Below are 144179 nucleotides of genomic sequence, written 5' to 3'. Positions count from 1 at the left end.
TTGCAAAATACATTTTAATTGAAGACATGTTTACAGCACATGTACTATTTAATTGGTGTACTAACTCTGTATTACACTATGAAAGTTTTGTTAATATGACTTAATTGATACATGATAAGTTTATGTCCTGAGAATGTCCTGATGGTGGACATACACTCATGTCAGCTTTCTCCAGTATGTCATATGCTACAGTGCTGGTATTGTACAGAGATAAAGCATAGATTTCACAAATAGCCCGGAGCAGCTGGAAACAACTCCATGATGCAGCTGCGCTGCCTCTTTATGACCATAGAACAGATGCATAAAAGCTCTTGTCTACTTCCATTTGGGGAGTTCAGGTTAGCCAAAAACTCTTCTTCCAACCACTTTAAGCTTGGTTTCCTCTCTTTGTTTACATCACATCTGTAACGTCTTTGTATTGACCTATCCTATTTTTTTAAGATGTAATAAAACAAAAAAAATTCCAGTTTCAAACTAACTTTCCAATGAAAAGTAGAATAAAAAAGCCTAAATCTACTGTCTATTACTGTTTAACTAACTTTGATTGCATTAGCTGACCTCAATGGAAGTTTCAAAACTTCAGCTTAAGGGGCTTCACAGTAAAGACCTACCACTGCCTTCACATGTAAAAGCACTAATTGTGGAGCACATGGAGGAAGTGTTAAGTTAGTAACAAATGGAGTGGAAGGAAAAGAAGAAGCAGAACAGAGATCAGTGTTCTGACAGCTGCATTGTCCCAGCGACTGTCATTCAGCAAAGTTATAACTATCAAATTATGATAAATAAGGCATTATGTCTTTCACACAACTCAAGTAAAAGACTACACTCACAATTGTACATTTTCTTACAGCTAGAAATGGAGGATGAAGATACGATTGACGTCTTCCAACAGCAAACCGGTGGCTCTTCTCTTTAAAGACTGTTTCCTACGAACATCCCTACCTCCCCTTTTGACCCCTGAACATGCCCAGTCTTCAAAAGCTCATGACCAGTGTTGATACCATCCAGTGGAATACTTGCCTGTGAAAATGCTCAAAGGCAGCAACACAGTTGGTGTAGATAGATTTAATCACATTGTCCATTTGTATGTTAACATGTCTGATCTGCACAGTGTAGACAACTTTTAAGCTGCAGTCTAATGGGCTGAAGAAATCAAAATCTTGTCATGATAACTTTTTTTTTCCTGGAAGTTTTGGATTAAACCGCCTTGGTCCTTTTTTTTGTTTTTATACTTATGTCATTGAGGTTTTGATTCAGATGGAATTTTGTTATTGTTGTCAAGTAAGCCTGCATTTTAAATTCACATCTGTTGTTATGGAAATGTATTATTGGAATAAATTGAGTCTTTTTTTTAACATATATCTCCGTTTGTTTTATGGATACTTTAGGAGTCTAAACCAGCAGATATCGTCAGAACTAGTAAGTGAAATGTTAATTAAAACTGTATTAGTTTTCTTAGCCTGCAACAGTAAACTGCATAACCAGAGATGTGTAACAAATGAAAACAGTCCTTTTCGGGGTCATAAGATGGTTTTCATTTAGTTATGTCTAATGCCCTGCTTTAAAAATGTTTGCTAAGGTTAGAGAACCTTGAGCTTGAATGACATGGAACACAAATTATATTTGTGCAGGTATAAGTTAGTATTGTTTTGCTTTTTTACCCTGATTGAGTATACAAGTCAGCACTTGTTGTTCATCCTTGGGTTGCAGAAAGGCCTTTCACAGCCTTAGTGCCTGTTCAGTATCACTGTCCTGCTACGGAAAAGAAGGTGCATCATGGTAGCTCTCTGATAATATATGTACAAGTCACCATCTTGGGATGAAAATAGGCATAATGTATATCCACATTTGAATATTTTCACAATCATGTTTGGAAGAGTTTTCTCACACAGTTGTCTCCTGACATGAGACAGCTTTGTCTAGTCTGTAGTAAAATACTTGCTTCAAGTCTACAACAGTGACAATGACACTTAATCAAAATGATGTCTACTCTTCTGCTGGGCTGCAAGAAGGCTACGTTTTCTTCTTTTATGCAGGTACTATTCTGTGTCAAATGTGGCGGCTTTTTATTGGTCTTCTAACAGCATGATGAAATTATCTCTGTCCTCATGGATGAGAACTCCTGTCGGATCTTCCATTTAAACCGGAGTTTGGCCTCTGACAACGCCAGCGCGCACTAAATGACTGGCCTCAAACTGCTTTGCTGAAGGGTTTTATTTTCACTTCCAGATAATTCTTGGAATTTGAAAGCCACTCTGACAGGAAGCACAACCATATTTTGACATAGTACTTCATCATCTCAATTTAACGAAAGCGAAAAATAATTCTTGTATCCACCCCGCACCAAAATGTATGGGTTTTTCATTGGCCCATGCTACACCCTTCCGCCAAGTTTCATGAATCATGCCAATAGTTTTTCAGTAATCCAGCCAACAGACAAACAAACGGCACCGCAAATATAATATATACATAATAATATATAACGTTAATTAGCTATAAAAGATAAATGCTCCTCATTTTTATACATGCCGAAAACTGCCGGTGGACTTGGTCAACTGTGCAATCACAGGCTTGATTACTGTTTTAGGATCCAATCATAGAAGTACCTGTTCATTTGTGGCCGTTACTTACGCTATTGATACACCCTCTCCACAATTGACTGTTGCACCATCACCTCTGTGTCAAATCCATGGATATATTTAAGGGGAATCACAGAGGTATAAGCAGAGAAAGACAGGAAATACGGAGCTTTTGCCTCCAAATTAAGCTCCGGAAGTGTTACTCTTGTTGTAGTACAGATTCATAAACAACAAATCCTTAACCTTAGATAACGTAGTTCTTACATAAGTAATTTAGATATAATTTTTTAGAACTTTGATATTTTCTGAAAACTGCCCCAGCCTAAAGTTGTCAAGTTGATATATTTATTTTGAAATGTTAGCCGGAAGCTGGGCATATCCTGGTGAGTTTAACACTGATCCGCTCAGACTGGAGGCAGGTTGATTATTGGGAACCACCGGCTAGGATAGACAATGATGAGGCGGTGAAGTACTGCTAATGAGAGTGTATTTCGCGTGTATCCTGTCAGATTTATATAAACACTTTACGACGACTTGTGCAAAAAAAAATGACGACGACCACGACATATCAAGGGATGGAGCCCGGTTCTAAAAGCAGTTCCAGGTAAAAGGCGTCGTTCAGACTGTTCCGTAACCCGTTAACGTTAGCCACCATGAAGCCAACAAGCCCAGCATCTTCTGACGTAACGTTAAACCTCAAATTTAGGACATTTTCTGTGCAGACCACTGCCCGTAATTGTTACTTAATTGCTTCAAAATGGTTGCAGCAAAGCACGGGACGACGATGCTAGGATGAAGCTCGGTACCACACCTTCCCGTTTTGTCTGTTGGGATGGACCGTTCCCATTTTTAACGTTAGCTAGCAAGATAGCACACATGCAACCTCCCTTTTGTAGAGAAGCTGCTTAGCTAGCAAGTAACGTGCAGACTAGGCGGCTCGGCACCAAACGAATGTGTTAAATGTAGGCCTTTTACCGTGGCGTGTACTTATATTTCTGCATTACTTGTATCGTTTATTATCTGACAAGGGAAGATTTTTAAGATCTGGCATTGCAGTTGGGTGGGGCCTCCTTGGATTTCGGATCAGTGAATTACAATAAGACATCCTCTGGTCTGCCCTGCATATGGCCTCACTGAAGCGATGGCCATGTTACAGCTGGCTACACCTGACAATAACCCGATATACGTGTTTTTTTTTAACCATGGGGGGTGTAGTGAAAGGAATCCAAACCCGCTGATATTCCAGCGATATCAAAACTGCAAAAAAAATATTCACAGTGATTAAATGAAGGATTGGGTTTTCATTAAGTGACGTAACTGTGATAAATTGCATCACAGCGTGACAACAACAATGACAGTAATGCCAATTACAAAAATACATTAGACCAAATGTATTAAGGACAGTGCGAAATCACTATGTAGTGTTACCTTTCAATTTTAAAGGAAAATGACATAATCAATATGGATGTATACCTGTGTAAACGCTACAATAAGAACTCCAAAGCCAGTTTATTAAGCAGACCTAGTTAAAAATAGTGCAGTTTAATACAACAGCACTGCTATAAATCCTATCCTCATAAAGGTCATTTTGGAGGCTGTAGTTAGCTGCTGTTGAAGTGTACTGCATTATACTGAAAGGTGTTCTTAATATTTAGCCTGCCCTTATTGATATAAATAAGTTTAATAAAAAAAAACCCTGTAATAATAACATTATCATTTTTACAGGTAATACCAATTATACCTTCAATTTACCAACACAGCTGGAACAACACTAGCCTAAAGATAAAGTCCACATAGTCACGTTACAGGCAATTTAAAGGCCACATTAAAGACAATGATGATTGTTGACCTTCATTTGCATTAGTGTGAATGAACAATAGTTTCTCATTGACTTATTCTGGACATTCCTAGGTTGAACCATAGCATTTCTGTAGTTTCTTTTAATACATAATTTTAGAATCAAGTGAAGACTCCAGAAAAATCAGCCAGTACGATAGAGCTTTCAGAAACAGTGTTGACCATCTCTCTCTTTCCAGGGTTTTGCGCCCTCCTGGTGGTGGCTCCAACATTTCACTTGGTGCAGATGAGGAGAAGCCTCCTGTCCGGAAAAACAAGATGGCCTCCAGCGTTTTCGCTGAGCCAGAGGACCCCTATGCTAATCGAAGGAACAACCCGCCAGGTACAATCTACCTCATTGTAACATATGTGTTGCTTTAGTGTGAAAGCTTATAAGTGAATTTATCATATCCATCTTATTTTGACAGCTTACCACAGCATTTACTGGATGTTGTAACTTAAAAACACAACCTGAGCACAAAACCAGTCACAATGAGAAATAAGTTTGAGAATATATTTTCTTATGTTGTGGAGATGCAAGGTTTTCACTGCAGAGTTTTCTCTTGCTGGTTAAGCTGAGCCTCCCGAGGCTACTGAAGACTTGACACAGCAGAATACATAAGAATAATATTTGCTTTCTCCAGTGGAGCTGCTTGACACAACAAATTGGGTTTAGGTGCCTAAAACAATGAATTGATTTCACTTTCAGGCTGTCATTAGATATTCAATCACTGATGTTTCTCTATTCATCAGGATCTCTTAAACCTCCAGAGATCTGATATATTCAAATTGACTTGAGCTGCCTGAAGTCAGATCAAAGGGTTTATTATAGAATTTATAATGAAATATTATATCTTTAAGAGCAATAATAAGAGAACCGAATATTGTTTTATAGCCTAGTACTGTTTTTGGCTCAGTGTTTATTTTTCCAGTTCCTGTCTAAATGTAGAATGATACACAGCAAAAATTTTAGCTAATAAGGAAATGAAATATCATGGGAAGTAAAAGTTATGCTCGGTGTGTTTGTTTGATCTAGTGCAGTGGTTGTCAATGTTCATGTACAAAAAAAACTTGTGAAGTGCATTAAAAAATCAAAATGTGGCCACATTTCATGGTAACCTTGGCCAGTCATTACAAATACCTTTTCCAGTAAATACCTTTAGTTAATGTTACTTGTATGGGGTAATGTGTTATCATGTGTAATATTATTTTTTTAAGTTCCAGACCATCTGTGTTTGACACGGTCAGTGACATTTATTGATGAGAGAACAGGAGAATTTAACCAAGCTATTGCAAACCAGTTTTCCAACACATAGATATTACCTGTGTGGGCCGCCCAGGTATATGAACTATTTTAGTATTTTGCAGTGAAACGCAGAGAGAGATGTTATCTGGTATTACGTTACAAGACTCGAACACGGTGGATATTTTACAAGCACAGACAGGTAAATCAACAGTGAACAGTGAAGAGCACCAGTGCAGATATCATTTGGTACCACGTTGGTTTTGATGGGCTGCGTCATTAACAAGCCTCCTCCACATGCGGTGGACCTGCTGCTGTGAAAATAGACTTGCTGGTGGAAAAATCCAAAAGATGGAGTTCTGTGTGGTAAATAAAAAAAAAAAGACTATCCTTTGATGGATTTGAGTTTCATAGGAAAGCATCATCATGACAGATGCACTATCCATCCCCAAGACCCGGTAAACAGGAAGTTGAATTATAGTTGTAACAGAGACGGGCCATGTGCTCCTGGTTTTAGGTTTGCAAATGACCCAATCGTGACCCACTGTGTTATCCTAAAGAAAAAATTATTCACAGCCTCCAGTGATGGCCCTAGAAGGTGTCCAGGCTATAACATGATTTTTACTAATATGTAGTTAGTTAGTTAGCTAACATTACTAACTGATCATTTGCCACAAAAGTAGCGGGTAGCTTTTAAACGCTTGCTACTGTGAACCTGCAGGGTTCAGGGTCTGTTATGAACACTTTTTGACTTGTCTCATTATGTGGATATGTTGACTATTAATAAAAGCGGTGTGGATCAAGGCCAACAAGCTAAAACCAGCTAAACCACCATTAACATCACCACAGCACACGCTGAAATGCTTTATAGATATTTATCCAGTGTAATGAACATTTGTACTAATGTGAAGAAGGACAAAATGAATATTCTAAAGAAAGGGAAAAAACATTAATGTTAACAGCTCTTAAACATTTAGCCAAAAGTCCACAGATTTGGTGTAAATGTGAGAACTCCTTAGCAGGTATCAAGTGGGAAGTGTTTTGGCAACTTTAAATACATATGGCTTTGGCAGAATCTCATCAACGGAAGGGAAGACTGGGAAGCCCCTTTTATACTGGACAAAAAACCACTAACAATCGCTAACATCTAACTTTTCGACATTCACTCCCGGGGAAAATAACTCTGCAGTAGTCACTTGTATTTATCAGTTCCAGCTCCAGTTGGCAGTGATGTAAACGGGACACCCTGGTGGACACGCTAATCGCTAATCCCCCTTCCCCTTGCGCAGTGCGACTCTGTTTCTATCTGTGGATGTCTGTAAATGTCTCCATTGATATGTATATGTAGCAGCATGCTAGGCAATGACTTTATATCCATGCTGTGACGTCTTTCAGAGCACACAAACACTGTAAACACACCTGCCACCCAGACATGGGGACTCCAGTTTGAGACTCAGACTTGAGTCGCACACACAGTGACTTGAGACTCGTCCTCAAAAGACTTGACTCAGACTTGAGTTTATTTTTAGGAAACCTCTTATGAGCTGGCAGTTGTTCCCCTGCCTCCGTTACCTATAACCTGCCTACGTAACACATAACCTACTACGTATCTGCTGTGCACGGCCACACATGAGAGAGGACAGCAAATACCAGCAGATGCTGTACCATTCATTATGAATTTTGGCTTTAAAACTTCATACAACACCACCCAAACAAAGAAGTGCGGAATGCAAAATAGGTTAGCAAATTGAGATTAGTAAACATGTTTATCTCAGCATTGGCCATCTAATCTAACATCTAATGTTAGCTTGCTTCTTGTTTTAGCTACAACCTACGGGAGGGAGTCTGTTTGTTTGCTTGTGGTAGTCGATTAACCTAATCACTGTTGGAATTTCCAACATTAACTAATTTCTCTGCATCATAAAAGTAGGGTAAATCCACTTGGAGAAATCCAACACCATGACAAATGCTATGATATAGAGTGAACAATGGCAAGTAATTTACCAGTTCTGAGTAAACTTCACTCTCCTCTACGTTTGTTTGTCCTGAATGTCCACAACACTGGCATGTAGAAGAACGACAGCATTGAAGTTTCAATTTGAACGTTTGTTTGATGTAAATGCTCCGTATTTGTATAGCGCCTTCACCAGTCATACACTGAGCCTAAGTGCTCAAACGGAAACTAATATTCACGCACATTCAGGGGCATATCGGGGTTCAGTATCTTGGCCAAGGACACTTCGACACGCAGGGATTGAACCGCCGACCTTCCGATTAACGGCCAAACCTCTCTACCTCCTGAGCCACAGCCTAATTGATATTAGGCAGAGATAAAAATCCAACGTAAAACTAAATTTACCGGGGTTCAAATGGTGCAAAGCACCGCCCCCTTGCAAAAATATTACTGTAAAGTGTGGCACAACAAAAGAAACGAGCATAATTGTAAACAATACACATTTTTCATACCGCACAGCCCTACGTGTAAGCAATCAGGTAGTGCTGTGGGTGAGACATTGAGCGAGGTTACAGAGTGGCGACTACAGAGAGAAAGAAAGAAGCAGCAAAATCAGAGACAAAGTTACGCATTGAAAAATTAATTTAAGCCTAACTTTATGTCTTTGCTGATCCAAACCTTGACTCTGAACCGTGAGATTTGTGATCTGTTGCACCCTAGGATTTTGTATTGTGCACTGATTATATAATGCCCTGTGGTGAACTTCAAGTTCTTGTGTGCTTTGTGTTTCTTGTCATCCGTCTGTGGCTGACTTTGACATACCTGGTTGTCGGGTAAGGTGGAGTGCTTGTCATGTACTGAAAGACATGGGTCCTTTGTGCATGCAAATATGCAGGTAATGTTTTTGTGGAAATCTGCGATTCGAATATAATGGAACAACTGCAACTATGAGTCTACTTGCTTATCAAGGAAAATGCACAAAAAGTAAATACTGACATTTTATAATGTGTATAATTTTCATATTTAATTTGAAATTAGTACAATATAACATTAAATAAAGAGTATAATGTTCAGTTAATATAGTATACTATTGGTATAATGTTAATATATTAATTTCTGTATTCATTATAACGTCATAATAGTACACTATTTTATCACTAGTTTAATATTAAATCCAGTTATAATTTGTTAATACTAAGTACTAACTTGTCAATAATCATATTGTTCAATATTTGCATCTGGTGGGAAATGTGAGGTACTCGGAGTAACTGATCAGTGGGCCAGTAGTCAACCATTGCTGGGAGCTTATGAAAGCACACGAGGATGTTTATCCCAATGAAAGCTTTCATTTCCTCTTGGCATGTCTCAAAGCACAAGGTAGAGGAATTTGCAGCTTCTGAATTTTCTAATTCCCAACTTTGATTAATTTCAGTCTCCTCAGTTTCTTCTCCTGCGTCACTGCTTTCCCTCATTGAGCTCTGCTTGTACTGAATTCTCATCCTGAACTGACGCCTGACTTCCTACCTCACTTCCCTCACTCCACCATATCACTATTAACCTGCACTTTCTTGTAACCCCATACGCCCTCATGATGTGATAAGGCACCTATCAGTTTCTATGTAGCATGACACATTACTTACTATATACAGTGGGGAAAACAAGTATTTGATACACTGCTGATTTTGCAGGTTTTCCTAATTACAAAGCCATGTAGGTCTGTAATTTCTATCATAGGTACACTTCAACTGTGAGAGACGGAATCTAAAACAAAAATCCATTTATTGCATGACGTAAGTATTTGATAAATCAGAAAAGCAGAACTTAATATTTGGTACAGAAACCTTTGTTTGCAATAACAGAGATCATATGTTTCCTGTAGTTCTTGACCAGGTTTGCACACACTGCAGCAGGGATTTTGGCCCACTCCTCCATACAGAACTACTCCAGATCCTTCAGATTTCTGGGCTGTCGATGGGCAATATGGACTTTCAGCTCCCTCCAAAGATTTTCTATGGGGTTCAGGTCTGGAGACTGGTAAGGCCACTCCAGGACCTTGAGAGGCTTCTTACGGAGCCACTCCTTAGTTGTCCTGGCTGTGTGTTTCCGGTCGTTGTCATGCTGGAAGACCCAGCCATGACCCATCTTCAGTGCTCTTACTGAGGGAAGGAGGTTGTTGACCAAGATCTCACGATACATGGCCCCATCCATCCTCCCATCAATACGGTGCTGTCGTCCTGTCCCCTTTGCAGAAAAGCATCCCCAAAGAATGATGTTTCCACCTCCATGCTTCACAGTTGGGATGGTGCTCTTGGGGTTGTACTCATCCTTCTTCTTCCTCCAAACACGGCGAGTGGAGTTCAGACCATAAAGCTCTATTTTTGTCTCATCAGACCACATGACCTTGTCCATTCCTCCTCTGGATCATCCAGATGATCATTGGCAAACTTCAGACGGGCGTGGACATGCGCTGGCTTGAGCAGGGGGACCTTGCGTGCGCTGCAGGATTTTAATCCATGACGGCGTAGTGTGTTACTAATGGTTTTCTTTGAGACTGTGGTCCTAGCTCTCTTCAGGTCATTGACCAGTTCCTGCCATGTAGTTCTGGGCTGATCCCTCACCTTCCTCATGATCATTGATGCCCCACGCGGTGAGATCTTGCATGGAGCCCCAGACCGAGGGAGGTTGACCGTCATCTTGAACTTCTTCCATTTTCTAATAATTGCGGCAGCAGTTGTTGCCTTCTCACCAAGCTGCTTGCTTATTGTCCTGTAGTCCATCCCAGCTTTGTGCAGGTCTACAATTTTATCCCTGATGTCCTTACACAGCTCTGGTCTTGGCCATTGTGGAGAGGTTGGAGTCTGTTTGAGTGTGTGGACAGGTGTCTTTTATACAGGTAACGAGTTCAAACAGGTACAGTTAAATACAGGTAATGAGTGGAGAACAGGAGGGCTTCTTAAAGAAGAACTAACAGGTCTGTGAGAGCCGGAATTCTTACTGGTTGGTAGGTGATTAAATACTTATGTCGTGCAATAAAAAGCAAATGAATTATTTAAAAATCATACAATGTGATTTCTGGATTTTTTTTTTTCTTTACATTCCGTCTCTCACAGTTGAAGTGTACCTATGATTAAAAACATACCCCTACAGACCTCTACATACTTTGTAAGTAGGAAAACCTGCAAAATCAGCAGTGTATGAAATACTTGTCCTCCCCACTGTAACTTAACAATGTATCCTATTGATGGGTTTCTGTGCAATGTCATCACAGTGATGCAGTATTGGGCAAATTACTCAGAAATTGTAATGAGTTACTTTTTAGTTATTACTCCTTAAAAATGTAGTAATATTACTTATTACTGGGTATTTAAATTTTATTAAATCAATAAATGGCAACATTACTCATTACGTTACTATTACTTTCAACTCCCTATCCCATCCTTAAAAGTGACGGGAAACCTGTTCAGCAGTGCATTTTAGAAATTATCCACTTTTCTGCAACAAAAATTAACCTGAGGAGTCAACAACCAGCCAAACTACACTGCAATACTGCAGCCTCTTAGACCAGAGGATGCTGTTTCATATAGGCTATTTAAAAAATGCCACTGCCTGAAATAGAAAAAACAAAGCAAGTCTCTCTCGACTTTTTAAACTAATAGCATATTCATTAAAACAGCAATGAGTATGACTTTTACAAAACATATAACATTTCTTAATGCCAATGGCTGAGCTAAAAAAAAAAAACATTAAGCAAGTGTCTCGACTTAGAACTAACGTTACTGTTTTGCATATGCATTTGAGAAATATTCAGTGCTTTTAAAAAACAAAAAATGTAGCTTAACACCACTCTCTCAGGCCGAGAGGATTCATCCCTGGTAGTTGCGGCCAGAGTTTCTTTCTACAGGCTAAGTTTGACGTAGCTGTGCTGCTTTAGCAGATGCTTCAATACAAACGTTTGCTGTTGAAATCTTTCTGCTGGTTGCACAAAGTTTACAGTGGAAGACTATGTTCTTTGCATCTCTGTGTGAGACACAGCCAGGCTTAATGGCAGTACTTACAGCTGTGGAAAGAACGTCCAACTCCCTTGTTCTCCATTCTTCCTTTAGCTTGTTGGCTAGCAGCTGACTTGAACAACATAATGTCTGGTGTCGCTGACCTGCCACACGGTCGCACATGTTGTATGAATATGCAAATGAAACACAAACAAACAAATCCAACTCTTAAATGGCAGTTTATTATTGAGTCAACAAGAATTTACAAACTGCGGAGTCTACGTTTATTGCAGTGATTGACTACAGTCTTATGACTGGCTACCAAAGCGCTTTTGCCCCCTGACGGCGCACATTCAGTAGTGTTTGTATACAAGAAACTGGTCTATGCTTTACACACACAAGCAGTGCAAGGGCAAAGTGACGACAAACTATACACACAGTTACAAAGAATAAAATCTCAAAGTGAGCCAATAATAGCTATATAAAAATTGTAATATATTAGATGATAAAGTCCAAATCAGTTTTACAAATGTGGTCCATGACATTTCTCTCCATCTTCTACTGTCAACAATTCATAGCCTGAAATCACACAATGTTTTTACTTGGGTGTACATGAAATTAATATGCAATCAAAACATTCAGTGAGAAATGCATCTGTCTAACTAAAAAAAAAAAAGTACTTAAGTTCAATTTTATAATGAATATGCAATCTAACAAACATATGGAGTCTAACAAACAAACAGATCCTTCACTGGATAATGCTATGCTTTCAGAATAAATGAACAATGTCCCAAACTTCAACCCACACAGCAGTGTTATGTGTGGTGGAAGTTGTATATTTCCTTGTGGGGAAATGAGAAAATAAAGAAGTTACAACAAACCGTTCCCTTTGTGACATTTATTAAAGTAAGAAGAACAGAGAAGTACTCCAACCGGCCCAGAGAGTTCCGATACCAAAGGGGGATTTAGATCGTCTGATCAAGAGAAGCAGAAGACTAAAACATTTACCAGCGGATGATAATTGTGTAGTCTACAAGAAAAGCCTTGAGCCACAGTGGAAGGAGTCTGCCTAAGACAAAATACTAAATTTACGTATGTTGAATACTAGCACACAAACTATAGTATTTATAGTGTATACATTATATTGACGGGCACTCCCGGCCATTATAGTAATGCTATGTGGTCAAGAGGGTTAATTTCCTAACAAATAATATTTTATTATGAATGTTTTTATTCTGAATAACAGCCTAAATAAATTTGGCTAAAACAAGAAGCAAATTTTTATTTTGTTTGTTTTTTATAAAAATGTTTGGTCTTCTCAGTGACTGACACATTAACACCTACAGAGGCGTTATTTACTTTTAAAGAATTTCTATGTGGTCACAGGCTAAATGCATATTGAAGCTTTCACACATTGTCCCTCTGACATTTCCTTCTTCCCCTTTTCACTTCTCAGATTCAGTCATAGAAATGAGCCTTTAGTCCTAACAGTATTTTTAAAGTTGATTTAGTCAGAAATTCTGTCTTTTATGAAGAACTTTTTAATTTTTGACCAGCAGTTTCATCATAGTCACACTATGCTTTTCTCAGTGTTTGACCTCACTGCAACTGCCACATCTCAGCTGTCACAGAGAGACAAAGGTTGTCTCAATTCAGGGGCTGCATTCTTCAAAGGATGCTAGCAGTTGTTAAGTGAGAGGGCCTGGTCTTCGGAGGATTGTATATTTGTGTCATATTATAGATAGTCATACCCTCACTGTTGTCATGAAGGGGGAAATTAGCTATACAGACAAAACATACTTTGTACCAACCTGTAAGAATGTTTAATTCTTCTGTAAAGTTGGGCATTTCAACATGGGGGTCTGGGGAAATTGCTATTAAATTTTTTTTTTTTGGTCACACTAGTGCACCTAACATTTCACAGGACAATTTTTGTCAGCCTAATCTCTGTATTTCTTGTTAGGCCATTAGTAAAACTAGCTACAAAGCTCGCACGATCTGCATGCCAGGCTGCCCGCTCTGTATCACGCGTGTGTCGTAATTTTAAAATAAAAGTCCCTTAGAAGAAAATGGGAATAATGACAGGATAGATTTCACAGATAGAAAGTTGGTTACCTGTGGTAGAAACATAACAGATGCACTAAATATGAAAACAAATGAACATATGAATTTGTTTTAATTTAAAATAAATGAATATATTACTACAAACTTAAATATGTACAATCTCATGACATAATTTCCTGTACGACATTATAATAGACTGATGCATTCAAGGTACAAGGTTGATTTATTTGTCACAAACAGGTTGTAGAGTGAAGTTGAATTTGTAACTCCCTTCTGCTAAGTAGCAGATAATATACATATGAAAGCAATTATAATAAACGGAAATAAACTGTATTTAATGGAGCAGTGCTGAGGATGAATTTGAATTTAAAAGTCTGTTTGAAGACAGCTTTGGGGAAAAAGCTGCTCTATGCCTGGTGGTGCGGCTATATCTTTATATCTCTTCCCAGAAGGCAGCAGGGTGAACAGGCTATGGTTGGGTGGGTACTATCCTTTAGTATCCTTTGGGCTCTGTGAAGGTACCTCACCTCACAGATATTGCTGATGCTCTGGAGATGGGTACCAATGATCTTCTGAGCTGTCTTAATCACCCACTGCAGAGCCCTCCGGTCCTAGGCCAGTTAGTGACGTTTCCAGTCAGGATGCTTTCTATTGCTCCTCTGTTAAAAGCTGACAAGAACTCGGCACGGGAATTTAGCCTTCTTAAGCTTCCTCAAGAAATACAGGCATTTTTGAGCTTTCTTCCCCATCGTGGAGATGATGTCAGGTTCTCCACGATGCGGATTCCCAGGAACTTGAAACTGTTCACTTGCTTGACTTCAGCTCCACCGATGTAGACATGAGTGTGTGTCTTTAACATTTTTTTCCTGAAATCAACGATCAGCTCCTCCTCCTAGTAAAGTGATGTGACTGTTGCGTCTGTGGTGACTGAGTGTTGAGTTCATATGCACAATTAACTGCAGGGCATGATTTCTATTTGCTTTAGAAAGTAAGTTAACACTAGCAACTCGAATGCTACACTTAGAATCTTCATAGATTGAACATCATCATTTATTGTACCGTGTTGTATAGATTTGTAAAAATGAACAAAACACTTCTACATGTTTTCTATACCGTAAAATGTACACATGGTACAGATTGGGCATGTGCAGAATGGCTGGCAGCACAGATCGTGCACCTACAGCTACCAAGCCAATCAATCCCAGTTCTTGCAGTCTGTGTTGCCGCAGTGTGTGGATACATTTTTCAGAACTTGAGCCAGCTAGAGGGGATTTTCTGTAAATATCTGGGAGCATCACACACTTTAGAGACATTTGAGTTTTTTGAATTTTCCGTTTGTCAAGCACTTACACCATCAGTACCTTTTTTTTGTTGTTTGTTTGTTTTTTTTATTCCAATGAAGACAAACATTTACTTGTAGATATTCGTGTTTACAATAATTTACTATCAATATGTATGGGAAAAGACAGAAGGTTAGAATATACCGTTATGGTGCTAAAGGTGCTGTGAAATATTTGGATGCACCTACATTTCAGCTACAGGTGCTGGTGCTCATTCAAAAAGAGCACTTCAGAGTTCTACACACCGGCAGAATCGAACGTGCTGGACTCCAGGCACTGTGAAGGAGATATAGCCGAGAAACAGCCAAAGAGGAATAGGTATGAAGAGCATAAACGGTGAAGGCGTTTCAACACTGGAGAAACCTCAAAGTTTTGAAAGTTGGGGAGCAGAGCTTCTGAGGGAGCGCTGAGTGAGAGTGTATTTGTTTGGCAGTTGAGTTCAAATATCAATAGTCCTGCAGAATCACTTCCTCTCCCTTTAAAGTACTAAAAGGTAAAGTGCAGAATAGCCCATTTCAGAAAAATGTATATTATATTACTGGATTCATTCATTCATTCATGTGTTCATCACTTAAATGTTGCTTCTGGTAAAAGTGGAGCTCATGTTAATTTATATCCTACCGCTGAATCTTAAAAGAGGTGGTATTATGCTTGGCTTTTTCCCTCTCCTTTATTGAGCACTCTTTTTTTTGTGCATGTAACAGGTTTGCAAAGTGAAAAAGCCCAAAGTCCAGCCCAAAGGGAGTCCCCATCTCCCACAGAAAGCTCTGCTCTGAACCGCTTGAAAACAGCTTGTTTGTAGTCCAGCCCTTCACTTCCTTTACTTGTGACATCACAATGAAAACGCGCCATAAATCTAGCGGGGTCAGGCACGCCCTCAAACTAAGCTAGTCTGAGCAGAGGCCCTTTGGCTCGACTCGCCTTTGTTTGGTTTTCCATTGTAGAAATGTTGCATCTGTACCTGCTTCCAGGTGCTTTTTTTTTTTTGTATCACCTCACCTCCGTGGAGGTTCAAAGCAAGCTGAGGGATACTAAAATGTAACGTGAAAACACAACAGACTGCTGATTGGTCAGAGTGAATCGTCACTATTGACTGCATCATCATTGCGTGCACCAGACAGAGGCCAGCAACAGAGAGTTTTATATTTTACAGTTTTCGTTCACTAAATCCACTTCTGAGAAGTTTTGAGGTGAGAAATCAGCTGTGTAGATTTCGAATATTGACAGTTTTAGGAGAAGTGATGGCGGAACAAAAATGTGCTTGAATATTTTCGGAGTTGTGGAGCTCCGCAAGTGGCTGCGGGGGATGGCCGGCCAGCCGCCTGCTCACAGAGCCCTCTGCTCCCGCCGTCACACAGACCGCTGCAGCAACAACAGCAGAGGAAAACACAGCTGGGAGGTTTTCATACCGCTAATCTGTCTTTACATTCTGAGTAATGTTGAAACTTTTTAACTTAAAAAAGAGAAAGCTGTGTGGATCCCTGGTGTGTGTGTTGCATTGAACATTACGTCACGGCAGTTGTGTGTGGCGTCACTATGACGACAAGCTACGTACTATCTCTGGGTACTATCTGCAATGGAAAACGGAGCAGGGCCAAGTAGAGTTGAGTCTATCGATTTGCGCTGTGGTGGCATTTTTCGGCAAGGCAGCATAGATCATCAGAACACCGGCAACAGTTTAACATTTAGTTCTAAAAGATGATGCAACTCAGACTCTGTTTGGGCCTGGAAATTCACAATCACAACCTGTAAGTATGCTTTATGGTTGTGAATTATATTTAAAATAAACACGGCAGTGTAACTTCACAGACTGTTCAAGTAAGGAGTTGTTGTAAACGTTGGCTAACACAGCTAAAATTATAATTATATTGCTAACCCGATGTGAAAGCTACTAAGCAAACGTTCAAATTGTTTGGCCAATTTTTATGTAAAATTGAGTTGAAATATGGTGATTTTTTTGTAGTGGTTTATGGTAAGATGTGGAACAATGATGTTGTGTGGTTGTGGACTTGTGAGTAACTTTTGCTAGATTATGGTCGCAGTCTGAAGTGGCTTTGATTTGGATCACACTACCTTGTTTCTTGCGACCCGCCCTTCTTTGCTTCTGATTGACTAGTAGTCCTTACCTGGGATCTGCGCATGTGCAACTCCCAACAAAGGTTTTGTACACGTAAGATGCATCACTCTGTAGCTCAAGAGTGGAGCGTACAACACACAGGGTGAAAAGAGTAGCAATGTGCAGTATGAGAAAAATATGGTGTTTTTTGAAAATTAAACCATGTAAACCTGTTCTGGTACAACCCCTAATTAAGATTTTGAACCTGAAAATTAGCATAATTCCACTTCTTTAAAAATACATCATAATTTATTAGTTGATTCATATTTTGTGCTAATAATCTGAATCTGCAAAGTAAACCGTAACTAAAGTTATCTAATAAATGTAATGGAGTAAAAAGTACTATATTTACCTCTAAAGTATATTATAAAGTAGAAGACAATGAAAATACTAATATAAAGTACCCCAAAATTGTTCTTGAGTATAATACTTGAATAAATGTGCTCCACAATAGTTTAGTAAATTAATTTATTCAATATATATATTTATTTTTATTTCTCAACAAATATCTCAAGTCGAGAGAGTCTCCTTCTCTGTCTGCTCTCCTGTTCTCTCCTCTGACCCTCTGTGCAACCTCTTCCTATCTTCCTTTATGAGCTGAAGAAGCTCATCCTCTCTCTGGCTGTGTTCGCAATCACATACTGTACTACATACTGCCTACTAAATGAACGATTGTGTATGCCATTCCCAGTACGTTGTTTACACTGAAGTATTCTCCCCATGGCAATCCATTTCTGTACTTGGCCCCAGGGGTATCCTCAGGATGAAGGCAATTAGGACAGGGTGGGGGGCAATTAGGACAGGGTGGAGGGCGCCTCATCCATGAGGACAAACCAGGTGCCAAAATGCACTGGTGGGTTTCCCAATCACACTCAATCCTAAGGCAGAGGCAATCAATCGTGGCAGTTAACAACAGCAGCAGCTAAACAAATTTCAGAAAAGGTGTTTTAACTTGCATGATTAAAGTAATGTAATTTCAAAATCACATGTACATACTTTTTTTTTTATTTTACTTTTTTTCTTGGCTTGCAAGGGAACCATCTTCTCAAGCCGACCCATTTCTCCAGTATTGTCTTAATCACAGCCAAAAAACAAGACAAAAGGGCGACACTTATCGACCATTGACACTTTGGAATATTAAAAAAGGTGACAGCACTACCTAAAAACACAACAAAGAAAGGGTATTGCCCCATCTACTAGTCTTATTATTATGGGCTTTGTATAGTATGAGGGCTAATTTAACTATAACCTTCGGTACAAGATGGTCTAACTGTGAAAATAAATGCTCCTTGCTCCCCAAAACAAAACAGAATGTTAAGACTAGGTTTTTCTTCACACCACCAAACGGAAGCAGCTTAAGTAGAAAAATAGCCCCGCTCAGGTTAGCTGTGTAATCAGTCCCAATGTTTGTATTGGACTTCGTCTGAAAACGAAGAAGGTTTCATGGCCTCTCTAAATTAAGTCACCTGCTCCATTTATCTACATAGCATGATTATCTATAAAATCTCGGTAAGCCTATTAGTCAACTTATGAACCTCTTAAGTTTGGAAGTGGAGGGTTTAAAGGCTTCAAGGGCCATAACAGGTTGGAGGCAATAGGTGGTGTAGGGCTGGGTGATATGGCCAAAAATGTTATCACGATAAAACATTTCATATCATTCGATATCAATAATTATCACAAAATATGTCAAATCATTATTTCATTCAACTTTAAAGGCAGATTTTTTTTCTCCTGAGTGAAAATTGAATACATGGTGGTTAATTATGTGGTTAAACTTATCTTGATGCCAAACAGTGGATCACTTCACAAGTCTTGAGTTAGAACATTCAAAACTATTTCAACAAATATGATTAGTTAATCTTTTTTCAGGCCTCTTTTTCAACAAAATATTTTTATAGAAATATTAGGTGCTAATTTGTTTGTGATTCAAATGAATTAAAGCAAATATTTATTGACAACATATTGAACATTTATTATATTGTTATTGAGGAAAATTATATTGCGATAATTATCATTATTGTTTATTGCCCAGCCCTAAGGTGACATCACATAAGTTAGTCTATATATACAAAAAGGTGAGGTTTTATCATTAGATATTGGCTGGAGGATGCTTCAGATTCAGGAAAAGAAGGCTGCATTTGACCGAGCTTTCGAAATGGGACGGCTTATTCTAGCCGCTATGATGCATTCGGTCTTCAAATGCATCCTTCGAAGGATGGGCCCTTGAATTAAGACACACCTACAGTGATTGGCTGCGTTGTGCTCTTTCGTGCATATCCAGACAATTGGACTGGCATGGCAGCCCTGGCGAGGTTTGGTCCAACTTAAAAATGACAGCATGATTAGGAATTAATTTATCCGGATATTTCATATGCAGAATCTTACACTAAACATCATGTTCAGTGAATAACCCTCTTATCTGTAAAGATTCTTAGTCGTCTCTGTCAAAGTTATCCAAGGAGGGTTAAAATCAACCCCACAAAAAAACGACCCCACTGAGGTTAAATGTCCATGTCAGTCAGTCAGAACTAAAGACACCTCTTGGACAAGAGGCGAAACCATCCATCCATCCATCTTCATCCGCTTATCTGGGGTCAGGTCACGGGGGCAGCAGCTCCAGCAGGGGACCCCAAACTTCTCTTTCCTGAGCCACATTAACCAGCTCTGACTGGGGGATCCCGAGGCATTCCCAGGCCAGTGTGGAGATATAATCTCTCCACCTAGTCCTGGGTCTTTCCCGAGGCCTCCTCCCAGCTGGATGTGCCTGGAACACCTCCCTAGGGAGGCGTCCAGGAGGCATCGTTACCAGATGCCCTAACCACCTCAACTGGCTCCTTTCAACGCAAAGGAGCAGCGGCTCTACTCTGAGCTCCTCGAGGATGGCCGAGCTTCTCACCCTATCTCTAAGGGAGACACCAGCCACCTGTCTGAGGAAACCCATTTGGGCCGCTTGTACCCGCGATCTCGTTCTTTCGGTCATGACCCAGGCTTCATGACCATAGGTGAGGGTAGGAACTGAAATTGACCGGTAGATCGAGAGCTTTGCCTTATGGCTCAGCTGTTCGCTGTTCACAAATAAGTCAGTCCCCCCCCCCCCCCCCCCCCCCCCCCCCCCCCCCACGAAGGCATAGGGAGGCGACCCTCTTGTTCACCGGAGTAAACTTCAATGTAGCGGCGCTCAGCCGGGGACTTGTGATTATCCCCACACCCGCCTGGCGCCTCACACTTTGAACAAGTCCAGAGAAGAAGAGGGTCCATCCCGAAACTGTGCGTGGAGGTCAGCCCCACCAGATCTAACTGGTAGCGCTCCATGTCCCGCACAAGTTTCGGCTCCTTCCCCCACAGAGAAGTGACGTTCCACGTCCCCAGAGCCAGCCTCTGCTGCCTGGGTCTGGTCCGTCGAGGCCCCTGACCTTCACCGCCACCCCAATTGCAGCGCACCCGACCCCTGCGGATCTTCCGATGGATGGTGGGTCCAAAGGATGGAGAGGGGGATGCCATGTTGCTTTTTCGGGCTTCCTCCGGGTAGGGTCTCTCCCCCTCTTCCTCGCAATTTCATCAGGCGTCTTTATGAACCATTGTCAGTCTGGCCCCTCACCTGGAACCACTTTGCCTTGGGAGACCCTACCAGGAGCACTAGGCTCCAGACAACACAGCCTCCAGGCTCACTGGGGCACGCAAACCTCTCCACCACGATAAGGTGATGGTTCCTGGAGAGACAAAACATCTTAGAGTATCTTCAACCAAGTCTAGTTGCCCTTGATTTTAACCACCTTGAATAACCATGTTAGAATTCTGTCTTTCTCTGCCAAAATGTGACTATACTGCAGCATATAAACAGTCATAAAAAAAGTTCTTTTGCCAATGCCTGGGGAACCATCTGTACATGATATCAGAACACTATGCCTGGACGGTCTGAAATAAGAACATCTTGAGGGCTTCTTCTCAGCTGCCCATTTGAATGCTCACGCAGATGGTACACGCAGCTACTCTTCAAACTATACAAACTACAGCTGGAAGCTAAATATAGTGAAATAAAATGTACAGTATTTTCCTGAAAATTTACAATATGTATATAACTAAAAAATCTCAATGAAATAGTAATGTAAAACATGATTACTTAACAGTACTTGAGAAAATGAACTTATTTAGTTTTGAACTCTATACTCTATCAAGAGAGAAAACACATGCAAATAGATCTAGAACTATCAAGTTAAGAAAACATCTTCACCGATTTGACAACACATGCACAGCATTTAGGAACAATGCTGCAAAGTCAGAAAACACAACAAAATACAGAAACACTGCATATACCTCTATCAATATCCAGATATTGGCTTTGTGATGTAACTATTGGACATGGTCAGAAAATGAAACTATTTCATAAAACATTTTTCCCCAAAAAGTGCCCTGGCTCATGTAGTCCCACTCACATGCCAGTTAATAGCATTTCTGAGTAGCCTTACTTATTCTGAAAATAAGATATGCTAAGATTTGTGTGACATGCAAAGTGCCAGCCGGCCTGCAAACAAGGGGATTGAAAATGAAAGCAAAGCAAAACAGCCTGGGGTACTAAAGGAAGATGCCTACACAGCAGGATGTGACTGGATTATTTTGTTATAGATCAGAATCATTATTAATAGTGTTATTGTTAGAACGACATTTAATATGAAAGTGAAATTTCCAAAATGTAGGAGGAAATCTGTAGGAGTAGCCCGCTTACAAAAGAAAACTCCGGCATGCTGTTGATGTCAGTTGAATAGTCAGGGTTTTTCCCTCTTGCAGGACCTTCATTTCCCTTTGACTGAAACTTCCCCAGATATGTTTAATTTTTGGGAAGTCCCTGTTCTTCAAGATTGTAGCCTGTACAACAAATATATTTCCTGTTATCATGTGATGTCCAAACCACAGCACAGAAGAGTAGTCACCAACTTTGGTTTGGTTGAAATAAAGCCTTAATTCACAGAAATGTCCTGGCTCTATACCTCAGCCAGCGGACACTAAATAGGCTGCAATGGCTGCAGCGTAATCCCTGGGGAAAATTGCGCCTTTCACAGTCCACTAAAAGTGCAATATGACAATGTTATTGAAAGGATCCCCACAGAGAGAGACCTTTTTGTTGAACATTAAGAGCTTTTGTATGTAGCCAGAAGCAGCCATTATATCGATCTCACTAGCCACCAGTTTGCTTTGGAAAAAATAAACAGCAAAAATTTTGCCTTGCAGATCTTTGTTAGTCTTTCCACTGTTCCAACAACCACCAACCACAATTTGGTATTTTAGCAATTTGGCTCAACTAATGTTTAATCTCACCCCCTGCATAGCCTGAACAGTTTGCAGATGTTTACATCAGGAGAGAGAGATCAGATCCCAGTTGGACTTTTTGTCTCATATGGACTACCTTTTCTAGCATTAACATTTTTCTGCAACATCATTCCTTCATTTAAACAGCAGTCTTTGCCATCACATTTGAGGTCATACACTGCCCTTAGTTCTGAGCAATTGCACTTTTTCTAAGTTTTCATTAAAGTGAAATATAACAATATGATTTTAAATCTTAAAATTAGGATCTAAAGTAATAATAATGTTGTATGCTACAAAGGTAATTGCTGAGATGTGGGAATGCCACAGTATCACAAAAATAATAATAAAAGATGGTGCAAAACTTATTTTGGATAAGAAAATGCAATGTTGTAAATATCTGGCAGAACGTATGTCATGACATCTACATGACTATGTAAAAATATGCAAAGTTTGATTCTGTCTTTGCACCTCATCTGTTAAGGCCTGTCTGTCTGAGCCATTATGTCTCCTTGTTCTTCCAGGTGGGAAGCCCACAGGTGTGCTGTGTGGTGAGTCGTCAGCCCCTCTGAGGAGAGGGGGGAACTCGACCACCAACAACTCTGCAGACGCCCCCACCACAGTAAGATCATGCCTCCGATCATGGATTGTGGAAGGACCAAATAAAGTGAAACCTGAGAGTAGACAAAGATACAGGGAAGCAACTATAGGTCACATTAGAGTATGCTGTGTTTCCCACACCATCACAGTCTAGTTTGTCCAGCCACAGTTTCAGTTTCTGTACCTAGTTCTCTCTATCCATGGCCAGCCCCCTATAAAGCAGAGGGGCCACGATGAAAACTATGAACCAGGTGAAGGGAACGTAAAAAAGTAGAAAAGCGATATTTCCACCTGCTTTGTCTGCACAGTGCACTTGTTAAACTAATAGTAAATTGTGAATGCGCAATGCTGTAAGAGCTATAAGGAATAAGTATTTTCAGCGAGTCCATTTGCCCTTGAGTTTAACTTTTCTTGGATAACTATGACCTAGATGACTAAGAACTTTCACAGACATCAAGCAAAAAGTATATTTTGTGCAATGTAAGTTTTTTTCAAAGAAACTAGCTCGGTAAGTATGGATATCATGGCAGGGTCAGCGAGCAGACTGAAGATGATGTTGGAGGAAGAGAAAAAGAGAGAGTGCCCGAGCAAGAGAGCGAAAAAGAGTATCAGTATCAGATTGGCTTTTACTCGTTGGTGTGAGCTAAAAGAGCTGAAAGGAAGCAGGACAGATGCCGACCTGGCCTTCTTGCTGTTAGACTAGTCAGTAATGACTTATTAGTTGGCTTTCCATATCTTGTGGTGTTGCTCTTGCTTGATGTTTGGCTGTGTTAGCATAGTTGTTGACTTGAGCAAACGGAGGTTCCACAGACAGAGGTTTAGCCACTATCTAAAAACTTGAGTTGAGTTACTAGATAACACACTCGGAAATATGTAACTTTACTTGTGTCGGATGCTGGGTTAAGACATTACTTTAGCTAATGGCAGAAGCGAAGAAACCGAAGAAGACATTGACAAAAGAGAAGAGAAAAAGAAAGTGACCAAGCAAGAGGCTGCCGTACGTTGTTGAGAGTTTCGTGAATTAAAAGGCTGCGAGACAGACACAGAGCTGGCATTCGTTTTGGTACACAGTTGGACTAGTAAGCAAAATTGCCATGTCTTGTGTTGTGTCACACTTGCTTGATGTTTTTTGTAGTTTTTGTAGATGTAGTTTTTAATCATAGGTAATGTTATCATAACAAATGCACATGTACAGCTATCCTAATATATGATAGTGGTGAATTTCAATCTGAAAATGCTTTAAATGTACAAAACTTTCTTTTAGACCCACCTTGAGGGTGCGAGGTCCACCCACCACAGTCCCAAAAATCCTGTGGTATCTAAACTAGTATCTATGTTTTTTCTCTGCATCTTCTCCTTGAGCAGTAGCCTTTTAAACAGGCTATTGAAACTTAAACTTTGTTTGAAATATCGCAGACATCTGGGGCAAGTAGTGGACTGTGGGGTGGGTGGGTGTGTGTGTGTGAGAAATGTTGAATCACGTAATAAGCAGTAATTTCTCTGTCCCCCTCTCTCACACTCATTCAGTCACTCTCTCATTATTCATTTATTTATTTATCTCCACCGTAAAAATGCGATATGTATCAGATTGCATTTTAATACCAGGTGTAAATGGGGCGTGAGACCCCCACAAAGCTCAGATTATAACTCGAACCCTGTTTGTCGCAGTGATATGGATCTGTGCAAAGGAATTCGACGTCATACCCGTTGTATACAGTCACTACTATGAACCAATCAGATTGCTTGATTTGAGTTACCCATTTTATCATTAATTATTTTCCCATTAAGACTGATGACGTAGTACAAAATTTCCTGTTTGGTTTTTAAATATTTTAAGGCTAATAAAATACTTAAAACTTGTTTTCTGCTTTTCGTTTTAGGATGGAGAAAATTCTATACGCGATAATGGTAAGCCTTCTTTTTTCACCTCACCCAGATTTATACTTTGATACCCTACAAAATGGGTACAACACCTGCACTTGCAAGAAAATAAAGGAGGAAAGATAATAAAGCGATTAGATAGGGACAAGCCTTCATAAAAGGATTAGATGGGGATAGTGGCCCAATTTTACAAAGAACATATTTGTGATGTCATCATAAATATCACATATATAACATACATATACAAATGTACATGCGCACATACATTATATGTACCTCTATACATACATAAGACATAGGTATGTACATATACATACCCATATTTTTTCACTTAAAAAAATACATCCAAAAATTCTTAATACTATACCTTCTATAATGCCTACTGAATGTTGAAGGTTTAGGTTATTTTGAATGATGGTAAATATCTTAACAATATCAAGAAGAATGTGCTAGTGATCTAAATTTGTTTAACAAAAATATACCATCAAATACTAACACTCTCTTGTCTAAGAAAGTAATATTATTAAAAACTTAAATTTTTTGTCATTTTTAAAATAGGCAGACATTGATTTTCAGAGAGAGGTAGACAAAAGCAGCTTCTCATTTTCAGCCAGACTTTTGCAAACTGTTGCTGGTTGACTTTATCATCGTTAGTTAGGTAGCTTATAAAGCTATCTCCGGCAAACGTTACATGTTTGCAGCTGATAAGATTGAAAAGGATCTTCAATATGCGTTTGATGAACACATACATGGCATGGTATTGTGCAGAAAGACTGAGGGTACAACTGTGTCCTAGGCAAAAAGTCAGCATCCTCATCAACAGATGATCCACATAAACAACATGGAAATGAAGAAACGGAGTTGTTCATGTATAGTCTTAGTATTAAAATTATACGGGAAAATATAAGGTTATAACCGTGATTGGCTGCTCAGCCCTACATACTTGTTTGCATTTTACCAATATCAATGTAGCTAAAACAATGCGGAGAAACGGATAAATCTAAATCTGTGACCATTTAATAAGAACAAAGCTGGAAAAAAAGGAAAATAGGTCACATGGCTGAGGCTTCTGAAAGCCAGAATATGATGACAGACCCACATCAGATGTCTCTCTGCCTGTGTTCAGTATACAGCGCTCCTGAGCCTGAAGCAGTTCCAGGGCCGCAAGAGGAGGCCCCACCAGCTGAGGAGTCCGCTGCAGGACTACCGTCCGGCCGCAGGAATCCCCCCGGTGGCAAGTCCAGCCTCATCCTGGGTTGAATCCCAACCAACTACCCCTCCTAACATCCACTCATCTCTGAACTCATCTTATTTTATTTTTTTCTTCAAACAAGGAACCCGGCCCATATGTCTGTACCACAGGAATCCTATCTGATGTCGAACAGACACCAGACTCCTCCACAACCCCAAGTGCATTGTTTTGATACCTCTTTTTTGAAAACTGTTTTGTACTGTTTTTATTGTTTATTTGTTTGTTTTTGACAGAAGCACTTTATGTATTTCTAATTACATGGTTCAAAGTCTGCCTTTGTCCCTGTAATGCATTAGACCTGCTAGGAAGGGTACAAAGATCACATTTCTCATATCTCCCCAACTTCAATGTGACAGCACAAACTGTAGGTGATTACACATGACCAGTTTCTAAAACACAAGTAAAGAAAAATGCTGTCGCTTTTGCACTGTGTTCAGTTTTGACCCATCTTGCATGCACGTCTGGTCTGTAATGTATGAATGTGAGAAGGAACATAACTGTGAAGTTTTTTTAATTTAACTTTGTTTGTTGTTTTTTGTGGAATAATTGTTGTATTGTTGCATGAAGTTGGAATCTTTCTACTGATTATATTATTATTATAAACATAGGAGCCAAATAGGAGCCACATAAGTTACTGTCATTGTGATCTGAAGGATTACAAACATTTGTCTTCAGATGAGTACTGTAGGTCCCATGTCATGTAAACAAATTGGAATAAGGCTTTTTTATATTGTGGTCACCAACCTTAGATTATTGTAACCCCAGTGCCGGTTTTGAGTGCCCTGTGTTTTTATAGTTAAAATTTCCTCAACAATAAAGTATGCCTGTTTGTGTGTTAGGCTACAACATCAAACAAGGTTGGGTTTTCCCTATTACATCCTACCAGTAACACCAATACGTAGTTTTCCCATTGCAGGTTAATAGAATGTTGTTGATCCTGACACTTGAGTGTTTTTGGTAAACCCATCCTAGATTTGAAAAGTGACCTTATAACTGCTCAGCCTTTTTTCTCCTATGTTTTACCCTCTTTTCCACCTTTTAATGATCATGCTCGCTGGAAATGTAGAACAGTTTTTGTTTTTTTTTGTACATTTCATGTCACATTATTTAAACCAAAATACAACCTCCCTCCTGCTTCTGTCTTGTTGAGTCCCATGTGTGGCTGCTGTGTCAGCCAGCTGTCATGCACCAGAGCCTACATTTCCGGGACATGAAATGTAACTCTTGTGGTGTCTATTTTTAACATGCGTTATGATGCAAGACGATTCTGTTTGCATCCTATACCAATTCCTGTTGCTGGATGTAAGTCACTGCAGAAATTTGAAGTAAAGAAATGGCACAAGTGGAAATGAACATTAAAAATCAAGTTTGACCGTTTGTTGTGTTTACTGTGTCTGACTTGATTTGACTGACTCACAGAAATATTTGAACACATTTTTGCACACAAGGACTGTAGATTTTGGCCCCTGTTACTTACATCGAAAATGCAATGGGTTCATTGGCAATGGCCAGTATGAGCAAAAGGACTAATTACAGTAAGCAAAAACTTTTAATGTCCATATCCGTCCATATGGGCACCTGACTAAGAAGAACCTATCCAGTACCATGGACTATATGTCCAGTAGGCCCATATTACTGTGGCCAGTACGCTTGTTTAATCTCCACAGCGTCAACTTGTGTTGTCGATCAAGACAATATGCTTCACGAATGGACCAATGAGCAAACACTATGTGCAGGTCGTGTTCATGGGACTTGTAGTGTCGTAACACGCCAAAGTGGCTATTGGGAGTGACTGTTAATCCGCCATGGCTGAAATCCACCAGCATTTGGCGGGTTGGCAGGTGTTAATGTCAAGCCCTGTTAGTAATTCACGTACTGTATAGGAGGATTGTAGTGTTTATAAATTGAAAGCATAATGCAGCTCTAAGTGAGTGTGTGTGTGCTTGTTAAGGAGTTCAGGGATGGTTAGGAGTTTGGGAGCTTAACAGCCTTGGGTACAAAGGTTGCCCTGAGTTCTGCAGCCTGGACAGCGCAGCTGACATCCTGAGGGGAGCCACTCAAATGCATGTATGCAAAACAAACAAACAAATATATATATATATATATATATGAGAGAAAACAGAAAAAAAATAGAACAGGGAAAGTGGCAAGAACCTAGTTAACAGAGTTGGATAATACCTACAACGTATGTCGTGTAATGTTTGTTTTTACAGTTTGATGCAAATACTGTAGCGAACTATATTGGGCAGTGTTTTTTCCAAATACCTTTCTCATTCATTACCTTTCGAATGAGTTGCAGTAAGTTTCTTTTGTCACTTGTTTGGTTTATAGAGAGCTGTGCCTCCATGCTATTCTCTCTGGCACAGATCCATCCAACCAAACGTGTCGACATCATAATGAAAGTGAAAGAAAGAAGAAGCCGGATTAACAAGACTACAGTGTCGGCTGTTCAGTTATAGGTTCAACACGTCTTCAGTGGGAGACGTCGTGGTGTCCATGTAGAGGAGCGTGTCAGGTGAGTTTTAACATGGTATGATCGTTACAGTCTGTGTGACATGCCTTAAAGCTCGGCGTGTTGTCATACACGGTGTGTAGCTTACAGTTTAGTGGAGAGGGAACAGATGTGTAACATACATATTTTCACGTTAAGTTAACCTACATATCATTGTATACTTTAACTTTTCTGTATTATTATGTTACCTTTTTAGATCTCTGAAATGCAGTTGCCTAGCTACTTCCTGTATCATTGTATTGGTCAGGCGCTACAGTCAGCATACAGCATTAGCATATCCACTCGGCGGCTTCAGTGGAGTTTTCGCTCGCAGTTTGTGCTCAACTATAAGTGATCCATATGTATCCTGTACCACACGACTAAATAGTTTGGGCACTTGAAACCCTTAAGGAAATTTTAAAGTGGTGGCGTTATGACAGCGCTTCCCCTTTTGCATATATTCATTTAGCGGACGCTTTTATCCAAAGCGACTTACTATACATTTCAGAGGCCCTCTGAGCAACTATTGCTCAGGGACACAATGGTAGAATGGTAGTCACAGTGGGGGATTGAACCCGGGTCTCTCGCATGTGTCTTGTCCATTGCGCAATCACCACCTCAAAACATAGCGCAATAAAGACTAAACGTCGCATTGATATACATGCGATATTTCCATATACACCGCAGCAGCGTTAAACGTAATTGATAGGTGTAATCTGTCAAATTGCTGTTAGTTTTGTTGGTTGATCTGAGCATGCGCTTGTAGACATGCGCCAAACCTGTTGATTCAACCCGAGCACATACTTTCTAACACTCAACAACGAAACAGAAAAAAGAAAGAAATTTTCAATGAGTAAAGAAAAAAGAGAAAGCGTAAGGGAAGAGAAAGCATGCCATCAAGCAGCTGCGTTTATTGCTATGGCCACACGTTATGAAAAGGTCATAACAATCAAATGAAAGTGAAAGTCTGGGTGATCTGAAATAATAACCAGTACTAGTGGAATGCTGATATAATATTTTGCATAGATGTGCGTAGAGAAGGCTTGCAGACACACCATGATGCAAGCAAACTGCAACATTACTGACATGGAAGGCAGCATAATAAAAGAGCAAATAAAGTGCACAAGTACTGTAGCAAAGTGCAAATTTTGCATAAAGTGCAAAACACTCTGACTTCAGACGAAGGCAATTCAACTAGCTAGTACACATCCTGACTGAAGGAGTTTAAATGACATATGCAAGGGGTGGATAGGCTCCTGAGTGATGATGAGTGTGTTTTTATCTGTCTGTGTGGTTGAAGAGTTTTGGCAGAAGTTACACAATGATATAATGTTGAAAGCGAGGACTGATTCACTTGCTGACGTGTTTAAACAGCTGTTTAAACCTCTTTTTCTGACTTAAAATGCTCACATTTCCTTAGCAGGAAGATGGGTTGCTTTCTTGTACACACAGTGTGAATGGCTGAAAAAAGTAATGAGACTGTCTTTATTTGATGTCAAGGTTTCTGAAGGCCCTGACCCTTTCTCTCACCTCCCCTTTCACATTCTGGGGTCCAAAAAGTGACCGGTGTTAACAACTTGTGCCCGCCAACATGCCAGCCGTGGTCAATATAGCAAGTGATATTATCTCATCACAGATGAATTGGTCATGTATTTTCGCTGATAAGTAACAAGAAATTGAATGGACCAGTGGCAGAATTGATTTGACCAGGTACATATCTTGGTTACTATTCTTCTAAAATACAAATATGCAAGGGAGCTTTATTAGAAATGTTGGAGGTATCCTTGTATGTCATACTCCTGTCTCTCCATTTATAATGATCTTAAAAAATTTATTTTACTACAATCAATATATGGTTAGTGGATTTTTAAAGTGTCAAATGCCAGTAGTGCTGGAGCGATAGTATCAATTGTCAACTTTCCCCTACATCATAGGCACTAAGCAGTAAGAGCTGCAGTGGAAAAAGGGCCATTGGAATGTTCAGACAGGAAGTGGACAGTAGGGCCAGGCCACCAGGGTTCTGTTATCCGTGTTGTTTTATGGAGAACTGAAATATGAAAGAACAAATCCCGTGTGACCACTGAGTTTAAAACAATATTACTGGAGTTATAACCACTTCCAATCAGGTTCTGCGGCCTGTCCCACATGACAGCTTGTATCCATAGCTCCAGGGTTGGACTGACCTGTAGTCTCAGTTGGTGGTTAATCAGGATGTGCTGTTTATGTACTGTATAGATTTCTTTGGGTTGCATCCTGGCGTGGTAGTGTGGGAGTGCAGATGTTTTGGTCGCCTTTGCCAAGAGATTTAGACATGCCTCCGCCACTACACAGCTGCAGTGGATAAATTATCGGACTGGGACAGCACTTGTGTTCAAAATATGCTTGTATTGTTGCTTGTCTTCTTTCCCTTTGTGACCGATTGTCCAGAATGTAGGTTGTAAATGAACTTCATATGTGTGCAGTTTAGTAATTTTAAGGAAATCCAAATATCGCCCACAATCACATGGGGTGCTGTCCGTGCCCTTCTGTGTTGGCGTGGTAAATGACCTTTTCAAATCTCTAGGGAAAGCTTTGTCCTTAATGATACCAATTCATGACGTAACAGGGCACAGTTGGGACTGTGATGTATGCTTCTCATATGTTATTGACCAAACAACTAATCAGTTCATCAAGAAAATAATCAACAAATTAATCAACAATAAAAATAATCATTAGTTGCAGCCCTAGTGGGAGATAACACATCCAAATAAATAAACTAAAGTGAGAGCAACAATTTACAAGAAGGCAGTGGAGTGTGACAATAATACCAACAGTAGTACAGTGATTGCACAGATACAACAGTGTAACCAGGGATGCATGCAGACACAAATAGGTAAAACACAGACAAGCTAAGGTTTCATTGCAGGAACAGAGAGACAGAACGAGCAGTTCAGCTTTTAAACGCAAGCTGAGGTGAACCTCCTCTTGACTTACAATCAATGACTCGAAGTCTTTCTGGAAAGAAATTACAAACTACAGAGAAGCAGCTGAGAGAGCATATGGGTCATCACAGGTAATTTCAAATGGTATGAAAAGTTGACTTTAGTAGACTTTCTCTTTCAGTATGACTCCTTGTCAAATGCGTGGGATAAAGTGACATTCCAAGTATTAAGAAAACAAAAACACTTAGCCGGTCAAACAGGTTTCTGCCATTTACAAAATTGAAGAACTTACATATGTTTAGACTCATTAGAGACTGTTTACCATTCTATGTTATTCTTTTGCATTAGTTATTGTGCAGCTTCATGGTCTCAGTTAGCACCTATAATCGCCAACCTTCTTAAGGTAATATATGACCAGTGACAGTGAACAGAATCATTTCAAATCCAAGGTGAAACAGATGTGCAAAGGTGATCAGTCAAGTAGTAATGGCTAATCGTATATCTTAACTTAAGATCTGGCTTATCTTTTCTGATTTTGTATTTCTATTTTTGTATGTTGTGTTTTTTTTAAAAGAAGCCCCTCAAGGGACAATCGTTACAAATGAGCTTAGGCTGTAAAAAGCTATGTGGAACATGTTTATTATTGACTACCTAATGCTAATGCATTTATTCCTATTAAAATAAACACAAAATGAACACACACACACACACACACACACACACACACACACACACACACACACACACACACAGAACATTGAATTCTCTGGAGACCCTACTTCCTTTTAATGTCCGGCTCAGCTGCAGTCACTGGAGAAAGGATGTCTCTTGGTAAAAACTGTGTCTGAGATCATTGTTTCACACCTTTCACAATACAGCAGAATACAGATGGATAAGATAAACATATTTGTTTTTAGACTAATAGAAAGCTGTTTTAATGTGCACACACTACAGTACTTATTTTTAACGTTAGTGTCTTACTTTAGCCTGCTAGGATTTTACAGAGCATAATCTGAAACTATTGATTATTTTGAATCTGTCGATTATTATTATTTTCCTGATTAATTGATGTAAAATGTAAAAATCACCAGTCAGTGTTTCCCATAGCCCAAGATGGCATCCTCCAATGTCTTGTTTTGTCCACAACCCAAATATATTCAGTTAACTGTCATAGAGGAGTTAAGAAACCAGAAAATATTCACATTTAAGAAGCTGGAATCAGATAATTTTGAATCGATGAAACGATTGTCAAAATAGTTGATTTAATAGTTAACAACTAATCTATAATCCTTTGCAGCTCTAATAATCTTTAAGACATTTAATACAAAAATAAAATGGAACATTGAATAACAACTGTGATATCTTTGAGAACTGCAAACAAACAAACAAACAAACAAAAGCATACATGCATGAAAAGTCTACATGGTTTTCACCCATGTTAGGCAACTGAAGTCAAGTTACAAAAAGAACAGAAGTGAGAAGAGAGACCTAGTTATAGAGATCAGATTATGAGATTATTTCCAATTGCTTGAGGGAATAAGGAAACAAAAAGATATCACAAGCGTTCGGCGGTCAGCACAAGCTAAGCCACTGACGGCTGTACGTGAAAGAAAATCAGTCCATGGTGACACAACAAGAACCATTTTGTTCAAAGTAAATTCAAATTAACTTTTAAATTATTTAAGTATCAATTTGAGAATTGGGATCATCTCCATGCAAGGTCTACTTTGCAGTTACTCTAAAAGCTTTCTGTGTTTTGAAAGAAATTATTTCACCTTCAGTTTAGAACAGACCAAGTCATGTTGATGCTAGATGATGAGCTACAAATGTTCAAATTAAAATAGTTCGTTCACTAATTGGTGTCATTGGTCATGGTCCAATGAAAATGAGTGCTTTCAAACACTCAGCTAAATAACAAGTTAAACCTTTGACATGTGAAAACAACATTATTTCCTTGTAAAGCTTATACTCTCGCTCTATTTTTGTGCAGGCATACAATGCAGTGTTTGCCCCAGGAAATGGTTTAGCCAAAGTGGTCTGCAACTTGTTGAGTTGTAATCAGTGTAGTTAATGATAATAATAACCACGCTGTGTGAAATATTTCCACTACTCTTTCCCCCTGAAGGTTAATGTTTGATATCCTTGTTTTGGATGATGTCAGTGGAGGGGGTCTTTGTTCCATGTGAGGTGGCTGGCCTACACTATAACACACTGCAGGAAACAGTTTTGCGCCAGTATATGTGGCATTTTCCCCCTGTGTCAGTTTCATGTTTTGCTGACTTGCCACAGCAGGGGGCACACTTACATTTTGCTGCCAAGATTGATCACTTTTGGCTAAAGTCTGCTGCTTGCCTGCTCAAACCAGATCAACATGTGCGTGACTCACAGGACATCTGTTGCTATATTGTCATCGCTTTCATTGTTGGAGGCAAACAAACCTTCCTCAAGTCACATAAACCCCTTTTATACATATTTACTTCACTAAGTAGGCTTTTGTAATTGCATATAAAAAATCAGTTAGTTACAGGACAAAAAAAAATTAGTTCTTTACAGCATCTGTCATCCACAACAGATGAAGGCCTCTGATGATTCCACACATACAGTTATCTGAGGGCAGCAGTTAAGGGTTCCATCTACAGTCCCTGATTTGAGTGATATTGCAAAGCCACCAAGATATACATCAGATCCACTGGTAACTTAAGTAATCTTGTGCAGCCAGCACAACAGTTACAAAACATGTCCAAGTCTTCTTTGAAATGAGTCAGGCATAAGCACCACATTCTTAATGGCCATTAAGGTGGACATCTTGCTGTCTCATGACATAGAGCAGAAATATGTCTGTTATAATACAATTTTGGTGGTAAGATTTTGTGGTGGTGTGCCTAGAGAGTTTGTTATAAAACAGGTAGTTGCCAGTTTATACAATGAAAAAAACACAAGAATTATTTAGGAAATGTATGTATAAAAATATACAACCTGCAAAACACCAGATGACATATTTAATATAACTTTTATTTTGTTTATTGCAGCAAAGGTGTTAATGGTTAATAACACACTGACCTCTAATGCATGATAATAAAGCCCCAGGTGGTGCTGTACACCTCTGGCCACAAATATACCAAAAGCTCACTTGACTGAACATTGCACCCTGCGGTTTGATTCATAGAAATAGATCCCCCATGAGTTAAAATATGTGTATTTAATTCCCACATGAAGAATTTTTTCTTTTAACTATCATTTCAGGTAAATTAACATGGCCTCCATTGGTATCCTCTTCTTTATTTTGACTGTCATCATTATCAGTTCAGGAAATGCAGGTAAGTTTTACCATAATCTGAGAGGAAGCATGAGATGCTGCTTGCTCCTGGTGTATCTTCTCATCCATTAAAAAAACATATTTTCTTCTACAGGTTTCATAAATGTAAAATGCAAGCCTGAAAGCAAGGGACAGTTTGGACAGCAGTCCCTGCTGGAGTGTGTTATTCTGACCGGGAAAGAAGTAACCGAAGCAAAAGTCCGGGTGGTCATTTGGAAGAAAGGTGACAAGACAGTGCTGCTTTTACACAACGGGAAAACTACGCCAGAGCCAGGTTACTCGTTTGCTGAACCATCTTGGAACGAGAGCAACATGAACGTGTCTCTGCTCATCACCAACACTGCTGTGGACCACGAGGGAGATTATAAATGTGAGGTCATAACAGACAGTGGTGATGACTCCAGTGAAACCACACTTAGAGTCACAGGTGAGAGCCTTCAGCCATGGTCGACCACTGAAACATTTTGCCACAGACAGACGACCCTGAACACACACAAACACAATCCCTACAAACTCGTTTCATAACTACATGATGAGTAAAGTTGTGTCCGAGAACATTTATACATTCTAGTTACACAAAAAAAATGGACTTGCTGAAAGATTTAACTGTAGCATGATGGAATGAAGATTGTTTAGAGATCGGGGGACTTTCTTGGCTTCTCAGATTGGTATTTTCCCAAAGCGGTATCAGCTGTCTCTCTGTGTTTCTATACTTACTTTCTGTTTCATTCTGACATTCATTCTGTAATCACATCCACAAATACTTGTGGTGGTAGCAAGTTTCTTAATTTTTTTGTCTTGCTAGCCACATATTATCCTTCATAGTACTTGTCAAATATCATGGTCAGCAAATCATTGTGTCGTACTTTATTGCTGTCATTTGATTGATTGTCATGGGGTAGTGTTCACGTTTGTTTTCTATTTTCTCTTTGCAGCCAAATACAGCATACCTACTATACAATCCACGCCTGTGAAAATGACTTTCAATACAGACGGTGCCCTGACATGTGAGTCTGGTGGTGGCTACCCAAAAGGTCAACTTCGGTGGTTTGATGTGGACAACAAAGAGTGGACAGTGAGCTCTAAAATGGAGGCGAACCTGACAGAAAACGGTCTGTTTCACCTCTCGAGCAAGCTGAGTTTGCTGCGAGGGTCGATTTTCTCCAAGTACACCTGCGTAGTGTTCAACGCCAGTGGAGGCAAAGAGTTTGAGGCCACATATGAACTGCCACCAGGTATATGTTGTTGTACAACCTTTTGTTAGGCCTTATGGCTTAATCCTGCTTGAATGAAATGTCATACAGTCATTTCCATTAAAGTTAAGTCATCCTTTGCCTGAAATTTGAAGCAACACGGATGTTACTACAGTTACATAAGCACAGCTTTGTTAGGGAATGCTCACCAAAGAGGAACTTGAACCACATGCACTACAGCCAACTGTAGTGCATGTTTCTTGTTGGGTAGTGAGAAATTGTAAAGGGCTGGATTTTCACGACAGAAACCAAAGGGTGAAAACAAAAGTCTTAAGGAGCTTGTAGGGTATGAAAAAAAGAAAACATTGTGTTAACACTGAATCACAAAAGAACAGGAACTTGTTATGAAGACATTGCAGAAAAATTTGAGGTTTTGTACACTGCCATCAATTTGTTCCCCCACATACTGTAGCTAAAGTATGTATGTTTTATCTATGACTACCACCGTGTGTGTTGTAGTTGTTTTGTTACACAGCTAACTGAACAGCCAGGCTGCGACATATCTCTAAATCTGACCCAGTATCTCTTACCTGATAAGACCAGGTAACGCTTCTGTAGAACTACACAATTTATTCTCATTGATAGAAAAACTCATCAACTGGTTCACATGGAAACTTCGCAATCACGCCAGACTAGCTGAGCTGTTATCTATGTTTTCCACAAAAGGTAATTTATTATCAGGTGATCGGTATGTTTAGTTGAACCATCTGTGACACTGTTGAAACACCAGTGCCGCCTGCCATTTTGTTTCTTGTTTACATTCTGCTTGGTCCTCAAGGCTAGTTTATTAACTCAGGGCTGATGTCCTGACAAAGTGAAAGTAGGTTGCAAAAAATGGCAAGGGAGGATGAGTACCATTTATTCTTTACCAAAAAAACTGGTGTGTTAGAGGGGGAACTTTCACTCTTTTTGGTCACAACTTGAAGTATTAGAACATTAAATCTGTATTATTCAATTTGATTTTTTTCAGATCCGGAAAAGTCAGAAGGGTTTCCTACAGCCTCCAAAATAGTTGCTCCTCTGGTGGTCATTGGATCACTGATCACAGGATTGCTGATGGCACTGCTGTTGTACAGAAGGCGATCTCAACGTGAGTACCCACACAAGCCCTCATCTGGCTTTTGGTCAATATGAACAAATAAGCATTGAGTATTAACACAAAAAAGTTGCAAGAAAGATGAACAGGTTTTGCAAGTTTGATGTAGTACTTCCTGCTTCTTAGAAAAGAACAAGACTTCATCACCTTCACCACTTTTAAACTACACCTACGCAGCCATCACATGATAACATATCATTTGCTTAACAAACATCCAAGCTTTTGGGCAGCAGCGCTGAACTCTTTTTTTGTTTGGAAGGGATGTAGTCACAGTCTTTAATGGCACAGGTGCCCATATATGATTTTAGACAGACTTGAAACATTTTGAACCTATCCTTTAACCTGTGGTAAACAGTCGTCAGTAGTGACTTGCAGTCTTACTGATTACTATGACTTACAATAAAAGTTTATCGTGAAATGAATTTCCAAATGTGAGATTTCGAGACTGGCAGTTCTCATTTGTTGTGTGGGATTTCATCATTGGCTTTCTGTGAACAATAACGAGCTAAAAGGTAATTAACATACAATGGATGAAGGCAGATAGCAAACCTGGCAAGTGGCCATGCTATTCATGATGGGAAAGTACAAGCTTTTTTACTGTTAGGATGGACTAAGCAGTTTCCATTAGTCTAAAACAGAGGAGTGAAAGCACTTTCCATTGTTAGACAGTAGTCTACAATATGTCTGACAAAGATTGGTGAAGTAAGCAGTAGATATCTGAGTGTGGACTCAAAAAATGTTGTTTTCATTCATTTATCATTTTCTTTACAGAAGCCCGGAGGCCCTCTGCAGCACCCCTTATGAGTACGTCCAGATTTGGACATACTATTGCTGCTGTCTTTGTGCTTTTCTAATTCAGCATGATGGGCTAACATTCGGTGTCTCTTTGGTTTAAATAAAGGTTCTGTCCATTGTCTTTTCTGTCTGTCAGGAAGTTTTAGCTTCCTGCAAAACTAAATATCTGCTACAGACTTGCTTAATGAGTGGTGTTTGAATATGTATTTTAATTTAGCTGGGTAAAGTCCTTCTTTAACACTTTCGCTTTGTTTCATTTATTTTATTTTGTTTTATTTTTCCTTTTTTTTTTACCGATGAAAATAGTAGTTAACTTATCAGTCTGTGATCTCAGAGACTACATATTTTGAGACAAGATGAAACAAAAGTCACTCACCACAATTTATGGTCTCATTCCAAGCCTGTTCGAGCATGTACTCCTGCCCTGTTATGAACCTTGTTCATGAATTCAGTTGGAGCACATGTTGATCACTGACCAAAATACTTTACTGTCCCTGCACTAACTGGGTACCAAAACATTTAATCTGCTCACTGGGTTTCCTCAGACTTTAAAGATGTAGTCTTTTTCATAAAGTGAAATGTACTACACTGGACATTGATGGTTTTTTGCATGGCTTGTGGGAAAACTGGGCTCAGGTACTTATCACTAGTTTTTGACTTGTGTTTTGGACACCTCTGGGGATCTGCTTATCCTTGCGTGTCTTGAATATGGTGACTATGGTTTTACGCCCACCAATTGTAACCCACAGTAAAATCTTTTATTTGTTCCAGGTGGCCATCAAGAGGTCTGTACACACGAGTTAGATGTTGAGGAAGGTATGTCAAAATTACAGTAGTTGTACTTGTTAAGTTGTGTCAAATGCACTCTAAAAGATCTAATTAAGACTTTGATATTAAATTTTTTTTTTCCAGGAAGTGATCAGGAGACAAAGTACCAAGACAGGCTGGCCTGAGGTAATTATAATACTCCAAGCAAACAATTGAGGAGATCACTTTCACCTCCATTTCATTATGTGCATATTGGCGGTCTACATGACAATGTCAGCTATCTAAAAGCTCTCTCACTCTCTCTCTGTAGGAGATACTGTGTGTCACGTGTATGTGCCAACTTACCAGAAACTTCTGAAATCAACACTTCCTCGTTTGCTAAATTCCGCTCTTTAACTGCACTTTTCCTTCTGCATACAGCGGTGTATATAACCAGGAATAACTTGATTTACTGTGGTCTATCAGAGGAAGTGTGAACGCTTCATTCACCTAAGCTTACTAAGTAAACACCCTTAAATCAAGTGTAAATCTAAAAGATTGAAGATATTGACTGATTTTGAATCAGTGACAGCTAAAAGCCAGGGAGTCGTATTCAGGTTCCGGTGACCTTAAGGCTCTGACAACCACATTGGAAGCAGTATGTAACATTATCAAAAACCCAATTGTGTCTTTATTTAGTCCACACAGTAACTGTTAGCCTAGGCAGCTTGGCATAAGTGGCCTTCCTTATCACTTCCTTTTTTCATATTATGTCAGCATTATAAGGAAAATGTAAAATCCTATTGTTGGGATATGGACAGGGAGTTTTGTATGTACAGTGTGTTTGTCTGACTGTCTCCATGTGTGTATACCAGGGAAATGTAGCTATTTGCTCCGATGTAAGCTTTGTGAAGGTGTTAAAAAAACAGCATTTGACATTGTTTTTCTTACTGTCAACAAATCCCATGAAAAGACTAAAAGCAGCAATGCACTAGTCTATCTCAGTCCTTTTTGACAGTCCTAACCTGTCTGTGGAACTGTGTTACTGTAGTTTAATCATCATAACAATAAAAATAATAATGAAAGAGCTTCAAATATTCCCTTTTAGCAAACAATACTCAGACAGGAGTAAAAAGTTTATCTGTTTTCAGTCAGATGATTAGGCATTTGTTGTGCTAGTAAGTATTTGTAGCACCAGGTAGGATTGACTCAAAATAAACACAATAAACACATTGGTCACTAAAATGATATGAGATGAGATGCGTTAGAATCTGTCTGCAGTGGTGGAATGTAACTAAGTACATTTACTCAAGTACTGTACTTGTTAGTTGAGGTATTTTATACTTCTACTCCACTACATTTTAGAGGTAAATATTGTGCTTTTTACTTGGCTACATTTATCTGACAGCTTTAGTTACTTTTAAATTTAAATTTATTTTTGAATATTTTAGAATATTAGAACTTTTGGGCAAAACAAGCTATGTGAAAGGGCTTACTTTGGGCTCGGGGTAATTGTGATTTCTCAATATTTTTGATTTAATAGAGAAAATAATCAGCATATTAATCCATAATGAATGATCATAAATGCACGCGTAATAATAATCTAGTGATATAATATATAATAGCACATTACCACCCCCACCCCACTGTCCTGAAAACATGCCACCCCCACAAATTTCATATCCTTTTTATAACCACCAAGAAAGTTCACTAGATAGATGCTGGTTGCACTTCCATGTCACACATGATTTTCCCGTGTCACTTGCTTGCTATTGCAAAATAGTATGTGGTAAAAATCAGATACAAATGTTTGTGTTCCTCTGCGTACCGTGACAGACTGTGTTTATGTAACTGTTGGCACCAGTATGCATCTTCATTGCCAAAGCAACACTTATATCTTCACCATCTCAGACAGGTTTTTTTGTTTCATGCTCATCTGATACCAGCTTTCAGAGAAATGGATGCCCATATTTTCAGGCTTCAGGGATCTTTTTTTTTTCTTTTTTTTCTGAGAGACACTTTGTAAGTTCCTTTTTAACAAAATATCCTGTACTCCTCTGTACTTAAAAGCTTTGTCCTGATACCACCCATGCAGGTAGGAGTGTTGGAACAAAAACAACCTTATCAGCTGATAAAGTATATGATTAATCTTGGTTACTGGGTTAATCACTTACTTTTTGGATAAAGAGAAACAACCTCAATATAAAGGCTGTTAAAATTTAATTTTAAAATGTATTCTGGGAATATAATAACCACAAACTAAATAAAAGTTATGCGTGTGAACACACTTTTGTAGATGCTGTTTATAAATCTGTGAAAATTGTAATTCTGTGTGTGAATTTATGTTGTTGACTGAGTTCATATATCAGGTCTAAATTAAACCTGTCACTGGATGTCACAAAGTTGAGACATTTTAATTGCTTTGAACTTAAATACTGTGATATGTGATTTTTAAAATTCAATAAAGCAGTTTGAATTTTAAAACAGAACCATGTGAATTATAACTTGTTATTATTGTATTTGCAGCACACTTATATTTCACTCATTTGAGTTCTTGTTAAGGGATATTGATAGTGCAAATATCTAGACATGATCAAATTGACTGTTATCAATTATTCTTCTTTTCATCCACAAACCCATTAAAAAGCTTCAGGATTCTTGTTGTTCGACACAGACATATCCAGATACAGTAACAGATGCTTTGTTACTGATTAATGGTGAGCAATGGTTATCTGTGATACTTTCAAACCTTTTTTAAAAAAGCCATTGAATCTGGATGAAGTGTCGTATCACAATTTCTGCTATTCTGTATGAGGCTGAACTTGTTTGCTTTTTATATCAGTACATAAAATACATAATTATGATATCGGATCATGTTGTCCCAGATTTAAGAGGAATATTGCAAAATCCTGATCTTGCAAACATTAAATATATCCCAACCCTGCCATCTATTGGATAAATAACATTACAACATGTTGAAAACTGAAACCCCATTTCTAGTAGGGTAGCTTTTAAAAATTTGCTTAACTGTCAATTTACTGTTGACAGAACAGAAACCCCTCTAGGTAAAATACAATACAGTCCAATACAGCACCACAACCTACAGCTCTAAAATGATCATAATTGAATCAACACCTCTGTAAAACTATTTCAACAAGAACTGAACATTATATCCTTCATGAAGGCAGGATTTATTGCAGGACTGTTTAGGACATTAGTTATACGTAGCTAGTGTGTATACTCTATTGCAGACCTTATTTACATTCAAAGTTATTGAATATGAGTTCAAGTGTACACCACCAGCAATTTAAGCATCGTATCTAGTGCCACCAATAAAACACAGTAGAGATTAATCATCCGCACGAGAGTTCAAGAATCAACAGAGTATCATGTTTAAAAATCTGTTAACATAAATTTATCTTAAATCATTTGTGGGGGTGGGAGAAAAGTGTATGAGAAAAAGACATTCCAGGTTCAGTTTTTATTGTTGGGGCCTGCATCTAGAGTCAGACTGCAGAGCAAGTTTCATAAGCCCATGCTGTGAGTGGTTAAATGAAAAAAGGAGTCTGTTTGGACTGCTTTTTATAAACAAACAAGAGCCAGAGAAGCTCTCTTGCATATTGAGAGAAATGCAGCCCACTTTCTGACAGAGTGCAAGGGTGCAACCAAAAGAGTACTATGAATCCAACAGCAGTGCAGTAGGCAGCAGCTAGAGGTTCTAAGGGGTTGATCTATTTAAGTATGTAGATGGCATCTGAAAGAAAGTTAGCTTCTGTTTGTGTATGCCCACAGAATCAAGAAGCAGTTTAATTTGTTTTGACCTGGCTATTGTTAGGGTTAAATGAGGTTTGTCATCAGTCCTTATTTTCCCAGCAAACATTCATCATTGCATGGATGTTCAGGTAATATCCACTTCAGGTCAGTAGCCTACATCCAGGCTCACATTTGGACATCACATGTATGACCATGGCAGGTTCAACATCTGTACGTCCAGCCAAGAACACTTCTGACCGAACACAGTCAGAAGCTTGGGATTTTTTCAAGACCACATTAGAAAAGTCTGTTTGGCGAAGACCAGCTTACCATCTATGGGCAGAGTCAGCGGCTGTTTGCGAAAAGTTCACTATTAGATGTAGCCTATTATGTATATTTCTGAATGTACCAACGATTAAGAGACCAACCTTCTAGACAAAGTTAACTACATAATTGAAGAAAATATAAAGTGTATCCCAAACTTAGCCTACCTTATGTCTAAAGTGTGCTCTACATAATGCATCAGCGAAGAGAGTGAACGCTTCAGGTAGGCTTGAGGGCCTGGCATGATAATTGGCCAACTTCACAGCAACAACGCTGTAGGCCTACTGCACAGATGGAAGCCAAACATTAGCGTCGGTTGCAAGTTCAATCTCAAACATTTTGAACCGCATTGCTACGGTTTCCGGATTGAACTACATGTTTCCTCGAAACGGTGTGCAACGTTACGCAAGGGGCGTATGTTTTCTCCAGTTTGGTGGTTGTGTGAGGTGTGTCAGTCAGCAGTAACGTGTATAAATACTGACGTGTTAAAAAGACAGGGAAGTGCAGTGGGCTTGCGTACACAACAGGATGTCCAAGGCACCACTGTTTAAATGAATTGACCGTTTTGGTGCGTTTTGTACTGCGGTAACGCGAGCCGCCAAATGCAAAACCGTGGTCAGGTCAGCCGCCGTCTGATTTCTGTTGCGCCTGAAGCAGTGTTATTATGGTAAGGACGAGGTGCGAGTGAGCCGAAGGTCCTGAAAGATACATACGCATTTTTTGTGATGCTCTGATTATCCATCCATCCATTCATCGTCAACCGCTTATCCTGCATACAGGGTCGCGGGGGGCTGGAGCCAATCCCATCTGGTATCGGATGAAAGGCGTACACCCTGGACAGGTCGCCAGTCCATCGCAAGGCCACACATAGACATAGACCACTCACGCTCACACTCACACATATAAATATAATAATATTACTAATAACAATAATGATAATAGTAGTATAATTTATTATTATTTGTTATTGATGCAAATACAAAAGGTACCTTTTCTTTGTTATTTTGTGAACATAATTTATATGAAATTCGACCTTTCACCAGCGTAAGTCCTCAGCAGTTAGTTCAGTATTGTCATGGCTTCTCCTTACTAGTGTCCTCTACTATCACTGGTACAGATATCATAAGGTTTTACTGTAGGAGCTATGAGATATTGCACTCTAAAAATCCCTCCAACAGCGAAAATTCATACAATTATAATTTCTGTGAACTTTGACCTTTTACCAAAACAGTTCCTTAATAGGAATCCTTAATCCTTCTCATATCATCTCTGGTATGGCTGCAGCTTGGAGCCTCCCATCTCATGCCCTCTCGTCTCATGCCCTCCAGCCTGGTGCCTTCCGCTAGTTTCTACATTTTAAAATAAAAGCTCGCGTCTTGTTCCCTACCTCGTTTCTACCTCGTTCTTGGGTGTTTTTGAACTGATGAATGAAGACTGTCATGCTAATGATAATGCTATTATAATGCTATTCCAGCAATCTGGTAGAAAGATTGTTTTAAACGTAGTTTCAAGTGTGAAAATGGAAATTGCGAATGTGTGTGTTACACACTCCTGTACAGTAGATGGCGCTATGCACCTAAACGTTGTTTGCAATCCGGTCTTAATCAAGAGAAGAAGCAGTAGCAGCAGAAGGAAAAAGTGTCGGAGTCACAGGTGAGTTCATTCGTGCACTCAATTAAAAACGTATAAACTCTTAAATTACAATTTTGGCCATAGATATACTTTGCAGATTTCTGAGTGTTATTGTTTGTCCCTGACGTTAACGTATTTGATGAAACCTGCGATGACTTTAACACTTTAAACTGAGAGTGCATTTAAATTAGACATTTGTTAGAAATATTAGCTCAACACTAACTTGTTACCTATAGCAATTTATCATAACAGACTTTAGTGGTTTCTTTATTTGATTTTACCTAAGGAACACATCAGTGTGTTTTTTTTTAAATAACACATGCATAGGGCACAGCCTACTGTGCTAAGCAAGTCACTTGTTGCTAACAAAAAAGACTGAAACAAAAACAAATCTAAACACTGTATGAGAGCAGATCAAGAGTATGATTAGGGCCCGAGCACGACCGTGTGAGGTCCCTATTGAATTTGCTAAGATTATTTTTAGGGCCCGAGCACGACCGTGCGAGGTCCCTGTTGAATTTGCTAAGATTATATATATTTATTAGGGCCCAAGCACGACCGTGTAAGGTCCCTATTGAATTTGCTAAGATTATATTTAGGGCCCGAGCACGACCGTGCGAGGTCCCTATTGAATTTGCTAAGATTATATATATATATATATATATATATATATATATATATATTTTTTTTTTGTCTTCTTTTTTTCTGCAAAGTAGGCTCAAATGACATGGCCTAAACATACTCAAAAACTCACCAAAATTTGCAATTTTGGTGAATATTCTACAAGTTTCGCACATGGGCGTGGCAAAATGACTCGCTAGCACCACCTAGAAAATTGGAAAAGATTAGCCCCTCGTTCATGTTCAACCTACATGTACGAAATTTTCTGGGGACATGTATCATATCAAGACGCACAAAAAAGCCTCAAGAACCCATAGCCTAAAGTCAACAGGAAGTCGGCCATTTTGAATTTTACGGCCATTTTTGGATGATTTACACACTTTGTACTTTAACGAACTCCTCCTAGGGATTTAGTCCGACCGACCTCAAATTTCTGCTGTGTCAATGGGCGTCTCCGTGGCGTGGCGTCAAAGATCAACTCTTCGCCATGACACAGGAAGTTATTGTAACTTCAGTGTATATGCTCACATCTGGACCAAAGTGTACATGTAGGATGAGAGTCCCGCCCTGAACACATGTACATGCCGACATTCACCCACAGTCATAGCGCCACCTGCTGGCAACAGGAAGTGACTTTTAACGAAGCAGCCCCCGCCGCTAGTTTCACCTACGTTCACAAATTTTCTGTGGTACGTGTATCTTGTCCAGATGCACAAAAAGTCTCTTGGAGCCATAGCCTAAACCCAACAGAAAGTCGGCCATTTTGAATTTTACGTCAAATTTTGGATGATTTACACACTTCGTACTTTAACAAACTCCTCCTAGGGATGTAGTCCGACCGACCTCAAATTTCTGCTGTGCCTTCTAAAGGCATTGAAGATGAAAAGTTGTGCTATTTGAAAGTTTTTGTCAATGGGCGTGTCCGTGGCGTGGCGTCAAAGATCAACTCTTCGCCATGACACAGGAAGTTGTCGTAACTTCAGTGTACATGCTCACATCTGGACCAAAGTGTACATGTAGGATGAGAGTCCCGCCCTGAACACATGTACATGCCGACATTCACCCACAGTCATAGCGCCACCTGCTGGCAACAGGAAGTGACTTTTAACGAAGCAGCCCCCGCCGCTAGTTTCACCTACGTGCACAAATTTTCTGTGGTACGTGTATCTTGTCCAGATGCACAAAAAAGTCTCTTGGAGCCATAGCCTAAACCCAACAGAAAGTCGGCCATTTTGAATTTTACGTCAAATTTTGGATGATTTACACACTTCGTACTTTAACAAACTCCTCCTAGGGATGTAGTCCGACCGACCTCAAATTTCTGCTGTGCCTTCTAAAGGCATTGAAGATGAAAAGTTGTGCTATTTGAAAGTTTTTGTCAATGGGCGTGTCCGTGGCGTGGCGTCAAAGATCAAGTCTTCGCCATGACACAGGAAGTTGTCGTAACTTCAGTGTACATGCTCACATCTGCACCAAACTGTACATGTAGGATGAGAGTCCCGCCCTGAACACATGTACATGCCGACATTCACCCACAGCCATAGCGCCACCTGCTGGCAACAGGAAGTGACTTTTAACGAAGCAGCCCCCGCCGCTAGTTTCACCTACGTGCACGAATTTTCTGTGGTACGTGTATCTTGTCCAGACGCACAAAAAAGTCTCTTGGAGCCATAGCCTAAACCTAACAGGAAGTCGGCCATTTTGAATTTTACGTCAAATTTTGGATGATTTACACACTTCGTACTTTAACAACTCCTCCTAGGGATGTAGTCCGACCGACCTCAAATTTGTGCTGTGCCTTCTAAAGGCATTGAAGATGAAAAGTTGTGCTATTTGCAAGTTTTCGTCAATGGGTGTGTCCGTGGCGTGGCGTCAAAGATCAAGTCTTCGCCATGACACGGGAAGTTGTCGTAACTTCAGTGTATATGCTCACATCTGGACCAAACTGTACATGTAGGATGAGAGTCCCGCCCTGAACACATGTACATGCCGACATTCACCCACAGTCATAGCGCCACCTGCTGGCAACAGGAAGTGACTTTTAACGAAGCAGCCCCCGCCGCACGTTTCACCTACGTGCACAAATTTTGTGTGGTACGTGTATCTTGTCCAGACGCATAAAAAAGCCTCTTGGAGCGATGCCCTAAAATCAACAGGAAGTCGGCCATTTTGAATTTTACGTCAAATTTTGGATGATTTACACACTTCGTACTTTAACGAACTCCTCCTAGGGATGTAGTCCGACCGACTTCAAAATTGTGCTGTGCCTTCTAAAGGCATTGAAGATGAAAAGTTGTGCTATTTGCGAGTTTTCGTCAATGGGTGTGTCCGTGGCGTGGCGTCAAAGATCAAGTCTTCGCCATGACACAGGAAGTTGTTGTAACTTCAGTGTACATGCTCACATCTGAACCAAACTTTACGTGCTTGATAACTCTCCCACCCCGCTATGGAGGACCGATCCTGACACAGTCAGAAATAAATACAGAAATAAATAAATGCTCAATAAATAAATAAGCATCCAATTAAATACACAAAAAAATAAGTAAATAAATGTAGGTAGTAATTAAATTATAAAAGGAGACATAAATGTATATATTTTAATTGGTGCCTTTAATACGCCTTTAATAGTGCCTTTAATAGTATTATTATTATATAATATAATACCTTTACTTATTCACCTTTGTTATAATTACCTTATTTGTTTATTCAACTTTATTTATTACTAATTTTTTTAATGTATTTTTATGTGTGTGTTTTAATATTTTTGTCTGTTTTATTCTTCCTTTGTATTTTTTTTTCTGTATGCATTTCTGCCTCATTATGCAAATGAGGAGGGGCTGTGTCTCAAGGGGTCATCTTCTCTGCTATTGGTGGACCAGTCAGACAGGAGAGCTCCTACTCTACCTGCAGACATCAACGATCTTGCCCCTCACACAGTCAGATGGCTTCCTTCGGTGCGCTGAGGTGTTTAACAACTCTGAAGACAATACTACCAGCAATGTCTTCCTTCTCTTTTCACGTAGACGCTCCGACAGACAGTGCTTTCAGTTTGCTGCATGCATGGACACAGAACTGCGGTATAGGGAGAAGCACACGGTCAGCTGGCTGCAGCTAAATCTGGAGCGCACTCGTATTCAATTCTGTATGGTAAATTCAGTTTTAACAGAGCAGAGCGAGCTGACAGGCAGAGTTAGAGACTTTTTCTGTCCGTTTCTCTCTTTACAAAGACGCATGTGTGTAAATACCTTCCTACCTTTCTGATAGGAAGCCTTCTTGAGGTGGTATAAAACATTTCTTCTTATATTCTGATTTGAGTTGTGGACAACTATGACCACATGAATTAAAAAAATTAAACATTTCACTGCCCAAGTCAGCTATAACACAAGTCTTGTTCATCAGACTACATGCTGTACAGTATTTGTGGACAGATTTTGTCCCAGGATTTATTATGCTTTTCTTCTTCTTCGTTGCATGATTTAGAATAATAAGGTGAGAAATGGGTCTATTCTGAGTTCATCCTGCACTGCAGCAGCTAATAAAGTCCATTTAATCCCAAAAACGCTTTTCTTTTAGGCAGGCTGGAGCAGAAAACAACTCACCTTTCTGAAGTTGTACAGTAATGTCACATGTGTATGAAGGTGGATCAAACAAGCTAATCTTAAATGTCAAAGTGGAGAGGAGCCTAGTAGGCCTATTTATTTTCATTCATTACACATGAATAAGCTATGCAGACAGTTGTAAAGAAAGAACATATTTTTCTTCTGTTCTCTACTTGTTATAGTTACACAGTATTAGGGGTGTGGGCTGTATTAAAAGTATCCACTGTTCTCCCATGCTCTAACACACAGTAACGATGAAATGTGCGCTGTTCTCACATTCTTCCTCTGTATGTACACATAAACAACAAGGCAGGGAAATATAAAAGGAATTTATTTTATTGTTTGGGTACATTATTGTTCAGTGTACATGCTCACATCTGAAACAAACTTTACGTGCTTGATAACTGTCCCACCCCGCAGACATCTACACACCAATACCGATTTATATTCATAGCGGCAAGTGCTATGTAGCTCCACATAGGGGACACAGGAAGTGACATATAACACCTTCATGCGGCGACATAACCGCGTAACAAATTCACAGCCGCACCGGCAGAGCTCCAGAATATGCAAGGGCCCGCCCAACGCTGCCTACAGCTTTAATTCCTAGTTGTTTCATATGTGATGATGTTTTCTGGTCTAAAATCCATAATGTCATATAATTTCAGTGATGCATAAGAATACAATGTAAAATTACAGTCAAATATCTGGCTCAAATTACCACATCATGCACATTTTAACAAACATCCAGCAGTTTGAGGGTAATGTCATGCTAACAATATAGCCTCATATTGTAAATTCCTAAAGCACACATGCATAGGATTTTCTCAAACCTGTCTGTAATTGTTCAGACACAAGAATCATGACTCCTTGAACATAAAAAAATCCCTTTGAATTGCAGAAAACAGTTTTTTGATCTTAAATGTGCTCATCACTTATTCCATGGGCCTCTCTCCATCACAGGGTGAGTAAAATGGATGACTCCTCAGTGTGGTCACATGACCAATTTTGTCTAGTGCTGCAGAGAAACAAGGGGTGGCACAAATTCCCCACAGACTCAAATCACCCTGCTCTCCCCTATTGTATTCCATGAAGGTGATGATTGTGGAGTTGAACTAGCAGCCGTGACATGTTATATATCTACCACAGTCGAAATATAACCAAACAAGTTGATAAGTTTATATTAAATATTTGGAGCAACACTGTTAGAATTAATATTTTAACATCATAAGATAGTTATATAATGTATCTATGTGGCTATATATATATATACACACACACACACACACACACACACACGTGAAACTCAAAAAAGGTGAAACTAATATATTATATAGACTCATTACATGCAAAGTGAGATATTTCAAGCCTTTATTTGATATAATTTCAATGATTATTGCGTACAGTTTATGAAAACCCCAAATTCAAAATCTCAGAAAATTAGAATATTACATAACACAATAAAAAAAAAAAAGGATTTTAAATACAGAAATGTTAGCCCTCTGAAAAGTATTGATTGGGCTCCTTTTGCATGAATTACTGCCTCAATGCGGCGTGACATTGATGCTATCAGCCTGTGGCACTGCTGAGGTGTTATGGAAGACCGGGATGCTTCAATAGCGGCCTTCAGCTCTTCTGACTTGTTCGGTCTCATGTCTTTCATCTTTCTCTTGGCAATGCCCCATAGATTCTCTATGGGGTTCAGATCAGGCGAGTTTGCTGGCCAATCAAGCACAGTTATCCCATGGTCACTGAACCAGGTTTTGGTACTTTTGGCAGTATGGGCAGGTGCCAAGTCCTGCTGGAAAATGAAGTCAGCATCTCCATAAAGCTCGCCCGCTGAAGGAAGTATAAAGTGCTCTAAAATGTCCCGGTAGACGGCTGCGCTGACTCTGGACTTAATAAAGCACAGTGGACCAACACCAGCAGATGACATGGCTCCCCAAACCAACACAGACTGTGGAAACTTCACACTGGACTTCAAGCATCTTGGATTGTGTGCCTCTCTATTCTTCCTCCAGACTCTGGGACCTTGGTTTCCAAATGAGATGCAAAATTTGCTCTCATCAGAAAAGAGGACTTTGGACCACTGAGAAACAGACCAGTTCTCTTTTTTCTTTAGCCCAGGTAAGACGCTTCTGACTGGCTTGACAAGAGGAATACAACATTTGAAACCCATGTCCAGGACCCATCTGTGTGTGGTGGCTCTTGATGCAGTAACTCCAGCCTCAGTCCACTCCTTGTGAAGCTGCCCCACACATTTGAATGGCCTTTACCTGACAATCCTCTCCAGGCTACAGTCATCCCTGCTGCTTGTTCACCTTTTTCTTCCACACTTTTCCCTTCCACTTAACTTTCTATTAATACATTTTCACAATATTCTAATTTTCTGAGATTTTGAATTTGGGGTTTTCATAAGCTGTAAGCCATAATCATCGAAATTATATCAAATACAGGCTTGAAATATTTCACTTTGCATGTAATGAGTCTATATAATATATTAGTTTCACCTTTTAAGTTGAATTACTGAAATAAATGCATTTTTGCACGATATGCTAATTTTTCGAGTTTCTTGTGTGTGTATATATATCTATATCATAAGGAAATTATTTTGAACCACACATCAGCCCCACACATCACAGTCCACAGTAAAAGGAAGCACTGTTTGTGGTATTGTCTGTATATAGGGTTGAAACAAACACAGTATGCAGTCAGTGCTGCATCATGGTGCCACTCTGTTGGTTCATATCGTTGTTCTGCTTTTCTGCCAGTGCAGGTTTGACCATTTGCTTTCCTTAAAACATTTTAGAACATTCACTGTAGTTGAAGTCTGCATGTGACCATGGTCAATTTTTAAATTGTGCTAAATAGTTTCAGTTACTGCTTTCATACTGTTATCTAGTCAGTGTTTAAATAATGAAGATGGCTGTGTCTTGTGGTATGTTTTTAGAGCGTCTAATCAGATGGTATGTCTCTCTTATATCAGAGAACATTGTGCTGAGCAGAGAGTCTGGTGAGAATGTCACCTTGAAGTGTTTCTCTGCAGGATGTCTCAGCATCAATGAAGGGTATGGGATGTATCTGTATCATGATTTCAGCAGCAAGGAAGAGGTGTTTTACTATTATTCCAGTGGATCAAATGAAAAAATCACCCCGCGAGAGAGATATAAAAACAGAATTCAGACAAATGGATCTCTGGAGAACCACACGGTCACCATCACTGACCTAACAGTGGATGACTCTGGTATCTACAGCTGTGTCTACAAAGATGTCACAACTGTCCATTGCAATGTCTACACACTTTGTGTAAGAGGTGTGTTTTTCTTTTTTCTTCTCAAAAACTGCACAACGTCTTCTTTTGAGCAATAACACAGTGGTGGAGTAGCATGGTACAGTGCATACATTTAGTAGGCATGTTTTTTTAGTTACCCATTAAAATCTTCTTCTAACATGCATAGTCATGAGGAAACACCTAATTGGGAAACTTTTTACTCCACCACATAAGTTTTATGGCTATAGTTACCAGATACTTGCAGATTAAAATTTTACATTGGGAATTTATAACATTTTTAACAGTATAGAAAAAAGGGGGGTCCACCTCAACCAGATATGAAATATGATACATCAAATATTAAAATCCTTCTTACATGTCAATGTAATCTGAAAGAATCTAATTTTATCTGGCAAGATATTCTTAAAACATATACGAAGGCCCTCCATAATGCCAGAGAAGCCTACTCCTCATCACTAAAAAAGGCAAATAAAAACAACCCCAGGTTTCTTTTCAGCACTGTAGCCAGGCAGACGGAGTCACAGCTCTATTGAACAATGTATTCCTATAGTTTTCAGTAGTAACCACATCATGAGTTTCTTTAATGATAAAATTGAAATTATTGGAGACAAAAATTCATCGCCTCGTGCCCTCAACCAGTACCGATTTATCTTCAAACTCAGGAACCTTAGAAAGGTCTGTATAAGCTGATATATCTTTAGACTGCTTTTTCCCATTAATCTTCACCAACTAAGTTCAGTGATTTCTTAATCCAACCCATCAACCTGTCTCTTGTCCCATCCCAACTAGGCTGCTTATAGAGGTTTTACTCATAGTTAGCACTTCTTTACTAGATATGATCAGTCGGTCTTTACTAACAGGTTATGTACCACAGTCCTTTAAAGTCGCTGTAATTAAGCCCACTCTTGATTGTGTCAGTTTTATGACGTTCAACAATAACAATAGATTATTTGAGGGTTTCAAGTCAGGATTTAGGGTCCCTGTAAAATCCAGAATAGAATATAAAATCCTTCTCCTCACCTACAAAGCCCTTAAGGTCAGGGACCATCATATCATAAAGAGCTCATAGTACCTTATTATGCTATAAAGCCTATAGTTAACTAAGGGGTGGTTCAGGGCTCGCTCAATAAGCCCTTTGTTATGCCCCAGTGTTCTTGCTCAACGTGCTGCTACAATTACTATTATTAGTCCTATTATTATCATTGCAACAATTACTTGTATTGATATCAGCTCCTCTTGAGTCTAGTTTCTGCTCAAGGTTTCTACCTGTTAAAAGGGAGATTTACTTGTGATACTTAACATTTGGATATTGTTGACCACAGTGCCTATGTTTTCTTTTCTTTAAATTTGTATGTCTAGAAGACAAAATAAAATATCTACCTTCTTTTAGTTTTAGAGAACCTCTCCCTCCGGTCTGTTGAGAATTTGAGTCATTTTGGAAATTTACAAGAAATACAAAATATAGTTAGATTTTTCTTTCTACAAATGCCATCACATTTGCGTGGAGACGGTACATTTTATTTGGTGTTGCCTTTTTGTCATTCCACACAGAAGTGGCACCATGCTTCAGATCAGTAGAAATGCCTTGTATCCCATCCAGTGAGAAAACTCTACCTCTGGGGTTAATCATCATTGCTACCTTTGCCATCAGCACACTGGTAAACACGATCTTCATCCTGATAATTGTCCCAAGGGTGAGTTCAGACCTATCTACACACCACTTTGTACTTGAACTAAAATATTCAAGTAGCTACATTATCAGTCATCCCACCAAACCACATAGTTGCTGTAAACACAAGGTTTACCCCCTTGAGATATTCAGTTCACATGCTGATTGCATAGCAAACCAATGAATGCTCTGTCAACATTTGTCCAAAAATTCAGTTTTCTATTTCTTTAAACCTTAAAATGGTCTTATAACATAAGTAATGTAATTTGATATCTGTACTTACATTACTACAGTGCAGACAATCTCTACTGTGCTATTTCACTACCAACAGGTTAAACAAAGGACTAGCAGGAGACAAACAACAAGGGTCCCACAGGTCACCAATGATAATATGTATGAAGTTATGCATACCTTCCACCCTCTGGCAGCTTCAGAGCCGTCACTGCCATAGCCCCCCTTGGCTCGGTGGCCATCGTCCTCTTGAGAGCTGGTTTACTCTTTTGACTGTTAGTTGCTTGACTTTGACTGCTTTTTTAGTGATGTTAATTAACAGACATGACACAAAATGTATTGTAATGATACTTTTACAACAATTTAGGATCTCATCTTACTAAAATAGTGTGGTCTGGTGCAGATATTTTCTGAAAGTTGTGTGGGACAGGTATGAAAAAAGGATGTTTGTATGGGTGTCTTGCATTTCTAAATGTAGAGTTCTCACATAATAAGTTAATACAAATCTAATACAAATAATTATCTTTTTAAAAGTTTTTTGCAAAAATGTTGCAAAAGCAAAGCATTGTCTGGTTAACCAGACAATGATGCAACATTTGTGCTGTAGAATGAAAACATCATACTGATATTTGTAAAGCGTTGTCTTAAATGATTTCACAAGTTCTGCTGTTGTATTGGAGCACGCATACGGGTTTGTAGGACATTCAATAAAAGCAAAACAGATGAACTATGTCCGTCTTTATTTTGTAAACACAAAATAATCATACTTGAACCCCGTGTTAACACACAGGAAAGTGTTTGTGTCATACATTGTTACTTATTTTGTTTTATTTTGTTTTTGACTTTGATAAGACACGTGATTGTCAGAGTAGGATGTGCGTGCAAAACTAAACCACAGGCATGATAGACACAAACTTTGGCAGACACCTTCATAATAATAATGAACATAGTTTAGTAGTATAAAAGTAAGCTGAGTTGCAACATAATAGCTTTTTATTTATATCAAAACAACGTGCTGTACAATAAAACAAAATAATAAAAGTAAATAACATCCAACATTAAACATCCATCCATCGTCAACCGCTTATCCTGCATACGGGGTCGCAGGGGGGCTGGAGCCCCATCCCAGCTGACATCGGGCGCAAGGCGGGGTACACCCTGGACAGGTCGCCAGTCCATCGCAGGGCCACACATAGACAAACAACCACTCACGCCCACGGACAATTTAGGGTCGCCAATTAACCTAGACTGCATGTCTTTGGATGGTGGGAGGAAGCCGGAGTACCTGGAGAGAACCCATGCAGACACGGGGAGAACATGCAAACTCTACACAGAAAGGCCGGGGCAACCGGGGTTTGAACCCACGACCTTCTTGCTTTGAGGCAACAGTGCTAACCACTGCATCACCGTGCCGCCCTAAACAAGAAAACATCACTTAAGAAAAAGCTATAAGATTAAAGTGAGATTAAAAAGAAGTGTCAGACTTTCTAAAAGGACTGCGTTGTACTTCTACATGTGCCTGATAATACACATGCATGCAACCACACATTTTAACAGCTTCTAAACATCTATACACTGAAGCTGATGATGAGGTACAAGTTTAACAGACTTTAGCCTCACTATACGTGAGGATATTTAACACTCATTCCCTGACCTATTGTCTATGCTGCCAGTTGCCTTAACTTTATCAACCTGGTGCTTGTTTTGCCTGCCTCTGCTTTTTGACCACTGGCAATCACTCCATTACATGCAGCTTGGGCCCTTTTTATTTTTTTCTGCCCCTACCCCTCAGACACCACTGACCGCCAGTCTGCCTTAAATCAGTCTTAAAATGGATTTGTTGAACTAACACTTGTGGAATTGCTGAGAGTGTCTTTAATTAGTCAAACATACCTAATGTACCTCTCTTGCAGGTTTGTGTTGATGGCACTTGGGCTGACTGGGAGCACCTGGGCCTTATACTCCCAGTCAATATAAGCTGCCGCTGCCACTTTAGTCTTTGTGGAGTGACTATCTTACTGCTGTTAGGTTCTTTTAGCCTTTTGGCCACCAAAACACCATACTGCCCACTCACTTACACCAATGGCTATAATGCCATCCACATCTCATCTTTTGTGCAATTTAATTAATGTTTTGTAAATAAGTTCATTTAAACCTGCAGTTTTCTCTCCCCCTTCTGACAGTGGAAGTAAACACACAAAACTGTTGACACATGCATTGGCTCTAACATGCTGAGTTGCTGCTGTCGCTACTGTTGCTTCCCGTTCAGCTCTGGCAAACCAATCATTACTGTTGTGTAACAGATGTTCATTTATATGTAAAAGTCTTGCACTCTAGTTTTGTCTCTCCCCTATTTGTCATGAGCTTTTGAAATGCTAAGTTCTCTAAAGTAGTCAAGTGTGACATGTAGACAGTTCAGTCATCCTCATCAGTTGTTTTTTTGCCTTTTGAAACTTATTTTTAAGATGTTAAAGAGATGAGCTATCCCTTTATACCAGGAGGTGGCAGCAAAGGATGTTACATCCTGATTTGCATCCTTTTGAGTCTGCTTTTGAGATGTTCCACTTGCAACAAGTAGGCTACTATTTTGACACAATCAGTCCCACTGAACCGTCCAGGGCATCCTGCCCACTGTTTAAGTGGGCCTTGTAGATGTATAATGCAATATATATCATACCATCCTTGCTCCACTGAAACTAAAGAGACTAACTATGTTTCTTGCTAGTCTCAGCATTTCTACTGTTTCTCTAATTTCTTCTGTCCTGTTCTGAAATTTTAATTTTTTTTTAACATAAAGTCTTAACATTAAAAGATTTTAAAAACTGAGGAACAGATATTTGTCTGCAGTAATATAGACCTTTTTAACAGCAGAAACACACAGGTATCACTAATGACACTACTTAACGACACCGTGTATTTAGATGTTCCAGGTCCCTGCTAATATGCTCGCTGGCTCTTTGGCAGGGCTGACTGGGAGACTTACTGTAGACGGAACCGGACCATCATTAGTGCTTTTAGTTCCACTTGTGCTTTTCCTGCTGTAACAAGTGAAATGGTCTGAATGTTCTCATAACGTCGCCCCCTCTGCTTCCTCTTCCACTGAAGTGTTGGAAGTCTCACTTTTGACCAGAAGAGAACAGCATTGAACAGTCGTTTGAAGTTTGCATCAACGTATCAGTTGTGGTCATCGTGAAACATGAGGGACAGGAATAAGGTCAGGTGTGTACGAGAGGAAAACATGTCAATTATCAGGGTAACCATATGAGCCAAGAGAGCTGGTTAGTGAAATCTGATGCAGGGCACTCCATGAAGGCTTCAACCTAAACGTATTTATGTGGTATATTTGTTGTTAAAACAGCTTGCCCAGGGAGTACCATCTGTCAGCAGTAGAGAGCATTAGCATATCTGTATCCCATTAGCGTTTCCGTATTTGAGCGGAATATGACTCTGGGGGTTGTATTCTAAAAGTATATGAAAGGTGACAGGGCTGGCCCTGACAATGTTGGAGCCCTAGATTTTAAATTAGCGCCCCCCCATGTCCAACCCTAAAAAGTCCACCTCAGGGGTTGGGGTCATCACTCTAATATCCACAGGGAATTGTTTTAAATGTCCAGCAGCCAATCTCACAATTTTAGCATGTATACATGAACAGCCAAGTCAGTAATCATGGTCAATAATGAATTGAAGTGTGATCAGCATACTTGTCAACCTCAACATCATAGCCTAAACAGTGAGACCAAACCGATATGTGTTCCTCCAAAAACTTTGTGTCAATCCAGAGACTTTTTTCTTGCATTATGGGGTAGATTTCTTGAAATGAAAGAGCACTGGTTTAGTTTCAATGATGGAGGGGACATAAATGAAGAAGAGGGTCTGGGGGTCCTCCCCCAGAAAATTTTAAGCATTGAAGACCAATTTCTGCTTTTTCTACCTCAATTTATGGTGGAAAAGTCTTTAATTTGTGTAAAGAGAAACACAAATTTCAGGCAGCAGGTGACAATTCAAAATCTTCAAAAAATGAATAATATAAATGATAATATAATGCAGTAAGGTTCTCAGGCATTCTGTAGCTATTGCTTTTAAATAGCCTATGTTCCTCCTAGATCAACTTTTCTAATTTAATAAAATCCCTGCGGAGTAGGCAATTATAGACCAGTCTCTATCCTACCAGTTCTCTCAAAGATTCTGGAAAAAATTGTTGCAGAACAGCTGGTTGACCACCTTGAAACCTCCTAAACAATTTGGATATAGAACAGGGTATTCAACTGAAATGGCCAACTGCTACCTCATTGAAAAAATCAAGTCCTCATTAGAAAAGGGTAATGTAGTCGGAGCAGTGTTTATAGATCTTAAACAGGCCTTTGATACTGTGAACCATGAAGTGCTTTTGAACAAACTAAGTACTTTTAACTTCTGAGCAAGCAACTGGCTGATTTGCATCCCATCTCGAATCAAGAAAGCAGTGTGTAAAAATCAATGCAGAATATCCAAAACCAAATGAAATGGCATCACTGTATAATACTGAAAAAGTATAATTTGCTTAGTTATGATAGTTAAGTTCTTTTTTATCAAATGGATTTTTAAATGTGTGAATAATCTCACTCCAGCTGTCCATATGTGACCAAAAACAAATAATAACAGAATCGCCACTCTAAAAAATAAAACATTGGGTCACCAAAAAATGTTAACATTTTCCACTAGAATTTTTAAGCTAAAACTGCTGGCAGAATTACATTAATTCAAAGCAATGTTTTGAGTATGGTGAATTACCTTTTAGGCCACAATAAAACGCATTTCTAAGTAACATGACCTTAATAATTGTCAACATGAATGCAAGTATTTTAGTTGATCCAACATAATGTTTTAAATTAGGTGAAGAAGCTTTTTGGCCGCAAAACACATTTATAACATGAACTTACGTGAAGTTTTGTGTTAGCGAGTTATCTTTAGTATTTCTTCTCATCTGAATCAGTCTAATCATGTCTAGCTAAACTACATGTAGCTAGCCTACATGCTAACCGGAGAGGTGGCTAATGGGTAATCCCATATTAAGTTAGCTTGCCAAGACGTTTTCCCTGGCTGCCTGGCCACCTATTACTCCCGCATTAAGCCTACTCAATCAATGACAGGCTACAGCTACTAGCTAACTTTACCTCGGCACACAGACTGCTCAAATTTCAGAGTAAGGACTTTCGGTATTCGGTTACAGTAGGCTATTACCAATAGAATCCTGAGTGAATGCAAATATGTGTAATTAAGCATAAAATTACTTACCATTCAACACATTACGCTTCAATGAGTTTCAGCTGTGGCCCTATGGTCACCTTGAAAATGCCTGCACATGCAAGAGAGGGAAACTGTGGGCCGTTTAAACGTCAACAAATTGTATTTAACGTTTTTGATTAACTGAAAATGTTAAACTCTGACAAGTCATGATAGTATATTGACTCAATGGGCATAATTTGCGTGTCATCCAAGCTCAATAAAATAACAATTACAAGTAAAAAGTCTAACAGTATCTCAGAACTTGATTTTTTATTTCACAACAATATATATATTTAAGTAATGACTAAAGGTCCCCTGAATTAGTTTTTAGGGGATCAGCAAATGGCAATTTGGTGGCACAGCGCAAAACCGCTTTGGGTCAGTCATCCTTCTCTGTAAAAGGGATACATTTTTGGAATGCCCTACCAACAGAAATAAAAACACAAACCAATCTGAAAACATTTAATGAAAAGGTGAAACACTGGCTGAAACAAAACCAAATCTGTGATTACTGATCATGCCCTTGTGCAGAGGCACTTATAAATGGACATGTCCATAGGGATATAGAGATATAGACACGCACACACAAACACACACACACACACACACACACAGATATATGTATATAATGTGACTATTTATTTATTTATTTCTCCCGACTGGTGTGTTTTTGTTGTTTATTTATTGTTGTTGTTGTTTGTTTCTGTTATCCTGGTAATGGTGATGTATGTAGCCTAACCAGGGAAAGGGGTGGCAAATTAGCTTCAGAAACCTTATATGCAACACATCTGTTCAAGTTACTGTAACCTGTTACAATGTGTCTCTTTTGCATTACCCCTAACAAATAAACAATAAAGACAGAAAGAAACCGAAACCAACTGGATACAGTAAAGTGCAGTCCCAAACACAAGAGCAAGGCTGCACCTCGGGTTTTAGATGTTTATATTGCAAAACTCTGCACAATGACAGACTCATTACAACTGTCTGGACTATTAGGCTACAGCGCGAGGTGCACTTAATTACTATCACGGCTTACGCCAGTTTCGCAGCAGCTGAGTTGAATTGCGCCGAGTCGAAAACCTTCTCTTGCGGCGCCCCCTGACAGTTTGCGCTCTAGACATGTGTCGCCTATGCCACGGGCCGGCCCTGAAAGGAGATGATAAAGTTGCCGTAGCATTAACATACACAGTATAGGCCTAACAGATGCTGTCTGTTTAGCTGTGTCAGGAATTGAGCATCATGTTTCCATCATTCTTCGGTGCTTCAGTCCCACACATCAGTCAATTAAGCACCGTCGGAAGCTCACGACCTCATATTACACATAAATATAATATAGTATATATACCATAGTTATTTAAAATGTATTATCCTAGAATGATTTGCAAAAGTCAGAAGAATTGAGCTTCCCAGAGAAAAGATGACGGTTTGACATGAACTGAAATTTTGTTCTTCTGATTCTCCATCACATCCATTTTATTTCAAGGCAGAATTTCTTTATTGCCTGACAGAACAATTATTATTTTTAATAGTAATTATATTTCTTTGAGTAAAGAGCCCATCACAGAATAGCGATTCGGATCCGTGCGTAAAGGCGCGTCAGTGGAACCCCGCCGCAGCCCCCCCGCGCTCACGTTTTCTTTTTTTACCATAGTCGTGCGGTCTCGAGGCTCTTAGCATCCCACTTAAGTGCACATCATCGAGCTCAGCGGATCATCTGCGCTGCCTGCAGTTATACAGTGACAGCACGCGCTGGGAGCGAGCTGCGCTAAAAGTGCGGAGAAACTGAAACAACAAAAGTCGACTGCAGTTTTTGGACGACGTTTTTGGAAAGTCAGACAGGATTCCTCAGAGGACCATAGCGCTGCTTTTACTGACGGCTGAGAGAAGTGGACCTGCTGCAAACCCAGAGCATGAAAAAGACTGCCAATACAGGTACAGATGTTTTTAAAAAAGTATGCTAGAGTACACTTAATATGGTGATACTGTATCACTTAAACTTCATGATCAAAAATTTGCATGTATGTATATATATATTTTTTTTGCATAGAAAATGTGACCTACTTTTGGCACAAGCTCAAGTGTGATCTCTAATGCAGTGATATAAAAGTGCTTTTGTTTTGTAATACCACAAGCTGTATATGAATGGATAGGACCTACTATTTATGAAATCAATGTATAGTTTAGATGAATTTGATGAAGTTTAACTGTAGCCACACAATCTATTTTCAGTTATCCATCAGAAGACTCTTGCTGTGTAAAATAACAGCACTGCCGAATGTTCTGTTTAAACTTTATTTCTCTTTATCTTGAGTTGTCTTTTTATTCCTTTCCAACTTACCAAACTCATTCACTTGGTCTTCGTCCTCTCTGTTGTTCTCGGCCAGTTTATTGTGCGGCTGAGTGTACAGCACCCAGGGGAGCAGCTCGAGGTCCCCTGGCTATTAAAGTCTGATGTGCATCATCATCTGTCCTTCTCAGCCTGACCTTCTTTATGGAGCAGCCTGAAGGGGCCAGCCCTTCATACTGTGCTCTCTTCATGGTCTCAAAGTGCTGCATGTGTGTTTGTGTGTGTGTTTGGCTTTAACAAACATTTTAGATGTTTGCTTCACTCATATGTCATGTCAGTGTACATGCGTTTGCGTATTGTTGTAAGCGTGCTTCTGTGTTCTACATGCATGACACAATATAGTGTGTGCTTGAGTGTGTGTGCGTTATACAACGCATGTCTGGCTTTGCTCAGACCCCATCTGTGCATTCCCCCTCTCTCGACATTTAGGAACACAGGATGGGCTCTGGGGAGAAAAATAAAGTGCTCTGGATCAAACAGACACAGAAATGTGGCACAAGTTGATGCTACTGAGGCTTGTGTTGAAAACGGGACACATATTCAACATGGAGTTTGAATAAAAACACGTCATGTTCATTCATGCCCTGAATGACTAAGCTAATATTCACATCTGTTTTTAAGTCATTGGAGGAATGTCCTGGTCAAATCTGTACAAGCAAATTGAAAGGAATTAGCAAGTTTTGAATGTTTACCAAAAAAATGACATTTAAACATTTTCTTTTCAAATTTGTGCTAAGTGTGTTTTTTACATTCTAGGTGGGTGGATATGTGCTCAGATTTTTATTATCCGTGTCTGACAACATTGTGGAAAGGATTCCTACAGAGATAGATCTTATTTTAAAGAGTAAGATCCCTTTTGTTTGACCAGTCACTATATCACTCCTGTCATAGCCACTAGCCAAAAATAGTAATTTACCCTTTAAGTTTCACATCTCAGGTCTCTGTTTTGAATTCCACATCTGTACTATTATGTTACACGTGGTCCACATTTGATTTCTGCAGTCTTACCAAACTTGAGCATAGCAAATATCACAAACACAGCAGCAGTCTGGTGTCTTAAGGAATTAGTGCTTGGACATTTAGGGAATCGAAATGCAGGAAAGGTCATACTTAGAGGTGAGGCACTGGCCTGTTTTAGGCGTCTTATCACTAACTGTCAGTTTCTGTCTCTGGAGATCCTCACCGCTTCACCTGAACTGATAAAGCACTACCGTAGAAACATCCCCAAACTATTTGCTGTAGTTTTCAGCATTGGTGGATTGGTTGCTTAGAATGTTCAGACTGCCGAGGAGGCTGGCAGTGGGCATCAACAGTGGTCTTGTCACTTTAGGCATGTGATCGATGAAAATAGTTTTCAGGTGTTGTGTCAGTGATTTTCCCCCAAGAAACCAATAGAAGTCCAGAAGTAGCCTACTAGACAGTCCAGGAGGCTTGAAAGACCACATTGTTTACTGAATAATGTTGAGCATTCTGATGCCTTCATTCATTTTTGTCATTAGGCTGTCCAGTTTTCTGATCTTTCTCCAGGCAAGAACAAACGACTGAGCAGCCACGCTCTCTCCTCCTCAGGTCAAAGCTCATAGAAGCTGCAGCAGTTTCTCCATGCAGCATCTTGACCTTAAGGTGTCAAATTATCTGTCAGGCTGGAGCATTTCATGGCTGAACGGAGAGAGAACCCAATTAGCCAACCCGTTCTCACTCCCTGACTCGTCACACATGGAGGCATGGTCAAGAGCCATCCTCCTCAGTTTGTAACGCACTGGGGATCCCTTTAGCATCATAGTTCAACGTAGTGGGGGAAGACCTGTAGCGTCGGTTTTTGATGGTAAAGGTAGGTAGCCTATATGATATTAAAAGAAAAGACCATAGACTGTATAAGAAGGAAAAGACTGAGTAAGGAGGTGGTTGTGGTGGATAGAGGGTCAGAACCCGGAACCTTAACCAAGTAGTTTTGTTACCTAAACCCAACCAAGTACTTTTTGTGCCTAAACCTAACCAAACTGCAACGTTTCACGACTTTAATATTGTGCCGTTTCAAAATGGCGATGTTTGGAAACGCTATCGTTTTATTTTGAAAATCTAACCAGACGTTGCATATTTATTGTTGCTAAACGTTGCTAACTCGACCATGGAGCCCTAAAAGGGCAAAGGGGGTAGGCCTACCCAGGGCGTTGAAAAGCGACGCCAAAGGCCTTGACCAAGAGTCAATATGTGACGAGTCGGGAGTGAGAATGTGTAGCCTACTAAGTATTCTGCCTTCTACATATCTGTCTTTGTGTCCCAAACAAAAGTTCCAGTTTGAGTGGGGTGTCTTAAGAGTGTGACAGTTCTGGAGAAAGCAGATGTTTGAAGTTGTGCAGAGGTGCAAACACTCAAACACAGACAAGATTGAGGCCCTTGTTGTTTCATCTGACAGCAGAGCTCCCATGATCGCTCAGCGTATTGGGTCACTTTCATCACCTGTACAGTCAAACCTCAGGAATCTTAGTGTATATGTTTGACCAATGTGTGTACTTTGATCAACATCAAATCTTTGACCCGTACATGTTTCTTACATTTAAGAAACATTTCCAGACTCAAACCTGTTGTGTCAAAACCAGAACTAGAGATGATCATTCATGCAGTAATTTCATCCCGGTTAGACTACCTCTTCAGCTGCCTCAGCAAGTCATCCCTGGGCCGTCTACAAATAGTCCACAATGCTGCTGCAAGGCTGCTGACCAGGTCTAGCAGGACAAGTCACATTACAACCTGTCATATTATATTGACTCCCAGTCAGGTTCAGGATTAAGTTTAAAGTCCTAGTTTTCACATATAGAGCCCTGCATGGTCAGGAACCCATGCAAACATGTGTGTTTTAAGGTGTCAGTGTTTTATTGACTAAAATGGTCAGCACAGACTATTAACCTTGGTTTGAAAAAACCCTTTCATACCAAATCCGCAAATCAGCTTGTGTTGTTGTAAACATGTTAACAAGTCCTATCATCTCTATTATTCTTGCACAATAAAAGCAATACAATATCTCAATAACATTGTCCAAATATTACATGCAATTATAACTTCAAAGCTCTGTTTTTAGAAATACCCCATATTTTTCTTCTTTTTGGGAAGAGTGCGTTAGATCTATTCTTTCTACAGTCACTCATGCTTAATTGACTCTGGGAGCATTGTGCTGTCTCTTAGATCACCAACAAAAATATGTTGGCTCCCATTCATGATATAAGTCCTGTGAGACCAGGAGCTTGTTGGGCTTAATGAACTGGATGTGCCCATGTTGTTCTGTATTTTCAAGTAATGTGACCCTGAATAAACAGGGAGACCCAGTGGAGTAAATTCACAGTTTTTTTTCTTTCCTCCCCCCCTTTTTTCTATCTATCTTCCTACGCATGAGAGATCCCAATCAGCTGTGCTATATATTCTCATGGTTGGGTCATTTTTGAAAGCAGGCTCGTCCTCAGCTTGAAAAGACTCCTTTGTGGTGGACATTTGCTGGGGGCTGGTTATGTGAATTTGTTGGATTTGATTTGATAGAAGATTTTTGTAGCAACTCAGGGAAGCGTTCTTGATGTTGGGAATTGGTTGTCATGTTAGAACTATAGACTTCAAATACATTGACTATCACAATGCTGGATGACTGGAAGAAACATTCTCATCTCTGCTAGGAAATTACTAATTATTACAATGACTCAACATCTCACTAATGGGAGGGGGGACAGGATTTAGTCTGCTGGATTAGATGTAGTCGTGACATGTGAGACTTTGGCCCACGCACTACATGATTTGACTTTGAATTTTGTTAGGGCATATTTGACTGGGGATGTACTTCTGAGAATAGGCCACTTTTCTAATGCAAGCCCTATCTGGAACCAATCACAAATGTCAATATTTCAGTTAAGATTTGGAGATGCTTCAGTACTATCATTTAGTGAATTTCAGTGATATAGCATCATGATGACATGATTATATAGCATGGCATTGTTTTTACAGAATAGTATCCAAAAGAATAAATCTAAGCAAATTTAAACTTAAAGCTGCTATAATCAATATTTCTACAGTAGCAACATATCACATGACAATGGGAAAACAATGTGACATTGTGAAAGGGATTGCTTGTTGAAGAATCATCACCTTATTCTTCAATACCCCTCAGCTTTATGGAGCTGTATAGAAAGTCTCTGCTTATTGTTTAGCGGTCTAGTCCACAACTTCACTATTTTGCTTCAAACTCACCGCTCTCATTGTGCTGTTTTGGGACACAGCAGGCAGCCATTTTCAGTGAAAAAGCGCTACAATCTTACTGTACACAACCTGCTCAGCACCATGCAGCACAGACAGTTAGTGACTAGCTGGTGAACATAGTGGAGCATTTAGCAGCTAAAGAGATAGGATATTTCCTTCAGGAGCTGGTGGAGACCAAAAACAGAGCTAAAAGAGTGAATATTGGACTTCATCAAGTGGTCATAAATACGATTCCAAATGAATAAGGTGCAGGTTTGACAATACAATTTGTTGAAGGTGTAATTTATATAAAGTACATTTGAAGAATTTACAAAACAGCGGAACATGGTTTGTTGGATAAAACTTTACCATACTTTATTACCAACTCCACCATACTTTATGTGTTAATATCTCAAGAAATCAAGAAATGTTCATGGTGATTTAATCCATGTAGGGTTGTAATGTTTTATTTCCCTTAGTAATGGATGTATTGATCATATTTTTTAATGTTTGTATGATCTAAAAAAAAGTGTTAAATGTCCATCATAACTTATCAGAGCCCAAGGTGACTTGCCAATGTTTGGCACTTCTGCTTGATAAATTATTTAAACCTTTAATTAATTTTTGAAACTGTTGAATCAATTAGTTTCTATCAGTTTACTAATTGTGTAACAGATTCATTTCTTGTAGCTAATGCAGGTCATAAGAATAGAAATACTAATCTACGGGCCACAACTCAAGTCCCATCACTATTAAACATACAACAACGTGAGACTGAAGTCAAAATGGTCACAGATCAGCACAGTCACTGATGCACTATCAAATCAAGCCCGGATGATTTTTGGGCGACTGACTATACCCTTGGTTCTAACTGATTTCTTTCTTTCTCTAAAATGCCATAACACTTTAAACTGCAGCATCCATCATGTCATCCATCCTCCCACTAAACCACACCAATAGGTCCAATAGAGAACCACCAGATGAGGGGAGTCAATACAGCTCTTTATTTCTCTTCAACAATGGGTCTTCAGTGACAGCTGAGCCAGATTCCCTTCAGTCTGAGTCATATATTGGCCTGGACTGCCACCACATTCACTACTTCTCCCTGTGATAACAAAGCTGTCTTTATTACTCTGCTATTCATTGGTGAGCGTCTGTTTAATTCACTACCTAAGAGTCAAGCTGCCAAGCTCTCTGGTTCATAAAACCCTTATCACATTAAAACCTCAGCTTGAAAGCCTCCATGAGTATTAGACTACTTTTATCAGTTTTCTTTCGTGAGTGCCAAGTACAAAAGCTCACCGTCTCAGCCCCTAAGGGCTGCTTAGATACCGGTTATTAACAAAAGTTTCTCTCATCGAAAAGGACTGAACTTTTTTCCCCTTAGATAAACTTTCCTCAGCTATTAGTTTAATCCTTTCCCTCCCACTACAGGAAGTGACACATGGGTTTTGCTCTGTCTCTCATTGTTTTATCTCTCAGTTTATCTCTCTTCACAGCTATAACTCCTATCCGATTAAACTTAGCTTTGGGCTCTGAAATGCTTACCCATGCTTCAACAATGCATGCGTACATGAAGGAGACCTCTCTCCCGCGGAATAGTCCTATATACCCTGCACATGCACACACAAATGCAAGCATGACATCATCTGCCACTGTGTCAGTTTGGCTATAAATAGAGATGGTCGGTGATGAAGTTTCAGCTTAACAAAGCCCCTCCCCCTGTGAATAACATAAGGATGAAAACAGGCCATGTCACTGCTGCTTATCATGATAAGCAGCCAGCCAGTCATGAATGATTTTGCCGCATGTTCATTAAAGAAACACCTGATGTTACAAGCAGATGTCATTAGTAAAGCATGGGCTGATCATAATGAGATCATCACTGTTACTTGCGTTTTTGTGATTTTTGTAGTATAGCGAATAGCATTACTTTACATAACTCATTCTTTTACAGAGATTTAAATTCTAGTAACAAGTTTACTGTAATGTTTTCCAACAATCCAACAATTTCCTCTATTATGTAAAATTCATCTTTCAGCCTTTCAATTTTAAATTTTTTTTTCACATTAAGATCTTCATACAATGATGAGCAAAAGCAGAAATGTGATTCAAATGTGTATTGAATCACCATTGACAAACATATGTTGGTGGACAGGATCAGAATTGATTAATATTCCGCCTATTTTCTTAATGAATAGTTTGGTCAGTACAATATCAGTGAGAACTGCCCATCACAGTTATCTAAAGTCCAATGTGATGTCATCAAATGTTTTGCCGTCTAACAGTCCAAGATCCCAAGATGTTTAATTTACTATAATATTAAAACAAAGGAAAAGCTACAAATCCTCACATTTGAGAAGCTTCAACCAAAAAATATTTTCAATACATCTATTTGGCTGATATTATTGACTGATATTAAACATCAGCATGTAGGGAAGCCTTATCAAAAGTATTCATCTCTTGTAATTATATCAAAAAACGGATATTGGCCGATATATCCTTATCTGATTTTTAAACTTTCTATAGTGACTGAGAATATCGGTCGGGCCCTACCAAGAAGTGTTTTTTTGGGGGGGTGGGGGATTCAGAAACCTCAAGTGCTAATGAATTATACATACCCATTGCGTGATGTCTTACTGTAATACTGCGTAGATACAGTATGTCTTGCATTTATTTGGGCCATGCTCTGTCGCCAAGCTCCACATGAACAGAGATCACTGCTGAGCTTATGTGTCAGGAGCTAGCTTTGTGTGTGTCTGCGCACACGTGTCTGTGTACATGTGTGCGTATGTGTGTAGAGTATGCATAGACTGTCTGGGTCCGAGTTGTGGATTTAGACATCAGGAGCTTGGCATGCTGATTATAGAGGTCTGAAGCCACAGGGAACCACAGGAACTCTTTTCTCGTTCTCCCTTCTCTTTCTCTCTCCAGCGTCATCCTTCCATCAGTTCAGGCTAATTAGCAGAGATGGAGGTGAAAGCAGCAGCCCTCGGGCTGGTGGGGTTGGGTTCTGTGCCTTATGATAATCAGCCAAATCACATAGCTTTGCTCCTCTCATCCATGCTCTATCTAAGTCTACCTTTACTCAATTACCTAATGCACGGTTAAGCAGTGTGGATTGTAACAGTACAAAGCACAATGAGGTACATTACATACCGTAGCAAACACTAAGCACTGCTGACAGACTGTTATTGTTCCAGCTTAACTAATTTCATATGGATTTGTGAAGCTAACATTTTAGGTTGGTTTTACTCTTGCCTCAGTGCCACACAAAGCCACAAAAGGAGTTCTTACAAAGATCCTGCAGAATGGATGAAAGGTGCTGATACTTCCACGGTGGCTTCTGCTCTATCTGCAAAATCCACATAGTGTCCACATACGTATCAAATGCTACAACAGACCCCTTCTTTCCTGCAAGGGATCTGGAACTTTGAGGATATCCCATACATAGCCTGCTGCCAGTTCCTACCTCCCACTCACATCTAATGATTACCTTATGGTGAGGAGGAAATAGCCAGCAGTGTTACCACAGCCATGCTGGGACAGACAAACTGCATTACTAGCACTTTTATACTGCTTCTGACAGTCCAAATGACCTGAAAGAGGGATTTAAATTGTCAGAGGACTGGAAGAGAGGAGCCTACATGAGTTAAACTGCATGAGTATGTTATAAAGGGAGGGGGGTTTCTGTGAATTGGATTTGACTGGACTGACTGTGTGAGTGTGCTCCTCCACATATGCATGTGTGTGTGTGTGTGTGTGTGTGTGTGTGTGTGTGTGTGTCATGTATTGGTAATCATCATGATCTTGCAGAGGATTGGTCGAGTACGTTTCAGCAATGCTGACTGGAAGTAGTGCCAGTTGCTGACTCAACATCAGTAACGACTTTGGCCATGAGTTTTGCACTTTGTTTTGACGACTGATTTTATGAGCTGTGAAACATCTTCAGTGGTTGCGAATATGTGAATTATAGAGGTCAGTGTTGGGATTTATCATTTCTCAGTGGATTATTAATTGTGCTGGAGGACATTCAGATCCTGCCCATTTCAGATTTTGTTGTATTTTTCCTAGCAGCAGGGCTGTAGGGATGACAATGTCAGTCCCACACTTTGGTCCAGACTGAAATATCTCTAACTGTTAGACACACGACCATGACCTTTTGTACAGACATTTGTGTTTACCAAAGGATGAAACTGTAAAAATGACATTCCCATTCATTGCTTATTCACATAAAATGGATGTAGCATTTTGAGTTGTAGTGAGTAAATATTTATTGTTACTTTTATGATTTTCACAATTTTACCATCATTTTGTAAAACTTTCCAGTAGTTAAGGAGAACCAGAAAGGTCAGATGAGTACATGGGAATCTCAAAAGGGGGTTTCCCGACAAAGTTGTTTTAAATTGCATATGAATGATATGTTTACAATTCTCAGACAATCACTCATACCTTTTATTGAATCCAGGCTGACTTTGTTCACTTAACCAAACGGGTCAGCAGTTCTGAATCTGCACGGAAATACCGCACTAGTGAATGGGTAGCAGACTGGGCGATATGGCTTTCATTTTTACCTGACATGCATTGTTTTGAACATATCTGATGCAACGTAAAAAATAAAATCACATCAAGTCATTGAGTTTATATTAAAGAACAACAGTAGACCCACTCTCCCGTCCATTTTGCTCCCCTACACTTGGTCCGATTCAGTGGGAATCGCTTGTGGGGCCTTGTGGCTGCCATTAAGTCTGATTGGATAATAGAGATACAATCAGATCTTCTTACTCCCACATCGCTGTAATGATTACTGTCTTACAGTGTCTCAGTAACTCCTGGGCTTATTCTGGATATCAAATTGTATTTAAGAGGATTGCTTGTCAAAAATGTAACCCCACAGCTGTTATTATAGAAAAACACAGAGAACCAACATCATTATCAGTGTTATTGTTACAGATCACTCAGATGATGAGTCTCAGTGTTATTTAGAAGATCGGTTGCCCATTATTTGGTACTTCCCTAATTCAGTAAAGAGAGGTAAATATTTCTGGAACAAGCCATGGGAGATTTTTGTGTTGGATTTACTCATGGTTTGCGTGAGAGTGTGGGGTCCGGATTTAAATTTGGCACTTGTAGATGAGTGATGTGAAGAGTTGTGTCGTCCATGTACATGCCCCAGGTTGGATGTGCAGGCTGGAGCAACAGCAGCAGGGGACACAAATGAGGAGGACTCTCTCTCGCTCTCGCTCTCTCTCTCTCTCTCTCTCTCTCTCTCTCTCTCTCTCTGTCACTCTCTTTGTGCATATGTGTGGGTCTAATGGAGACAAGGCAGGGGGAAGATGAGTGCCGTGTAGCGCTCTGGTGAGGTCATCAGACTGTGGCTAGAGGCATCACATCACACTGTTTTCTCTTTTTAGTTCCACACCTTCTCCTATGTGCAGATGGGATTTTGGGGGATTTGAGGGACTAAACAGAGTGTGTGTGTGTGTGTGTAGTTAAGCATTCCTGTAAGTATGTCACATACAGATATATGTTTGAGTCATAGTGTGAATTTGTTGTGTGAATTTTGGGAGGTGCATGTCTGTATACGTGAAGCCAGATTTATTTTGTGGAGTTATTGTGTAGCAAAAGAGCTTTTGTATACCACGTAACTGTACAGTAAGCTATGCTGTAGCTAAAGTGCACCTCCTCAAAAACCTAACCACACAAAAGGGCTTCGGTGGATATGACATGAACTGTGATTCAGCTTGGGCTGCTGCTTTTCTTTTGCTGTTTTGTTGCAGATGCCGGTGAAGATTGTGGAAGGAAAGAAAGGAAGGAAACACCAAGCAAGTTGAAGAAAGACTCCATTATCCTTTCTTTATCTGTAGCAGCAAATTAATCTCACAGACATTTTTGTTCAATAGTGTGATGAGCCTGTGAGTTCACTCATTCGTTTTAATTATTTACACCTGTACTTTTATTGTGACATGCCAAAATGTCTTCTTTGGAAAAGGCCTATTGCAAAGCACAGTATTACTTCAACACATCTATCTAGCTGATATGAATACGTGAGGCACTTATGGCGTGGCTGCTGCACACCGTGGCACACATGTATAATTCCACCTTTAGATTTTAGTTTGTGTGTGCATGAGTAGATCCTTTCTTCTTCCCCTCCACTTACTCCTTTGACTACTTCCAGCGCTCACTCCTCTTCCTCTCTCTTTCCTCTTATCTTTTATCTTCTTCCCAGTGTTCTTTCTCCTTCATTGTGCATGGCTGCCCTGCAGACATCCCTTTAGTGTTGGCTGGCATGCTGGTGATTTTTTTGCTTGACTGTTATGCAACCAAATTTAGAATGTTTGAGTCACGCGTTTGGCCATAGGTCGTGCTCTGAAGTGACAGCTTACATTAATGTGCCCCCCAAGGCTCCCCATCCACCCTTAGTTAATGTGTGATACACTGCTTTTTTTTGTGTGTGTTTGAGTTTGTATGCATGAGTGAACAAGCACACGTGCTTGTCTGTGCCTCACGACCATCTGCCTCATCGGGTGCAAATATAGGCTACGTGTTTTGTGTGTTTACATGGTGTATCGTCATGCAAGAGGAAACTGCTCATATAACCCTTTAAGTTTGTGTGTCTGGTTTTAAGTGGAAATTCAAGTGTTCATATGCATTTGTGTAAGTGTGTGTTGTGGGAGGGTCTGGCTGTATCTTGCCAGAAGGTTGGGATGATGAAGAGGGGAGGTGGTGAAAGGTATGAGTAAGGGAGGCCCTCTCAGTCTGTTCGCTCTGCATCAGTTTTGTCTGAATTATGTTCTTTACAAGCTCAAACAACTTCATTTACTATAGAACAGCAGAGAGCAGTGTCTTCTTGCACCAGGAAACACCAAGAAAATCTTTGTAAAAGTAAGTAATGTAAAATGTAAGCCTACAGTTGGTATCATGGGAGAGAACTGATACAAATAAATGAGTCTTAAAAATTGTTATCAAGAAGCATTATTTGAAAAAAGCTCCTAGCAGCTCTAAAGCTAAATTGTAGGAATTCCTGAAGTCTGATTTAAAATTTCTTAGGTTTACTCACTGGATTAATATGTGGTTGCAAAACCAAAATAGTTCTAAAAATAAGCTTGCTTGCATGTGCAGTCTTAAGTTAATGATCTCTTTTTAAAATGTTTTAATGTATACTTGTTGTTTCATTGAAATTTAAAAAAAGAAAAAAAAAACCCTGAAAGGTCAGTGTCACTTTAGATAATGCTTCAGAGCACTGGAGCGAATAATATACATGAGACACATGGATGATTTTTACCCACCCAAAAAAGGTTATGTGATATTATTAGGAAAATGAATAATAATTAAATGACTGAATGAAATAATAAAATGGGTTAGGGTAAAATAAACCATGTCAGACCCATAATTTTGCTTCTTATATTCATTCATTCATTAATTAATTTATCACCAGTGTCTTTATATGAATGTGTGTGTGTGTGTGTGTGTGTGTGTGTGTGTGTGTGTGTGTGTGTGTGAGAGAGAGCAGGCCTTTATTAGAGCCCAGGCCACTGCTCTTTGTTTAGATGCCAGAGGAGCACACTGCAGGGTGGACCTGGGGTGCAGGATTGTGTGTGCATGGTGATGCTTGGGCAGCATTGCAATTTGGCTCCATCCAAAAAAAGAAAAGAAACGTATTTACAACTTTTAATTAATGATGCTAAGAGTGTTGCATATGTGCACAAATGCATTGGTAAACATGTGTTTTTATGTGTCTGCTGGAACATGCGTTTGTGTGTTATGCATATGAGAGTGAGTCAACAAATGCATAAGCACATGCTGTGTGTTTCATGTGTTTTTCTGACCCTGTGATTGCAGCTTTTTTAAGTCTGGAAAATTATCACGAGACAGAGAGAGCCTGCGGCCAAAAGAACATCTCTATATTTTTAAAACCACACAATTTTTACACAGCACCAGTATCCTGCTGTCCACATGGATTCAGCACCAAAATGCTTTTAGAATTTCTCTGGGTTTGTTTCCGGATTTTTGGTTCAATCTCTCACCTTAGATTTTTATCTCAATGTGCACATGGTTGTACTTCAGCTGCAAGGAAGCATTGGATATAAAAATAAAAATACAGCATATAGACAACAGACCATCACATGCACAGAAAGGACTGACATTAAAGTTGAAAACACTCCTAAGTAGTTCTGTTATCTCTACTAGCCCTTCAAAATAAACTAATCTTGGTTGACTTCCACAAATCAAACCTTGGAGTTTAAAAATATATGAATATATGTATATACAGGTAACAGACAAAACCCAAGGTTTCGAGTGAACATGTTAAAGAACTCTTTTTTTTCACCGGTAAAGCAGAGTTTGGGTTCTAAGCAGGCCTCAGTGTTCCTGTATAGACTAAACACTGAATGTAAAAGGAAGCGATAAAATTGATTGCACTGCAGCCACTTATTCATAATGTCTGATGTAGTACTTGTAGTACTAGTACAGTACTACTCTTAGTACTTGTTTGGATGTTTAAATTAAATGTTGTGGTTTTGTGTTGTATGTGAAACAGTGCACATCTTGGGACACAAATTTCAGAAAATATTCAGAAGATTAAGTGAAATCAAATCAAATAATGGCAATTAATGGAACTTTGCACAGTAACATGTTTTATATGGCATAATGTCAATGCAATTACTTATTTGCACACTAAAATGCCAGTCTGACCAAAAGTTCCAGATAACAAATAAACATTCAAATGGATATATAAATCACACTTATATAAATCATGTTTACATCTGGTCTTTAGTATTAGTCAAAAGGTAAGGAAGCTAAATCTTCTCACAGTGCAGTTACACTTGAATATCCTTAATCTTCCTCACTTTCTCACTTTTCTATTGCAGATGTCAGAAATGGCCTCAGGACTGCAGGGGAGTGGGAGCTGTGCGTGTGTGTGTGTGTGTGTGTGGCCTGTGTCAGTCAGGATGCTCCATCCATCTGCCGTTTGTGTTCATATTATAGATATAAATTGAAACATGTAAAATAATGGGAAGATCATCAATCTTATAAGCTGTGAAATCTGAAACATAATTAGAGTAAATGTACTCAGTATCAGAGCAGGTCAGAGAGAGAGAGAGGCATTTGTCATGTCTGGAGAAACACCAGGTCATATCATTGGTTTATCCAAGCTGGCCTCACCCAAGAAAGACGTTCCTTTTGGGTCCAAATCCCTACATGTGCTTCTGTCCTATGTTTGCATGCATTATTGATGTGGGTGTGAGAGACAGCTTGTTTTGAGCCGTATCTTTGCTTCCAGCTAAAGTGTTGTGTTAGCCTAAGTCTGTGAGACATGGGTTGAGGAGGGATGCTCCCTGTAAGAAAGAGGAAGAGGAAGTGAGCTGTGCCTCCCTGACACAAAAACAAAGATGGGTGTATGCTTTGTATTTTCTTGGGAGTTTCTCACCAAAGATGGCAGCTCGCTAAGTGGCCCCTGACCTTTTCGACGTGCAAGTTGAGTTTCAGAGGCCAGAAACTAAACATGATGTGTGTGTGTGTGTGTGTGCGCGCTGCTCCAGTAACACCAATGATTTTTGCCATAGACATTAATTCTCGGCGAATAATGATGCAGTCAGACTGTGAGCAACACGATGAACAAGACCTCCGGTGTCCAGTCATTTCCAGTACAGAGCTGAGGATGAGAGATGCTCAGCTGATATGCAGAAGGTCAACAAGCTTGTTGGCTGAGATCCTGTAACACTGATTATTAGCTGGTTGTTAACTAGACTCATTGAGAAGCACTTCATTCATGAGGGCCCTTGACTAACGTTTCTTTAGATGAGGATTGTTGAGAATACTCGTCACTCCACTTAGAGCCAATCATTTGTTGTTTGGGTGATGGTTTTGTGTGGCTTTCTACATCAACTTAAAGTGGTCGTGAAAACATGGTAGGAGTGTGTGTTGTTGGTATAGTGCAGGATGTCTTGGTGAACTGCTGGAGTTTTTTGCTATAATGGCTGAGAGTTAATTTTCAGATTAGGACCTTTGTTCAAGGGATCTATTTCAAAGACACAATACAGTGTCAAGGGAGCATGTTAGCGCGTGTGTGAGGGAGAAGAGAAAGGTTGACTAGTTTCAGTATCAAGGGAGTAATAATAAATACTAGAGAAAGAGAAGGGTGACAGATGAAAAAGTATCAGCTTGCATGGGCTAAAAGCCTACATCATATGTGTGCAGAGGAGAATGAGAGCTACGAGAGAGAAAGCAAAGAAAGCAAGAGCGGGGGGGTGGATCCATATGACTAGCACATGGCCATGGACGTCTGCTCCGTTCACTTGTTATCCTGACAGACTGAAGACATTAAAACTTGGAGGAAGTAAGAGCAAGGGAGACAGAGGGAGGAAAAGGAGGGAGGAGAGAGGGAGGGTTAAAAGAGGAGGACAGGGTGACTAAGTCAGGAGAAAGGGGAAGTCTTCATGAAGAAAAAAGGGAAGGAGGGAGAGGAGAGAAAAAGGAGAGGTTACATGTGGCTATTTGAGGTAGCCGTGGAGTTATGGAGCGAGACAGAATAGCCGGTAAGTTGTGGGTTTTTCCAACTTATTCGATACTTTAACACAGACAAGATTTTTTTCACAAGGGACTTTCTTTTACTCTTTTCTTTGTTAGAATGACGAGGAAGCAGATTCTTAGCAGTGGCAGCAATCAGCTAGAAGCCACCCTGGCTGTGTTTGCTTTGCTTGGTCAGTTGGGGTGGGAACAGCCATTCAGATACTTCTCGCGGTCTGTGTCTGCATCTTTCTGATTTATTTATCATACATGTCGTTGGAGCTGCAAACCGACCAAAATAATTTTAATCTTCCCTTGTTCTTATTGAATGGGTAGCCACAGCTAAGCTCACTGTGATGTGCACACACTATTTCTGAATGGCTACTCTATGCAGAGCAACAGAGAGTAAACCTCATTTGATGGGCTGTCAAAGATGACATGCCAGAATCAAACGTAATCATCCAGTGCAAAGTGGCTACTGTGTTGTAATTGGCAGCCTTTGGTCGGATACTGACTTACAGGACTACTAGATGGACGATGGACGATGGCTTTCATCACGTGATTGGACTTTAAGCTGAGGAGTCCAGTTGTCAGATTAACTGCGACTGACACAGATGGTTTATTTTAAGTTACGGGGAGTGGAAGCAGAGCTCATATGTCAGATAATATGATTTGGTTTTCAACAGACAGCAGACTCTTTTGAGGAATGCTTAGCATGCATTAGAGTCTGTATTCTGTCCTACATCTGTGGCGTTATAAATCTGTCCTACTCAGTAGCTTCTGGCATGGCTATTTCTCAACAGAGATCCTTCTTGTTTCCTTTAATCACTTACTCTTAATTGATTTTAATGTGTGGTTTGTTTTAAGCCAAGGGAGATTTAATGGAACTTCTGTTCAGGCCCATATGTGTTTAGAGGATAAGACTAATCTAGCATCTTACAGTGATTAAGGCTGGACATCAAGCTGAGCGACACTCTGCAAATTACTGTTTAATTCGACCGTTAATAAGGTGTCTGAGTTCAGCAAGCCCTATTTTTATTGCCACTTGGTGGCAGTGTTGCAGTGTCTTTTTGTCCGTTTCAGTGCAGACACAAGCTCTGTGAAATGTTCCATGTGGATGATTCATATTTTGCAGACGGAGGAATGTTTTTATTGGAGATGGACGAATTTAGTAAAGACTGACTTCGGGGTGGGGGGTGGGGGGGTGCAGGACCTTGTAGTAGAGAGGTGAGGTGGTGTATCATGATTTTTCCACCATGAAAACTGCTATCAGGCATCACTTCCCCCCCTCACTCCTCTCAATTGAGGAAGTCCTGCATGGGCTGAGCTACCTCCTGGTTTTCAAACTGGGCTGTGTAGTTCTTTTTCGACCTTTTGTCTTGACTACAGCCATTGCCCCTACCCCACCCACCTCTGATCACTTCAGAGGTGGTTGATAATGATAGGAGCTGATGCTGTGGTGCATAGCTGCCGATACCAACCTCTTGATTGTAAATGCATCGGCAACGCCTCCATCTTGACCTCGAGTGCCTCCTGCTTTCCTTTTCAGAGCCTGTTCAGGATAAAAATAATGTGTTCAATATGACCTGTTATCTGCCACAACTGTCCCATTTGGTCACCACATTGACTTGTTATGATGGTTAATTGGTGACACATTGCTTTTATGATACAACAAAGGAAACCAATAGTTTTCTCATGTTGCTTGTTGTTATGCCAGTTAAACAGGAAGAAAACCAGCGTCCTCTCTGTTGGGATGACACCAATTGCAGCATTGTGTGGCCTGTTTAGCATCAAATTGACAAAAATAAAAGTAGTGATTCAGTATTTAAAGGTGGTCAGGATACATGTAAGTGAACAAGCTGTATTCATAAAGGGCAGCACATAATGTTAAATGTTACTTTTAACTTGGCCTTAATCTAACTGTAATGGCATGTGAGCTTTAATGGAACATGAGCTCACAATGAGTGTAACTCCTCTCTCTTTTTGAGTCTTTCTGTCTTTTCACACATAAATCTAACCTTTTAGAAATGCTGATGTATCCACCCTGTATACCTTAATAACCCCAAAACACACCCGCGAAAACCCCACCCGCACCCACTTCCACAAACACACATCAACTCAGAGTTAAAGGAACTCAAGGAAATCACCCAGCTCACCATGTTCGATAAAATAAGTTTAGGGGATATCCTCTATGAGTGAACGCCCCGCAGTTCTACTCCCACTACCCTCCCACCTCCCAGTATCTCACTTCATATTGTTTCTCAGATTATTATTTAGTAATGATAAGTGAGGGAGGCAGCCAGCACAGGGAGTTCAGGAAACTGACTGGGAAGCCCCACCTTCAGTCTTCCTAAGGGAGGATTTCTGTCAGGTGAAATTATTCAACATGATGGAAACACAGGTCAAGCCAGCAGTGATAAAAAAGAAATAGATGAACTGCTCAGTGACTGTTCATTCAGGAGAGTGTTTACATGCACCTGTACTTGTCAGCAAGGTACAAAGAGGAAATTAGCTACTGTCAAAATCCGAGGAAATTTAAGAATTGGGAAACTTGCATTGGATGTACACAAAATGCAGTGTTACTTTCCATATCACAAAACATGTTTCTATCCATAATTATAGTATTGTTAACCTTATAAACTTTGACCATTTTTGGAACACACATAGTAATAAAGATAACTGGCCAGCACTTGACTCAATGCACTTTACACCCAAAAATGCTTTCATGCACAAACTGTTGGCCTAATGTTACAAAATCAAGCAGACCATATTTAACAGATGTGTATTTTTCAAAGCATTGCGATACAATCTGATAATAACAGTAATAATATTTAATTAAACAATTCAAAATTAAAGTATTTAAATTAATGTTAATGACTTAGACATCATAAGTGACTCTCCACACTTCATATATCACAGAATTGTGTGTGTATTTTCTTATGTATTTTGTTTTCATTTATATTTTGTGCCATAAAACATATATTTAAGAAAACTTCATTTAAATGCATATTAAATTATTGTATAGATAAACACAGGGATGTATGACGAGCTTCCTCTTCACCTTTGCCATCTCTCACATTCAAACAGACAGGAAACCGAATGTGCAAGCTCTAATCTTCACCTCACTAGATCCGCAAGTTGTCTACAGATGAACTTCCATGTGATACTTGTGTGTTAGATTGCACAAAGATATCACAGACACCATAGATCCTTGTTAAAAATCCCAATTGGGCTCAGTGTAACAATTGCACAGTGAGTAACATCCAAGTCTTAAAACCACTGCAGCAATATTGCTGCCAGCATAAATCGTCCACACAGCTTTTAGGTCAATTTAAAAAGCTTACTATGAAGGATTATACTTTTTCCAAAGAACTGTCATATTAATAAAAACATGCATATGGCATGTGAGTAGTGGCAAAAATTGAATTGAGTTAAAGCACGATATTAGGTGCAACATATGACTCTCAATTAACTCTTTATACCCCTTTAAGTCCCACATTCTCACTGTTCTTCTTTTCTATATATTGTTTATATTTCCCCTGTATTCTGTCTTCAGACTTGTGCAGCGGTTTCACTACCCTGTTTAATTTCACAATATTTCCGCACTGACAGCATGTTATTTAGCGTCTGCTACAATAAGTGCATTTATTCCACTAGCATTCAGGCGTAATTTTGTTAAACGTCCTGGACATGTAGCTCAAACTGATCATCTTTAAAAGGTGTCATTTAGATAAATACTGAAACCACACACATGAGCTCATCTGGGCAAATAAGTAACACTCAAATAGAGAGCTTGATTTTGTGCAACTTCCTGCCAAAAAAATGTTTGTGGTTGTGTTGAATTCCTGTTTGTCTTAAACTGACCAAGCAACAAAGCCTGAAATTTGAGGTAAATAGTAATGTCTCAATATCAATATACAAAAACAAAAGGATTTACTTTCTGGTGTATATAAATCTGTGATATTTTGCACATTGTTGCTTTGCTCCAAGTGCCACAAATAATGGTCTGCACATTAGGGACATGTCCAAAAAAAGATGTTAAAAGAAAAATAAACAAGGCATCAATCATACTGGGAATTTGTAAGGAAAAGTGAATTCAAGTCAATTGAAGCTACACTACTACAAAGTGAACAACAAATCCCACAAAAGCAGAATGAATCACGAAATCTGATAACAATGCTGATGAAAACATTAAATTACTTGGTAAACAACACTATGTATTCATAAGTAAATTACACACTTTCACACACGTAATTGTTGTTATTAACAAGGTACCAAACAAGCACAACTCCCTCAGCGCCACAGAGATATTGGGCTGAATGGTTTTGGTTAAGCAGATTTATCCCACTACCGTATGTGCAAAGGCCTCTGTGTTTACAGTGCTATTTCAGGGGCACCGAGACGCACACAAATTCACCCGCGTCCACAGTCACAGTAAAGTAACCACACGAGCACATACATGCACACAGACACATATTCACATAACATTACTCACAGTGCAAACACACACACACACACACACACACACACATCCACACGCTTCTCCAGATGTTGTTTTGGAGCTTTCCCTCATTGTGTCGCTCAGCTTTGCCTCGCAGCCAGCCCAGAGTGTGTAACCATGTTTAGATAAATACACACTGGCTGGGGGAGGTGTGTATTTCACACACCGTGTGTTTTGGTTTAATTGAGTACTACAGAGACTTGTGGCATGTGGTTTACAATTTAGCCCACTTGGGCCGGCATGGGCACTGAGGGGCCACACACTTTGTTATAAATAATACAGTATGTACTGTATATACACATATAGGTCTACCATATATATATATATATATATATATATATACAGTGTGTGATGCATTTTCATATGCATGTTAAGGTGCTGCCATGAACGCCCAAACCAAGAACACAAGAACGATAAATTCCCATACATAGATGGATGTAAGATGGACTTTAATTGCACAGTATATGACAGCAAGAGATATTCTACCCAGTATAATGCGAGTGTACACGCCACTGTGTGTGCCAAATTCTGTTCTTTATCCTAACACACCTTCACAGCAGTTGTATGAAATAACCAGACTGCACCATAAACACACAGTGTTATTCTGTGTTACCACTGACCTCTCAGGTGTTAGGGTTAGGGGCCACTGGGTGGGCTGGCATCCTATTAGTGCCCCTTAGAATGGAGCTTTTCATTCATATGGGATTTCCCCAAATACTTATAGGCTATATAAGTGCCACTCACTGGTGTTGTACCTTCTTGCCTTCACCAAGGTTGAAGTGCTTTATGTGATATCAGATGGGTGACAGTATCTCTTGGCTCTTAGGAAGTGGAAAAGGCAACTTCCTGTGGTCCTTGTTTTAGTTTTATTTTAGGTTTCCTTTGAGCGTTGATTGTGGACCAGTAGACATGGTCAAACTGACCTCGAATCACAGACAATTTATCTCAAATCTCATTTGCAGTCACGTCTGGCTCCGAACAGGAAGCTGTGAAAAGCCGCTCACTCATGACCAATCAGTAATTACAGCGATAGCATCACTATTCGTTTGTTTCTGTGAGAGATTCATAGATAAGAAATACTGTAGCACATCCCACAGGGAGAAAGTGGATGTGGTCACTGCACCAACGTTGATATTTCATCACTTTTATTAACATCTTTTCAGCAGGGTTTCTCTGTCACCCCAACAGTCTCTAAATTGGCCACAGCAGCTTCATATACAAGTAATGTAACCATACCCACCATATAAAAACTGGCTTGTCGTCAGCGTCCCTCCCTAAAGAAATTCTGCCGTGCTAGATTACCTGTCCACTAAGCTCAAATTCCCATGTTGTTCCTGATAATATGGTGTCACAGAGGGCAGGTTGGTGCACGAATCACCCCAGATTCCCCAGAGGCACCGCCATATATCCCTAATGTCAACTCTCTCCAGAAAGTCTTTAAGGTTTTTCTGTCACAGGAAAGCAGCTTCCACAGTGACTCCACTTAATTAACATGTCAGCCAGTTTGTAGAGGTTGTTTACTCAAAACTGAAGCCTCAAACTCTCACTTAAACTGTAGTCCCTCTGTAGCCTTGACAGAGGCCCTGCCCTTCTGAAGGCCATTTTAAGAACCACAGTTATAACAGTCTTTTATCTGATTGCAGGTTAACATGGTTAAAGTGACTGTGTGACATGTTGTCCACTTTCACTGAGCTGTTCAGAGGAAATCAGACGTGAGAGCCACTGTGGCCGAAAGTGGCTCAGGGAATGACAGGGTCTGTTGTCTGCGTGAATGCTTGCACATGCAAGTATGAGTGTGTGGGGGGCAGGGGAAACACACACAGATACACAGGACATGAGGTTGAAAGGGGGAGTGTGTTTCTAGGAGGGGAGGAGAAGGGAGGAGACTTGCCTTTTAAGTCTGAATGCAGCGATGTAGAGAAGTTAGTGGGAAGTCAGAGAAAATAAGTTGCTCCTTTAAGAGAGTTGAGGGCTTGGACTTGTTTCTAATTTACTCTATTTTGGATTTTGTTCAGAATTAACAGGGAGCCACTTGAAAATTAAGGAAAGAAAAGACGTTTTGTGAAATTTCATGCAAGCAGAAATGTCTGATTCTGGAGTCAATCCACACTTGGAAGGAATTATTTCTGATTTTGAAGGTTTGTAATTGTGTTTTCTGCTTTTTTTGTTTCATTTACAGTGTTTAAATGTTGGCAGTTTGTCATAAGCAGCTATATCTGTCAGAAGTATGCTGTTTGTGAATAGTACCTTAAAGCGCATGTATTCCTATGACTGTAGGTGCTGTGCATGTGTGTCTGCTTGTAAATGTGTATTAAAAACAGGGTGGTGGACACATGCTAGCCAAGTCCCTGTAGCCTATAGTCTGTTATTGATTATACCCGAGTTACATCAATAATAGAAACAAACACAGCACTGACACCACACAATTCCAGCACCGGAAAGCCTTCAGCTGAAAGCACTAAGAAGGAGACAGTGGAAACACCAGCACTAAGAGCTAACATCTGTCTAACATCTCATAACACATTCACAACTGTGTCTCTCCTTTGTTTGCTACGCCAAGGTAGAGCTGGCATTTATTCCCTTTGTCCTCGTCTTCCTCTGTCATTCTGTCTTTCTTCCTTCCACATTTCTTTCCTGTTCCTCCTCCGGTCACACTGGGGCCCTCCAGCTGGTCTTTGGCCTGATGAGCGCTGTGAAGATGTAATGTAATGATGCTGACAGCAGAAGCCAAAAAAAGTATAAAACCTAAACAGTATATCGATTACTACGTTTGAACATTTCAGGTACCACAACTTCCATCCAATAACCTATATAATAACCTAATCAGTTGACTGCTTGCTTATTCAGTGAATTCATCTGTGTTACTGTCATCTCTGTCTCATGTCTGACTGACATGCAAAGTTTGGATAAGCTGAAAGAATTCTGTTTTGCAATGCTACAAAACTGAATTGGAAAAACCATAAGAATTGAAAAATGACATGTCAACTTGCTTAATGCCTGTTTTGTTTGTGGCTCTTTCATCTGATCATGATAATCGGACGTAGGTTATTTGACTGAGGTTTGACAGTTTCTATAGTTGAGGGATAGTCTTAATCAGATTAAAAGCAAACTATTTGTGGTTACACAGAACAGAGAACTCTGTTTTGATTATGATGATTATAATCATGATTTGGTCATTAGAAAAACCTGATTGATCTTAAATTATGTGAACTGGTCAACATGCCTGACTATTTCCTTATTAATTTTTACTGTCACTGTGGATATGTCTAGGGACACACCTTTCACTTGTGGTCAGTAAAAGCAGGGTTAAGGGGTCAGTATGTGTCAAACATACTGAAATCCGCTCCCACTATACCTTTCACACCTTTGAACTGGGAGGACTGACGGTTTTTGAAAATTTCCTAAACCAACAGACCGACAGCACGACCACATTATAAAGTGATTGGCAAGGTTTGCATAGGTGAGAGAATATGAAGGGTTTGAACTTTTATCTCAAGCTCTTTTTTCCATTTTTCACACAACTCCTTTTATCACTTTATGTTTGTGCAAATGCGCAAAACCATGCAAGACTGTCCCAAAGTGTGTGCCTTTATCCTTGTTTGAACGATTGTCGTGTCTCGCCTCTCCCTGTGGTGGTCAGCTTTCAGCCTTGCATTTGAATGTGTGGCGGTTCAGAACAGCTATAAACACTTTTGCCTTAAGTCGTGGTCTGACTATATGTTATACCAGCTAGAACATTTCAAGCAAACCACCGACATTTATTGGTATGTTTTTGTCAACTGAAAACATGGCATGGGCTTAATTTTTTATACAAAGATTATAATATTAGATCACATAGTGTATTAATCATAAGCTTGTTCTCAGTCACTGGTGGCCAGGCATTCTCTATGCTGGCAGGCGATTTTGTGCAAATTGGATGTTACAGGAAATCCATGTTAACTTGTTTAATCAGAGTGACATAGGTAGATTATATTGGTCAATATGAACCATTCGTCCCATCCCTGACAGAAACAGCCACAGAGAGAGGTGAATGGCAAACACTTGACTGAGTAAATCCCCGTTTTATCGCAGATCATTATGTTTTCCACTACACTGCACTGCGCTGTATTTCACACTGAGGAGGAAATAGGCAAAGAGACAGAAAAGGGAATTGGTGAGCACACTAAAAATGTAATAATGCCTCTTGGATGGACTCTTGTGTGGGGCTGTTATGGAAAATGGATAGTAGAAAGTACCATAACAACTGCACACTGAAACAATATTATGATTTTCTAAAAGGTAGAAAATGTCTCTGCTGAATATAAACGTATGAGTCACCAGAGAATAAGCCCAGAATAAGCCCTTATTTGTGTTTTCAGAGAAACTTTGTAGTGTCGTACACAGGCTCCTGCCAAGCTAAACTGAGACCAATCCAAGGTATTTTGTGCTGATTATCTGCTTAAAGGTGCCATGTTGTTTCTCCAGTGTGGCATGTGGCATGTGGAGGAAATTAATGTTGAAATGCAGCTAGTGCATGTGTGTGGTACAACTTCTAAACCTGGAAGAAAGGCCAGTATGTTATTAAGTTGGTTTGAGTGGGTGATACAACACTTTCTTAACGGCTCTCAGTGGTCCTGTTTGCTCTAAGAGTTTTATTAAATCACTGGTGGCAGAAAAGCATGTAAGGCATATGACGGCGTTAGACCAGTTCTGTGAAAATTGGATTTCTATATGTACTGTTTGTGATTTTCATGTGTACATGCCATTTAACTGGCAATCTTTTGCTAATCATTTTGTCTCTGCTCCTTCTACCATCACACACTCTCTCTCTCTCTCTCTCTCTCCCTCCTTCTCCCTCCCTCCCTCTCCCTCTCCCTCTCCCTATCTACACCCCGATGTTAAAGATGGCACTGACAGCTTATGTTCTCTACCCAGTAATTTACTTGCACATTCAGTGTCCTACCCTCTTGAAAAATAATGTTTTTGCTGAAACATGTCTGGATATTTTAATTTCTGGTAAGATCACTGAGCTCTAATTAATCAGATGCCACTGGTCACTGATGTAGATCAATCTGTTGACGTGACGTGGATGGTTAACCTGTGCTTGATCAAAGGAACAGAATAAGGCTTTACCTGTCAAAGGTTGAGGCCTAGAGAGCCTGGAGCTAAGCAACAGGTCAGCTATTCAACAGCTGCTTAAATGATGATGTGTGTGTGCATTGTTATGTGTGTGTGTCTGCACTCTAAAATCTCCAATTGGCGTGAAATTACCTCTTGGTTCTGTTTAGCATTCAGATCCTCCTTTTAAACAGCTGGCATTTCAGCATTACAGAAAAGATTTCTACTCAAGGTCTGCACGAACTTACCTCTTCTGTGACAAGTCTTCCCACTCTACCAGACACCTCTAACAATCCCAGAATTCCTTAGTCCAGGACACAGGGTGTCGGCCAGACCTGGAGGGAACCACACAGTCACTCTGACACAGTGAGCTACACTGCTGCTGGTCAGCATTAGTAAAGCAACACCATCAGTGGGCAGTGGATGGAAGTGTGTGTTTGACAGTGTAGCATTAAGGTTTCGTCTGACCAAGCAAAATACCATAGTGTGGAATTCTATCTTTCGTTGTTTGGCCTTGTCTTGTCAAGTAGGATGTTTTTTCTGGTGTGACCACATCGACTTGTATTCTGCGGCTACTGACAACAGATAAACTCCACTGTGCATAAGCTGGTTTTGTATAACCAGTGTTTGACAGAGAGTAACTGTCTTGCTCACTTGACTTATTGCCTGAGGCTAGAATTACAGGATGGATTAGGAGTTCAAGGCTGTGTACAGTACAGTACATCCTTTATTAATTAAAATACTGGTGTAGTAGTTTTTTGTTCTTTTTTTTTTTTTACTGCATAACCGCATTTGGTTTTTATTTGAGAAAGCCCTCTATTTCTAAATGCCTCTGCTTTATAATATTAATGTTTTCTGATCTGCTCTTGTTTGCTGTTACAAAAGTCAACAATTTGTACAGCTGTTTCACATTCAAAGCTTTCCATCAGTTTGGGAGCACTTCCATTTCCTGAAAGCTTTTTATTGTGACATATCTGTAGGAAGTGTTGTTATGCTTCATTATTAGCACCTTAACATCAATCACCAGAACAGATTAATCATTAAACAGTGTTCCTGTTATATATATTATAGTAAGTCAGAGCAGCAGACAGTATGACTTGACTATGTTATTATCTGGAAAAAATACCAGATGATGCAATATTTATGTTGAGTCTACATTGTTTCCTGGCCTTTATTTTAGATTTCACTGATGGAGTATAAAATTGAAGCTATTTTAGAAATTATTTGGGATTTTCAATGTTGTAATATCATGGTATAGTATTAATTTGTGCTGTCCTAGTCTTCATTTTTCCTGGGCAAGGAAACCAGTGTTTGACAGAGAGTAAGGCTTGCGGGACTGTCCCAGATCCTTGAATGAAACATCAGTGTATCTGTCTGTTTGGTTAAGTCCACATTACTGAAGCTTTCCCCTCTCTTTGGTCCAGAACATTTGGCTTACTCTGTATAGCCCAACCCTAATACAAAGTAACTAAATGCACAGATGTCAATTATGACAAGATCATTACTCATTACCTAATTTGTAACAGGAGTGGGACGTTACCATAGTTAATCTTTGTTGACTGCTGTCAGTCCCCACTAATGTCAGTGATAGTGAACACAATAAGTGGCAACTTTGTCTTGACCTGTTTTAACCACGCCCTCACCCTCATACCCTGCAACCTTTTTGCCTCTCTATCTCCAGTCTCTTTCCCCTCCTTTCCCCCCGTCTCTCTGTTTTCCTCCCTCTAACTTTCGACTATCTCCTATTAGTGCATCTGGGCTGAGATTATGCTAAATGTTTGTGTTCATTGGTTGGGATGTCCTTGAGAGAAAAGTGATGACACTGATGATAAAGAGGCAGCCTAGCCTAACACCTGGACTGTATTAGGATAAATGACCATGAACCAAAGTAAGGATACAGCTGCCTCCATCTTTGTTTTTGTTGCGCCAATAATCCTGTACTATATTGTCTGTGCTGCATTATCTTCCCACATGAGACACCGTGAGATACTGGACACTGAGCGGTGATAGGTAGTGGAGCGACGAGGGGAGACGAGACTCCTGGCTGCTGTTAATGAGGTTCCTCTAAAGTAGACTGGACCTCTCATTTCTAGCTCATTGTCTGGGAATGCTGTTTCGCTGGGAATGATACTCCTTCATCCATCTGTCAGTCCGACGCTCATGCACAAATATTCTTCCTAATGCTCCGTAAATCCTACATGGAAGTAAAAGACCTATTTCCCCCTTTTGCGTCAGCTGAACAAGAAAGATGCAGGAGTCTGTGGGAAGAAGCATGATCCTTAAAAACATAGGGGTTGAGTGGTCATCTGAGAGAGAAATGCCCCGAATGCCTTTTTCCTTTCACCATATTTCCAGAAAACATTAAAGCACGGCAAGATTATAATTCACTACTGCCCTTAAATCATGTATCCTTGACTGCACAGTCTCTAAATACAAACAAATGGCTCGAGAGGAAAGCACTCAAGTTCTCTGTAGTCCTGTGCCTGACGGCCTATCATCACAAAACAGCCAAGTACTGAAATACTAAAGTACAGAAATACTAATCTAGCATCACTAACAGGTCACTGACAAAACGTTTTGGCTCAGCTCTCTTGTTTTGACAAAACTTGTGAATATGGTTCCTGATGTCCCACCCGTGTTGGGACATCACCCGTGCTTTAGTTCTCACATTTACAGCTCTTCCAACATGTAACAAAAGTCTACAGCAAGTGTCAAGAGATGTTAGAGTGTACATGGTTCCCTGAAGTGTTGGGGCTCTGAGGAGGTTAAAATTAATGCCTCGCTCCCTACACAGTGCAGTCTTAAAATGTGCATCATAACCTTTCAGCTCCTTGTGAAAATCTGCAGGCCAATTTTGGCAGACCAATTCATTCTCTGGTCAGAGTTGAAAGTAGCCACAACCTTGGATTCCATCTCAGCAATCGTAAAACACAAGACAGAGGAAAGCAGGGGTAAAAAGGACACAGTCCAGTGGCAATATGGGTTTGGCCACCACTTACAAAGTTTATTGTGTATAATGTTTTTAAATGTATATCTATCAAAGAAAGGGTTTTTAAAGCTGTTTTATGGTACCTTACTGGATAATGAACTCTGTTCTCATCAGAACTTCGACATAGAAAATAAGCAATGGGACTGTGGGAAAATGTTAAAGTGGGTATAGTTGGCTGTTTAATGTATTTCTAACACTAAGATATTTTTGTGCTTATTAAGGAAGATTCTACGGTTTTTAAACATAATGTAGGTAGTGTATAACTAGCTGAAGCTGCTAAAGCTAGCCATACAGCCTTAGCAAAACCTCTATAGTGCGGTAATTGTGCTTTAAGGTCTAGATAAAGGCATAAACCCCAAGACAGAGTGCATATCCATTTACTCCTGTGGTATACAAGAAGGTCCTTGGTGTATCCGACTAACAAAAAAAATACTTTGGCTCTGGTTGGATTTTTTTGTCAGGGGAAACATTGTGATGTAGCTTATAGTATTACATAGTAGCTTATTCGATTTTTGGTGCTGGCTGGTGTGTGGGGAGATGACTTTGATGCAATTGTGTTGAGCTCCACAACCCCACTAACAGAGTTTTGGCTTTACACAGTGTTCAGTGGGGCTGGGGCATGGTCACCTCCCTGTGGGCGTAGTCGCTTAAAAATAAACACGTATACATTCTCGTAACACATTCTTGCTTGATTTTACAAGCACTTTGAACAAAACTACATGCAGTCAAAGACACGCGCACACACAGACACACCACAAGCCACAAACAGATCAAACAATCAGCACTGCGTTTTGGTTTGTGGGAAACAGGAGATGTTCTTCACGGGGTGCGTGAGTGGACTGGTCTAACTAGTGTGTCATTATGATACCAGCTCCTGGCCATTGGCTTGGCGCAAACTCAGACTCAAATTCAAGTTAACTTTGAGCCAGTGCACTCTTCCCTGGGGGTTTATTCCATCCCTCAGTATCTTCATCTTGGACAGTAAAGCTATGTTCTCATGTCACAAACTAACCAAGGAGAAGGATGCGCCTCTATCTCTATGCTTATGTTGTTCACAAATAGGGAGACTTGGGACTTTTGTTTTGCCTAAATGCTTGGCAGTGAACAATTCTTGGCTGATTGCGTGCATTTTTACATGTCATGAAACGCTTCTGATGGCCCTATGGAAAAACCTAGAATTTTATATAGTGGTGTGCCACACACGTAGCATCTAAGTCACGACAAAACCATGCATGAATTGACTTAAACATGCTATACAGTTTAGTGAAAAACCTGCTGCTGGTGATGAGGGATGTAATGGAATTAGATAGTTATGGCATAATAGCTTATGCATGCTGTTTCCTTTGTGTTGCCACCAAAATTGCTTCTACAGCTACCCCACCCTCAACCCCAGGTGCTTTACTACTTAGATACTGTTCATAATTTTTAGAAAACAGATTTACTCTTTTTACTGCTCAGTTAATTGGTATGACCTTTTTGATAAATATTTTATAATATTCTTCCTACTTCCTATAAACAGCAATCTTGACCCATAAATGGTTTATAAGCAAAAGATGAGTTTGTTTTGGTTAAGAAATGCTTCCATTATATTGTGAAGTGTTTCTGCATTTGAGTGTTTCCATATTATATTACTTTGTACATTACATTTCAATTGGAAATGTTATAATTGTTACTCCACTACATTTGTCAGCTGAAGTTACTATTTACTTTTCAGATGAAATCTTACAGAAAAAAAAATATTTTCGAACATTTATAAAATACAATGCAATATTATTGCTAGTGGTTTGCAACCTTTTTGGCTTGTGAGCCCTTACAAAAAAGCTATGTCTTCCTTCTACGTCTAATTGCAGCGCCTAGCTAAACTCCACATAAATAACCTAATCATTTAATTCATAATAAAGTATCAGTCGCAGTGTCGCATTTTTCTGCAGAAGCAGTATACCTTAGATGCTTTAAGTACATTTTGCTGATGATACTTTGTACTTTGATCCTCTGTACTTTTACTTGTGTAGGATTTTGCATGAAAGACATTTACTTGTAATTGAGTACTTTAACATCGTTGTATTGATACTTTTCAGTAAAGTATCTTTATATTTCTTTAACCACTTTGTTTACCCAGTTATAGTTCACCAATTTGTTAAGTCATGGCAACAAATAACAATTACTTTAATTATTTTACTTGGAGATCATTTCTTTAATTAATTAATCCATGGTTTTGTAAACAAAATGTCAAAACATTTCAAAAACTTAAATATCTATCACTTTTTCCAAAACCCAAATATATTCAACTGACAATGATATAAAATAGGGAAAAGCAGAGAATCCACTGGAGGAGCTGGAACCAGACAATGTTTGGTATTTCTGTTTGACTTATCCAAGTAGTTGCTGATTAATTTGGCTAATCAGTGATTGTCATTTCGGCAGGCAAATCCTATGACTGATATGTTGTGTTTGTCCCGTACATGCAGCTCTGAAGAGGTCCTTTGAGGTGGAGGATGTCGACACTTCATCTCACTCTTCCCCTGGCTCCCGCCGAACAACCAGCTCCCCTCACCGTAACGCCATGTCTCCCACCAGCATCTACTACCGTGACCTGGGCACTGCTGCCCCAGCCACCAACAACAACAACCTCAACTATACCCAACCCCGCTCCATCATGGGAGGAGGAGGCTCCAAGACCCCCGAGCCTGTGTCGCGCCGCTCCGAACTTTCCATCGACATCTCCTCCTCTTCCAGCAAGCAGGTGGATAACGTCACTAGCCCTGCTTCCACACGCTTTGCTACCAATAGCGCCCTGAAACGCCCTGAAGTCCTGGGCCACTCCAAGACCCCTGAGATGAGCCACAAAAGGGAGGTCACCTTTGCCAAGGCACCTACTGATTCCCCAGTGATACGTCGCAATGAGGGCAACAATAACAACAACGGCACCAGCCGGATCCCTGAGCAAAATCACGCTCGCAGGTTTGAGCCTCCCAGTCCTGGAGATGTCCGTAAACCTGATATCAGCATCACCAGAGCTCCCCCAGAAAACAATGGTCACCATCCAGCAGTGCACCACTCACACCACCCCAACCCTCACCACAACACCATCGTCACCACCTTCCGCTGCTCTTCACCTAGTCATGCTGGACGAAAATCCCCCAACCCTGACAGTAAGTCTGTTTAATCAAAATGTTGTTGTGTGTATCCTTTAGCTATAACAAATGTGTCGAAGTGCACTTCATCCCTCATAAAATATGTGAAACAATGATTTTGTAAGTATTTTAAATCCAGCATTGTTTACATCTATGTTTAGTATCTCGCAGACTTCTTCTTCCCTGTCTTTACTGGTGCTTTGCTGTCTATCTTGGCGCACATGTTGATCGGCGGACTGGTGTGAAACCATGAGCAGTAATGTATTTCAAGTCACATGCCCATGCAATTTCTTGCCCATGAATGATAAAAACAAAATGGGGACCCACTCATAGAAAAACTGCTTTACAGCACTACTAGAGGTCGAAATGTCTACAGGAACCCTTTAAAGTGTCAGTCAGTGAGATTTCTTTGGGTGACATGTTCAGGAAGAAGTGGGAAAAAGAATAGGCCAAAGAATTTCCTACAAACCCTTGCTGGTGGCATACAAATACATACAAAACATGTTTTAATTACAAACTTGAAACAAATTTGTTTTAACCAGTCACTGGAGTTAGATTTATATTTAGATGATGTATGTGTGTGATGTATTGCTTACTATATGGTTGTATTTGGCATGTATATTTGTAAGTGGTTTATTTTTGCTTAGACAGACACACTGCAATGCTATCTATATAAAATAATAATAAACAAGAAATAGTTAATAATAATTGTTGTGTAAAAGCCGAATCAGAGACGGCAGTGAATTACCTTTTTAGCGTAGCAGTGCTTTGGTGCTGTGATTTAGTTCACCAACTTATGTGACTGCTTTAGCACAGACTTACCAGTTTGATGTGCCATCAGGGGAGAAGAGATTAAAGTGATTCTAATAGGCTTCCTTAAACTCTAATTAAACTGAATCACATTTTCTTGTGAAGGAAAGGGCAACTTTTTAGTCTTGGCTGTAAATTAGTTTGCATTCAAACCCCACTGGGTAAAAAATGTCACATTTTCCAGATTACATTTCATTTGGACTCTGTTTAATTTGAGCATTTTCTTCTGTCTTCATATCTTCCTGATTCTTCCCGGCTCACACTGAGGTAACATACTAACCCAAGGATCAGATCTCTCACTAAGAAAAAAGTCAGTAACAGGAGCAGCTTGTTTGATTAGTCTGATTTCTGCATGTCTGTCAGTAATATAAGTAACCATGTCCTTGGAGGCCCGTCTGTCAGTGGAACCAGCAGACTGAAAGTCTGTATTTGTGGTAATCCATGTCTGTTCTTAATGCAGCACTGGAGCCGGGGTGGTTTTTGTTATGTGATGAAAGCCTAACCTTGGCAGCTCCAGTACAGTAGAATGGTAGTTAAATAGTAATTAGTGCTACAGTTGAAGAAAAACTATATGCAATAGAGAAGGATAGATTTTGGCCCACAAGGTAACATTAGTTTTTCTAATGCAGCTAGTTACATATACAACAGAAAACAGCATACGGAATACAATTTGTATTTAGGTTTGTATTAATTTGCAATTGCATAATAAGCAGTACTATATGCTACATTTGTTTGTTTAAGCTAGATCTAGTTGGGTATTTAAAAGTATAATCACATTTTTTAAGTATATCTTTCATTTTAACAATGTATTAACAATATTTTAGCAAAATATAGATAACATTTTAGGGCAGTGTATGAAACTTAAACCCTTTTGGTCATTTGTGGGCCGCGGAAACCTTTTAAGTTGATATGGTTAACTTGTAAGCAAACAGTTGCTTATTTACACATCCAGCAATTTAGAAACATTATTTACCAGTCATTTGGAATTGTGTTTTTAGCCACCTTGCAAATGTTAGTCCAATATATTTGCTCTCTTTTAGCTCTATATCCAGCTATTTAGCTGCTAAATGCTCCACTATGTCTGCCGTTTGGTGCTGAGCAGGTATGAAGTGAGGTTTTTAACATCTGCCTGCTATGGCCGAAAACTACTCTGTCAGAGCGGTAAGAGTGAAATAAAAATAGTAAAGTTGTGGGCCTGACAGTTAAACAGTGAGCTGAAACTTGCATTAAAGCTCCATAAATCAGGTGAGTTGCAGGTTCAAGAGAATTCTCAGGAAAGCAGGTTTGTCACTATGCGCTGTATCCATTTACATTGTTACACTGTCTTCACATTGTCATTTGATGTTGTTATTATAAAAAAAAATCATTATAGCGGCTTTAACCATTGCTGCTTCTTGTGTTATTTAATTATGTGTGCTTTTAGTCACTTTTACAATACAGTATGTGGTTGGAGCTTGCATCATCACAAAACTACAGTAAAAGGGTAAAATTGTGTTGTAGTGGATTGAATTAATGAGAGTGCCCATATAATTATTAATCACCTTGCTAGTACCTTATATGTATCTCTTGATATAATGATGGGTCCTGGTGATTTAGGCCATTAGATGTTATATATTCCTGCATTGTGTACTGGCTGCAAACTGAAATACTGTGCTTTGTCATTTGGCAGATCTTTCCTCCCATAGTGTTTCACGGAATATCTTTCTCATCTGTATGAATAGAATACCACTTCATTGTCTGGCTGGAAAATCGTCTTTGGTCTCGCCAGAACAAGGGCGTCACTTTGTGTTGAAAAGTGGTGGGGACATTTAGGGGCTCATATTAGGGGTGTGACGAAACACAGTCCACGAGACATGAGAATGCTCAATGTTGGAGTCAAGACACGAGAAGACACTCCAATGCTATTTAGAAGAAATATTCATTGATGAAATAGGCTATTTGATTAGAAGAATTTGAGCATTAAGCTCTTAATTTCCTGCGTTCTGGAAACATTTTCTGCACCAACTTATGGTGGAAATGTCTTCATTTATATGAAGAGATACACTATACAAACATATGTAGACATATATAAACATACCAACATCACATCACATCGGTGCTGTACATCTCTCCGCACATCACATCACTGCTGTTTACAGACAGTGTGTACTGAAGGTACTATATGATTCTCTCCTAGATTATGGGGGTGGTAGCCACTTATTTGTCCCCAGAGAGAGGCCCTAATAGGGGTGTAAATAGAGGGTAACCTGCCTGGAGGGCACAGAGTGGGCCCACCCTGCTCCGCTCTAAAACATTATCAAGAGAGCTGGAAAAAAATGAATGTGATTTAAAAGGTCCAAGATATATCGAAAATTGATCTCTTGGTATGTGGAGAAAAATTTGCTACAATAGTAATAGATTTTCTTTAGTGGCATAAATATGAAAGTTTGTATATATAGATGAGCTGTTGGCAACACAAGAAGCAAAGACTAAGCAAAGACTAAGCAAAGACTAAGTTTGTTTTTATTATTTTTCCATATTGCTGTTTTTTGGGAGTCAATGAGATAAGCTGCTTTCCTGCCTATTCAGTTTTCCAGGAGGAAATGACATCACACATCATTTGTGTACACACACACACACACACACACACACACACACTCACACTCAAAGGCACACAGAGCATCCTGTGCTTCCTTCCGTGTTCTGTCAGCGTGATTGTTTCCCCTGCTGTGTGACCTCACTGCAGTGCACTTCCTCTCTCAAGGGTCATGTGATCTGAGTCAGTCAGCTTCCTAGCAAATATCCCTCTGTACTTTGATCTAAGCATCACAAAGAGTGAGATACATTGGGGTGTTTATGCAAAAGGTCAGCATGAAAAGGGTTGTGGACACGCAAACTGTAGCGTGAACTGCAATTTTTGGAAGATCGCGTTCGTCATGTTTTGCGGCTTGATGACCTCAGTCAGTGGAGGTAACACACAGACACACAGACTAACCACCTAACTAGAGCTGAAGCAATTAGTTGATTAATTGATGAGACGAATGGCAAAAAAATTCATCAGCAACTATTTTATTTCATTGTTTGAGTAATTTTTCAAGCAAATATGTCAGAAAATGCTTCATCACACTCCCCCAGTGTGATGATTGTCTTTGTTTAAGCCAAACATTTTTGGGTTTTGGACTGTTGGTTGAACGAAATAAGATGTCACCTTAGACATTAATTGTTAGTTGCAGTCCTACAGTATATTAACCTCTTTATTCTAATGGATGGTTTGGTGGGATCCATTGTAAACTCATGATCTATAGATAAGTATTGCCCAAAGCATTAAAATTTTAATCAAGATACTAATGTTTTCAAACAATGTTTTAATGTTGTCAACTCAATTCAGTTGCAGAGAAATGTGCATAAAATGGCCTACAAGACATCCAGAAGACAATAAGAAAATGATTTCAGAATTGATGTTGGATTGCTGTAGCACATGAGGGAAATGATAAAGAAAAACCTGACCATCTGATTCACTTCAGGCTATAGACACCAGGCTCATTCTGATTGGTATCTGGTCTGCGCCTGTGTGTTCAGCCAGAAGGGGAACCTTATCTTGACAGGCAGGCCTGCAGTTCGTCAATCCTTCAAACACTGTAGAAAGAACTCTATCTAACATCTCTAGACAACCTGTGATCAGAAATAACACGTCTGATCGCTTTTCAGACCAGATTTCACATTTGAGAAACTTTGTTTCACCTGGTGCCCCTTTCTGAGTCAAATTTGTTTTGTTCTTCACAGGCCAGAACCCAGTCACTGAAGCACAGGGATTAATACAGAGCTGCAGCTAACAGTTATTTTCATTATCGATTGATGTGCAGATTTATTTTTTTGATGAATTGTTTTGTCTATAAACGACCAACAGTCCAAAACCCTGAGACTTACAGTTTACCATCACATAAAACAAGAAAAGCATCAAATACACACATTTAAGAAGCTTAAACCAGTGAATATTTTAAACCAATTAATAATTGATCAAAATAGCTGGCCATTCATTGTCCGTTGATCGACTAATCGTTGCAGATCTAGATTAACATAAACAGCTGATAAAATAATTGGGCTTGGATCCTTTTTGACATTTGCTTTCATTTTAAAACCAAAGATGCACTTTTCTTGATTACTGTAACTAGACTGGTGAGATAGAGAGTTTGACCATAAATAGTGTAGTTATCAGTTGGGTAATGAGACTGGTAGGTTATCATTGGGGTCACATCCAGCAACCCCTTTAGTGTTTTATTGTGATACAGGGAGGGACAAAAAGTTCAAACCCCAAAGATGGACTTTTTCTTCTTTCCATCACAACTGGACTAATGTTACAGCACTAAAGAGAGAGAAATGTAACTCTAGGCTACGTATGGATAGTGCTGCTTTCTGCTATAGGGAAGAAATGATTATTTAAAGGATGTTACTGAGGAGTCACTTCATGAAATGCCGTTGTGTCCTGTCTTCCTGTTGTGATGGTAAAGAACAAAAGAGATATCCTAATTTCAGCCTAACAGATTCTGGATGCTGAACTCGAATATGTCCTTACATTGCCTAAATAAGCATATTATCTTGTAGTACATTTGTTTTCCTAATTGAGGTGTAGTCATTATGGAAGAAAGAGCAAGTGAAGCCATTTGTCTTTTATTTAGATTTACCTTCTGAAAGTGAGGAGGAGGGGCTAGAGCGGGGCAGAGGGTGATTTGTCTCTGCCTGTCCATAGGTCAGGAAAGGGCACACACACAAACACGCATTCTTCATCTCAAATTTTTTGTTTTACTTTTGTTGTCTCTCATCAACACACCTACACAAGCATGCACACACATACAGGGACCCTCAGGCAAAGGCATATTTGAGGTCAATCCTCTCCCAGTATAATTACTCTGGACTGATCCCAGACCATTAGTCAGTATGACTTGCCGGCTAATTATCCAGAAAAAAAGGAGAGCGAGGTAAAGAAAATTTGTGCTTGTGATAAGGAACTGTTGCTGACTGAGAATAACGTTGTTGCTAAGTTGCATATGTGGCTGCATAACTCTGAGGCTATGCAGTAGTTATACCCTTTAAGATATAGTCTAAGGAAGTTAAAAACAAATCCCTAGGGTTTAGTATTCCTACCATATCTTTGTCTTTGTATTAACTTGTTCCCACAATTAATATATTGAAGGTAAACAACAACAATACAGCATCAATAAATAAATGCAGTGGAGATTGGAAGCCAAAGGGCTGAAATAGAAATAGAAGACATCAACATCAGGCAAAAAACATCATGTTAGCGCAGATGTTCTATGTGGGATTACACATTTAGAATGCTTTCTATTATTGCTAGGACATAATCAATTAAAATCAAATTTCAGTAGAATCATATTCTGATCATGTTACCGGTCTGCAAATTCTGTTTGCCAAATTACTGATTCAGAGAAGGTGTAATTAAATCAAACAAAATTTGTTATTAAAGCTTTTGCTTTACACATGTGAAGAGTTTAATGTCGTGTAATACATAATAGCAAAACATCCCCATTAATATTGTGATAATAATTTTAACCATATCGCTCAGCCTTGCTGTGTGTGCAGTGTCTTAAAACTTGGATTTTTCAAAACAAACAACATAAGAGGGATCATAGAGGACTTCCCTTACTCAATGACCATTTGATAAACTTAATGTTACAGTAATTGAACTAGTGACATTAATACATTGATACTTAAACCAGCTGCCATCCCTCTTAAATGTTAAATAGCACCACTAAACAGTACATTTGTTCATTGTAAAGGTAGCTAAATCAGTGGAGGGGATAGGTGAAAAGGTGTAGTTAATTCTGAAAAGAAACCGTAACAAACAGTATATAAAAGTCAAAAACTGGGTAATGCTTCATTGTTTCATTCATTTCAGCTCTTGCTGTTTGGTGAAGAGTTGTTTTATGAAGACGGTCACAGCAGATGCGGTCATGTCGATTAGTCCATCACGTCACAGGCACACTTTTTTTCTAGATGTAAATGTTTATTAAAAATGTAAAAAATTATTTGAAGATAAAAATGTATACTTTTTTTGCCTTAAGATGATCAAAATATGATCCACTGAGTCTCAGATCGTCCCTGACTGTCTTTGATTTAGCTGCCAAATAGTGTTCAGTTTTCTTTTCATTTAAAAAATGTCCCACAGTGCTGACAATGACAAGCGTCGCTTCTCATTATCTTGAATATTACTTTCCCAGCAGTTGTGCTTCCTAAACAAGCCACCAGGAGGCGGTGTTTGACAGGTGAAAGCTGTTTAGATGCTGAACCTGGCTTGCAGGTGAAATAAAGCTGCACATCTTCCCTTTTAAAGCCAGTTTAAGAAGCACACTCTAAATGATATCTTTAGTACTGCCATCCTCTTTCTCAGAGGAATGAGCTTGATAAAGTAGAAATGCATTGCACAGATGTCTCCCCTTTTCTGTTCATGTTTTATGAAAGTTAACACTCCAATATATCACTAGGATGGACACTCATTCCAAACAATGTCTTGTAGCTTTTTGAAGTGTGTGGACATGAACAAAACGGGAAAAAAAATTTTACATGATGGAGGAAGAGGAGGAGGGTGGAACTGGGAGAAATGGGAAAGAGACAGCCCTTCTGCCCCAGATAAATAGACTCAAGAACACACGCACGCACACGCACACACGCACACACAAGTTCCCCTCTACCCCAGATAAGGCCTTCGGAAGTTGAAGTTTACATTCAGCATCTGAGGGGAAGTCAAGGGTTAAAGAAGTTTCCCACCACTGCAGAAAGACCTTTGTCCTCTTAAGTCATTTTGCCAAACCCACAACTGCAGAAAACGCAGCCCTCTTCATTCACTTTTTCCTGCATGCCGTGAAGCCAACACATTCTCACATTTCATCTTTACATACATGTAAAAGCACATACATGTTCTAGGACACACACACACACTCCACTTCCTCTACTCGCACTGGGGACGTGACTTTTGTAAGAATTATTACACGTTGTCTTCCGAAGGGAAACAGTCTAACTTTGTACAAACACACACACACAAACCACCTTTATCAACATTATCCATCAACAGGAGATAGAAGAAAAATAATAGGGTATGGGCAATTTAAGCTCGATGAAGCAAAGTGAGACAACGTTTAGTCACAGTTGACATTATCTTCATTTAACTGGTCCGTCTCCAGGTGAATCCTCCCTCCTGTTTATCCAGATATGAGACTCTGCTGTGGTTCCATTGTCCAAGAAACTGATAGGAAAATCATATCTCTTATCTTCGCCATAGAAATGAAGAAATGAAGCAGGAGTAACGTAGGGCTTTAAAATGAAAAAAAACCCACCATGCAAGCATGAACCAGTGAATGCTTTTTCAGTGTCATTAATCAAATACAGCTGGCCTGGAAAAATGAGGGATTAAATACTTTTTGGTATAATTTTGTAGACCTACAATGAAAATGTCTTACTCAAAAAAACACAGAAGTAAAATACAATTATATGCACGCATTATGCATTGTTGTCTTTAAAATCAGTTCTAATGATGAGCTGTGGCCCTTGATGACGATTGAGTTTTGACGTATTCACAGTGTCAAATATGTGAATCTGGTCAGTCTTTCTGTTGATATTTACACCCCAGAGTGGTTTTAATGAAAACAAAAGGTTCATCTGAGGTCAGCTTTTCTCCACATTCTCTGCTAATAAGTTTGGCCCACTTGTTGGTTCATAGAGGACATACTGGAAAAACATTAATTGTGTGTGTGTGTGGACACACAGATGGCCATTTGCGCCACTGTCCTGCCATCTGCTGAAATTAATAGATGAGAGCAGATAAGGGGGCAGAGCGATTCTTGTGCGAGGCTGTGTCTGTCTGAAGTAAACATGTGTGGAACATGGAAAGTAAGAAGCTGCAGTCTGTCCCTTATGTTACACCAACTGAGTTGAATGTGTGTCCTAAGAAAATTATTTCCCAGCTTTTGGCCATTTGATATCTGGTTAAAGCTGGTGTGTTGAATCACCATCATAAAGTCTTAGTTATGTCGTTGTTTTGATCATTACAAGGGTCAATTTACTTGGTCACATTGATCAGTGCAACAGATCAGAAGAGGAATTTCATAGCTGTAGTAATAACACTTTGCTCTGGTTGCAAACCTTTGCCTGTTTAAAATAGTAATCTGCATATTTAGCATTGCACTCCTGTAACATTGTTGGACTCAATGGATCAATCATCTTTTTTATTCAACTCATTATTCTTCCTTGTCAAAACCTGGTGCCTACATTACCCACAATGCAACTCAACCACAGACAGTTCAGAGTTTGGGGTGTTATGCCATAGCCAAAAGAAGCCCAGTGATAGATAAACCAAAAGAAAAATACACGCCATTTACTGTTTAACATAGCATTGTGCAACAGTCCAATGCAGGCAGAAAGGAAGTAAAACCTACATTTTCTTGTAATAATCCCCCTTTCCTCTTTTGCACTTGAGTACCCTTACCTTTCCCACCTCACAGATTAATGTTTTAGATCAGCCAAATGAGGTTTGTGCAGACATGTTTCTTAGCTGACTGATTGGTCTCTCAGAAAGGTAATGGGACTATACGGGCGGCTTTTTACTGAATCCTTAATGATACTCAAGGATTAACTTTGCAATAGTTGGTAGATACTTTAAAAGCATGAAAAAACAACATTGATCTGAGATTGGATCTTATTTCATAACCAAAGGTTTGCAGTGATAGGGATTTGGAGAATAAAATAATTATTATTTAGAGAATGAGACTGCAGCTTTGTGGTTTATGGGCAATTAGCTTCCTCGAAGAACACCATCTGTTGAGAAAAGCCTTGGCAATGGAGCTTGGAGGATCTTTGGGCAAAATTTCACCTCCGGCCTTGATGGTGTGAAGTGCTTTGTGATGCTCCACAGCAGACTGCAGACATCAACATCACTTAGTAGAAGAGGACGCAGATGGAGAAAGCATACTTATAACTCACGTTTTGGGGTAAAGAGAAATTCACCTCAGATGAGTTACACTGTAACGTGCTGACAAACTAAAATCTAATATTCGGTGGCAGACTGAGGTACTTCTTGTGCTGGCAAACACGTTTCAAATGTAACGCCAATTCAAAAAGGTCACTGTTCATGAGAAATTCTCTCTCTGTCTCGATCTGCTTCCCTGTCTCAGCACATGGAAGGGTTATATTATAGATAATTAACATCATAACTGGGCTATGTTTCTGGAAGACGTGCAGAGACCGCACAAAGAGTTTAATCACAGAGCTCCTTCCGCCTTCACTTGGAGTTGAGTCATCCCTGTCCCTCGCCCCCTCAGATCCAGCGAGGGGCCAGGGATTCCCCAGAAGGCCGATCCCTTGGAGTCGCTGTGTTTATTGTTCATCAGGGAAGGCTTTGACTCCACAACATCAGAAATAAAGAGTTCATGTTGGTGTGTGTGCGCATCAGGAAATGTAGTTAGTTAGATTAGCACCTGCTCGTCTGCAGAGTAGTAAAGAATTTAACAGTAGCTGCCACATAGACAAAACTTAAGGGGCTGGGAAATATTCGGAAGCTTTCTTGACTCTTTCTTTTCTTGCTAAATCCTACGGGTAGCAAGAGAGGGAAGAGACAGATAAGGGCCGGCTCACAGGAGAGATGACTTCTACTTGCAGAGAGAACAACCATGAGATGGAAGCTCTTTGTGAGTATCTGTTTTGTATTTTGTGTCTGTGGGGGAGCTTGAATATTTTAGACTATCACTCCGTAGAGGCAAGAGGGACAACTGGTTTCCATTAAGGCCAATCAAGTCAGGGCAGGATGTATCTTCTTCAGATGGGAATGTGGAACATGGATGCACAGAAACATTCCAATGTGCTGGTTAAACGTTTCTTCCCTTCCCTTTTTTTAGCGCAAACTTCATTGATGTAACAAATGTGCTTACTGGAAACTCTTCTACACTTCCTCTTAAAATCCTTGTTTTATTTTCTTGAGTTGAAGAAACAAGTTTTCACTTGCTGTGGTTTGATTTAAAAAAGAAAATGCTTTTATGGTGAGCAGTAAGGGCTACTTGTTCTCTCCTTCTCTCTAAGCCCTTGATGCTAGCTCTCAGTATTAAGCAGCCCAGCTGGGAAAGCTTTGTTTGCTTAAAACAGACCAAAAGACACCATAGGCAAACACTTCCCCATAAACAAATGCTCAAACCACAAAAAAAGTTTTTACACGGTTATTACAGTAAGAAGCTGCTGAAAAAGGCAACATGTGCCTGATTTATTGTAACCTTGAGGTAAAATTTCCACGCTGGAGTCTGAGGACTAAACCTGGAGGAGTAAGTATTTTATTGTCAATAGAAGATATATACACAGATAGATCCATCTCTACTGTTAATGTATGTTCAGTGATTTCAGTCAAGGGGGGAAGTTGAGTCTTTGAGGCCACTTTAGGGTGTTGAGATAAACCATCCTCACTCATCACACACATGCTGTCTCCATTTGCACCACAGGGGAGCAGAGCAACCACAGCAAAAGAAAAAAAACACATACACAACAGGAAGTCTCCAACAGACCCAGCTATCTTCCCTGTAGGTATCTAGGCCAAGCCAGATGGTCTTCTTCTTTCCTCTTCTCCCGCTTGCTTCTTACTCTTCCAACCACCCTCACCCCCTTTTCCTCCTCCTACTTCATCTCTTCCCCCTCCCTCCTCTTTCCCTTACTCTCTTGCTTCTTCTTCCCTTCTGCCTTTCCTTCAGCTTTCCCCCTCAGCTGAATCATGGAGGTGGCTCTTTTAATCAGCTCCATATGTGCTCTGCCCTGATTTGGTGGCCTTCAGCAATCACTCCTGACCTCCAGGCCTTTCGCAGAGCTCTCCAGTGAGGGTCACCACATACCAGGCATCACCGCATATTAGTCTTCAGTTACCTCTCCAGCCCACATGATTTGATGCTACCAAATGTTTGAGTGGGTCCAGCCAAAATGGCCACCGTGTTTCAAAAGGAAAAATGAGGAAACAAGCAAAAATCCCTTAATTTGAGTTTAGCAGAAAGCACATGACTTCATTGCAAGAAAATCTGACGCCTGGTTGAGTTTTGTTATTGAAATCTGCAAGGGCATTTTGATGGGAAATCTAACTCATGCAACGGTTTTATTATGCTGTTTTCTGAAATGTGTTAGTGAAGAAGTGCCTGTTCTGTTATGACGATGTAAACAGGCAATGCAAAGTACATGCACACATATTGCTTTACACAGCCAATCACCAAGCTTAGGTCCTAATTTAATTTATTTGCCATAAATCTTTTGCTCAGAGCTGCTTTTTCGGCTCTCAGGACGACTAATAAAGTAACACTCCTAACATACAGGAGTCCTCTCCAAGAGGAAATGGCAACTTCAGATAATCATGGAGGCTTTCACTGACAGCATTGTTTATTGTTTAGTGAGATCTATATGGAAAATGTTTTTTTGTTTTTTTTAAAGAGATATGTGACGGGAACGTGCCAGAGTTTTTGCCAAGAACCTCAAAAAGGCTGTTCTTCAGGCTTGCTGGACAGTAAAAACATTTATTTTCTGTCCTGTTTCCACACTGGAGGCCAGTGACAGATTTAGGATCCTGATCTCATAAAAAAGATTCTGCTGAGAGAAAGTCATACACTTAATTGATTTTCTGCAGTGAATCTACCAAATACCCTAGCTTATAAAATATTGACAAGCTTGAGCAGTGATAGTTGAAACTGAACCAACACCCCATTAAACTGTTTAAATTCTGAAGCCAAGACTTTGTGGACACCTATTTGCTGTTCATACACAGTCCACAAGATAAATTATTGTCTTGCAAAGCATGTTATATTACTGAACAATTGTGTAAAACCCACTTAAATCTAAAATTATTCAGTGTTAAATCAAGTCAACTGCATAGCACACAAAACCTATAAGACTTGTAAATGGAAGCTGATAATAATAAGTGTAATAATGTGCAGCACAGATTACCTGATAAAAATACACAACGCAAACACAGCCAAATCTGAGATTCAGCTCCACCTTTGAGGTGAAGGAAGCATTTCCTGCTGTATATTATAAAAACCCTCTCTCAGGCTTCGGCTGTATGCTGATGGAAAAAAGAAGAGCCACGTCAACAAAGGAACAAATTTATCACTCACTCCTTCCAGTCAGTCAAGAGCAAACCCATTTTATAACCATTTATAACTATTCTTTAATTAAAAAACTTCTATTCTTATTCTAAAAAAATTATTTTCACATGTAGACTACGTCCATGTTTTGCAGTCAGCGGGTTGGCTGTGATAAATGTGACTCTGTGTTGTGGGTGAACACAGGAAGTACACAAGAGCAATGCATATTTCCAGAGAACATTTGGGTTTTGGAAACTTTCATCGGTTTTGCGGCCAATACTGACTCCAGTGCCAATTGACACACTCAAGTTGTTCATACATGAATATGAAATGTTGGGAAATATGATCATATTGTATATTTTCTATATACTATAGAATATTATATAATATGTGTATATATATAGAATATTATATAGTGTGTATATATATATAGTATGTATATGTATGTGTGTATATATATATATATATATATATATATATATATAAAGAGAAGATTGACTCATGTCTGTTCCTTAAAAATGAACAACAGCCTGAGACAGTAAGCTTAGCTTAGCATAAAGAAAAAAAAACTAGCCGAGTTTTAGATGTGCTGGTAGGAGGGTTTATTTAAACTATGCTAGCAGTCTGTATGCTAAGCTAAGTGAATCATCTACAGTTTTTAATTTCATATTTAGGGCTCAGATATGAGGATGGTTTCCATCTTCTGATGTAACGCTCTGAACTTCTCTTTACTTTTCTAAACTTAGAAATGTTCCCTTTTAGTCATGGCTTTAGTGTGTGTGTGTCAGAGAGAAGGAGGAAGGATTTAAGGAGGGAGATCACCAAATGTTTTCAGCGCACACACACACAATCTAATACCCTCCTAAATGGGAGGGAGAGAGCAGATGGCCTCTTGTCTTGTGCAAACACATGGGCACACATGCTGAGAAAATAAATGTTTCTGTATTTTGCCACACTCTCCCACTATCTTTTATTTTGATTAAACTGACCTACACATACACATACAGCTTTTCCTCTAGTGGGTTTACTTAATCGCACATGGTTTGAGACAGCCTGTCCACAATGTTCTCCATTCACTTTCTCTGAATGAGGGGTGTGGCAGGCGAATGCCTTCTCCAGCCACTTGGGATGGCAGTCACATGACTGAGCTGTGGGCGTGGCTAGGGGAGCAGCAGCAGTCCAGCCTCACCAGCTGGAGCTGTGATTGAGAGAGGAAGAGAGTAAAGAGTAGGAGAGGAAAGGGCTGGGTGAGTTGTTGATTTTTATGTTTGCCGTGTGCTTCTCTGTCTTACAAGGATTACATGGAGCTGTAAATGATGCTGGAGAAAGGAGCTAAAAAGGGGTGAAAAAGGGAGAGAGAAACAGAAAGGGGACAAGATGGATTGGTGCTCTGAGGCTGTTGGAGTTAGTTTGCTAGGTGTCTCTTGTGTGCTGTGTACAAAATGTTTTGAGGCTGAGATGTGGAGAGGGTGTTTTTGGGAGGAGATCTGTAGAAAAAAAACAGGCAATTTATCGTGCAGTACTTGTACTTTGTAATTAATTTTTTTCCTGTATACTTTCCCATTGTTCAGCCATCGGAGAGAGTTTGGGGGTGAGAATTACCCACCCCCCTTCTCTTCCCTCTCTTCTCCTCCCTTCTCCTTTTCTCTCCCATTGTGTCTTCAGCACTGGAGCATGCATGGATAATCAATTGGCCATAATGGGGCAGAGTGTTGACCAATCAGGATCAACCCTATTACTCTGGTCTCCAGAGCTCTCTCTAGACATGTTTTCTCCTTTAGCCTAAGCTCTCGTCACTGACTTTGATCTAGTGCAGTGGATTTGCCAGGCACTGATAGAGCCAAGCTGTTTTGACGTGATTTAACTTTGACAATCCCTTGTGTCCGCTCTCCAGAGAGTTTGTTGCCAAGTTCAAGGAGAGTTGAAGAGTCGAACATGTTGTATTTTCAGTTTTGCTTGAGTTTTGCTCTTCCACAGGGAATAGTAAGATTCCTCTTCTATCTCTTGTCAGTTGCTTCTGGTGGGAAGAAAAAGAGGTTGTGGTTAACTATAATTTTGTGCCCTGGAGGTCAACAAAACTTTTGAAATATCAGCTGTTCAGTGTTTTCAGTGCATCACATGGTCTACTTTTACACAGTTTGCAGTACAGTGCCTGAATAGTTGCTTTGTTGATGCTACACCCAGAAATCCCAGTCAAGTCTGAAGTAACATAAAAACTAGAGCTTCTGCTCTAGTCTAGTCATGTAGCAGCATTATCAGACATGTTCTAAAAAGTAATGCTTTTTACCTTGCACTTTGATACTACTGCACAAATAAATTGTGCTTGGGTGCTACCCTCAAGTCACTGAAACATTGTCACAATACCAGTAGAGCGGTATTGAATTAAGAAAATCATTTTTTGTTATTTTCCCACAGTAGTCAGCCTGCAGTGTCTGTATATCGGAGCTTAGCACATAATACATTTGATACAGCAATTTCCCAATGCTGCCTCATATCTGATTTGCATAAAGCATTATTACAATGTGCTTTACAATAGACGCCAGTTAAAGCCAATCAGCCATTGTTTTGTGTTGCTAATCACATTAGCTCGTTGATAAGTAATTCAATCAACCACAGAGAAACATTTCATTAGGATTGTTTGAGATCCAGTCAGAAATACTATTTCTAAGAAACCTTAAATGCTGCAGGTGCAAAGATTTCAAACCTGATTCAAAGGGAAATCCACTCCTGTGTAGAATACAACCTCTTGTTCCCATCATGTTGGGCAATTCAGTGCACTTTTGGCCCATGTTTTTGACCAAAGAATTTTCCCTGAAGGAGACACATGAACATGTTTTACGGTAAACAACCGGAGTGTTTGTCAAAAAGTGTTCTTTCCCACATTACAGGATGTCTTCGTAGTCCTCTAGCTAATTGTATCCATGTGCATAAAAGTCTTGTCTCCTTTTGCTGTTTTCTTCCTGTCAGCAAGTGAATAGTGTAGTTCTTATGTAATGTTGTTCTTTTTGATTTCCCTCATCAGCACACTGATGTAGAAAAACTGGCAGTCTTTTGTGAAATACAATAGTTAGTCAAAATGGAACCACATTTCTACAAACTGTCTTGTGCTGTGTATCGCTCTAGCTGCCTGCAGTGGATGGAGGATGTTTTCTGTTGTATAGTATGTCACAGGAGGGAGGAAGTCAGACATGTCATGTCCTGTCAGAAGTGACGGGCTGTGGGCCTGCCAGCCCTGGAGGAGTCGAGGTCTGTGGTGCTCTCGTCTACAGCGTTGTGACAGTATTATGCCTCAAGGCATTATGGGTCATCCATCACAGTGTTTTAGATTATTTTAAGATGAATTTATGGAATTTAGTCCCTGGATTCCACAAACACCACATGGTTATTTAAATTAGAAAACTTGCACTTGAGAACTTATTAAAAACATCTTGTGCTGTTTGGCAAACTCTTGATACAACAGTTTGGTCCACTCATTCTTGTATCTCTTGTTGTCTCTGTTTCTGTTTGCACTTGGATTTATACACATGTTTGTAAAGTGAACTGATGAAGAGACCTAGTTAACAGTATGTTTAATGGATTCTAACTTAGTGGTGCGACACAAAGGAAAAAGAAATGCGCCTTCCCATCTTCAAGTTCAGAAGTCAGCTCTCATTAACAGCTATGCAGCATCTGCCGCTGAAATATTTGAAACAGCCAGCCCCTCTCTACTTGCACCATGCTTGGTGGTTGTGATTTACAGCAGCATGGGCTATGCTTGTCCTTTACCCTGTACCAGTTCCTCTACTGCAGCTGTGGATGAGTGTGCGGCTGGACCCTCCTTGTTCCCCTTCCATCTTTCTCAGAAATGTTTGGGCTTTGAGTAATGGCTGTGGTTAGTTAGCCTACAGTATGGAGAGCTGCCCAGAACAGCAGGCTCTTACAGTTGTGCTCAGTGCCACAATGTCTGGCCTGCTGTGTTGGGCTTTGCTTTCTCATTTTCTCAGTCTCTGCTTACAGTACTCTGCTTATCGATCCAAACCACGCCCACTCTTGTTGTGTTTTGCAGCCCATCACTGTTATTGTAGTATTTACCTCACATCTCTACTCTCCCTGGTCGTGCACTTTACCTCAATGACCCTCCATCTACAGCTCTTTCTGTCCATCTCTTCTCACCCTTTCAATCTTTGAGGTGTTTTGGGACAGGTCATTAGCAAAAATACCAGAAGTTTCCACGTGGAGAGCTGTATTTATGACTCAACTCCATCTGCTTTGCTCCACGTTAGGCCAGGGGTTGCATTCTTAGTGGGCCAATGCAAGTGACAAGGTGGAAAGACGTAGTGGCCCAGTAGCTTTCTTCAGACCTTTTCAGAAGTGCCAATTCCTGTTTGTGTCAGCTGTAGCAGTCATCAACTTCACCATACCTCGTCGTCTCGTCTTACTTGGCAGGGAGTTGTTATTACGGAGAAACACGGCAGGAGTTTTAATCGCCATGTTCCTTTGGTTCAAAGTACGGATGAGGGATTGAGTGAGAAGGATTTCCTCTTGGATGTGGATGACAGCTCAGTGAGAACCACCTCCTATCCTCCCAGCTCCCTCACTCTGTCACTAACTGCTGTAAACATGTTATCCCCCTCAAACAGAACGCAGTGTAGCATTAAGCTACAGGCCTGTGCTCCTTTTAGAAACATACATACACTTGACATTGAAGTCACCACACCAGGCAAAAGCTGGAAAATGCTTTCATGGAGATTTAAGACAGACTTTTCTTCTTTTTTGTAGCGTGCTTCAAAATTGTGCTTGGCCCTATATCAGACCATTACAGGGTGTAGACAACATAATATTAACACCTATTGGAAAGTGACTTTAAGGGAGTTTCAGCTAGCACAGTGAATCATGATTGTAAGCGCTGACACAATATGGTATCACATTCTTCTTGTCTGTTTAAACTTGTGGCTACTGATCCTGTGTTTGGCTCATGCTGTCATTGTATTGACTATACTCCCTGACATGAATACTTTCACAGTTCTTTGACCAATGCATCTGTCATGGGCACGGATGATTCAAAGTCTAGTGTTTCTTTGAAGACATGCATATCAGAACGCAATTGCCAGGTCTCAACATACTGTAGCTGATAAGTGCTGCTATTTGATGTCCAATGCCAACTTGTAGCGGAGTTTGTAGTTATGATTACTTCAAAGATGTTGTCTTGGACATTGGACAAGTGTAGTTTGTGTTTAGCTTCAGAATTCAAGCTTTTATTTTGCAAATGTTGAAGTATTGTTGTAGAAGCATTTATAGCAAAATGTAAACTTATAAAGGAAATATAAACTGAGAAGGAAAACTGATCAACTCATCATTTTTATTGCTGATGTCATATTCTTGGGTAGAGCTCTTCCTGTGAAATACTGCTCTGCACTGTAGGTGTCAGCCATCTATATGCTCTGCATAACAGATTGTGTGTCTTATTGTCACAATTGGGGGTAAGCCACTGTAGTCTTATACTACTAAGGGAAATTGCCATTAGAATAGCACTGGGAATGGTTGTGATGTGTTTTATTGTGCTCGTGTCCCAAGATGACTTGGTTTATTTCTCATTTGAAAGTGTGAAAAAATCCAATTCTTTACCTGACCATATTCATAAAACTACTCCAGAAATGATATTCAATTGTGCATATGTTAATCCTGTATTCATGTGACACACTTATGACTGTCAGTCAACTCCTTGCTGCCTTCAATCTGGACCCTCCATCCATCTCATCGAGACGGCAGCAGGCATAGAACTTAACGATCTCTTCATCTTTTAGAGGTAGCCACCAAAGGGCCGGTGGAAATGTCATCTCCGGTTTAAAAAAGAGAGGACAAATGGAGGACAAACAGAGAAACACACTGACATAGATACACACATACACACTCAGGAAAGGGAATATTCAGAGGTTTCACCTTATGGGAACCACGTTTTAAAGAAAATAGAATAGCAAATAGCACACAGGGTTCAAGAGCTGTCAGTAACTGTGTGTGAGTGGAAGAACAGACATTATACCTTCTTTTCCCAAAGCACAACCCCCTAAGGAATTATTGTACAGCTTTTGAACATATGCTTACACAGACTGAAGGCAGGGAGGAGAAGAAAACCAAGTCCCTTGTCCGGCTGCAGACATCACTAGAAACAATGCATTTGTTCAAGACATTATTTAAGAGAAATTCAAAGTAAAAAATAATAACAAATTATGATGTATACTGAATGCACCAAAGTTAAATTCCTGCCTCATTTTCTTGCAACTGTATCCTGCAGTGACAGCAGCAAGGTTTTCCACACACACTGAGCAAAACATCAGCTTGAGGATAGCATATACATTAAAACTGTAGGCAAAATTTGTGAGGTGTTTGAATCCAAAACTGACAATAAATTATGGGCAGCTTTAAAGTCATCACACACAGACAGTTCAATATGTAGAGCATCAGTCATCAACCACACAATTTAAACCATTTGGCTGATCTGCACTGATTACATGTTGCGCTTGCCATGAATCATTTTGCTTATTTCTTTTTGTCTCTTGTCTCATCCACCCTGTCTTTTTCCCTTTCTGTAGGATATTTACCATACTGATATTGTCAGGGCTGGAGTTAAGCAATAACATACAAAACCTACTAATTTAAAGCAGGGCTGAAAAGTGGTGAAGTGGTGCTTGTGGATGGAAGAAAGGGAATTTCTTTGGTTTCTAGGAGGCTTCTCAAAACACAATGAAGGCTTTGTGTCTGGCATTGACACATTCAAGTTCCACTCAGTGAACTTTTAAATGTAGGGTTGGATGTGATTTGCCTGATGGCATTTTAATGAAGGGATTGAGAGGCGAGTGTTGAGTTATGTGTGAGTCTAGAGTGGGAAGGGGATTCTCTGTTACAGCAAAATAGAAAATTGTATCTGAACTAAAGGGGAGCACTTTGGGTTAGCTTTCCAGTAGGGTTAGATTACAGGTCAGATTAAGGAAGGAACAAAGTGTGTTTGATGCTTCAGGATAGTGGTTACTGATTCATGTCAGCTAAATGTTTGCAAGTTACATACTTTTTGAAATATCAACATTATGCATTACTGTCCTGTGAAGGTTGAGGCCAGGCAAGAATGCTGCCTGAAAGCAGTAGTGTGTTTTCTGGTCTCCACTGAGCTATGCTGGCGTTCAGGATTGACAAAAATAAATTCTGCTGTATTGTGCTGCAGTATAATGTCTTCCAAGAAATCTGTTGCGTACTCTTTAACTTCAAGACTGCACAGTTTATCATATTTGTCCTATCTAAAATAATACAATGATGGAAAGTCTTTTGGAAGCCTATCATACCACAGTAATGACACTGACACACAGTAATTACTTATTTTACTTTAATATACACTGGTACTGTACAATATCCCCAGTATGGGTCATGATCCAAAATACTGGATCGTAAAATGCCCACAATGCAGCTTGGTACTCCATGCCCCAAGTTTGAAACGCAGGCTTTCTGTTAAAATGACTGTAAAATTGGTGGAGTACCTCTTTAAGCTACAAACGTTTTTAGTGCGGATGTAAATGCTGTGGTTTTGTCTGCTGGGGAGCCCTCAGTGACAAACAGGAAACTAAACGGCTACCATAATGCAGATAAAACACACAACAGAAACTCATTTTTGATAGTGTACTGTGTGAAATACAAGCACTTTGACATGCAGACACTTTTTTATTAATAAGGCAATATGAATGGCCTTGTCTTTCAGAGAAAAGTAAGGATACATATAATAATGCCAGTAATACAACTTGAAACAGCCTCAATTACTAACTACAAATGCCCTCATTTGAAGATAAAGGACTAGAGTCATCTCTTTGGTGGGATCTATCCATTCATGCAAAGAAAAAGCCTGAACTCATCTCCATTCATTAAACAAAGCTTTCAGATGAGCTAAAAGTTCCTCTTTTGCATGTCATGGGGCAAAAAAATATCCTCTGCCTAGTGTATTTATTGGAATAAATCTTCACACAACATCTGTGTGCACTTTTCACAAATACTGTTCATTTTGAGACTTTGTAGCGATGAAGGGAAATTGGAACTATTTTGATGTGTATACTCATGGAGGGGTCAGTTTAGGTTCATTGATGCACCTGTTGGGTCGTCTGCACAGGTCAGATTCCTATATTTTTCATCTGAATGAACTGTGCACCCTACTGGCTCACTGTGGCTTTTTTTGGCTTCAGTTAAATAAAACACTGCTCCTCAAAGGGAATCTATTCCACTGAACTCTCCCATGTCTGATACATTGTTCTATTTCGATGCATCCGTTGGGTTGGTCTCATTTGAGAGCAGTTTGGATTCAACGGCTGAGGTCACTGAGTCGTGATCTGAGTCATACTGTATGTCTCTGTTCATTTGTAACAGAGAGGTTACTCATCCAGAAATGTAGTTCGCTATGGCAAAGGTTATCAACCCTTTCTTTGTAGAGCATCATAACGCTCAAAAGCAGATCTGACTCATGATGACACACTTCAGAGGCCGTTATAGATGCAAATGGCAGAATAGTCCATCCGGTACACAAATAATGATGTAAAAAGGCAGTGAAAGACAATTGCTAATGGCCAGTTCATCGCTAGCCCTGAGAATGAAAGGGGTATCATCAGGAAGCAGTGCTGATGGAAATTAAAATGCTCAGTTGGACTACATGAGGAAGTGAATATCAAAGCAGCAGTGTGGTTGTTAGGCTGGGTAATATTTTCAAGTCTCCTGGCACTGCCGTTTTGTTCTTCCTTTTCTCATTGCACAAGTTCTTGTTGCTAAGCTTGTTTGTTTGCCTCTACTAGAGTTTGACTGTTGTCTGCTTTTAGAGAGCAGCCATGTAAGCCAGCAGATGGCCCAGCATAGCTGGCATGGCCATGGTGCACAGGAGGCAGTTTGGCCGCAGACCTGAAGTAGCCTGTGTCATTAGAGCTAATCGGCATTCTGTCACTCAAAAGGCTACTAATGCAATCGGCTCAGTGTAATGGAGTTCAGTGCATGGCTAGCCAAACGATGCTTTGTGACACTATGCGAACATTTGCAAACCTGTCTCCAAGGCTAAAGATAAATTGATCCAAATATCTCAAGCTTATTTTATCACTTCCAAAACACTGCATTTCTGTGTCGGTGTTTCTTGAGGGCAGCACTGCAGCACTAAATCAGCTCACTGTGATGAGGTATTAACAGAGGGTTCGTATTACAGCACAGACTGAACTGTACTCCTGAATGTCAGCATTGTTTTTTTTTTACTGATAAAATGAATGTCCTAGCATAAAATGAAATTGTCTCTTTGGTTGTGTATACGCATCATTTACTGACGATGGTGATGATGGGCACAGGGGGATGCATTTTTCTTATATACCCAGGATTAGTAGTGGATTTAATTGAGTTTTAGCCAAGCCACATGTAGTATCACAGCACAGTTCATCAGTTAATCATTAGACTGTCTGAGAATTGAAAGTTGGAGACTGAAAGTGTGGTACCCTTCCTCATGGTCCAGAATTGTGGCTCTTTTGTCTTTCTTGGAGAAGAACAAGGTATTCATCTTTGATTTCACTTTGTTTAATAAAGAGGTAGTTACACTGATGTTCCATCAACTTTCAACCTCCCTCGGTGCGTAAATGTGTGTGTGTGTTCTGTGAGACATCCCAGTTGTGCCCTTAAATTAAAATCACCCACAGCACTTCAAGGGCTGCATAAGTGGTTGTTAGCAACACTTTTCCCACGACAAAGTCACAAAGAGCCAAAAGAAGGGATTATTTTCTTCTGGAGAGTCTGTACTTCAAAAATTAATACTCTTAGCAAGATCACTTTCACAGCCTCCCACTGTCTCCTGTACCTCCATCTCACACTTTCCATCTTATCTAAGTGCCCAGGAAGGCAAAACTCTGAGCAGGAAAGTTAGATATCAGAAAATGTTCCACTGTTATTTTGTGCTTCATTTATATTCACATCACCAACAGGCATAATGTTGCAAAAATGTTGTGTTCTTCAGCAAAAAAGCTTACAGGTGATTGGTTTGCAGTGTCTGTGGCTGCAAACCTCACACGTACGATACGACAAGTTTCTTGTGTCACAGCACAGGAAATGTTGTCTTAAGAAGTGTAAGTCTCTGCCCATACCAGCACATTTGGCAAAGTTGAGCTGTGTTTCAGTTTGCTTGTTGCAGCAGTGCCTTGGCACACAGCCATCGTCTTCCTGCAGTTGATCTTCCTTAAAGTGAGGTAAGCCATAATTTGTAGTTAGTAGTTATTTTTTCTCCCAGAAAAGCCCATTTTGTCTTCCTAATTCTTTTGTGATTATGAAATTCACTTCTAATCTACAGCTGTAATGCTTCACTTTGGTTTGCTTCCACATCAGCTTACACATAATTCTTTACTGAAAAGTCAGAATTGCTCTTGTGGGCTGTGCTGCAAACATGACTTGGTTGATAGTCGAACTTTATGCATCATTAAGGTGCAGCTGTGTGTCTGTTCGCACAAGATTTATTGGTTAGTTTTACAGTTGAATGTATGCACTGGAGGAAGGACCACTGGGAAAACAATAATTCTTTATCGAATGGTTAGGGGAAAGTTTATCTTGTTGTTTTAGGTGTACGTGCACATCTGCACATGTGTGTGCCTGTGTCGTCCTGTTGGGTTTTTGGCAGATAGCGTAATGACAGATCATCACCTTTCAGTGCTGTCTTGTATACAGCGAGTGCTCATAAATGTGAATTTAAAGTCTGGTATATCCTGTTTCGCACAGGAAATGGACCGCTGAGATCTGTATCTTCACACTGACTTTAGTCTGTTATGCAGTTTATATGATTTCATTTGCATATATGTACCGGTTCATGCAGTTGCTTTCACTGCCAACATTTTTATTAGCAAGTTGCACACTATACATTTAACTGCATTCAAAAACAATTGTGCTTCGTGCTTGTACGTTGAAATTAAAATCAGAACAAAATCTAAGACCTAAATTAACAATAACATCTTTTTTATTTCTTTGTCTTTTCTCTATAATCTGCATCCTTCAGGGTCAGAGGTCAATCTGAGCCACAGCAACATGTCTGAGACCACCAAGCCTCACCCTCCCAACCCACAAGCTAAAGGAGAGAAGACCCATGGCAGTGACTTCAGCTACGTGGGCATCGATGCCATCCTGGAGCAGATGAGGAGGAAGGCCATGAAGCAGGGCTTCGAGCTCAACATCATGGTTGTGGGTGAGTCTGACATAGACGTCACCCATTTAATTCAACATTAATTGAAAACTGTCAAAAAGTTTCATCGTTTAGAAGAACAAAAACACCTAGAACAACAGGGCAGGATCTTTGTTTTCACATCCTTGGCTTTCTCCAAATTGAAAAAGAAAAAAAAATCAATTCATAGTCTCTTTAGAAAGTGTTCGCCCCCCTTGACTTTCCCCCGCATTTGTTTTGTTATTTTATAACTCAAAGCTTGTTTCCCACAAATTCCATCCATATGCAGCTAATTTGCAATAGTGATATACCTTCATTGTCAACATTTAGTGCCAGTGCCAGATGTAGTGTGATGAAAGCACAACGAGACTTCAAAGTGAACGGGGCACAGACTTGACAACAATCTTCACCTTCCCTTAGCCAAGTAGTTTTACATGCCTGAAAGCAACTATGACTTAATTATGCTTTAGTTACCATGGGTATGTGTTGTCTGAAACTGTACAAGGTTGAAAGCATGTGTTGCTAATGCTAAATAAGTGCATGTAAAAAGATGTTTTTATGAGAAAAGGTTGGTCATGGTTGGCATAATGTAAGATCAGCCTGACCTTGCGCTTGACCTTGAGCTTGATTATGGCATCATGTTAGATTTGGATAAAACTCCTGAAATGTAAACTGACACAGATGTATCTGAGATGACTTGAGGTTGTAATTGCTTGCAAATGTTTACAAGAGTTATTGACTCAGTACTGAATTCAGCAAAAAAAATCAGATGGTGATCATTTAAAACATTTTATGTTTAGGCAGCAACAACACAAATTGCAGAACAAAGCAAGTTGGATTCTTTATGATGGTACTGTGGTATCCCTCCAGCAAAAATAAGTAACATACAGTATATATGTCAGCATGTTGATTCTTACTGTCAAGTAAAACAGGATGCCATGCACAGTATGCTTCACAGATTCTCTGATTTATCATGACACTTCTCCGCAGCCAACCTTTTATGCTGTCATAAAAAGAAAGAATGAAAGAAAACCTGCTTGTATTTGTATGTGTGGTTCTAATTCAGCGGTTCCCAGAGTCAATCAGCATGGTGCCTTCCTCAACGAGCTTTCTTTGTGTGCCCATGATGTAACAGACAGCACACACACACTTGCTTGAGTGGATAAAAGGAGGCTGTCAGGCTGAGAAAGTGGCATAATGATGGCGATTACTCTGACAAGCTGAGGCTCACACTTCCTCAGAGAGCAGCTACACACTGCCAACCAATTAGGTCCCACCATTATGTCTGTGCACTCGTACATGCACAATTATCCTTAAATGCATCTGTGTACATGCATGTAAAGGCACATATAAACAAACCTGTGCACATGTTGCCAACAGAGAAAGGAATGTCAAGATGTGTTTTTATCACACGCTGAATACCTTTAAAAGCTGATTCTTAAGCCGCGGTGTGTATGTTTGGTTCATATGGGCATGGTGGTACTTGTAGAGTGCAGTCAGTCTGATTTCAGGCAAGGCAATGTTTTGTGCACACAAAGCATGACAAACATGCATTTGTTGCATTATATTTATTTATACGTGTGTGTGTGTGTGTGTGTGTGTGTATGTGTGTGTATATATATGTGTATATATATATATATATATATATATATACACACACACACAGTGGCAATATGACTCTGTGAATGTTTTTGGGAATAAAAAAAGTGAAGTGACTCAGTGAAACAACACTACCTAACTGCACATTTCTACATAACGCTGACATGTATCCACTTGCAGTACTCTGACACCTTGAGGATATATTAAACTTTGAAGACTCCAACACTCTGCTCTGCACACTGGAGTAGAACACAATAAAGGTTTACAATAGACAAGAACAATTATGAGTTTAAACCTGCATAAAGCGAATTTTTATTGCTAGAGGAAGCTTTGATATACTGAACTGCAGCAACGTATCAAGTTGTTCTGGATAATGTGTGGGCAGATAGTTGGCTAACACCTCACTGAAGTCCAATTCTTCACTGTAAGGCCAGTATTGACCTGCGTTTTGTGCTTAGTATGCAGTCAGATACTTACTTTTTGCTGTAGGTTTAATGAGTTTTCTTTACCTGACCTTTGTTAGATTCCTAGTATCTACCGCATCTTTTGGGATTCTAATAAAGTTTCCCTTGGCTAACCAAGTTGTCACTTAGCTGGCTAGTGAAGTCATGAAAGGTTAGAGCAGCTGTGGTCTTGGCCCTGTCCACTGTGGTCTCCTCTATGAGAAGCATTTGCCTAATCCCTGCCCTCAGCTAGCTGACCTTTTGATTTTCACCACACAGAGAGAACAGCAAGGGTGTCTGTGTGTGTGTGTGTGTGTGTGTGTGAAGAAAGAAAGAGAGAGACAGACAGTGAATGCAAGCGAATGAATAGGCTGAATAGTGTGTGTGTTTGAGAAAGTGTGTGACAGTGGAAAAGGCCACCCTGGGTGTCACAGAGGGCCTGGCAGCTTGGCAAACACCCCACACGCCACAGTGGATGCCCATGGGGGCTGTAAACTGAGGGCAGGAGAGAAATATGGGGAGAAATTTAATAGGCTCAGGAGTTGGGGGGGGGGGGGGGGGGTGTATAGGTATGTGTGTATCTTTTTTATGCAAGAATTATTCTGAGTACTGTGTCTGAAAGTTTCTTAAAAGAAAATCAATATTTTTATTACCAATATGCTTTTTAGGCCATTTTAGGGGACCCTATACATCCGTTGTTCAAGTGTTAAATAAGCACAAAATACCAAACAACATAAACAAACAAGAGATGAGATAAACGTATAAAGTATTACATTACATTACATTATAGCAGTACACTGTAAAATCAGAGTCGGTTATTTCAGGAATTTTGTATGTCACCCCGGCTAATCTCTCCCTCAGTGGAAAATGTTAAAACTTTAAATGTATTTAAAAAGTACAGTTTGCTATAGGTTTTGTATTTCAGTGGGGTTATACACAAGGTTATAATGGATGTGTCATGGAGGTACTAATACCTAACATGTGCACAGTGTTGGTAATTACGTATTTGACAAGGGAAAATTTATTTTTTTAAATTTGATTTTATGATTATATTTTCCTTTTCAGTAAGGGAAAATACAAACCGTCATATTACATGAATTTAAAATGGCTTTTGAATATTTGTTCATGATAGCAGACATGTATGTGTGTGTGTATGTGTGTGGTCTATACAACATATCTGTCCTCTTGGCCTCTACAGCTTGTCTGTCTGACCCTGCAGCTGTCCTGCTGTTGTCATGGTCTATTAACACACATGCCTATACACCAACACACTATACAACCCATACATTAGCGCTGATGTCATGGGCATATTCAGTCTTCTTCAGTTTTTGGGGGGAGGAAAAAAAGGCTTAAAAGAAACTTAGTTCTTAGAAGAAGATTTAGTTGAATGAGGCTCTTGTCTTAAGTGAGTTTGCCCTTGTGGCTGTCCAGGAGTAAAACCATAAGTGAATCTGTTCCTAGTTTCTCTAACTGTTGTGTGTGTCTGTGTGTCTTTTCCTGATCAGGGCAAAGCGGCCTGGGAAAGTCTACTCTGATGAACACCCTGTTCAAATCCAAGGTGAGCCGTAAATCGGTGCAGCCCAACCCGGAGGAGAGGATCCCCAAGACCATTGAGATCAAGTCCATCAGTCACGGTTGGCCATTGTTCATGCTTAGTAGCCTATAGATGAAATATTTATAGCATCATTATTAACATGCGTTACCTGCTGCTCTGTCATACTACTGATGTGTTGCTTTCTCTCTCTCTATGTGTGTGTGTCCAAAAGAAATACTAATTAAAAAGCTTTTCTTTGTGCAGATATTGAGGAGAAGGGAGTGAGGATGAAGCTGACAGTAATTGACACGCCAGGCTTTGGGGATCAGATCAACAACGAAGACTGGTGAGCAGAAGTTACTTTATCTGAAGGCCTCTGTAGCTCGTCATTGCACGTGTATGGTTACTTATTCACTTTGGATTGGTTATAAAAGCCAAAGTTTTGTGTTTTATCAAAAAAACATTGTAATCTTTTTCATTTTATCATCTTACATCGTCACAAGAAATGATTGAAGCGAGCCTTTTAACTTTGAAAATTTCATGCCACTGAAACTTTTTTTAGGCTTAGCAGCTCTTTAAGAACATGTGACCAATTTACCAGATTTAAATTTTAAATCTTAATGTTATTAATTAATTTACAAAAGTACTTACCAACAAATGAAATATCTCATATTTCCTTTTTGGCTTTACAAACATGTTTAATGTAACCGAGACAGAAGCTGCATTAAACAACATGACTGATGAAATGTTAAAATGCTTGTTTTGCAGAACACGACTTGGCAACTCACATTCTTTGAGAGTATATAGTATAAAGTTTAAGAACATAACATTGAACCAGAGTACCGTATCATTATAATTCTCCGGTTACTGCCATAGCTTGAATAACTGCAGGCAAGACGTTTTAATTGTAGACTAATGCAAAGTTCTTGTAGCTTCTCATTCCTGAACTCTGTTATCTTTGTCAGCTGGCAGCCCATTATGAAGTTTATCAATGAACAGTATGAAGCCTACCTGCAGGAGGAAATCAACATCGACAGAAAGAAGAGAATCCCAGACTCCAGGGTGCACTGCTGCATTTACTTCATACCGCCGACAGGACACTGGTAAGATTGCATATTAAAGTTCCCCACTTTCTGTTCCCCATTCCACCAGTTTCTCCCACAGCTGCAGAGACAAATCAAGCCTCCTGGGAATTTCCCCCGACCCATAATCTGCCTACAACTCTGTAACCACGTCCTTCTCCAGCATGTCTTTATCATCTCTCTCTAGTGACCACATGTGGAATGCATTCTCTTCTCAGAGACACTGAAGTATCACTTGAAGAGTCAGATTACTTAAAGAAATTGGACTCTGTGGTTCTCAAAGTTGAAGGAGGTAGCGAGACAGGGAAATGGTTGTCAGGATGCTATAGGTTTTCTATAGCATAGCGTAGGAGAAATTGAAGTGGTTGAGGCAATATTATACTTAAATACAAAATGTGCCAACCTTTTACCTGAGCATGTTGATTATAGGCTTACTCATTAATGTATTTACCACTAACATTTATGAAATTGTGTGGCCTCACCATGTCTACCTTTCCTCACTCTGCCTAATCTAGTCTATCACTACAGCTGAATGTGTTTTTGACTGAATTTAATTTGACAAAGTGCTACATCAGAGGTCTGGATTTGATTATTGAGTTTAGTGCCTTCATTATTCATCTGGATTCAAGTGGTTGACAAGAGCACATTTTGATGAGCCTGTGTGCCAGCAGAAGACAGTTTGGAGCCAAAGCAGTTATTCTTGGTGTAAATGATGCTAACAGATCAAAGTCACGGAGGTTGTAACAAAAATGATGGTGTAATTTGGCACAAGATGTGTCTGAGTAAATAGATCAAAGAAAGGCTTTGCAGAATCAAAACTGGTCATGTCCAAAGTGTCTTGGGAGAGCACACATCTCATTTTGAACAACCATGGCAGAGATAATACAAATCACATTTGTCCTGCTGTTTTAGGTTCTTTTTCTCCAAGTCGTAATATGTCCAATTTAACAGTGATGAGTGGTGTGTCCTCATTTGCACTGGGGTTCAAAGAGCAAATGCAAACACACAGCAAGGCTCAATGCACAAACAGAGAAATTTATAGTTGGTGGAGGGATCTTGATTGGAGTATTGCATTGCACACATGCAGATAGCACACACAACACCCATGCGCACCAACTGTAAACACACACTCATTAACTAACCATCTGACCGCATATCTCTATGACGGATCCATCCACTGCTGCTTCATATTTCCGCACACTACTAACTCAACAGTTGTCCACTTAAACGCTCTTGCAGAGTGGGGGATGACATGTGTGTGTCTGTGTGTCCCGCTGTCTGACAGACCCCTTTATCATCTGCTCTTGTCGCCACACCTGCTACTTCAGAGAATGTGTGTGTCTGAGTGGATCCCTGTTCATGTAAAGCAGAGTGCAGAGTGTCCTCACGTGGTCAGCAGGCATGCTAACACTTGTATGGCTAAACTTATATGGATGCCCTGAATGTGTTTGTGTATCATCTTGCTACAGCTGCTCAGTGCACCCAGTTCAACAACACCCTAACAGCTCTTCTCTCTCTTTTTTATTGCGAATCTGTAGTTCTTCCTTCTCACAGCTCTTACACCCTCAAACATTGTCTCTAAATAGACTCTCTATTCAAAGTGTCACTACTTGTGCACACACAAACATCCCAGACATGCACACTTTACTGAAACATGTTCCTGAATACACGAAAATACACACTCATTCTGAAAGCAAAGATGCAAACATCTGTCAGGAAGTGGTCTCTTCGTTGCAGCCAACCAGAGAGTTGTAGGTAGGAGAACAAAGGAGACATCTGTTGGGGCTACTGTTTTGACCTGGAATAGAGATGATCTATGCCAAAACATGTTTTCAAGGATCTATGTGTGCATATGTTTTGGCACAGAGACTTACAACTTGCAACATACAGCACATATTTGCAATCAAGCTTTCTTTGTACAAAATAAATGAGTTTTAACCTTCATAACAGTTAACAACATGATAACACTTTAATTTGTGCTGGACACGTTGTGTTGTCCCCCCACAGATTTTAGCCTGGTTCATGAGAAAAATAACGTGCTAGAATAAATCTAAGATCTCTAAAATGGTTTTGTATCATTCTGTTTTAGCTTATTTTACCATGTACATTTCACACAGTAACAGCAGTTGAAGTTTTAAATTAGGGCCTGTTACCAATTACACAGACACAGTGCCAAAAGCCTCTGGACGCCTCTGCCATGTGACCACAGTCCAAGAATGACAGGCAGGATTATGATGAGAGAGCTTTCCTTGTAGCTCTCATAGGCCCATCATTGGAGATATGCTGCAGGGGTGGGGGGTTAGATTGTCTTTTTGTCCAAAGAATTTTAAATAGCAGCTTGTATTTATCGAGGTTCTAATGTAATTTGCATGTCAGCAATTTGCTTTTAAGTTGCTTCTGTGGTTTCAGATAGATGAACTGTGCTCAGTGAAGCAGAACACAGTCTTGGCATCAGCGGCCATTTCCGATAATGGCAGAGTCAGCCACACTGTTTTCCCTCTGGGCAGTCTTGTTGTTACCTCGTTTAACATCTCTTCCTGAGAAGAGAAAAAAAAAGAGGGCTGCACTTTGACTCTCATCAACTTGGAGCTCGTTTCGGATCTATTATAGGAAAGAAAGAAGGAAGGGAGAGCTATCTGGATTGAGGTTGGCTATTTTCTCCACTTATTTCACCGCGGAGCTCATCATTCTCAATTTATATAAAAAGGACTGTTATATATCTTTTTTACCACATAAAAAGGAGAATTTGTGCATACAAGTGGGCATTTAAGTGGAGATCTGCGTGTGCCTGCATACATACATGTTTACTGTCCATACTGCATATGTTCATGTTCATGCAAAGATACATGTGTACACATGAAAGTGTGCATGTATGCTCAGTCATGCATGTGAAGCAGCTCACATGTCAATTTGTACATTCTTGCATCTATACATAGACAGTTTATGTATGCAGTTACATTATTTATTTCATTATTATTTATTTATATTCACATTAACAGACAGATCATTAACCTCTTGTCTTTTTTTCTTTTAATTTCTTGCTATCTTATTTCTTTATATGCCAGGTGTCCCCTCACTTTGAAAAATGCATGAAAATGTAGTGATCTCTATTTCCGGTCGAATGCATCCCTCTTTACCTTTGTGCTGCTCTGTTTCTCCTGTCTTCCATCTTGCTCTGTGTAATGCATGCTCCCCTGTGTTTCATCCTATGTACATGGTGACATGCTTGTCGTCAGTCATTGTGGAGAACCAGCCAGGCCTCTCCTCCAGCTGCCCCTGGGTCTTTGAACCAGGCTGGCCTGGCTTGGCTGGGTCTAATTAGAGGGCAGAGTAGACAGCATGAGGGGAGTCTGTCTGGAGGAGCAACTGGAGGCAACGCTGAGACAGGAAAAAAAAAACACATGAAGGGCAGAGAGAAATAGGAAACATACGGGAGGAGAACAGCAGTGCAGAACAGTGCAGTTATAGAACGACAGGGCTAATCAATACATGTCCAAGCCTTTGTACAGTTTACTGAAATCACACCTACAGTAGGAGGGTGGAAGAGGAAAATGGTTTCAGTGAGGTATGAAAATAATTGCAGCATTTGTTTATGCAGTATGCAGTGTCAACATGAGAAAACAACTCCAGGCTGGACTAAATGCAATGGAATAGACCATGATTGCCCCCTCGTGGTTACTATGTGTCATTACATTTGTCTTGAATTCACATGCTGTAACTTGCTGTAACTTGCTGTACCACAGAGTGCACAAAAGGAAAATATTTAGATCCAGGTGGGATGTAGCGTAGGAATAAAAAAAAAAGAAAATGTTTCCCACCTTGGTATCTGTGTGAGCAATGAATCTGCAGTGTTGTTGTTTTGCATTTTCTGTTACTTTGCTGGCTCCTCCTAGAGCCCAAGACACCTTAATTTGAAGCACCCTAACAGCAGATGCATATAGTTATACATAGTTATGCATAAAGTGAAGTTGTACTCAGTCATCTCCGTCTTCCTCCAGTCTGAGGCCTCTGGATGTGGAGTTCATGAGACATCTGAGCAAGGTGGTCAACATCGTCCCTGTCATCGCCAAGGCCGACACACTCACCCTGGAGGAGAGGGACTACTTTAAACAGATGGTGAGAAGGGAGTGTGGTTGTTGTGGATGGAAGAGGTGCTTTTGCAGTGTCTGAAAATATAGTGTGCGTGTGTGGAACTGGTTTTCACATGTGACTTTGATTAATGTCATCTCCCTATCACACCTGCAAAAACCTGAAGCAGGTCTTTAAGGTAAGCTTAAAATAAATGGATGAGCACATCAGTGGGTCAAACAGTTGGCAGATTCCCCTCAAAAACACTTGTGCATGCATATCCACAACCACAGGTCGGTAACATATAAGAACTGCCAGGTACTGCAAACAAAAGCCATCGGGGCAAACCCACACTGTACCCATCCTGGGAAATACTGTATCATCTCTATAACTGAAACACTTCGAAAGTCATACTCAGTCCAAACGGAAACATTTAAGAACCATTTATTTGAAGCATTTATTTACTGAGAGGCTTTCCACAACTCTTGTGTCTTTTTTTTAAGATTGGGAACCTCTGCCCAGTTGCCAAACGAGTGGGCAGACCCTTCATTACCAGCGAATTACTGGGTGATTGTAAAAGTCAGAAAAGTTCAGAGAGGTCAGCACTGTGTGGTACATGAAAGAAAACATGACGTTTCTGAAACATGAACAGAATTAAAGGAGCTAGAAAGTAGCATTTTAGTAATCAAGGACTTTTCATTGGTTTCTACAAATAATCAGAGTCAATTTCCATGTTTTTGATACTTTGGTGATAACCAGAGCTCTTTACAGTTTGCTCACACAGTTCAGCAGTGCTGCTTATTTTATTTTAGCAATGCTAACAGTCAGTCGGGCCACCTCTTAATTCCAGACTAAAATATATCATCAACTATACTTGACCTAGAAAACCAAAGTTTGTACAGACATTCATAATTCCCAGGTGATGTCTCTGAAAATTTTTTGTGATCTCCTTGCTTCCTCTTGTACCACCATAAAGTACACATTTTTGTTTCTTGTGAAATATCTTGATGGCTGTTAGGTGGATTGCCTTACATTTGTTACAGATATTCATGATGGCCAGAGTATGAATCCTAATGACTTTGGTCCCCTAACTTTTCATTTTTGGACCCAGTAATTTAGTTTATAGCAGAAGTTATTTCATTGCACTTTTTACACAGAGCATCTAGACACACTTAACTTATTACACTCCCTCAGCTGTATTTTATGATTCATGCTAATTTAGCAAATTCTAACACTCTAAACTAAGATAGTGAACACGGTGTACTGTACCTGCACTAACGTCAGCAACTATAGAAAAAGTGAAATGTAGGCATTTTAAATATATGCAGACTAAACAATGTAAAGATATGCAGGCTTTCGTTTGAAGGCAGATTTTAGATATAGCAGTATGCTAGTCAGTTGTTGTTCCTCTCAGGGTATTTTTGCTCTTGCTTGGTATTTTACAGTAGTCTCGTTTGTAGCAAACTAGCATACAAGGCTGATAATGCACCACTGTAATGTCATAGCCGTCACCTTGTTATCATGGTTTTCCTTGCTACAGCAGTTTCTTGCTTTACCTGGCTTGAGTCTTAAATGTTCATGCATCCCTTCCTCTGTGTGTTTCTGTTAGATAATTCTCAATCCACAGGAGGCAGACAGCCCACCTGCCTTCCTCCATCAGGTCCTTTATCTCTCCATCCCTCCTTCCAAGACTGAGACTTCACGAATAGCTTAATTCATTTTAGAGAAGCACGGTGGGTGGGTGTCTTGGCTACCGTTTTCCCCTGATGCTTGTAACACCGTCCAATAAGAACAAAGCAGGGATTGGACCAGGCCCTGGCATAGAATGTAAGCTGCAGGGCTTGTAGCTGGATTGTTTTGCTTGGCCACACATGCTCTGTATGACCCTGAAGATTATTGACTAAAAGCCTCTGGTGCCAAATGTTTTTTCCCCACACTTTCCCTGCAGCAACTTGACATGCAAACAGAATAAAAGGTTTTTTTTCCTATTAAATGTTCGGCCTCAGTGTGTCCAGCTGTTCGCATTCCTCTAACCAACAGTTGATGTGGCTTTTTTGTAGAATTTCACTTGGTTTGCATCCTATAATGTGAGCCTGAGAAAGCCTTTAAAGATAAACAATGAAATGTTTCATCAAGGACCAAGTGGAAATTGTCAGAGTAGTAATTGTGGGAGCGAACAGTCATTCATTAAAAGGACGTTTCTCCCAGAATCTTGTCTGTCTATTTTTCTGCATCAGTGTTTCAGTCATTATAAAGACATACAGAGAATAGAAGTGGCCGTTTCATAAGCCATACCTCTGTCTGGATGTATTTTTTTCCTAAGAGCGGTGAACCTCCATGTTAACTCCTCTGTGTCGAGGATATTAGGAACCATTTAGTGTCAACGCCAGCCATTACAACACAACCAAGTGTTTATTTAAGTCCTCTTGTGGGTCTGAGCAGCTTCTATTCAAGTCTCTGGCCCAAACTTAAATACCTGTATGTAAACAGGATTCAGTCCCAGCATCAAGTGTGTTTGTGTGTTATAGTGGCTTCTGGCTGGGATGGTGAGATGATGGATGAAGGGTTTGGGCCTGATTGATTGTTTTTGTTTGCCAGTCGGACTTCAGCTCTCATTACGGAAACCTTTGTCTAAGTGTAGTGATGTTTATGACTCAGCAGTTGTGAGAAAACCCTCTTCAAAATTTGATTACCAAGACTTTAAAGACTGCTTTAAAGTGGACAATTTTATAGTATATAAGATAATTTTGTGTGATATTGTTATGTATATTAAGGCAATTTGACATAATGTTTCTGTGTGTCATTGTGCTTGGCTTTGTGCAGATTAGGGAAGAGCTGCGAGCCAATGGAATCGATGTTTACCCACAGAAAGAGTTTGACGAGGATGCAGAGGACAGGCTGATCAATGACAAAATCAGAGTAAGTTCACAATATCGGGTTCAGTTAGTTCAGATTTCAACAGCCACAGTAAGAGAGTAGGCTTCAGCACTCCACACAACAATCACAAACATGCATTTTGCAGGTAGAAATTCAAGCCTTTGTTAGATGTAATTTCTTTTTTTGTCTCCTATTCTTTCCTGTATTTATTTGGGCAATCTTGAAAGTGTTGATTTGTCATTTTCTGCATCTTGTTCTATCAAAGGTTAACAACCAAAGCAGGATCTGAAAACAAACCACTGGTAACACGTCAATAACTTTGTGCATTTGTGTGATGGTGTGTGTGCACTCAACAGGAGATGATCCCTTTTGCTGTTGTGGGCAGTGACCAGGAGTACCAGGTGAACGGCAAGAGGATTCTGGGAAGGAAAACAAAATGGGGCACCATAGAGGGTAATACACATGTGAATCCTTAGAAACATATGCACACACTATTGTATGTTTGGCAGAATGTGTCCTGACAGTCTAAACACAGATTAGCCATGCTAACACTACCACTGCCAGCATCGGTTGCCAAACACAGCTGAGTATTTTAAAGGAGACCTATTATACTGCTTTTCCAGTCTCATATTGTAGTTTTGTGACTTCTGTACGGCAGCTTTGCATAATTAAAAGTTCAAAAAAATAATTTGTCTGTATAATCTGTCTTACACTGGCTCGTCATTTCAGCCTCTGTCTGAAACAAGCTGTAGATGCTCCTGTCTCTGAGCCCACTGTCTTCTGATTGGCCAAGACCTGAAGCATGTTACCAGGCTGTTGTTGTCGGGTAAAGACAAACTGAGCGTTGGTGTGCTGTTGCTGTGCCGTTGCTGTGCGGAGAAAATGACTATACGTGGAACACCGGCTCCGTCTAGCTCCGTATGTCGTAGAACGGAGCCGTTCAAAAGCAGTTCGAAACGGAATACTCAAGTACTCACACCTGGGCAGTTGACAATGCAGGGGCCATCCAACTTTATCACTAATAAAATATAATATAACCATATGCACGATGGCATTCTCACAACGTACCAACCACAACAAGGTGCAACAGCTTTGCAGAGAAGACAACAGAGTCTGGTTTTCAATTTTCAACATGTGGAAAGTTACGAACTGCAGTTTTAAAATCTGGCCAGCTGGTTTAACCGTCTGTTGACATACGTCTATCTGAGTCTGTAACTAGGGAGATGTTTGAGACAGGAGGAAGAGATTTACAAGGACTTTCTGTGTCCGTTGGGATAACAGACAGGAACATAAAACACACACACACACTCACACACACTGCCTCACACAAGCAAACAGTAAGTTTGAAACAGTTTACATTTGTTGGCCTGTGCTGCATGCTCACACTGCCAAGGAGTTCTTAGCAAGTGAATGTCATCACCTCCTCTGTGTGTGTGTGTGTGTGAGAGAGAGAGAGAGAGTTAGTGAGTGAGTAAGTATAGTTGGAGGACAATAAGATGGCTGAAGGAGGCCTGAACAAGGGACTCCTTCCCATAAGGCACTTCAGCACATTCTCCTGTATGGCATACTGAGCTCTAGTTTATTGGCTGTTCTATAAATGCATTGTAAAATATAAATCACGTAATTAAATAAATTTGTATATCATCTAAATTATTCACCTCATAGAATCTAGAAAGCTGCTATTCTGTCTATTTTATCTGTGATTCAGTGTGGTCGGGAACCCCCGATTGTTCACTGGGAATATGACCTTCAAAGATATTTTGAGAAACATGTGCAACTCAAGATATATCCATGTAGCTCAGGGATTGCTAAACTCTTAAAGATTGTAAAAGTTACATAGTACTGTACAATTTTGAGGTACTTGTACTTTACTTGAGTATTTCTATTTTATGCTGCTTAACTCCAGTACATTTCAGAGAGAAATATTGTATCATCTTACAGCTATAGTTTACTGTTTCTTTTCAAATTAGAGATGATGAAATGAGAGATTTCCCCCCTATATCTCTCAAATGGTTTAATTTAAATAAATGTTCGAGGCACAAAGAGATAAAATTATCCCGTATTACACAAAAAGCAAAGATTAAAACTTTTTTTTTTTTTTTTACATTAATCATCTCATGACCCCATTCGGTGTGGTCTGACCCCTAGATTGAGAACCACTGGACTTAACTATCTAATTCTTTAAAACTAGCTGCACCTCAACAAGCTACAACAGTTGTACATGTATAAATATTAACAATCTAATAATATATCAGTCACAGGGCTAAAGTACTTTTACTTTTGATACTTGTATATTTTAATGATAATATTTATGTACACCTACTTAGCTATTCTTTTGAATCAAGTACGCTTAGCCTACTTAACGTAACGGAGTATTGATATTTAAGTAAAGTACTTCTTCCATCACGGCTTAAAAATCATTAAAACAACATAGTGGATCATAAGACTCCAGTGTGGGCAAGTGAGCACGGGATACTGGGATATCAGTCTATTCAAGATATAAAAGATTTAAAATGATAAAACATTCATGTGCGTTTTAAAATGATTTTACTTATAATGCAGCATAACATCGTTCCTACTTGACCCTGAGAAATGCATTTAGTCCAACTTAAAACAAGGCAGTTGTACTCTCTGAAAAGATGACATTTCTGAGGTAGTACCATGAGCTGTTTTAGTGTTAGGAATTTGAAGGTGACTATTACTCTCTCAGCAAGCCTTATGAAGATAACTCCACAGAACTGCAGAGAGTGGGTGAGAGAGGTGAAGTACATGGACTGCGGGACAAATGGCGTCTTGTCCGGCTAAAAGAACAATGGCTCCATTCAATTAAAACCAAGCGGTGGGAGAGAGGGAACAAGGAAAAGGAGGAGAGAGGAAGCTGCTGGACTTGTTGGCACCCGCATTATAATTTTTTAGGCCTCAGGGGAGAAGCTAGAAGTCAAGTCTCTATATATCATAAATGGAGAAGAAACTGTTTATGTTCAGGGGTTGAGGGCACAATTAGAGACAGAGGGAAGAAAAAGAATATGTATTTAAATGTATTTATTGTACTGAACATAGGGACTTCTCCATGCTTCCCCATGAGTTGGGAGTGGAGATACCAGAAGTGCAGCTTGTTACAAGTTAGTAGCGTGTTCCCTCAACGCCACTAATCAGCACTCACAGACCCAGCAGTTATTCTACTCTCCTCCTTTCAAAGAGAATTTAATTTCCTGCCCCTGGATTTCAAAGCTTTACATAAATAGCACCCTCCTTTTTTTCATTTATATTCTTGACATAATCTATAATTCAAACACGTGTTAGGCCTACTGGAGGCACCGGCAGCTTGTCACTGGGAGTTTGTTAAAACGTCTCACTTAAAATTCTCCAATATAGAGGAGAGCCGAGATGTGTTAAATTACTCGAAAGTGGATAAGTGTGTTATCTTGGCTTAAGAAAATTGCGTATAATGTCATGTTAGAGGATGCCCTCCAGTTGACTTGTGAGCAACTCTGACACTCTGTGGTGCTGTAAGGAACAGCAAGTGAGCTGGAATAGAAAGGACTTTGACAACGTTATTTAGTTAATGTCATTACTTCAAACGGTTTCCTGTGTTGGTCGTCTCTCAAGTTATGTAATTCACCTAATGTTTCCTCTTTTCTCTCTCTGCAGTTGAGAATATTGCACACTGTGAGTTTGCCTACATGCGAGACCTCCTCATCAGGTGAGCTTCCATCATACTCATCATACTCAAAGATTTTTTTCATGGCACACCCATTCCCACCGCATGCATACACATGCACCATTTTCAACTAAAAACTGCTGTGGATATCTGAATTTATCAAAACAAATAATATTGATTTTATCTATGAATTAACATTAATATTACTTGAAAAAATATAGGCCTTTCCTCGGTTTCTTTCAGAAAAATACATGTTATCTTATGGTTATGATAAAATGGCAATGAATAAAACATAATTGTTCTAAATGGTTAAATGCATTTCTTCCCCTTTTCAAAAAACATATACACCAATTAGCCAAGTATAATTTATATGCACAGTAAAATAAAATCATGTTGGCACCCTTGGCCCGTGCTGTGGATCCCACTTTGGGAACCTCTGGGCTAAGACATATGAACTAATACAAGAACACGTATTTCATTTGTAGACAGCAATACGCCATATTCACTGGTGTTGTAATACTTCTTTCTTTCAGGACACACATGCAGAACATCAAGGACATCACAGGCAGCATCCACTACGAGACATATCGTGTCCGCCGCTTAAATGAATCCAATGGCCATTTCAGTTCACAACCATCTGACCATCCTGCTGTTCAGCCAAAGGCCAACGGTCAGCCTGAGGAGCAGCTCGCTGCCCTGCAGGCCAATGGAGTGGCTGCTCAGCATGAAGCCCTGTCCCACGAGATGTAAAGAGTCCTGTGAGGAGCCACATTGCCAATTTATGATATCAGGACACAGCCAGACACAAAACATACACTCACACATGTATTATGTTTACATAAACAAGCCCACATGCACACAGAATCATTTTTGATACATAGAAGGACTTTTTTGCCAAAAAACTACCTAACTACAGCTTTAATGAATCAGGAAGGTACAAGACACAGGGCGCAGAGTAAATACCAACATTTTCCTTCCGTGGTCTGTAAATGTTTTACATCATTACAATTCTGAGCAAAATCATGTTTTCCCTGCAGACCTACATCCTCTACAGAACTCTGAACTCATCTAATTCTGACTGCCCAATGCAATCTACATTCACGATTGTTCAAAGTAAACCATAAAAGCTTAGCTCATTACTAAGCTGTGGCTGCTGGGTTTATATTTTAGAACATTCGCTGGCTTTTAAGAACGTAAGTGGAGTGCAGCAGCCATGCAAGTAAGATGTAAGTAAATAATCAGTGAAACAATGTACAAGATTTTGCTCAGAATCAATAGCATGATAGGAAAAAAGAGAGATGGATAAAAAGCCTGTTGCAGGATATTGGGTTGACAGGAGGTGTAGTCATGCAGGGCTGTCCAGAGGAGGAGAAATGGCATAATTCAAAATGAAGTACAGCATATCAGATGATACTAGATTAGCTCTAAACTAGGAGTAATTGTTCGTGCCACTGGCCTTGTCTGCTTTGTGTTGTGGTGTATAGTTTTGTAAAGATACTAGGGTTAAGTAGGGATATTTAGAATAGGTTCATAGTATTGTGGATGAAGTAAAGATATTGACAACTGAGCACTGCAAAATAATAGAAAAGAAAAAGAAAGCAGTAGCAGTGCAGAGCGGCTTTCGGAAAAATGTGTACTCCTCGTTTTTTCATTATGCTTTTGCGACCCCTTTCTGCCAAACCATCCCGTCTCTTTCTATATAATGCCAATGTTGTGTAATACAGTCATACCTTGCATTTTACATCGCTCATTTATTATTGTGTTTTATTGCTGTTGTTCATGTTCTAATGTTATTGTATAAGATCGGGGTTGTGGCGGAATCTGTGCAACTGTTGTCCCATGCAGCCTCTTTTTCTGACTGCAAACCAAATAAAAGTCCATTTTTCTGTTCTAAAGAGAAGCACATACGGTATATAGCGTTGATTTACGAATAGGTATTTATGTGTATGTTAAGTGTAATCTGTTAAATTCAACTTTCATTCCAGCCATTGGCTTCCAGAGGTTTGTTAAGGTCTTTAACAGTGATGAACTTTTAGCTGTAGACAGTATTTGGGTTTTTTGCATTCATACAGTATGTTGTACCCTGTTGGCTAGGCAGCGCTATAACTACCACCAAACAACTTTGCCTGCTAGTAAAGTGCAAAATGGTCTATATTTATACATTGATTAATAATAATTACAACCAATCCTGCCAATAGATAATGGTTTGAATGATAACATTCACATTGCAAGCTTAAAGCATTTTGTCGGAGGGAGGATGTCTCACTACCACTGACATGAAGAATTTATGCCAAAAAACATTAAATAACAACCATAAAATAACATGATGCAACTGAGAATTTTTGTTAATATTTGTGAAAAAATGTTTAAGTAATGCAAACTCAAGGAATATTTTATAGATGCTAAAAACATTCTCAGTTTCTTAACAGAATAGTCAGCGGTGTATTTTCTGCCTCCTTAAGTCACCACAAGAATATTTTATATAACATGCATACAGAAGAGGTAATGATTTCAAAAACCAAGAGAACTATTGTCTTTTATCCAGAGAAAGTTATTGGGTTACACTTGGTTTACTGTTGTATAGTTCTTGTGTAATTTGTCATGGTATGATAGATTAAGGTTTTATCTTTGTTATGCTATCTTAAAGAATAAAGATTAATATTTTTATTGTTTAAAGTTGATTGTCTTGATTGTCGGAAATATAGGTACTTAATTCAGTCTCAGTGAAGATGGGCAACTAAGAGTTGATCCTTCTTTGCGCTGATAAATCTCTAATTAGAGCAACTGCATAGACTATATAAAACAAGAGCAACTGTTGCAGTGTTAAACCAACCTCAGATGTGGTTGATGGAGCCAAATCTTTTTCATCAACATTTAATAATTTAAAACACATTTATATACTTTGACCGTTTACAGAGGTATTATTCCTTTAATTAAGAAATAAACCACTGAACACATTGTTTACTGCATTAAATTTAGAACATCTCCTAGTTGTGACTTCTTAAAACACTCTTAGCCATTTAAAAATGAAAGCCATACATTACTTTCTTTTCACTTACATAAAATAACATTAAAAATACCATTGCACAAAAGATAGTAGTACACATTTTGGACGCGTTTCCTCAACAAAATAAAAAATAATTTGCAGAAGGTATAGCTGTTAAACAGTAGTGAAACAATCAGGCCCCATTCACACTATTCCGTTTTAGTTGGTTAGTAGAATTAAAACAAATACGATCTCCGTCCATACCAGCGTTTTAGCTGCATTTTGGAGTTCATCTCTGTCTGCATTAAAACGACTGAAAACGCATCTATTGGCCGTTCAGGTACACTGGGCATGCGCGTGCCGGTGTAAACATGAAGCAGATGGTTTGGCGGAAGATTTGGCGAAAGAAAAAATAAATACAGACGAAGGTTGTTTTTTTTGCATGCACCAATAAGGAGCTGAGACTGTGAATTAACAGGAGTGTGGCGGCGGAAAACAGACTGGGAGTCGTGCAAAGTAAATACGGCGACATGCACAGTACAGGCGTAGGCAGATAAGTGTAATTTGCATGGTACATAATATTTTAATAAAAATACTATGTCAAAAACCTGGTCAGTAGCATCATGTTTCTACTTTGCATGACTTCTAAGACCCAATCAGTGAGCCGAGCGTGAGCGGCTGCGTCATTGTTTCTAGTCCTCCGTTTTGGCCCGTCTTCACTGAAACGCTCTCCGGAGTTTTGAAACGCGAAACGGGGTCGGCCGCGTTTCTGAACTTCTCCGTTTTAGGTCTTCGTTTACGCCATTGTAGCCTGGATGGGAGGTGCAAACGTAGCAAAAGGTCTCCGTTTTAATTTGAAAACGCAGTGGTGTGGACGGGGCCTCAGATTCGAAGTGACACAATGGCATTGTTTTTTCCTGGTTAGTGTAATATTAAAATAAACGGATTACACATGCGTGTTTTCTGTGTCATTACATTTGACGGAGACAATTAAATATACTATAATACTACTATTACTATAATAAATTGCCTAAACACTTTGGCCAACTGTGCTCAGCTGTAAACTTTAACTTGAATGTAATTACATTTGCACCCTAACTACAGGAAGAAGAGAGCAGCTAAGTTTTCTTGAGCTCAGTTCATAAGGTTTGCATTGATATATATATTAAAAAGTATGCAGCATACCACATTACCAAAACAAACCCAGCTGAGAGGAAATGCGCAGTGGCATCACACCATGCTCACACAGCACTGGTTTAATAGGACTTCTCATTTACACCTCCTGTCACACTCTTTCTCTGCTACCCTGCTGATTGTAAAGTGTTGACAGTGTTGTTATATTGGAGGTCATTGTCACCCTTTCACACATTGGAGCTCCTGCTGTGGCTTTTCCTGCCATCGCTGTGTTGGATTCATTGGCCTGAAACTCCTCTTTGCTGGGGATGACACCACCAGGGTGACAAATGACAAATGTGAAGGTGAGAGACAATGCAAGTTCTGGAAAAATCAGTATCTATTGAACACTCACCTAACGTTGACACTTCCATCTAAACAGTTTTGCAGGCAGCCGTCCTGAAGCATGAAGGAGTGATAATGACAATTGTCTGACACTGCTATGACAGCCCCAATTCCACTGGCTGGCACAGCTACTAGACCAATTTGATGATGCATATGAACTGACATCTGCACTTTCTCACTTGAACAGCATAGTGTCATCATATTCAATGACTTTTTACAATGGAAATTCATATAATAGGCTAGGGTAGCAAATTGCAAAGTAGGGTGCTACAAACATGAAACCTGAAGAATTATGTAGGTTATTAGTAGGCTGTATATACTGTGAGTGTAACAAAGGATTCCCCATTTTCTGCCAAAGTCTACACAGCATTTTACACTGTATGACACCAGGACAGATTTGTTCAGAAACCAGACGGATTACCTAATGGCACAGAGAAAGATTGTCTGAGCCAAACTGAGCTTTCAGAGCTTCTTCTTGAAATGGTAGGTTGTGGAAAAACTGAAGTATCTGTGGGAAAAAATATTTGCAGAATGTTTTCCTCAGAAAAGACAAATAGAAAACCTTTAGTGTTTGACTTACGGGAAATGTGGGCTAAATTTTGAAACGTGAAAGATAACTTGGCAACACAAACTGAATTACTGGAAGAGTTTGTATTTAATTCAGCCAATAAATTTAAGCACATGGCCCTCATCAGGGTTTTTTTAAAAACTGGGTAAAAGTAAAACCTATATACTCAGTTGCCAGTTTATTAGTTACACGTAACTAAACCTAATGCAGTCGCACATTACTGTCCTGTAATAAACATTCATGATGATTATAATGTTTAGTTGTTGAAATTGTTTTAGAGGTTATACTTTTGGAGGTTGCAGTTTATGGTGCTGTTGTTGTTGTTGTTTGAGGTGCTGTTTCTTTGTATTGTGTTATACAGAGAAGGGCTGTTGTTGTTTAGCCTACCTTCATAAATAAATAAAAAGTGGACAAAATAATAGGAGCTCTGTGTAATGTATACATCACAGATGACTGAGCATTACCAATTATCCAAAGAGGAATGGAAGCATTAAAGGTCAGATGTTCCACCTTCAATGTAAAACTACACAAACAGAATACAATACTTAAAACTAAAAATCTAGATTTTTCAGAAACTACAATACTCTTCTTTACAAAATAAATGTGAATGCTAAAAGTATCATTAGTTCCTCCAGAAGAAAACTTCTGAGGTTCTGAGAACCTTTATTTTGAAAAGCATCCTTTAGATGCCGGCCTTCTATGTGTCCAGCCCTCACAGGATAATTGGCCATTTGGTGTTTATATAGGCTGTGCTTTTGCTTGAGCTGTAAAAACAGTGATCAGTGAAGTCCCTGAGTGCTGAAATGTGTTGGTTCAGTCAAGTGCAGACTCTTCTAGTAAGTCAGCGTTGTCACACTCTGTTTCACATTTGCTTTTCTTGTCATTTGAGTGCCTAGTTGACTGCTGAAGTAGTGACAGTGCTGTACTTTACTTATTTCAATTCTCCAATTTGCAGTCCCTGGTCTTTTAAATGCATCTTTTTTAGTATTTTTGCATAGTAAGTCAGTTTGACATTATGAGAAACTTTTCAGACACAAGAGTAATACAGGCTAAATGAAATGAAGGTGTGTGTGAATATGCAATAGTCAAGAGCTTTGGGTTTAGGTTATTTTTCTTTTTAGGATGCACTAATTTCATCACACAATCCAATCTGAAATAGATATTGTGAAATAAATTGTCAATTGCCATTCATCTAATGTATGAGTACTATCTGACAGCAATAACATGGTTGTTGTTTTAATGTGAAATATTGCACCAGATTCCTTTTTACTGTTTATAAAGTTACATTTAATCAGTAACTGAAGTTATTGCACAGACTGACATTTTGGTAATTTACTCTCAATCTTCAAAATAGTATTTGACAATGGTGAAATTTTGGTTACCTTATTTAAGCTACTTGCCAGCTTCCTATGGGCTGGCTAGCATCCTAATTTAGCTACTAGTCAGCTACCTAAAAGCTAGCAAAGTTCTGTATTTAGTTACTAGCTAAGGGTACCGAGCAATTAGAGACTATTATGTGAACCCATGTCTTTTTCCAGATTCACGAGACCATCCCATTTACATGATTCTTTAAAGATTTTCTTCAGGTCCAGATGGCTTCCCTGCTGAGTTCTACGAACATTTTTGGTCAACCGTATACCCACTATTCAGCAGAACAATAACAGAAATAAAACATAACGCAAAGTTCCCATCCCACATGAATACAGCACTTATATCACTCATTCCTAAACCTAACAAAGACCACACCTTCGCATCTAACTATCGCCCTATCTCACTTATAAATGTCGACATAAAATGATTAGCAAAACACTAGCCCATAGAATTGAACAAATTATACCGTTTATAATCCATCCTGATCAGACCGGCTTTATAAAAGGTAGATATGCATCCAATAACACCCGCAGATTATTCAATCTAATGCATTACTCATCAGTACAAAAGAAAGATACTCTCATTGCCACATTAGACGCCGAAAAAGCTTTTGATAGGGTCAACTGGAAATTTCTATTCACCGTGTTACAAAAATTCGGCTTTGGAGAGTCATTTATTAATTGGATCAAGATTTTATACACATCACCATCGGCCACAGTCACAACCAATGGACTAACATCACAAAGCTTCACACTGCACAGGGGGACGAGGCAGGGATGTCCACTCTCTCCATCCCTATTCACGATTTTTATTGAACCTTTAGCAGCAGCTATCCGCCAAAACCCAGCAATCAAAGGTATTGAAACACCACAACAAACACATAAAATCTCACTTTATGCAGATGATATCCTACTATATATACAAGAACCCCTAACATCCACTCAAGAAGTAATTAAAACAATCCAGTCCTTCTCAAAAATATCAGATTATGCAATAAACTGGAACAAATCTTTCATCCTCCCTCTACATAAAACCAAATGGGATGTGGCACCCCACCAAACACCTATACCTATATGTCATGATCACATCACTTACTTAGGCATTAAGATCTCCTCCGGACTGTCAGAGCTGGTAACACTCAACTTCACACCACTGCTAAAAAAATAAAAGACGATTTGCTTCGATGGCTCAACCTTCCAATCTCCATAATCGGCAGGATAGCAGCAATAAAAATGACGATTTTACCGAAAATTAATTATCTATTCTCAATGATTCCAACCCACCCTACACTGACCTGGTTTAAATCACTAGACTCCATTATCACTCACTTCTACTGGAAAAATAAAACGCCAAGGATAAAACTCACTACACTACAAAAAGTAAGGTTCAAGGAGGACTAGAAGCACCAAATTTCCAATATTACTCAATGGCTAACCAACTGCAATACATATACAAATGGATTCACCCCACCCAATCCGATATTATATGGCTAGATATAGAACAATCACTATGCAAAGAATTAAATATAGCTGACATACCGTTCCTCACCAAATCAATCAAACAACACACATGTTTTAATGCAGTAACTATAGCTTCCACTCTGACAGCCTGGTGGAAATTTCACCATATCACAAATTCTAAATTAGTTCCATCTAACTTCACACCACTGTGGAACAACCGTGACTTTATAAGCAATAAAAAAACATTGAATTTTCACACATGGGCAGAAAGGGGTATTACCCACATTAAGCACATTTTCAAATCTAACACATTTAGACCATTTCCGCAACTAGCCCAGGAGTATGGCATCGGGAGCAACGAATTCTTAAAATACCTACAAATCAAATCTTCTGTTCTGACAAAAATAAACATCAGAGACACAACTTTAGAACTTCCAGCGGCAATATCAGACTTGGTCAACATTTCCTCCCCAAAGAAACTTCTCTCTAAAATATACAAAATGATTTCAAACCAACTTCAGACCATATACTTACCAACAATAAAATGGGAAAACGATCTTTCAATAGCTCCTGATGCCAGCTTCTGGACCCAAATCTGTAAAAACATCCATCTCATGTCCAAAAATGCAAATCTTCAGTTAATACAATACAAAATACTTCATAGAACACATTACACGGGCAATAGATTAGCTAAAATGGGTTTCACATCAGAAGTTTGCACACATTGCAATCAAAATTCTACAGATACATACATCCATGCAACCTGGCACTGCACTCCAATCAAACACTTTTGGGAAGAGGTCACACAGTCACTATCCACTATAGTTGGCTGCCACATCCCAATGTCGCCTTCTCTTTGCTTGCTGGGAGACCTCACAATAATCACTGATAAAACTATAAACTCTAAAATACTCCTCATAGCTCTAACCATCGCCAAGAAAACTATCCTCATGAACTGGAAAACTAGAAATAAATTACACATTAACATTTGGAAAAATCTTATAACAGACTTCATTGCAATGGAATATGCATCTCCCCTTCATAATTACGCATCTAAAACTGACTCCTGCCGCCCAACACTTTCTGACCTCTTACAGCTGTGAACCCTTTCTCGGTTTTCAACTCCAACTCCTCCCACCTTCTTAATCAACCCACGAAAATTAATGCATTTAGTTGTTTGAACTTGTCCATGTCATCATTGTTATTACTATCTTTACTGTTATTGTTATCGTTGCTATTTTCACTGTTATTTTTTCATTGTTGTAATTGCTGATGTTGCTGTCTTTTGCTTTCACCATTGCGGTCACCACTGCCATCATCATTGTCATTTATTATTAATATCATTATTACCATTATTATTATAATCATCAATATTGCCGTTGTCAATGCTGTATTGGAATTAAGTGTCATTATCATCACTACTGCAATAATTCCCCCCTTATCTCTTCACGGGTTTTTAATGCACCACAACATAGAATAGGGAGAGAAAAAAAAAAAAAAAAAAAAAAAAAAAATGTATATATGGAAAACCACACAAACACCAAGGCAGGCAAGACAGGCGAGAAGTGGTTTCAATGGGACAGCATCTCTGTCCCAATTTGAGACACTATCGCACTGTACTCTCTCTTTTAATGCACCTTAGACATTACACATAACACAAAAAAAAAAAAAAAAAAAAAAAAAAAATGAAAAGATAGGGACTGAAGAGATGTGGGGGAAAGGTATCTTACATTATCTTATTTTATCATCTTTTATTTATGCAGGATTGACAATGGCAATTGGTACATAGGAGGAAGGATGGAAATAAAAATCAACAAACACAATACTGGCAATAGGGTGGTAGTGGGGCGGAGATGGTAATGAAAATGGTAATAAATAATAAATGGTAACCTTGTTTACGCATACACACACATACACATACACATACACATATATACTCACACCTGTTCACATGTACACTTAGATCAAACACTTAAATCACTTTTATGTCACTTCTGGAATTATGGATTTACAAGATTGCTCACTACTGCACTATGTTGGTTTGTATATGTCTGACTGTTAAATAAAATAAGTTTTAAAAAAAAAAAAAAAAAAAAAAAAAAAAAAAAAAGATTTTCTTCAGAGTCTTTTCTATGGGGAATGTGATGATGAACTAAGGACATACTAACTGGGCTGATGCTACTTGCTGTCCAAGATTTCCCATTTAATGTCTAAGGTGGCCTCTATGTGAGTAAAGTCAATTTATAATGATGTGATTTCCAGGAAGAAGAATTGTCAAGTATTATCAAGTGAGAACCATGATTTGTTCTCCAGAGGGCTCCTTGAAACCTGGTGTCATGCAATTCAGTCAGTCCACCATCCATCCATTTATTCAGTCATCCCAACTGGGAACTATAATGTATCATAGCATTATTTCGATGGTAGTTCAGAATTACTTCTAGTCTAATCATCTGAGAAACTAACGCAATGGGATGGCTGGCTCTGAGAACTTATATTGCTCAGCATTTCAAAAACAGTGTGTGTTTTGACGCATCACCCACAGCACTCGTCAAAGGCTTCATTTCTAACAAATATTGTAGACAGAAGTCACAAGAACAGAGGAAACTACTCCTGGGAGACTTTAAACATGTTTTTGCAGTATTCGTCCAGCATTAGCAGATGCAAGTTCATGCAACATATAATAGCACACTGAGAAACAACGGGAGGTATGAATTAATTAGCCATTCAACAACACTCATCTACATGCACAATTTTAAGTGATATCAGCTCAAGCAAGATAGATCTGACGAGCTTTTAAAATTGACAGCATGATGAAATGTGTTTCATCATTTCCTCTTTGATGGTGAGTGGCCTGTCTGCTGGTGGCTGGCTGGGCTCGGAGCTCTGTGATGACGTGTCTGCTGGATTGACAACATTGGTGGGGAAGCTGGCGATTGATATGGTATGGTTTTTTCCCCCAGTGGGGCTTGATAATAATTCACAGGGATTATAGCTCTTTCAGTTGGATGAAAAAAATTAAATGGCTCAACTGTAACTCTGTACTGAGGATGGAAAGGCTGGATTGCCTTTTCCCTCCACTACAGTGCTGCTTTAGAAATATAAAAATGCATGCCAAATCTAACAGCAGGTACATTATGTGTCTCAGCTGGATCATATTGCCTTATATATCACTGCACTTCACCCACCACCATATTGCTCCACGGTAGCACATTATCTACTGGCAGGAAAACAGTGATTCATGTTGCATTCATGTAGGAATAAAGCCAGCACACTATTGTGCCTTTTTCAACATTGTAATCTAACAGTGTCTTAGTCCGTAATGGCTTTTCATCAGATTAAAAAATGCATGCTACAGTACTACCCATTTGTGCATACATTCATGCCAAAATGCAAAATGAAAGATTTGAGCCAGATTTTAAGAAAGGAAAGCATGAGGGAAGAAAAACAACCCCACAGAGTTGAAAAACACAGCTTTCCTTGTTCCTTCACTGGCTCCGTCGTTACCAGGCAGAGTTCTTCCAGCCAGACAGCCAATGAGCCACCAAGCCAGCCAGACAGCCAGCAAGCCAACCAGATAGGCTTCCAGTCCGCCAGATCACCATCTGGCTGGTAAGCCTATCGTGGAGCGAGCCAACGCCTGTCTCTGCTGGTGTGGCACCAGTGGCTAGTTGTCTTGCTTCTCTCAGTCCAAAATACACACACACAGACACACAGACATATCTTTCGTCAGACTCGGTCTCCTTTAGAGCTACTTAGACACACCCAGAATAGGAGGTTATATCTGCCTATTCCTCAGTCCTCAGCTGCAAGAATAACCCAAAAGAAAAGCTTGCTTCCCATTGCCCACCTCACACACCCCCTGCCTCACTGCACAGCGCCTCCAAAGTAATCGACACAAGGTAATTTGTTGGTAATTAATCCCCGTTCGTTAATGGCTTTGCATTTGTTCAAACTGTGCATGCTGACAATTGTATTTTCTGTCATCCTGTTGTCTCAGGGTTAATCAGCACCTATAAAATCATCAACTTATTTACGCAAATACAAATATGTGTACACACAGACCAATAGTATGCTCCAATCCCCTGGACCATTTACCCTCGCGCCCTGCCAATTCTCAACATTCTCCCGGACACGAAGCATGGGTCGGTTTGTATGCTAATGTGCAACATCCATCTGTTCGTTTGCTTAATTTGGATTTTGCTTGTTTCTAGCCATGTCCCGCCCCTGCTACTCTACTCTCCCCTCCCCTTTGCCCCATCCACACCTCCCACATCGCCTTTTCCTCCTCCTCCTCCATCTCCTTTCCATCTTTTTCCTGCTACTCCGACATCAGAGTGCTTGTCTGCCTGGATTGGAGCCAGCTCTCGCGCAGTCAGAGAGGGGGGAGGAGGGTCCACCTCCCCTTCCTGTCTGTATGGCCTTGTTTTGATTAAAAGACAGCTGTATATTTCATTAAAGTCACCACTGGAGGTGGGAGAGGAAAAGGCGTACCTCTCCGGGGAAGTGAAGGTTGTTTAGTTGGAGTGGATGTTGTGGTAGCTGCTGTATAATGCTGCTGAGGGGAACAAATAGCGAAGACAAAAAGGGCTGCCCAGGGACTGCTTTGGGGTTTAATGGGCCTGACTGACTGGCACATCAGTTAAAGCTCACACTGATGCAGAGTGCGAGTGAATGTGCATTGCATGATAACAGGAGCAATTGACAATGAAATATAGACCCCCATCAACCTTTAAGGTGCTTTGGCATGCCAAGGCAGTTGTATAGCTACCCACCACATGCCAGGCTGCTGAGAAAAAACAGCAACCCCTGTTTCTGCGTAATAAAGTTAGAAATGGTGGTGATCTTTTACTCTGTGGCAAATAAGCTGTTCCCCTGTGGGCTGGGAAAAGGAAAAAAACATTGCTTCCCCAAGACATTTTCACCTCTACCATGATATAAGTTGTTTTTCTTAAAGTTTCACCAAGGCCAGTGTTCCAGACCTG

The 144179-nt window shown here is 39.7% G+C and overlaps 5 protein-coding genes across 11 annotated transcripts in view; all 5 read left to right on the top strand.

The window, feature by feature from the left end:
* The window catches only part of sumo2a (small ubiquitin like modifier 2a), a 3186-nt gene extending 1827 nt beyond the window's left edge, over window positions 1–1359 (top strand). Inside the window, exon 4 of the mRNA XM_038713770.1 lies at window positions 851–1359. Within this exon, the coding sequence (XP_038569698.1) occupies window positions 851–916 (66 nt within the window). The 3' untranslated portion in view covers window positions 917–1359. The remainder of the gene's footprint in view (window positions 1–850) is intronic.
* A 1620-nt stretch (window positions 1360–2979) lies between these two features.
* Window positions 2980–27532, top strand: jpt1a (Jupiter microtubule associated homolog 1a). The gene is made up of 5 exons (XM_038713769.1): window positions 2980–3183; window positions 4616–4758; window positions 22947–23044; window positions 24903–24930; window positions 26030–27532. Exons 1-5 carry the CDS (start codon window positions 3128–3130, stop codon window positions 26161–26163), a joined length of 459 nt encoding a protein of 152 aa, XP_038569697.1. The 5' UTR covers window positions 2980–3127; the 3' UTR covers window positions 26164–27532.
* Window positions 27533–28523: 991 nt separating this feature from the next.
* On the top strand, window positions 28524–41263 carry zgc:174863 (uncharacterized protein LOC100136852 homolog). Of its 2 annotated transcripts, XM_038713767.1 has the most exons (9): window positions 28524–28670; window positions 34811–34884; window positions 34978–35310; window positions 35819–36118; window positions 37107–37226; window positions 38004–38036; window positions 38799–38843; window positions 38940–38981; window positions 39106–41263. In XM_038713767.1, exons 2-8 carry the CDS (start codon window positions 34821–34823, stop codon window positions 38978–38980), a joined length of 936 nt encoding a protein of 311 aa, XP_038569695.1. In that variant the 5' UTR covers window positions 28524–28670; window positions 34811–34820; the 3' UTR covers window position 38981; window positions 39106–41263. The 2 variants fall into 2 exon arrangements, with proteins under 2 accessions (XP_038569695.1, XP_038569696.1); XM_038713768.1 differs by lacking the exon at window positions 38004–38036.
* A 10151-nt stretch (window positions 41264–51414) lies between these two features.
* Window positions 51415–54622, top strand: LOC119898545. The gene is made up of 4 exons (XM_038712683.1): window positions 51415–51479; window positions 51690–52016; window positions 53547–53689; window positions 53996–54622. Exons 1-4 carry the CDS (start codon window positions 51428–51430, stop codon window positions 54113–54115), a joined length of 642 nt encoding a protein of 213 aa, XP_038568611.1. The 5' UTR covers window positions 51415–51427; the 3' UTR covers window positions 54116–54622.
* A 21496-nt stretch (window positions 54623–76118) lies between these two features.
* sept9b (septin 9b) lies at window positions 76119–133970 on the top strand. Of its 6 annotated transcripts, none has more exons than XM_038713761.1 (11): window positions 76119–76263; window positions 91290–91973; window positions 115869–116054; window positions 119578–119706; window positions 119871–119952; window positions 120572–120709; window positions 124687–124804; window positions 127580–127675; window positions 127990–128086; window positions 131285–131336; window positions 131828–133970. In XM_038713761.1, the coding sequence occupies exons 1-11, from the start codon at window positions 76242–76244 to the stop codon at window positions 132042–132044; spliced, it is 1821 nt and encodes a 606-aa protein (XP_038569689.1). In that variant the 5' UTR covers window positions 76119–76241; the 3' UTR covers window positions 132045–133970. The 6 variants fall into 6 exon arrangements, with proteins under 6 accessions (XP_038569689.1, XP_038569690.1, XP_038569688.1 ...); XM_038713760.1 differs by lacking the exon at window positions 76119–76263 and adding an exon at window positions 82673–82873; XM_038713763.1 differs by lacking the exons at window positions 76119–76263; window positions 91290–91973 and adding an exon at window positions 102311–102439.
* The last annotated feature ends 10209 nt before the right edge of the window (window positions 133971–144179 follow it).

The sequence above is a fragment of the Micropterus salmoides genome, unplaced genomic scaffold (genome assembly GCF_014851395.1).
Source record: "Micropterus salmoides isolate LMB-PRFRI ecotype aquatic unplaced genomic scaffold, ASM1485139v1 Ms_hic_scaffold_12, whole genome shotgun sequence".
In the NCBI taxonomy this organism is placed as follows: domain Eukaryota; kingdom Metazoa; phylum Chordata; class Actinopteri; order Centrarchiformes; family Centrarchidae; genus Micropterus; species Micropterus salmoides.
The sequence above is the reverse complement of the archived record's forward strand: the minus strand, read 5'-3'. Positions and strand labels throughout refer to the sequence as shown.

Bases quoted from the DNA above. Each gene is read 5' to 3' on its own strand.
- sept9b (XM_038713760.1), top strand. From the start codon at position 82,807: ATGCAAGCAGAAATGTCTGATTCTGGAGTCAATCCACACTTGGAAGGA. The intron at 128,087-131,284 runs GTAATACACATG...CTCTCTCTGCAG, and splicing joins AAAATGGGGCACCATAGAGG to TTGAGAATATTGCACACTGT. The intron at 131,337-131,827 runs GTGAGCTTCCAT...TCTTTCTTTCAG, and splicing joins ATGCGAGACCTCCTCATCAG to GACACACATGCAGAACATCA.
- zgc:174863 (XM_038713767.1), top strand. From the start codon at position 34,821: ATGGCCTCCATTGGTATCCTCTTCTTTATTTTGACTGTCATCATTATC. The intron at 35,311-35,818 runs GTGAGAGCCTTC...TTCTCTTTGCAG, and splicing joins AACCACACTTAGAGTCACAG to CCAAATACAGCATACCTACT. The intron at 38,844-38,939 runs GTATGTCAAAAT...TTTTTTTTCCAG, and splicing joins CGAGTTAGATGTTGAGGAAG to GAAGTGATCAGGAGACAAAG.
- jpt1a (XM_038713769.1), top strand. From the start codon at position 3,128: ATGACGACGACCACGACATATCAAGGGATGGAGCCCGGTTCTAAAAGC. The intron at 4,759-22,946 runs GTACAATCTACC...TTGTTCTTCCAG, and splicing joins TCGAAGGAACAACCCGCCAG to GTGGGAAGCCCACAGGTGTG. The intron at 24,931-26,029 runs GTAAGCCTTCTT...GCCTGTGTTCAG, and splicing joins AAATTCTATACGCGATAATG to TATACAGCGCTCCTGAGCCT.
- LOC119898545 (XM_038712683.1), top strand. From the start codon at position 51,428: ATGGTGCCACTCTGTTGGTTCATATCGTTGTTCTGCTTTTCTGCCAGT. The intron at 52,017-53,546 runs GTGTGTTTTTCT...CATTCCACACAG, and splicing joins CTACACACTTTGTGTAAGAG to AAGTGGCACCATGCTTCAGA. The intron at 53,690-53,995 runs GTGAGTTCAGAC...CACTACCAACAG, and splicing joins TCCTGATAATTGTCCCAAGG to GTTAAACAAAGGACTAGCAG.